Raw genomic sequence first — 131450 nt, 5'->3', positions numbered from 1 at the left:
CTTCTCACAGCGACGTTGCTGGACATATGGGGGTGAGGAAAACCTACAATCGCATATTAAGACATTTCTTTTGGCCTAGATTAAAGAGGGATGTTTCTGATTTTATCAAAACTTGTCACACCTGTCAATTAACTGGTAAGCCTAATCAAGCTATTAAACCAGTTCCATTGTTTCCTATTCCTGTACTTAGCCAACCTTTTGAGTATCTGATTATTGACTGTGTGGGTCCTCTGCCTCGTTCTAAAAAGGGTAGCAGTTACCTGTTCACTGTGATGTGTCAGACCACTAGGTTTCCTGCTGCCTATCCTCTTCGATCTATCACGACTAAATCTGTGTTAAAAGCTTTAACTCAGTTTCTCTCATTGTTTGGAATCCCTAAGGTCATTCAGAGTGATCAAGGCTCTAATTTCACCTCTAATCTGTTTAGTCAGGTTCTTCAACAGCTCCATATTAAACACAATTTGTCTAGCGCCTATCACGCGCAAAGTCAAGGAGCACTGGAACGTTTCCATCAAACTCTTAAGTCTTTGTTGAGAGCTTATTGTACTGAGATGGATAAGGATTGGGAGGAGGGGTTGCCTTGGTTACTGTTAGCTGCTAGGAAGTTTCACAGGAGAGCACAGGTTTCAGTCCAAATGACCTTGTGTTTGGACATAGGGTGCGTGGACTTTTATCCGTTCTCCAGGATGACTGGAAGTCTCCCGAGCCTCCTCAGTCCCTATTATCGTATGTGTGTGATTTCCGGCGACGGCTGTACGCCGCTGGTGAAATGGCTAAAGAGAAGTTATCATCTGCAAGGAGAGGATGAAGGGCATATTTGATCGCCGAACTGAGCCTCGTCACTTTAGTCCAGGTGACCAGGTTCTTGCTCTGCTGCCAATTGTTGGTTCTCCTTTACAAGCTAAGTTTCAAGGTCCATATACAGTGGTGCGCCAGTACACTGAGCAAAATTATCTAGTTGCCACTCCAGAACGGAGGAAAGCACACCAGCTGTGCCATGTAAATCTGTTAAAACCCTATTATGCACGTTCCTCTGAGACTGAACAGTGGGATTCTACAGAGCACGGTAAACCTGTTCTTTTGGCTGATACAGTTGTTTCCTTGGGTTCTTGTCGTGCTAGATCTGGGCATGAGGAGGAAGATGTTCCTGGTCCTGACGATTGTATATTGCAGGGTAGATTAAAAAATTCAGAAACACTGGATATTTTAGACAGTCTTCTCACTCACCTACCTGATGATGGGCGTGAAGAGATGGTTGGTCTGATTCAGAGCTTTCCAGGTTTATTTTCAGATACACCTACACGTACAAACTTAATAGAACATGATATTGACATTGGAGGTGCTGACCCCATTCGTCAGCGGTTCTATAGAGTTTCTTCAGAGAAACTACGTTGTCTGGATGCTGAGGTCAAGTACATGCTGGAGAGTAAGATAGCAGAGCCTTCTTTCTCCAGTTGGGCTTCTCCCTGTATCTTGGTCAGTAAACCGGATGGAACAAACCGATTTTGTACGGACTACCGTAAGGTAAATAGTGTCACAAAGCCAGATTCATTTCCTCTTCCTCGAATGGAGGACTGTGTTGATCAAGTCGGTGCAGCTAAGTTTGTGAGCAAATTTGACCTGTTAAAAGGCTATTGGCAGGTGCCACTGACGAGTAGGGCACGTGAAATCTCTGCCTTTATTACACCCTTTGGTCTGTACTCGTATTCGGTTATGAGTTTCGGTTTGCGCAATGCACCTGCCACTTTTCAGCGACTTATGAACAGGGTTGTCGCCGGTCTGACCGGGTGCGCTGTTTATTTGGACGATGTAGTGATATATGCAGATACTTGGGAAGAACATCTGTCCCGTATTCAAGCCTTGTTCGAACGTCTGGCTGCGGGTCGCCTCACAATCAATCTGGCTAAATGTGAGTTTGCTCAGGCGACCGTTACATACCTTGGAAAAGTGGTTGGGCAGGGGGAAGTGCGTCCTGTTCGGGCTAAAGTGGTGGCTATTGATGCTTTTCCACCACCAACTACTAAAAAGGAACTAATGCGTTTCTTGGGCATGATTGGTTATTACCGTAGTTTTTGTAGTAACTTCTCCACTGTGGTCGCTCCCTTGACAGATCTGCTGAAAGCTAAGGCTGTTTATGTGTGGTCTACTCGTTGTCAACACGCTTTTGAAGATGTAAAGAGGTTGCTTACCTCAACTCCGGTGCTGGCTGCTCCTCGCATGGATTTGTCATTTACCTTGCAGGTGGATGCTAGTCATGTGGGGGCAGGTGCAGTTTTGCTGCAAGCAGATGTGTCTGGGATTGAGAGGCCTGTTAGTTTCTTTTCTAAAAAGTTTAACGATTATCAGTTGAATTATTCAGTTATTGAAAAGGAAGCGCTAGCACTCATTTGGGCGCTACAACACTTCGAAGTGTATGTCGGGTCGGGGGTAGTACCTATTGTGGTCTACACCGACCATAACCCCCTCACTTTTTTGAGGTCCATGATGTGTCCAAACCAGAGGATAATGAGATGGTGTTTATTTTTACAATCATTCCATCTCGATGTGCGCCACATCCGGGGAACTGAAAACGTGATTGCTGATGCTCTCTCTCGTGCGCCCTGTTCCTAAATGTTTACGTGACTGACCATTGTTACGTATTGTCATGTTCTCTCTGTCCTGTCTGCTCCCGCCTGGTCTTGTGTTCTTCTTTCCTCTTAAATGTTGCTTCCTGTGTGAAGGTTGCTGAGGTCTGTGGAGGAGGTAGGCTAGGGTGAACACATAGACCCTCATCAAATTGTGGTGCAGAAGCTGTGTCAATTTGGAACTTAGAGGCTGGTATTTTCTTCCGGGGTCCTTGTTGGTCCCCGGTTTTATGGGGGGGAATGTGACGACCCTCCCACTCCGTCTGCTGTATTCTGTTTGTTCTTGTTTCCTTATTAGGATGCCGGTGGGCGGAGTTGGGGAGGGTCGTCAGCTACATGGGAAACACCTGGGCCAGGTGTGTCCCAGGATAAATAGACCTCCTCTACATTCATGGAGGAGACTCTCTCCATGCAGACACCATTGTAGATTGTGTTGTGGTTCTTGGTGGTCTTTTGTTTATTTGCTTTGGCACCTTTCAACAACCTGCATTATCACATTCATGCATGCAAAACACTCACTTACACTGCTGATTACTGATTACACACACCATTGTATATTATACTTAGTTACTTATTTAATAAATATATATACATTGCTACTCCTTATCTCCACGTTGTCTCCCTTTGTTACGGGCTTTGAGCCGGTTCGTGACAGTAATGATGGTAAGAAATTGACTCAATAATCATATTAGCAACAGCGTAGGTGTAAGGGGGTGTAAGTGTGTGCCGTCAGTTATGTGTGAGGGTGTATGTGAGTGAGTGTGAGTGACAGTGAAGGTGTGTGTTTGAGTGGGTAGAGACCTGTGGATGGGCATAGAGTCAGTGTGGACAGTCTGTGGGAGAGGGAGAGCAGTAATTGTTAGCCATTTTAACAGTCTTATGGTCTGGAGATAGAAGCTGTTTAGGAGCGTGTTGGTCTGAGCCTTGATCCACAATTACCGCCTGCCGGACGGGAGCAAGGAGAACAGTCCATGTCTCGGTCGGGCCTTTCTCAGACACCGCCTGGCATGTACTGTACGTCCTGGATTGCTGGGAGCTCATCCCCACTGATGCGTGGGCCGTCTGCACCACACTCTGTAGGGTCTTTCGGCAATACAACCAGGATGCTCTTTCCTGTAGTCCATGATCAGCTCATTGGTATTAACGGCATTGAGAGAGTTTGTTGTCCTGGCACAACAAGGTCTATGACCTCCTCCCTTAGTGAAACAGAAAGCCCATGTGTGTGTGCAGGAAGTTAAAACTGCAAGTGATTGATGCAGATGTAAGTTGCTCACTGTCACGGATCCTCCCCCCGTACTGATGCTCATTCTGTTCACCAGTTCCGGAGCACTATGTCACCGGCTTTCTAGTCTGATTACACACACCTGGTTCCTATTTCCCCTGATTAGTATGTTATATATGTGCTCTCTGTTCCCTCTGTCTTTGTCAGTTATTGTTCCCATGTCCGTTGGTGGTGTGAATACCTATGCGTTAGTGCAGCTGTAATGCTGTACCCTATATATATTGTGTATTACGGGTATCATTCCGTGTCGGTCAATGAGGTTTACCCACATTCTTTTGTTTGGGTACAGCCCAGTATTTTTGTATACGTGTTTGTTTTGGGTGTATTAAAACCCCCTATTGTGTATTCCTGTGCCTGTCTCTAAAATCCTTTATACAGAATAACCGACCCGCAAAATGGAGACCGCAGGAAAGACTGCACTAGCGACCATTGTAGGGACAGTACAGCACCGCGAGGACTGTCTCTCCAGACTCGGTATCGCCATGAACAGTGTGCTGGCAACCATCCTGTGCTTGGAGGGGAGTGTGCAGTCCCTCTAGTCTCCAGCACCGATTCCGGTACCAGCTCCAACACCACGACCTACCCCCGTTCCATCGGCGCCCGTCCATGGAATACCCCTGTTCCTCCCGGAGCGCTTTTACGGTGCACCAGCAAGATGCAAAGGGTTCCTTCTACAATGCGACCTGTACCTCGCTGAAGAGACAGGTTTGCCACCGTCATCTTGGCACTGACTGGATAGGCTCTGGACTGGGGTGCCGCGGTCTGGGAGTCCTACGAGCGCTTCACCCTCCTCTTCCGCTCGATGTTTGATCATCCTGTGGAAGGCCGTCTACTCCGACTATGCCAGGGATCTAGGACCGCTTTGGAGTTCTTCCTGGAGTACCGGATCATCGCGGCCTCCACCGGATGGAACGAGTTGGCTCTGGTCACCATTTACCACCAGGTACAGCTGGAGTTAGCCTGCCGTGATGACAACCTGTAATTCGACCAGCTCATCAGCATGGCGGACCTTGTTGGACAACCTCCTGCGGTCCCGAAGAAGTCCTGTGCGGAATTCGGAGCCCATGGCTACCCCTGCTCTGTGGCCAGAGCTGATGGAGGTGGGCTCGGCACGTTTGCCCGAGGCAGAGCACAGGAGAAGGAGTAATCTGAGCCTCCGCTTCTAGTGTGGAGAAAGGGGTCATTTCTCTCCGACCCGCTCTCTATCCACTAGGAGGCGAGGAGGTAACAAGCCAGGGAATTCTCTTGCGCCAACCCAGGTAGAAGGCAAGGTCTCCTCTCCTTGTCTGTCAAATCAACCAGTGTGTTTTCCCGTTAAACTCCCTGAGCACCCTAGCCCTTCACTCCAGTTAGCTCTGATTGATTCCGGAGCTGCCAGGAATCTCTTAGCGCACTGGCCACTGCATTACGCATTCCTTTGGTTCCCCTACAGTCACCCATTCCAGTTCGAGCCCTGGATAATCGTCCAATAGGGACAGGGCTCGTACATCACATTACTGTTCCGGTTTCTTTGCTGTCCAATGACACTCATTCAGAACAGATCACTTGCTTGATCATAGACACTCCCACGCACCCCATTGTTTTAGGTCTCTCCTGGTTGAGTTTGCATAACCCGGTTATTTCCTGGTCCGAGAGGAGACTGCTAGGTTGGTCGCAGGAGTGTTAGGGTAGGTATCTCGCGGTGTCTGTCAACACCACCACGGTGGTAAGTCCGGACTGTGCTCCTCAAGTGGATTTACCAGAGGAATACCAGGATCTGCACCGGGTTTTCTCAAAGACCCAGGCTACATGCCTGCCTCCCCATTGCCCGTGGGACTGTGCCATTGACCTGTTGTCTGACGCAGCCCTCCCGAGAGGACATGTCTATCCCCTCTCCTATGTGGAGACCGAGGCCATGGAGAACTATGTACAGAAGAGTCTCCAGCAGAGTTTTATCCACCCCTTTTAGTCACCAGCCTCCTCAAGCTTTTTTTTGTTATTGATTATCGAACACTGAACAAGGCCACCGTCAAGTTCAGCTATCCTTTACCCCTCATCCCAACCATCATCAAACAAATGCACAGGGCGCAGTACTTCACGAAGCTGGACATTAGGAGCGCCTACAATCTGGTGCGCATTCCTGCAGGCTTTGAAGGAAAGACTGCTTTTTCCACGACCACGGGTCATAACGAGTATCTCGTAATGCCCTTTGGCCTGTCTAATGCTCCTTCAACCTTCCAGGCCTTCATCAACTAAATGTTTCGGGACATGCTGGAACGCGGCCTAGTGAACTATAAAGACAACATTTTGGTCTATACATGCGTCCAGCATGTCTTGTTGGTCATGTCTGTGCTGAGAAGATTGTTGGAGCATGACCTAAATGTTAAACAAGAGAAATATTTGTTTTTCCAGCGGTCCGTGTCCTTTTTGGGCTGTCTCAACGCCACGGAGGGAGTGGAGATGGAGGAGCAATGCATCAGTACAGTCAGATCATGGCCCATCCCCACCTTGGTGAAAGCAGTCCAGCAATTCCTGGGATTCGCCAACGATTTCCAGGGGTTTATTCGGGGCTTACCTCCCTGTTGAGAGGAGGTCCCCAGCAGCTTCGTTGGACGGCGGAGGCGGAGAGAGCGTTCGAGACGCTGAAAGCACGTTTCGCCACTGCTCCCGTGTTGGCACATCCCGACACCTCACTCCCCTTCATTGTCAAGGTGGATGCCTCCGAAGTAGGAATTGGGGCAGTGCTGTCCCAGCGTACCGGAGCCCCTCCAAAGCTGCGGCCCTGCGCTTTCTACTCCAAGCAGCTGAGCCCCGCCCAGAGGAACTATAATGTAGGGGACCGGGAACTCTTGGCGGTCAAGAAGGCTCTGAAGGCGTGGAGGCACTGGATTGAGGGGTCCAAACACCCTTTCCCGGTGTGGACGGACCACCGCAACTTGGAGCACATCAGGGCAGCAAAGAGGCTAAATCTGAGACAGGCCAGGTGGGCTCTATTCTTCGCCAGGGTCCACTTCACAATTTCCTATAGGCCAGGCTCTATGACGCACAGGAGAGGCAGGGAGAGGAGACCAACATCATCCCTCCCTGCCTCATCATCGCGCCAGTGGTATGGGATGTGGACGCCAACATATACAGCATGCCCTGCATACGGAACCCGCACCTGCACAGTGCCTGTAGAACTAAAGTGCAGAACTAAAGTGCGTTTTGAATGAATGCTTACGAGCCTGCTGCTGCCTACCATCGCTCAGTCAGACTGCTCTATCAAATCATAGACTTAATTATAACATAACACACAGAAATACGAGCCTTTTGTCATTAATATGATCGAATGCGGAAACTATCATTTCGAAAACAAAATGTTTATTATTTCAGTGAAATACGGAACCGTTTGGTATTTTATCTAAAGGGTGGCATCCCTAAGTCTAAATATTATTGTTACATTGCACAACTTTCAATGTTATGTCATAATTACGTACAATTCTGGCAAATTAGTTCGCAATGAGCCAGGCTGCCCAAACTGCTGCATATACCCTGACTTTGCATGCAATGAACATAAGAGAAGTGACACAATTTCACCTGGTTAATATTGCCTGCTAACCTGGATTTCTTTTAGCTAAATATGCCGTTTTAAAAATATTTACTTCTGTGTATTGATTTTAAGAAAACCATTGGTGTTTATGGTTAGGTACATTCATCAAACGATTGTGCTTTTTTCGCAAATGCGCTTTTGTTAAATCATCCCCCAGCGTTGCATCGATTATATGCAACGCAGGACACGCTAGATAAACTAGTAATATCATCAACCATGTGTAATTATAACTAGTGATTATGATTGATTGATTGTTTTTTATAAGATAAGTTTAATGCTAGCTAGCAACTTACTTTGGCTTCTACTGCATTCGCGTAATAGGCAGGCTCCTCGTGGAGTGCAACGAGAGGCAGGTGGTTTGAGTGTTGGACTATTTAGCTGTAAGTTTACAAGGATGGATCCCCTGAGCTGACAAGGTATAAATCTGTCGTTCTGCCCCTGAACAAGGAAGTTAACCCACCATTGCTAGGCCGTCATTGAAAATAAGAATGTGCTCTTAACTGAGTTGCTTAGTTAAATAAAGTTATAAAAAAATATATTTAAAAAATGTGTCCCTGAACAAAGGGGGTCAAAATCAAAAGTAACAGTCAGTATCTGGTGTGGCCACCAGCGGCATTAAGTACTGCAGTGCATCTCCTCCTCAAGGACTGCACCAGACTTGCCAGTTCTTGCTGTGAGATGTTACCCCACTCTTCAACCAAGGCACCTGCAAGTTTCCGGACATCCCGGGGGGAATTGCCCTAGCCCTCAGCCTCCGATCCAACAGGTCCCAGACGTGCTCAATGGGATTGAGATCTGGGATCTTCACTGGCCATGGTAGAACCCTGACATTCCTGTCTTGCAGGAAATCATGCACAGAACGAGCTGTATGGCTGGTGGCATTGTCATGCTGGAGGGTCATGTCATGATGAGCCTGCAGGAAGGGTACCACATGAGGGAGGAGGATGTCTTCCCTGTAACGGACAGCGTTGAGATCGCCTGCAATGACAACATGCTCAGTCCGATGATGCTGTGACACACCGCCCCAGACCATGACGGACCCTCCACCTCCAAATCGATCGCGCTCCAGAGTACAAAGTTCATTCCTTTGACGATAAACGTGAATCCGACCATCACCCCTGGTGAGACAAAACCGTGACTCGTCAGTGAAGAGCACTTTTTGCCAATCCTGTCTGGCCCAGCGACGGTGGGTTTGTGCCCATAAGCGACGTTGTTGCCGGTGATGTCTGGTGAGGACCTGCCTTACAACAGGCCTTCAAGCCCTCAGTCCAGCCTCTCTCAGCCTATAGTGGACAGTCTGAGCACTGATGGAGGGATTGTGCGTTCTTGGTGTAACTCGCGCAGTTGTTGTTGCCATCCTGTACCTGTCCCGCGAGTGTGATGTTCGGATGTACCGATCCTGTGCAGGTGTTGTTACACGTGGTCTGCCACTGCGAGGACGATAAGCTGTCCGCCCTGTAGCGCTGTCTTAGGCATCTCACAGTACAGACATTGCAATTTATTGCCCTGGCCAAATGCCTAAGGCATGTTCAGGCAGATGAGCAGAGACCCTGGGCATCTTTCTATTGGTGTTTTTCAGAGTCAGTAGAAAGGCCTCTTTAGTGTCCTAAGTTTTCATAACTGTGACCTGAATTGCCTACCGTCTGTAAGCTGTTAATGTCTTAACAACCGTTCCACAGGTACATGTTCATTTAATAGTTTATAGTTCATTGAACAAGCATGGGAAACAGTGTTTAAACCCTTTACAATGAAGATCTGTGAAGTTATTTGGATTTTTACAAATTATCTTTGAAAGACAGGGTCCTGAAAAAGTGACGTTTCTTTTTAAGCTGAGTTTATGTGCCCTCTGTTCCCTATGCGTTGCTGCAGCTGTTATGCTGCATACTTTAAATATTGTGTACTACAGGTATCGTCCCGTGTCGGTCAACAAGGTTTACCCAAGATCTTTTGTTTGGGTACAGCCCAGTGTTTTTGTACACATGTTTGTTTTGGGTGTATTAAAAACCCCTATTGTGTATTCCTGCGCCTGTCTCCAAAATCCTTTACATCAGCGTGACACCCATAGCCTTCCAGCAACCACAAAGGTGGTATTAAAAACTATTCCCAATCCCAATTGTCCCTGTAATCCATCGTGGCCATTTCCCTATTAGACATTGTTAATTGGGAGAAGACTAGATAGATAATGTGTTTCGACACTGTCATAGACCCGAATGGGAAATCACTGCAAGTCATAAGAAGCTAATCTAATTTACAGTCATAGCTATATCCGAGAATCAGCGTATCCTGTTTCAGTGCTTGCGTGTAATGCTTGTGTTGAACTGTGCTTTGATTGCCATAGTACCACATTGAAATGAGATTAGCACAAAGTGCCCCAGTAATTTAATGCTAAAGAATTTAATGCTAAAGAAGGTTAGTATTTCACAACTTTACATACAAAGCCTATTACCTACTGTACTATGTAACATCCTTTAAGGAGAAGCTGCTTCAGTAATATATTAGAAGTAAGGCTGAAATATATAATGCATTATGATGCTGTTATAACAAGAATAATGAACTGGTATAAATAATTATCATAACATGTACTAAAATATTAAATCTGTTAGCATCAAACAGGCTTCACCTCAGGTTTTCAAATGCATCATCTACACATGCGGGACATTAGCAGCATACTTTCAGATGACTGATTGTATTTAACAGAAGAAAACTGTTCAAATGGGGGTAGATGTCCTGTGGATATCAGACCTAGGTTCAAATAGTACTTGAAACCTTTAAAATACTTAAACTGTGTTCGACTGATCTTGCCTGGCATAATGGAGTCATTCAAATCAATGGAATAGTCCTGAATTGGCAAACATCTCCTATCTGGCGCTCCAGGTAGCCTCAACCAAACTATCAAAGTATGTGAAATCTTTAAAATATTATTTGAACCCATGTCTGGAGGATATCATGGATGGAATGTGGGCCTACTCTAAACAAACTATTTTCTGAGTAATTCCACATTTCTGAGTAGTTTGGTACTTCATGGAATATACAGTTCCCTTTTCTTGTGATACATTGAACTGCTGGCTATCCAATGCTCCTCTAATAAGACTGTCTTTGTATTAGGAGAGACAAATACTGTATGATCTGTCTCTTCTCAAATTATCCTCTTTGATTAGCTTGTCCTTCTGTTGGACTTGCTCATCATTTTCTTTTGTGGCTCCTGCCAGTCACCCAACCGAGGTTCCAAGAGCTTTCGGATCAGGCCACAAGCAAGACCACATACTATTCACGCTATAGTGTCATCTCCGAGTGGGGAGTTTAATGCACTGAGATCATTGGGTTCAATGTTATCAATTTTTGTGTCTATTCAGATGTCGTAATGCAGTTGTTCATGTAGCGAGGTTGATGCTGATGAACTGAAATGGAAGAATTTGAATAAAAAGGTCGATGGAAAGCCCTGTTATGAAAACAATGCATGGGACATTTTATAGTTGCAATGCGATCAAAACAGTTATGTTCCAAAAAGTCAATCACAGATGCTCTCAATAGATGTTGTTGTAATATACATTGCATTTCAGTGTGCAACGTTTTTATGCTTGCATTGCATGCATTGTTTACTGCAGGCATTTCCATAGGTAGAGCTTGTATTAAAATTGTAAGACAACACTTAAGTTTGGGTAAACATTTTGAATAACTATCATAAAACAACTGCAAAAAATATCTTTACTGTCACAGTGTAAGATGAGCACACACACACACACACACACACCATCAATTTGCGCTGCTAACTGAATTAAAGTTCACAATCTAAAAGACTGATGTTCTCAGGAGCTATTGTTTGTGTGCAGAGCTATGAAGACAGAGAGCTTCAGTCAGTATCGGAGATAGTGGAGTATTGCTAGCTTTCCTGCATCTTCCTCCTAAATCTAATTGTAAGGGGCTGCCTTTCCGCTTTCCTCAGACAAACGGGTGTCAGATCACACTCCCAGTAGCTAAAAATACCCCAGTAAATCTCTCTGCGTGATGAATCATAAATCAAATTCAGTTTGATCATCGGCCCTTGCTTTGTATTGTATTCAGCCTTGGACCACACACGAGTCTAGTGGATTTCAATGCAGGCAGCAGTAGTCTAGTTAGCTGTCTTTGTGTGGTACTTTCGACACTGCATGCTGTTACTGTAGGCTATCAAAGGAAGCCTGTCCAGCCTGCCCTTCTGAGTGCTGTTTGAGGTTTATTTGTCCATTGATCTGGACAGCAGACTACAGCAGCATATGCAGCCTCCATGTCATGTGGTCTGTGCATTTCACAGAAGATAAGCCCCACATCATAACGCAGTAAAGCTTCTCGGTTTTCCACAGAGTGCTTCAAAATACCCTGTTGTGGTGCATGTTCAACTGTTTGTGTGTGCTTGCGTGCAATGACATCATGAACCAATTAGTAGGCAATTAGTAGGCAATGCCTACTCACAATTGGTCCAAATCACACAATACACACCGATGCTGTTATTGGAAAGACATCTTCCTTTATCCTTTAACTACAAAACATAGAAATGCACCATTTTGACATGTTGATGTTCTGGTGGTGGTGGATATCATGAATATGAAGTTTAAGAATGATTAAGTTTCCCTTTAACAATGTGAGGCCGCTCTCTGAATTCATGTATCATATCCTGCCATTGTGCCCTTGAGCAAGGCACTTAACCCCCATCACAAAGTAATATAACTGCACTGTTAGTTAGGCTAATGTATAAAACACGTGGTCAACTCTCCATCAGGAGCGCTACTGGGTGTGCAGGCTTTTGATCCAACCCTGAAACACACCCGAGTATGTTTTTCACGGTCCACATTAAGCAGATCATTTTTTTTATGCGGTGTGTTAGCGGGGGGCTGTACCAACATTTCAGGTGAACAAAAAAAAGTATATACCAGCGTTGGCCAACCTTGCTCCACTGATCCCTGATCTACTGGGTGAGCAGACTTCTATTCCAGCTCAGCAATAGAACACTTGATTATCAACCCATTAGGTTCCATAAGTTGAATCATGTGTTTTAGTGCTGGGCTGGAACAAAAGCCTGCACACCCAGCAGACATCCTGGAGTAGGGTTGGCCTGCACCAGTTATAATAGGGTTATACATTGTGTGTCACTTTTAACTGTATACTGCTTTTGGTAACATACACTCTTAGAATAAAAGTTGCTACCTAGAACCTAAAAGGGTTCTTCCACTGTCCCCATAGGAGAACCCTTTGAAGAACCCTTTTTGGTTCCAGAACCATTTCCACAGAGGGTTCCACCTGGAACCAAAAAGGGTTCTACTTTGGGGACAGCCGAAGAACCCTTTAGGAACCCTTTTCTCTAAGAGTGTAGGTGTACATATAACCCAGTATACGAGGATACCCTTAGTCTCTTGGGACATTCATTAGGACCTCATCTGAAGACAGGCTTTCATAGCTCTCCGCATCTGAGGACAGAAAACATCACAAAGAAACAGACTTCATTATGCAAAAATTAGACGGGCACTGTATATTATATTGCTATTATCTCTCTGTCCTAATAATTTCCCTTACTAAGGATTGGAACTGGAGAATCCTTTCACAGTGTCCTCCCAGTAAATTACCTGCCGTATCCAGTAGCCAACTCTCTCCCTTTGCTGACAGCTAGAGCTGCAGTCCTTTCACCCACTTCCATGGCATCTACATGCATTTGGATCTTGTGATTTTACCTTACAATTTTAAGAACTTCAAGTTAGCTAGCTAATTGGAAGTTAGCTAGCTGATGATATTTCATTCACTTAGCTACACAGTAAAGTCAGCTAGCTAGCAGCTCATACACAGTAGCATATCTGTTTGCTTTGCCACACCAGTGGAAACTTTCCAGGTCAAAAAGGTTCCACGAGGAACCAATCTGAGAAGGGTCTTCAAGGAACCTCTGTGTAAAGGTACAAACCACAATATTTTGGTGATGGGAGAGGTTCAATTTTGAACCTTGTCAATAATATATTGTAGAGGTGGCAGCCTATCAGAAGATTGGAGGCATGGATTATTGGAGGCATGGATTATTGGAGGCATGGATTATTGGAGGCATGGATTATTGGAGGCATGGATTATTGGCGGCATGGTTTATTGGAGGCATGGATTATTGGAGGCATGGATTATTGGAGGCATGGATTATTGGAGGCATGGATTATTGGAGACATGGCTTTCAGATTGTTATTTTTGGCTACCCGTTAGAGTAAATGTCATATTAAGTTGTTTCACTGCAAATTTTTATATACCTTGAATAATTGTGCATATTCTTCCAATATAATATTCATATTTTAAGGTTGCTGATTACATATAGTCATAGAATGGTAACCATTCCAATTTTGGATTTGCATAAACTCTTGAGGAACTCATACACCTCTGCAGGGCTCAATGAAGCTTCAAACCTGTCAGTGTTCAACCTTAACATATAATAACAATATAACAGAATAAATGAACAGATAAACAGGAATGTAATTTACTCTTAACGGGTAGACAAAAAAATATCTGTAAGCCACACCCCTAATAAGCCACGCCTACAGTGCAGGAACCCCTCAACTAACCAAAGGTGCAAATATGAACAATTGACTAGCAATGGTTCCTTGAGGAACTCCAGGGGTTCCTTGAAGATCTCTAGGGTTCCTCGAGTCACCACAAATTCTAAGAGTATACTATACTGTATGTCAAATAGGTTGGGTTGATTCACTTACCTCACCTGTGTCTGAGGGTAAAACTAAACTTGCTACAGTGCACCGGATATTGGGTCAAATTCTAACTAATGTTCCATGCATTGTTCTGTTCACTGTGTTCCTGTAGAACTCTGCCTTGTGTTTAAACAATCAATCAATAAATGAAACACTTACCAAACACCCAATTTCAGTCAGTGTATGAGAGTGATCTACTGTAAATATTTAACTCTGGTCGTTATTGCAAAAGAGAATGTGTTCTCAGTGACTTACCTAGTTAAATAAAGGCTGTTGTGTGATAGATTATCTCTATTGTCTATTTCTCCTAATATAAATTAAACAAACATCCACCGCTTTCTTGATATTTGTCTTCTCAGATGGGAGGGGCCTCTGTTGGGTGTTGCTGGCCTGTGCTTGAGGCCCCTCCCTCTTGGAGTACAAGTCTCCTGGCCTATTAAGGCTGATCAATGAGGAATGAGGAGCTGTATTCTTCAGAACACTTACTTATGCTCTGCTGCTTCCAACTGACGAAGGAAGGTCAACACTCACTCTGAGGTAAGCTAACAGATCTACTCATTCATTCAGAAAAAGACCAGGGGGGGATGTATTGTTATCTGCAGGGTAAGATACTGTGTGAGACTACTCATTCTGACCTTTCATATTTAAGCCTATCATTTTTCCTAACTGTTTTTTTTGTGTATTGCAGTTCATTTGAGTAATTCATGAAGGTAATGTCATAACGATTAATTAATAATAACAATACGCTTTATTCCAATTTTGTATTGTCCTTTGAAGGAATACACCTTCAAACCATACTGTGTTAATTAAGCAAATGTTGAACTTTAAGAGATTAACAAAATGAACATGCATGTTTAACTAGGTAAAGAGGTGCAAAAGGACAGGTTTTGTCTTATTCCAAGCACCACAGCAAGAAACACTGTCTTGGTGTGCATGTTCTCATGGAACTCTTTCACCGTAGCAAGTCATGTGAATAAAAACATTGCTGGTATTGTGCCTTGCCTTGGGGTGGAGACTGCTCAGCAGAGACGGAGAGTAGTAAGGTGCTTGGGGCATAGTGCCAATAGGTTGGGGGAGGTCAACATCTCACCCTCAGACACTAAAGGCAACATGATACATAGAAAGCAGAAGTATAATGCATTCTCACTGTTCCCAATGAAAGATTATTGTTAGTTAACCTGCTGAATTCGATATGCATTCTGCTTCAGTATACACATTTCTCCATGTAAGAATGTGCAGGACAGTTAATACTCTGTGGTTTGTATTATTTCCATGTATGAAGATGAAGTGAATGAAACAACAACATGTTCTGTATCTTAATTCATTCAAATCAGTGATTATGTTATGTAAGCTCTTTCAAAGCAGGTAGGCCTAATGCTTTGTGACCTCGATTTTGTGTATAATCCATATGGTGTTTGAGGAAGTAAAATAATATATTTGTTGTTGGCTAGTTTGTAGTCATCCTTGACATAAGGATGCAGTTACACCAGTGGTTACCAAGATGGTCTGAATTAAAAGGTCAGAGGTTAGGACTGTAACCTTATATGAAACTTCATGTCTTTCTGCAGGTAAAAACTTAAGAGTTGAGTGTTTTGGGGGGACAACATTACTACTGCACTACATTACATATCAGATCACTATGCAATTAGAAAAGGTCTACAGCAGGGGTACTCAACTCTTACACTACGAGTTCTGGAGACTGCTGGTGTTCTGTTCTACCTGATCATTAATTGCAAGCACCTGGTATAAATCAGAAGGGAACAATGACAAAATACAGTGGAACTGATTTCGAGATCCAGAGTTGAGTTTGAGGGGCCTACAGTATCCTTGTAAGAAAGAACAACAGCCTTGTTGTTAATTTAACATTAGAAAACATCCCTTACAAGGTGTGAAAAACATTGGATTACCTCTGAGTCTGTGAAAGGCTTCAGCTCTGGAAATAGCTCCCACAGAGTCTGTCATCTCACAAATGACAACTGTGACCAGTGTGCTTGCTCAGAGAGATAAACAGAAACAGTCACTTTATGGCTAAACTAGACCACTGACAGTCCTGTAGCTGATGACACAGCGCTCATGTCCCAAATGGCATCCTACTCCCTGTATAGTGCACACATTTTGATCAGTGCCTATAGGGCTCTTGTAAAAAGTAGTGCACTATGTAGGGAATAGGGTGCCATTTGGGACACAAACAATAGGTGATGACACTGACACACAGAAGAAAGAGATACTGGTGATATAATTGCTGTATTTATCAGCAGTTGGAAGCATGTAATTACTGTGTCATAACGTTCTCAAAATAAAAAATAAATAAAAAAACAGACAGTTTATTTAGCTTATCAACCAACTTATTATTAGAATCAGGTGTGCTAGATTATAGGGTTGGTGCTGAAACCTACAGGATGGTATAGCGCTCCAGGAACAGGGTTCAGCAGCCCTGCTTATTGCATTGGGGTTTGTTCAGTCTGTGTAAGGCCTAGACAACATGATAAATATCAAATGTCAATGGCTAAAACATGCTGTCCTCTGCCCTACAGGAAATGGCAGGCAAGTTTTGGACATATCTAGCTTTCTTCTTTCTCCTGGCTAGTCTGGCTGTCATCATTACTATGTCCCTGATCCAGGGTCATAAGCGTGTCTTTGAGTCACGTCTGAAGGTAAAAACAACAACCACATTACTGATCCTTCTCTTCTCAAATAGCTGTATTGACATTGTAAAGCATTTGCTAAATGACTAAAAATGTTAATTAATTACCTAGTATTTACCCAGACATCAAGACAATCATCACAAACAGAAGGTGACAGATTAGACTGGGTCTCTACAGCCTGTTTAGGAGTCAGGCCAAACTACAGTGAATGGGGGCAGTTAGCATAGATGGCATTATAAAGACCAGGGTGGTTTGTATTCATGGCAGGTTGGTGTTGGGGAAACATTTGCTGTGAGTGGGACACACTCAAAAGGAAGAACGAAGGGACACTTGACTAGTTGACTTGATACAGCTTTGGGTAACAGGGTTTAATACATGATTTCCTATTAATCAAAAGATGACTAAGGTTTAATAACTCTGTGAAATGAACCAATCACCTTTAGTCAGCACACCAGGTCTATATAAGAAAAGGGAAAACTAACTTCAACTCTGCAGGAACTGAGACTCTGAGGTTGGTTCAAATAGTATTTGTTTTCTTTCCAAATTTTTTTTAGCTGTGCTTTATTTAATCTTGCTTTACACAATGGAATGGTACTAATGGAAGTAATCCACAAAAGTGCAAAACCTGCCCATCTACCACTCCAGGACAGGCTCAAACAAACACTCAAAGATAGCAAATACTTGGCCTGTTTGAATCCATGTCTGGGTATGAAATGTGTATTATTGCTGCCTTTTTACATTTTTTATTAGGATCCCCATTATCCAACACCAATGGCAACAGCTAGTCTTACTGGGGCCTGACACATAACATTTACAATTTACATACATTTAAAAACAATAACATGTAGTGTGGGCATGTGTTTGCATCTATCAGTACATGTCAGTACATACACACACACAATACACACAATCAGTCCTTTTGGACTGATGTGAGGACAAACTTGAACCAGAATCTTGTTCCAGAGGGCAGAGCAAATCATTTCTATGGATGTGTCTTCATGCCTGAGTGAGTGTTTCCTGTGTTTACAGAGTAGCTGCATTTTTCATGTATTTACGTTCTGTCCCTGTTCTCAGCTTTATGGAAGTAATAATCACACCATAATGGAGTGCAATCATTGTGCTTCTAGTCAATCAGGAACGGAGTGCAATAATTGTGTGATAATGATGAGGTATTTGATGGACTGTACTTTATGGGATAGTGGTTGTTTACCATAACATACATTATTGCCTTCATTATACAACGATTATGTGCGTGCCACTGCATCATTTCATCATCTAATAGAATCCTCCTACTGTTGGACAGCAATATAGAGTATTTTTTATCAATTGACTTTGACCTGTTTCATTGTATGAGTGAAGTAATCCTGCAGCAGGAGGATTTGATCATTCAAAAAAAGAAAATCTGATCATTTCTAACTGGAAATGAGTTTTGATAGGCTAGAGTAGGCTATAATTTAGGTGTAGCCTATGGTTGCATTTCGGATACACTTGTATATCGTAGTAGAGATCAATATCTATCTTGTGTTATTGAGCTATACAAAACAAAGGTTGTGTATGGCTGCATTTCAGATACATTTCTGTACATTTGAATGTTGCAGCAGTAGGACCTAAGGTAGTAAGACATTTATTCTGTCTGGTTCTTTAGCGTTTGAGCGAGCGAGAGAGAAAGAGAACTGCGGGTTTTCAGTGAATTAATAGCAAGGCTCATCTGCAACAACAAAGTGATCAAATGAAGATAAAAACATCTGTATATGAACTAGCATCTTGAATATGTAGTGTGATTTCCCTGCTCTCCTCTGTGTGCAGTATGGCATAGTAATCGACTCAGGCTCCTCCCGCTCTACTGTGTATCTGTATCAATGGCCAGCCGAGAAGCAAAATAACACTGGAGTGGTGAGCCAGACACTCAGATGCATGGTCGCTGGTGAGTCTGCATGTTTTTTTATTTATTTTATTTTATTGGCCCAACCATTTTCAGAGAACTAAAAAATGTTTTATTTTCACAGCTATTTTGTGAAATAGACATTTTACATATATGCACAGTATTACAAAACATAAATATATGTTTGGGATAAACATATTAAATGTGGATACATAGTACTGAGACATATCCGGTGAACATGATAGTGTTTTCGGTCCTAACTATTCTAGAGCATCAGCTTTTAATCCCACCCCTCAGCTACTTTCAGCCCATCCCACCTATCTCTGTACACCACCCTCTCTTGATTTCAATGTGACATATATTTTTCAACTGTGCTGTGATGTCTTACATCAATTCTGAACCTTTCCAATCGCATAGTATCCACAAATTGTAAGTTAAAGATGAATATATTTGCTGAGAGTATTATTATATTGCTGATATATTGACTTTTGCTTTCCAAATCGTCCAATGGTACAATTTGTAGTGTTAATTTGAGATGAATGTTGTTATTTTTCAGGCTCTCCTGAACCTGTGACCCCAACAAGCTACATGGGGGCAAAACCAGAATAAATTATCGAATGATTGTCTCTTCGCAGTTAAATCTGCAGAGCTGAGATGGTTGTATACCTCATATACTGTATACTGTCTAACATTATGCAGCAAGAATGCTGTATAATAATTTACATTTAAAAACGGAGTCTGTATGCTCATATTGAGATGCAGTGTCACTGGTGAGTCTGCATCGAAATCTGATGAACCTGACACATTCTCACACAGGTCAAAATCTTGTCCTCATATTTTTTTTCTTGTATTTTACCCCCTTTTTCTCCCCAATTTCGATCTTGTCTTATCGCTGTTACTCCCCAATGGGATCGGGAGGCAAAGGTGCATCCTTTGCATCCTCTGAAACATGACCCGCCAAACCGCGCTCCTTAACACCTGCCCGCTTAACTCGGAAGCCAGCTGCAGGAAACACTGTACAACTAACGACCAAGGTCAGCCTGCCTGGCCTGCCAGAGCGTGATGAGACAACTAAAGCACCCCCAGCCAAACTCTCCCCTAACCTGGACGACGCTGGGCCAATTGTCCTCTGCCTTATGGGACTCCCGATCAGGGAAGGTTGTGACACAGCCTGGGATCAAACCCAGGTCTGTAGTGACACCTCTGGCACTGTGATGCAGAGCCATAGACCGCTGCGCCACTCGGGATGCCCTTGTACTTATCCTTTTATGAAGATGCCATAATACATTACATTTTGGAAAAGGACTTGCATGTGAAATGCACTTATCATCATACAGCCTTTCAGTACTGTATGTCATACTCCTTTTATATACTATGTTGAAGGGCAATTCCGCCACTTTCCAAACTCATATTCATCATCTCCAGCACCAACAAGTGTCGTAATATGTGAAAAAAGGCGGGTTTCTCTGATATGTGGTTAAAAAGGTAAGAAGAAAGGTCCTAAAACAATGCTTCTCTGTGACATCACAAGGTAGGATGAAAAGTTTAAAAAACAGCGATTTTCAAAACCAGCAACCTAAGTTTCTAGACCATGGAGGGTCTTTTCTTGCTCCCACGTCACTGCGAACCTCATAGTGTTTGAAAATAATATTTTTTTAAAAACTTTTGATGATGTCATCAGGTAGAACTTTTTAACTTTATATTTTTTTCTACAAAACATGTACTGCTTTCACAAATGTTGAAACTGGTCTTGTGCTGAAGATAATGAAAATGAGGTTGAAAAGTGGTGGAGTTGCCCCTTAAGCACCTGGTTTAAAAGCACTATACATTTAATCCAGTGTTGTATAGTGATGCAGACTTGCTAGCTATCTAGTGCATCAATTGCTTGTGACTTTGAGAACAAGCATTGTATGACTCTGAGCTCAGTCTGATTTGATTCCCTAGGCCCTGGTATCTCGGATATGTTAGCTGACAATGCACAGGACCAACAGTCCTGGGCATCGATCAGAGAATGTATGAACAACATCACAAAAATCGTCCCCGCAGACCAACACAATTCAACCATCCTCTACCTTGGGGCAACTGCTGGGATGAGACTGCTACAGTGAGTTGTGGGTTTGTCTTCCTCCAGTGTGAGCGTACCTCATCTTCTAGGTATGGAGTCCTTTACAGTCTATCTGGCTGACCTATCTCTGTTGTTGCACTTCTGGGAATGGATCCATGGTAGATACAGAAGTAGATGTGTGCATTGCCACACACATGCACACATACTGATCCCACACACAGAATACTTATAGGTTTTACACCATATTTAATCAACCTACTGTAGGTCTATTATTGACCTCTACATTCTCTACTGGAGATACAACCTCAAAATGTATCTCTCTCTTGATTACAAGTTCACAGAATGAAACTAAATCCAATGAGATCTTAAAGAACCTGCAGAACTACCTCCAATCTCTGCCGTTTAACTTCCAAAACGCCTCCATCATGTCAGGGGACGAGGAGGGGCTGTACGGCTGGATCACCGTCAACTATCTGATGGGGAACTTCCTGGAGGTACATTACAATTTTACATTAACTACAAAACCTTTACAATAACTTTAGAATTACCTAAATAACTCGTAGGCATACAGTGGGGTTGATTAATACTTATTTTCCACCATAATTTGCAAATTAATTAATTAAAAATCATACAATGTGATTTTGTGGATTTTTTTTCTCATTTTGTCTGTCATAGTTGAAGTGTACCTATGATGAAAATTACAGGCCTATCTCATATTTTTAAGTGGGAGTACTTGCACAATTGGTGGCTGACTAAATACTTTTTTGCCCCACTGTATGTATATGTACTGATGTGTGGGTAACTCTCAGTAATGTGTGTAAGTGTATGTAGGAATTATTTTTGGTTCTATTGTTCTTATTTAAAATGTGTATCGTTCTGTCCTTGAGCTGTTCTTGTTTATTGATGTTCTGTATTATGTCATGTTTTATGTTTTGTGTGGATCCCAGGAAGAGTAACTGCTGCTTCAGCAACAGCTAATGTGGATCCCCCCCCCCCAAAAAAATGGAAATTTGAACAAAAAATCAATGTTTATACAGTATATACTGTATAAATGTAGGGGGTAGATCAGCTTAAATATTGCAGACAGATTGTGGTTTATATCAGTGTAATAATTATATGGAAAGTGGAAATCAAAACTGGATGGTTTTGAAGGAAAATATATATATTTAAAAAAATTATATATATATATATATATATACATATATATATATATGGGGGGATTGGAAATGATGCAGACAATTATTTCCAATCCCCCACATATTTCTTCTTATTTTTGAAATATATTTTCCTTCTTTATTATTTGACCATAACCCTACCACCCCTCCCCTAATTGAAGTTAACTCATGGACAACAATACTTAGGCTCCTACTTCCAGCTTATACATACCATATACATTTTATGGTTCACGGTACAGTTTACATCAGTTACCTTATATTTGATACATTTTTTACCCTTCAGCTACCCTCAACCCCTCATTTATTTCTGAAAAACATCCAGTTTTGATTTCTATTTGCAATTTTTTCTTTAACTGCGCTGTGATGCTTCACAAAAGTTCTGAACCTTACTATTCTCAGTTTTTATAGATTGTAAATTAAAGATGATTTAAAAAAAAATAGTTCTATTATATTATTGATCGAATGACCATGGCTTTTCATGTCACCCAGCAGTGCTTTTAGCAGAGTTAGCTTTAGGTAAATGTGGTGATTTTTCAGACATTCCCGAACCAGCGACCAAAAACAAGCTACATATGTGCAGTACCAAAACAAGTGACCTAATGAATCTGTCTCCTTGCAGCAAAATCTGCAGAACTGGGATGGTTGTATCCCCAATCCATTAAATTGGTTGCAAGGATTTTGTATAATAATTTAAATTGAAAAACTCAAAATTTTGAATCCGGCGTTGTTTTGTATACCAGTTAATAAACCATGTGCTATGGAATCAGCACATCAAACATCTCTTCCCATCTACTTTGCAACCTGTATGGTGCAGCTGTCATTTTTTGTCCTTAAATGGAACTGGTATATTTTTTTATTGATCCAAAAATATTTTGACCAACTTTGGTCTTCAATGCAGGGCCGACAGACAAGTTCCTTAGCTTCTACAATGCTTAAAATAAGACTGTTTTGCTGGCTCTATATTGAACCTTTTTGAGGGCCATGCATGAAGCGAGCCATTGAACCCTTCAATATTTATTCTAGCAGTGTAGGGTTTATATCTGAATGAATTTATCACAATAGAGTATGGTTCTTATCACTGTGTTTCATAAAGATCATAATTGATTTGAAAACATCAATCTATCCTCTGGTTTGTAGAGAAACATATGGAACATGTGGGTGCGGCCTGCCGGAGGGAAGATGGTGGGCTCCATGGATCTAGGAGGGGCGTCCACCCAGATAGCGTTCACCCTCCCAGATCCCAACGCCCGGGGAACAGACATCATGCGGGTCTCCCTCTATGGCTACGAATACAACATCTACACTCACAGCTTCTTGTGTTATGGGAAGAACGAGGCAGAGAAGAGAGTCCTTGCTACTTTAGTGAAGGTACTGTGTAAAGGAAATTTGGGTTTACTTCAAATAGTATTTGTTTTCTTCCAAAGACCTGATTGGTCAAGCCTGGGCTGGGACTATTCCAGCGGTAAAGTAGTTGAAAGAAAATAAATACTATTTGAACCCAGAATCTGTTAGGATGTCATCCCGCACATTCATTCCTGGCAGCATTGTCAACATGATGATGATGCTGCTGCTTTTATACTTAGCTAAGTGTTGTTTTTTGTGTAAATAATGCAATCCCTCTGGCTAAGTCCACAACACCCATTAATATCTAATTACCACACCCTATGAAATCTGAGGACACCTCATTACCTTGACACTTTACTGTCTCTCGGAGATGAGGCAAAGTGCATTATGGTATTAACCGTATTGATCTGTCCATTTCTATATGGTTTTCTTTGCAAGCTTGGTCGAAAAGTGTCTGTTTTGCTAGGATGGTAGATAATGCATGCACAACAGAAGACAGCCATTTTGAGGAGACAACAATGTAAATAGTTGTCCCACTTTACTTGTAGTAGTTCTTATACCTGTGTAGCCGACTAACGCTGTAATTACTACAGTAGACAAGAGGTTCAAGCTCAGCAATTGATCCTTTGGATTCCTTCTTCATGAATGTTCAAGTGACACACTGTAAATACTTTTACTGTGCTCTCTTTGTCTCACCGATCAGAACTCTGAGAACGCTACACATGTGACCAACCCCTGCTTCAATCTTGGTTACAACATGACTGTGTCGGCTGAGTCCATCTTTGGGACTGAGTGCATAGAAACGCCTGCCAACTATGACCCCAAGCAGATGATCACCCTGAAGGGGTCATCAGACAACGGAGCCTGTAGGGATGTGGTGCAATCCATATTTGACCTGACCTGCACGAAGAACTGTTCCTTTGACAGAGTATACCAACCATCCGTGGGACCCGGGGACTTTCTGGTACACGCGCACACGCACGCAGACAGACAGACATACTGTATATATAGGGCATATTTTGCAGTTATCCATAAAATATTGTGTCTGTCTGAGCTCCTCACGTGTGTTCCATCCCTCAGGCCTATGCTGGGTTCTTCTACACTGCTCAGGCTGTTGGGCTGAAAGGCATTTCACAACTGGACCAGTGGAACTCCTCTACCTGGGAATTCTGCTCCTGGGACTGGCCCACCGTGAGTCCATGTTGTTGTTGTTGTAGTTGTTGAGGTTTTTGTTGTTGGTGATGATAGAGGTCACTCTGCTCCATGGACTGGACCCCTGGGAGTCCTTTTACACTGGCAGCTACTGACGTAGGATCTTAATTTGAGCCAGTGTGCTACAGCAGGAAAATAATCCTGCAGCAACAGGAAATGTGAATTATTATGTGGATTATAATTAATGGTATATTTTGTAGGGGATTATACTTTTTTTCGTTAGGGCAAATCAAGTCTGAAATTTCAAAACTAGAATACACTACAAGTTTCTCAGCAACAAAAGAGTGATCATATTAAGATCCTACATCTGTGCAGCAATTTTCACATTTATAGCTGTGACAGAGAAAGGGAAGAGCTTGACATTAGCTAAAATAGGGGTAAGCATAGAAGTAAAATATGAGTAAATAGATGTTCTATTTAATGATGAGGATAGGCTTACTCCACCTGAGAAAGAGTGGCCATGCATTCCACTGTACTGTACCATCTGAGGTTCATTTATGGGAACCTTTCCTGGGTGCTGTTTTACATGGAACTTCATACAGACAACAGAGACATATTTTGTAAGACGGGTGCTGTCCAACAATTATCAAGGTTATTGCAATTATTAGATGGTTATTGTACTATTAGAAATGTATCAGAATAAATTATTAGAGAATTGCCTCAACACATGGAAAATGTAATGGATAGACAAATGGAATGTTGTTGTTTTTTCCTTTTTTCTTAGCTCACGCTACAAAAGGGCTGGATAGCTGAAAAATACAGAAAGTCCTACTGCTATTCAGCACATTACGTCCAGACATTACTTGTAAATGGCTACAAGTTCAATAAAGACACTTGGAAACACATTGACTTCCAAAAACAGGTAAGTGTAGCAGAATACAGCCAGGTACCTTGGAGGATCCAAACACATGCTTCCAAATGAAACACATGTTTTTATGGTCATATACTGTACTGCAAAAAGAGAAACCAATATAAATGGTGGGTATACTTTCATTAACAGAGGTCAAGATCTTGACAAGGATGCGGCTAGAATTGTTTCCTATTGCCCCCAGGAAATGGAACTTGTGATGGAAGTCCAGACTGGAACTTCCAGCTGAAGTCTTTGCCTGTTAGACTCAATGAAGTGTAACATGAAGTTTTTCTTTCAAAATCAAAGCACAACACAGACTGGTTACAGTAGCTTGTTTGACATGATGAAAAATGGGGGATTTGTCCCCCAAGATGACGATTCTCTGTTTTTCATTCTTACAAACTAGCGAGCTCTGTCCTTTGTGTTTTGGGTGTCAGGAGAAATTGATGCCCTTTGTCCCATCATCAGAGGGGGTTGAAAGGAATGATTTCTTCAGTGGAAGAAAAGACAGATTTTAGAGTCATTTTCCCCCTGGGGGTGTAGTTTGCCTCAATTATTTATAAACGGCAATTACTCTTCTAACTTGTAATGTTCATTATTCATTGTTGTCTTTCAGCCTTTTCCAATAGACTATTGATGTTAAAAAAGAAGGCAGGTCGCCCTTGATACAAGTCAGTATTCCAAGTCCATCCATGTCTGGTGATGTTGGGAGACGATGTGGAAACCGGCCAGTAGGGGCAACAGTGAGCACTGTTATCTTCAATTAGGTTTAGGTTTTGCTAGGGCGTTGTTGACGGGATGGCGGATGGGCATAAGTATCTATAACTTCGAAATTTGACGTTTGAGAAACATGGATGAACGTCTAATTCTGATGTGAGACTGAGAGCTTGTAGCAAAAAAGATATGATAGAGGATGCCAGAATTGGGAAAAGGGTCAGGATTTCTGAACTCCAAATCGACCACTAGTCCCTACTCTCCTGCCACTCATGTAGATCAGAGAGGATTGGATAGGTGGAAGTAGTAAGGAGATATTTCCACCTAGCCAATCAGAAGGTAATATTGACCTAATTTTTATACTGTATCCATCCAATCTTATCAGATCTAATGTAGTGCCTAGGATGTAAGGGCTATGTGACCATTTGGAATTGCGCAATAATCTGTTTTTAAGTCTGTTTGTCCCATAAATCTTAGGCTGGGGTGGGGTGATGGGGTGATGGAGATAGGGGTTTATAGGTGTGGCAGTGAAACATTTGAGGTTTTGAAAAGATAGGTTTAAGCTTCCTCAACTACATAAACCGAGGCAATGCATTCCATGACTATTGGGATCTGTAGATAAATAAGGAGAACAGGTCAGTTGTGTTGAACCATCTGGGGTTAATTTATGAGGACCTCAGGTAGCCTAGTGGTTAGAGCATTGGGCCAGTGACCGGAAAGTTGCTGGATTGAATCCCATAGCTGACAAGTTAAAAATCTGTCGTTCTGCCCCTGAGCAAGGCAGTTAACCCACTCTTCCCCGGGCACTGAAGACGCGAATGCCGATTAAGGCAGGTCCCTGCACCTCTCTGATTCAGAGAGGTTGGGTTAAATGCGGAAGACACATTTCAGTTGAATACATTTAGTTGGATAACTGACTAGGTATCCCCCTTCCCCTGTCTTGTCTGTCCCCTAGGGTGTAGGACACAGTGGTATTCAAAGGTGGGATTGCCAAATTTAAAACATTTTTAAAATTAAGAGTACATACTATTTTACTGGACAATATACAATTTTTTTTAATGAAAGATCATTTGAAAACTACAATTTTATGGAATAAATGTGTTTATTGCTTCTCTTCATTTTATAAGAGAGCTGAACATTTCATGAATTGAAGGTTATTTGTTGATGTGAAAATCAAAATGTACCAATTTTAAGGTTGTATTATTAGATTTGGGGTGGGCTGGGATCGCCATAATTTCTAACGAAAAAAATGGGGCAGCCAGAAATTCCTTGTTCCGTTTCCGGTTCTTTTTTATCATCTCTTCATATGGGACCCAGAACTTAATCGAGAAGCTGACCAAAGAATTTAGTTTTGGGTTAACCAAGATTAGGTTGTAGGGCAGGGCAGACTAAACTGGGGCCCGTGGGCCAACGTTTGGTTTGACCCGCCAGAATAATTTTTTAAGCTTAGTCAGAGTTAGAAAAGTAGAATACACAAGGTGCAATTTCGAAATTTGGTAGTGTATTAGCAGTCTACAGTTCTACTAGTAATCATCACCAAATGAACAACCAGGCACACAGGGCATGTTTCCTGGAGCCCTGACCTCTAGGGGGGCCCCATTAATTTTGTTAGTCACTCAGAAAACATATGAACATGGCAAAATGTGTAGAATGGCAGGAAATTCGCTTTAAAACTGCAACAAAAATCACCTCATGGCAAAATGTTTGCAGGATATTACCTTTGAAACTGCAACATTTTCTCAACTTCCTATGGAAACATGAATAGAATTGCATGAAAATTGTTTTAAAACTGCCACATTATCTCTACACCTATGGCAAATGTGTAGAATTGCAGAGAATTTACTTTAACACTGCAACAAACAAACAAAATAACTACCAAGAGGGGTGGCACTAAAATGTTTTGCCCACGAGGTGGGTGGGTGGGCCTCCCAACCAAATGTCGATTAGGGCCCCCATAATGGCGCTTCTGCCTGATGTTTTCCTGAAGGTTCCAATACCTTTCTGATGCATTTCTGTTACTTCCTGCTGAAAATACAAATTGTTACACCTTCCTATTTTCAAGTTATGAGCCTCATGAACATATAGACCGTTTCTGTGCCACAACGGTTACATTTTTTCATTCATCTTTAATACTGGTAATAAGAATGTGTTGATAGGTGTCAAGTTATATTGCTACAATTTTATTTTATTAATGCTTGAAGTGTGATTTTATGATGGCTTACTGAAAAGTTGTTGTTTAAATACCCTAAAAAGCTAATGTCTATTTGTTCAGCCGTGGCCCATCACTCAGCTATGGTGTAAGGCAGGGGTCCCCAAACATTTTTGGTCTGTGATCCCATTTTTATATCAATAAAATGTTCGCCACCCCATCATGCAAAAAAAGTGATGTAGTCAACGGCCAATATTAACTTTTTAAATAGGTGCTATGACAGTTTATTACAAATCAGTCTGACAGAACTTCAATCTGAAGAAAGTATAGTTTGAAGTGGCTGAATTGCATCAGAAAGGTATTGGGAGGTTCAGAAGATCATCAGGCAATAATATTGTATGATCTTCTGTGTAGAAAATAACACATAATTGATGTCCCCCCCCCCCACTATGATTTAGTCTTGTCCACTCTGTTCTAATGAGGCTTGTGGACATTGTGGAGGGTAACAGACACATACATGTTCCTGAGAGTCTCATCTTTCAGTGATGGGGTCATAGTATTTTGTTAAAACAGTTAACAAGTTAAAACAACTTAAACAGTTCAAAAGATAAAGCCACATGTGTAGGCAGAAAACAGAAACCCCTTTGTTTATTACAACCACATCTAGCGGCTACCAGAAGTTACTGACACAATAAATCAAGCGACCCCGGTTTAGTTTCACTCGCGACCCCATTTTCAAATCAGGAGACCCCTAGTTTGGGAAACACATGTCTGTTTTAAGTGAGTCTGTCTGTCTGAAAAACTGTCTTGTCAATCCTCTACTGTGTGGTGTGCCCCCTAGGGGTCGGCAGGGGGGCGCCGGGTAAAATGACCCAGGTGAAAAAGTCTGGGAACCCCTATTCGCAGGTGTAGGGGCTTGTGGTCAATAGTCTGTTTTAAGTGAGTGTCTGTCTGTCTCTCCTCACGCTGTCTCTCTGTCCCCTCCAGGTACATAACACAAGTATAGGCTGGAGTCTGGGCTACATGCTACATACATCTAACATGATCCCTGCTGAGGCCAAGCTGGTGCGTCTGCCCATGACCAACTCTGTGTTCAGTGGCCTCCTCTTCCTCTTCACCGCCCTCACCATCGTCAGTGTCATGTTTCTGATCATCAAGGCTGTGCGTGCCTGCTACTGACCCCCACTAGAGGGCAGAGTGTTCAAATTACAGTTACACCTAGGGTTGCAAAATTACTTTCCCAAAATGTGTTTTTTCCAGAAATCCGGGTTGGAAGATTCCTGGAATCAGGAGGGAATGAACAGGAAATCTGGGAATCCTCCAACTAGGATTTCTAGAAAACCTTGGAATTTTGGGAAAGATACAGCAGTTTTTTATCCATAGTTACACCTGATGGAGGAAAGTGCTTCTGGTCCCACCCAGACACAGTTACAGCAGACGACAATAGAACATGGATAGGAGGAAGGTATTATCACCAGATATTATCATCATCAGTTAAAGAGATTTAACAGGATCTTAAAGCCCACATGCAGTCTTATTCATTTTATGTTTTAAATCAACGCTATATGTCTAATAAATCACTGTGTGTTTATTTCATGAAAATAACTCCAAACATATTTGCTATTATTTATTTTCCTGAGCCTCCTTTTGCCATTGAAATGCTCAGTCTGATTGTGTGGGTGTGTTGATACAAATGTAAATATATTTACATACACATCCCTGATTGGCAGATAGGATCGTCTAGACTCTAGACTAGAGCCTACCCCGCTTACCCCTTCAAAGTAGGATGGAACATATGCAAATAAATGTTGACTGGTCATTGGTCAAAATAATCAGATTGTGATGTCATACTGTGGGCCAAAAACTCCCTCCCACCTAAACAGTGTTGTTTTGACCTCATAGTGTAGAAATATAATTTAAAAAAAGGGGGAAATCACGTTTTGACTGCACTGCCCCTTTAAGCACTTACAAAAGCATAACATATTGTACAAATTGAAATTCGTAACATATCATATGCATTGCAGGGGACTAAAAATCATGTTGCAAGAGGTATCATATCATACAAAATGGATACAATAGTACACGATTGTGCAACATTTTTGGGGTATTTTGGGGTACTTTCAAAACTACTGGCTGAAATTATACAAAACATAATAATGTATCTTAAGAGTTTGAGTGTTTTCAGTGAGAAGATACACTTGAGGGTCAGTAATGCATTATAAGATCTTGTTTGGTGCTTTAGGCTCATCCCAAACAGATGAATGAGACAATTCTAAGAGATTCAGTGACTTCAAACGCTCAATTGGTCTTTAAAGTATGATAAAAGAGAACTATTAATTGCATAATGAACTGAGCAAAAATGATCGCCATTTGCACTAAGTCATCAGCTATACAGTACTGGAGATCGGGAGGTTGAATTAAGGTAGAAGGTAGCATGGTAAACACCTGGAATGACTAAAATCTCTTTATTACATATTTTGCTGGATGGCATTGTCGGTTATCTACGTCCGAGATCTTGCATGTTTCTCGTCTGATGTACTATATCAGCAAATCCTTGTCATGCGGTCATTTTTTGTTGGTTGAATGTTCCATATTAACAATAAACTGAACATTACCCATGATGTTATCATCTCTAGACTCCAGCTAGTTATATCTGTTTTCTCCCTCTTTTTTTATTTTACCTAGCCTACTTCCCCCTGTAGACTTTATGTATGTGTTCTGATTCACCACACTTGTGTGCACTTGTACTTTCCCCTTCAGAAGGGCGGAGATTTGGGATGCATTTTCATTTTCAATCCGTTTTTGACTGCAATTCAATGTGCCCTAGGTTGACAGCTACAGTACCAGAAGGGGGCAGTCCTTGACCATAACGATTTACCTAGTGAGCCAAGAATTGACATCCTTTGTCCATTGTCTTTTAATCCGTTCATGGTTGAAAAGCACCTCATCTTCAGAGAAATCAAACAGTTTTTTCTTCATCTCTGAAGAGGATAGAACCCTATGTGCCAGTTTCCCAGACACAGATAAAGCCTAGTGCGAGACTAAAAAGCACTTTCAATGGAGATTAGGTTGAGCATGTTTTTTAGTCCAAGACTAGGCCTAATATTTATTACAAAAAATAGGCTATGTGTTATTAGTCAAAGTTATAGACCTAATTGGTAAGGAGTCTCTGTTAGATCTGTCCACTGTGACTCATTTGCCAAGGAATGGATAGTGAGCTTAATACTTTACAATTCAACGCATTTCAAAGTGGATAAAAAGCCACATTAATTCATTTATATGGGTCTGGTTCTTATCATTTATTGCTCTCATCCACCAAGGATATTTGTTGTCTGTTATTCAAATTAGGCTTCATGACTCATTTAAAAACGTGATCTGCAATTTCAACGCGCCTGTCTCCAGTATATGGACAGCTAGACCACGCAAGCGCTGCGCGTGCAGGCCGCCTGCTCTCAAATTACAGCGCATTCCTAGAGTCTACTAAATTCCCATCCAGTCCCAGAAAGAGGACTTTTACAGTGAAATAACCGTCTCCGAAACGCACGGGTCCCTTGGGAGTGAGGGCTGCATGTGATATATGCCTATGCTCCACTAAAGCAAAACTGTGGGTTGGGATTTCTTCTGGAGAAGTAGGCTACCACGAAAGTTTGAAGCCACTGAAACGTACCGTAGCCTACTTAAGTATTGTAATTTGCGAGATTTAATGTTACCTTTATTAATGCCAAAGTACCCTACAATAATGACAACTGCAATGTAGCCTATAGAAGGAGATTAAACATAGCTCAATTCAAATGATCAAGTGATAGTCTATTGAAAAAGCACAGTGGAGAAACCGGAGACTTTACGCACGCTGCATCTTCAGAACCATTGCTGTCTTGTCTTCAATCACGTTTGTGTAACCATATCTACATGGCGTCACCGGACGTGTTTGCACTATAATAAACGCTGTAAACTTTTCTTGTGGAATGCACCCGAGTGGGGAAAACGATGGTAAGTGTGGTTCATGTTTCCTTTAAATCATCATTCTATTTTTGCTGCCCGATAGCACAATTTCAAACTTTGTTTTAGTCTGTGCATCCACGTGAAAGTGTTGCATTTGCATAGTCTTGCTGCACTTTTGTTGATTTTCTTCCTGATAAAGCTGCAGAATAGACAACTTCCAAACCGTTTGGCTAAAAAAGCTAAACCAATTATATCTGTAGACTACACTATATCGCCAAAATAATGTGTGCCTTTATTTCATGTGATACGGAATTGTAATCCTATTTAGCCTGAAGGAAAAGAAGCAAGAAAGTGGTCAGCCCAGAGCATTTTGTTATCGGTCACATTTTGACACATCAGCACCAAGAGCTGACTTCCATTATCCATTCTGTCTGTTCTGCACTGACTCCTGATCAGAGAAACTTGTGAAGTGTCATTACTTATGGAAAGAGTATCAGTAGAATGAGTGGAGAGACTAGAAGTAATAAAGGTTTATATTCCGATTATCTTGCATATTAAGACAGAATGATAATTTATTATATTAATCTGATAGAAAATGATATGTTCATGCCTTACAAATATTAAAGTTGATAGTAAACCCTCTTACAGAAAGTTTTAAAAGGTTTTAGTCAAAACACTCTTTCAACTAGGTGATCAGGGATCAAGTCTGCCAGTTCCACCAGCCAGCCCCTGCAGTCTCACAGTTTCTTAATTGATTCCATACATGTAGACAGGAGACCCTGGTTTGAACAGCTCCATGGAATCCAATAATAACTCCAACTTCTCATCTATTGGACCTTAAATGAAGCTTAAGGAGTATTGTATCATGAATTTTACAACTTGTTATTTATTGTTATTTTTACATTTTGAGGAGCACTACTACCCCTGGTGTTTGCCACCCTAGACTGTATTGGAATAGTGATCAGCTCCTTCTGCATGCAATGTTTCTGTGCTCAGACATCAACTCAAAGCTCAAGTGAGGTAGAGAGAGGCATCTTTTCTCTTCAAACACAAGCATGCACTGACTACAACCTCAACCTCAAGTCTGCCTCAAGTCATTCAAGGGGCACCATTGGAATTCACTGCTGTACTAAGACACACAAAAAAAACTCCAGCACCAAAGGATATTGGTTAGACACAATGCACTGTGAGTGCCGTCCATCCATGGTTGGATTCTCAGCTGGGATTTCAGTTCCTGGGTTTGCTTTGAAAGTGAAAGCAGTGCCATAACTTTGTGCGCTTAAAGTGAGGGACAACCACTGTCAAATACCATATTCCAGGCAGTATCGGGTCTCGGAGCAGAGCAGTCCACATAAGCCCATGGTTCCTGTCTCAGACAGGATGGAATGCTTGTTGCCTCAATGCATTATGAATGACCCATGTAATATTGGCTTCCAAGTAAATATGTTAGGAGGACAGGACTCCACACCACTGCAGTTCAGGGGGACAAAACCACGACCTCTCAATTTAGAAAACACTTAACATTATGTTGCCCTTATGCCATAAACTAAAGATAACATTAAGTACTTAAAATTATTGAATTGTAATGAAAAGACTGGAGTCAAATACAGTTTCATATTAGTCCTAAACAGGTTCTACAGTATAGTAGGACTATAGTAGGACTCCGTGAATTAGGCAACAATTACCATCCAAACACTGACTGAACTTTTATAACTCACACACTTTCCGTCTAGGTTTTAGTGTATGTGTGTGTGTGCGGTCAGTGAAACCTATACAGTATACACTTTCATAGGTTTCAGTGTGCACTGTGCAGGAATTCTGCCTAGTGAGCTGACCTTTTCACTGGGAAGAAGGAACATGTCATAACAGCTCTGAGCTCTGGCTATAAGCTCCTGTTTTATGAGGCCTGATGGGTTTGGAGCGACTTTACATCTCCCAGTCCCAGAGAGCATTAGGGGAAAGATGGCTCCTGGTTAAAGGTTGATGGTAAGATTAGACCGGGGATGTGGCTGCAGGACTGTGTGCTACCGAGGTGTCCAGAGTGTGTATATTGATGAAAAAATAGGTCCAACTGGGGACCAGGAAAAACGCTGATGTGTTGTAGGTGGTTTATGATCTCAGTAATCCTCATAGAAAATACATTTGCAGGAGGGGAGAGGGTGGGAGGGGAGGAGAGGTCTGGCAGGAGGTTTCTATCACCAAATAGTGATGATTTTGTTGGTAAATCAATCATTTGTCTTGTTTTTGTGTTACGATAAAGAAAGAATGTAATGTTGCTTATTCTGGGCCAATTTTGCACCAAAGATGTCATCCTTCTGAGGTTCCTCTCTTGCCATGTCAGATTAAAATCAGACCTTCTGAAATGTGCTCACACACTGCAGCCATATGGTTAGAACATTCTTGCTCATGTTTTTCATAGCTGTGACTAAGGCCTGAAGTTTAGAACACACAGTATATCCCTAGGCATCATTCCTTAATGAACTAACATACATGACTGGTGGAAGCATGACAATTCATTTCAATTATTTAGTCTATCAGGCTTTTTTGTGAAATGTTTAGATTATGATTTCAACTTTAAACAGTTGAAAAGGCAAACATGCTCTCAAGTCGGTACCAATGTGTGTGTGTGTGTGTGCAGTGGTGGGAAAAGTACCAAACTAAACAAATAATTTCAACATTCAGACATCATTTACAAACGAAGGAAAGAAAGGAAAATGTATGGAGTAAAAAGTACAATATTTTTTTAAGGAATGTAGTGAAGTAAAAGTAGTCAAAAATATGAATACTAAAGTAAAGTACAGATATCCAAAAAAACTACTTAATAAGTAGTACTTTAAAGTATTTTTACTTAAATACTTTACACCACTGTGTGTGTGACATTATTTATCACTGTGCAGGCAGGGTCTGGCACAGGGCCTATAAAGGGCACTGCAAAGAGCAGCGCCTCACTGACTACTATTAAGGCTCCTGCTTAACATCTCTGTGTCTGTGTGAGTGTGTGCGTGTGTGTAGTAAATAGCAAATGTATTCAGCCGGCTAAATGCATCAACAGTGTGCCCCATGGGAAGTCAGTTGGCCGGCATTCATTTACATGCATAGAATACAATGTTATCAGCAGCTAGCCACACTGCCACAGGACAGTCAATTGACCTTAAGCAGTTTATACTGCAGGTGGGTGATATCAATTTGTAATTCAAAATCACATTAGGACATGCTGCTCTCATGCATCATGTGAATAACTGAAATATTGACATTTAGTACAAATAAATGCACACTAGTGTCCTGTTCAAATTGCCATTGTTCTTTGGGATCTTGACAAGTAACTGACTGATGACCTCACCATAGACTACACTGATCCTCTTGTCTTGTAGGCTTTACCTTGTAGATTTTCCTCTGACACAGTGGCAGTATAGCCTTGGGGAATGTTTGGATCATGACTCCCAGTATCTCACACATCCATCCATACAGTACTGCACATACAGTTTGCCTGTCACACTTCAAGATGTTTTCCACCGTCATTCAGAAAACCTGCGATGGTTTGACTACTGTGATAACAGGATCTTGACAGTGATCCAGAGCTGTCCCCACCTGCCTCTCCAGGCAGGCCCTGATCTGCTCGCTGCTCGGGAGGGTGTGTGTGTGTGTGTCTGTGTGTGTGGAATATGTGTAGTGGTCTCTATTTGTCTCTTTTGTGTCTGATTGAATTTGATTGATATCAAGTCAACACAATCAAATTTATTTCTAAAGCCCTTTTTACATCAGCTGTCACAAAGTGATATAATCAGCACTGGGCTGACTTCTTCAGTCTCACACTGTGTGTGAGTGAATCATTGACTGCAGCAGATCGGCTGTTGTCACACTCCTATACTGTGTGCTGACGTCTCTGCCATAACAAAGAGGCGTTGCTGATCATGCACACGTATACACACACGTATACACACAGGCACATACACGTAAACACACAGATATACACACAGGCACAGCGACACGTATACACACAGACACATACACGTATACACACACGTATACACACAGACACACACACGTATACACACAGACACACACACGTATACACACAGACACACACACGTATACACACAGACACACACACGTATACACAGACACACACACGTATACATACACGTATACACACAGACACACACACGTATACACACAGACACACACACGTATACATACACTTATACACACAGACACACACACGTATACACACAGACACACACACGTATACACACAGACACACACACGTATACACACAGACACAGACACACACACGTATACACACAGACACACACACGTATACATACACGTATACACACAGACACACACACGTATACATACACGTATACACACAGACACACACACGTATACACACAGACACACACACGTATACACACAGACACACACACGTATACATACACGTATACACACAGACACACACACGTATACACACAGACACACACACGTATACATACAGACACACACACGTATACATACACGTATACACACAGACACACACACGTATACATACACGTATACACACAGACACACACACGTATACACACAGACACACACACACGTATACACACAGACACACACACGTATACATACAGACACATACACGTATACACACAGACACACACACGTATACACACAGACACACACACGTATACACACATACACGTATACACACAGACACACACACGTATACACACAGACACACACACGTATACACACAGACACACACACATATACACACAGACACACACACGTATACATACACGTATACACACAGACACACACACGTATACACACAGACACACACACGTATACACACAGACACATACACGTATACACACAGACACACACACAAACACGCGTGCACAGGACAGGCTAAGCAGCAGACGGTTGCCCCTCTTCTCCTCTCTATCTCCCCATCTCTCTTTCACTCTCTTACTCTTTCTCTCTATCTGTCCTCTCATTCTCTCACACACCTGCAGACTTCCCTTTGTAGATTAACATCATCAAGTCATTACACTGAGGGTCTCTCTGTGTGCAGAGGAGAAGCACACCTGTATCAGCCTGGCTGTCACTCAGAGAGAGGCTCGGTTAAAGAGGACAATAAAAGCACTGTTGTTCTGTTTGGGCCCATATCTCACCACTCTTTCTCCCAGGTCCTGGGGTATAAAGCAGAATATAGACCAAACAGACTAGCCCATTATGAGAATGTCTCTCTGTGGTATAGTAAGAGACCAGTGGAAAGGAGGATATAGCTGATGCTGACTGGAGAGGCGAATGATGAGCAGCAGTTTCCGTCATGGGACGAGCTGGTTTCTTTTCCCATGGGATGGGGTCGTTGCAGTGAAATATGCATCATCAGGTATTGTCAAGGTCACTTGGAACACAGCATTGCTATAAATCTAGAGAGAGCGAGAGAGAGAGTGTTTGAGTGTACGTGTGTGTGTGTGTGTTGCCAGTAAGACTACTTTAATCCAGCCTGGGGCGTCATGTGCATTACTGCATCACATCCTCTTTCTCCCAATCTCCCTCATGAAACTGTGTTCAACCAACCACACAGTTTATTCCTTTCCTTTCAGTATAGCCATCTTGAGATAATGTTTTGCTCCGTAACACTTCCGGTCAGTGTGATCTCTCAGGCAGCAGAGATGTGGTGACTGATTCAATTAAGGTCTTCCCCTGTCTGACATCAGTGGAGAGATCTCATGCTGCCTTTTCCATGCCATCATGTCATATTACTGTCAGATGATGGACTTTGTTCTCCCTCACCAGTCAACACTACAGCAGAATTGTTTGTTGTGATGTTCTGTATGGATTTACAAAGCAGTCAGTGGATTTATTGCATATTCTTTGTTAGCCTTTTTGTTGTATGTGGTTTATTGAAAGGGAGGTTCTCGCTTATTTTTCTCTTTCAAAGTTGCCTCAGCGCTGGGACTGAATGGTCATGTGAGACAGTAATTATCTCTATCTTTGACTAGAACATCTCTTTAATGCACACAATAATAACCTACATGAACATGGAAGCAATTCATTTCATGTTAGAATATACCCCCTAAACCTCCTGTGCCCATTGTCACGAACCGGCTCGAAGTTCGTAACAAAAGGGAAACAACGTGGAGACAAGGAATAACAAAATATATTTATTAAATAAAGTAAACTAAATACATTTAATAATGGTGTGTGTAATCAGTTGTGTAAGTGAGTGTTTGCCTGCATAAATGTGATAATGCAGGGTGTTGAAAGGTGCCAAAGCAAACAAACAAAAGGCCACAAAGACAACCACAACAAAATCTATAAAGGTGTCTGCATGGAGAGAGTCTCCCCCATGAATGGGGAAGAGGTGTATTTATCCCAGAACACACCAGGGCCCAGGTGTGTCCCATGTCGCTGACGACCCTCCTGGCTCCACCCACCAGCATCCTAATAAGGAAAACGAGAGCAAAGAGAAAGAATAGGGCAGACAGAGTGGGAGGGTTGTCACACCATACACACAGATAGACACACGTGCACTTAAGCGAATAGATATGTTTTCACACAATTTCACACGTACAATTCATACATGCCCATTACCAAGTAGATGAGGCCCATTAACTGAATAACATTCTGTGTGTAGTCACAGTGTATCAGTTTTGCCATGGTAGAATGGCGAGAGAATGTACTCCTTTGTCCTGCCATGCAGGAGTTTCATTCTCAACGGGTGATTAACTACAACATATTAGCAGGAAAGAGAGAGCGCCTCCCTCCACATGCTAGTGTACGTGGTTATGCTAATAGAGCTGCAGTCCAGTGCTTTTCCAGAATATGACTGTGACAGTCCCTAAAGCCTGATCACCAAGCCTGTCTGTTCTCCTCCCACTGAACAAGGCTACTTTAGGAGCTCTTTTCAGATGCTATTCTCTGTGTAATATTAATGCTATAGCAACTACAGTATTCACCCTCACCCTTTCTCTCTCCCTTTTTCTCTCTCTCCCCTCCCTACTTCGACCTTTCTCTCCTCTTTCTCCTCCTCCCCCTCCGCTAAACATAGAAAATAATGAGACTGATTTTCTCTTAATCTTCTTTGAAACATGTAAAGCAATTGTTGCATGTCTCAGCATTCCTGCAAACCTGTCCTCGAGCGTTCCGTCTACTAAAGGAGAAGAGATGTAAAAAGAATGGACCAGAAGGTAAAGGCATCAGACACCTGGCCTGCTGAAACGAGTGGGAGGCTATAGCCTAATGTAATTCCAGCCTTGCGGTTGTCATAGCTGGAATTAGACTGAAGTGGAACACAGACAAATGCTGAACAACAATTGGTAAAGATCACTGCAAGAAAGGTAATTGATGAGGATGACTCCACTCAATAAAGTGAAGCTGTATTCTTCTAGTGTTCTTTGTGTTAGATAGAGTTGAAGTCGGAAGTTTACATACACCTTAGCCAAATACATTTTTTCAGTTTTTCACAATTCCTGACATTTCATCTGAGTAAAAATTCCCTGTCTTAGGTCAGTTAGGATCACCACTTTATTTTAAGAATGTGAAATATCAGAATAATAGTAGAGAGAATGATTTATTTCAGCTTTTATTTCTTTCGTCACATTACCAGTGGGTCAGAGGTTTACATACACTCAATTAGTATTTGGTAGCATTGCCTTTAAATTGTTTAACTTGGGTCAAACGTTTTGGGTAGCCTTCCACAAGCATCCCACAATAAGTTGGGTGAATTTTGACCCATTCTTCCTGACAGAGCTGGTGTAACCGAGTTAGGTTTGTAAGCCTCCTTGCTCGCATGGACTTTTTCAGTTCTGCCCACACATTTTCTATAGGATTGAGGTCAGGGCTTTGAAATGGCCACTCCAATACCTTGACTTTGTTGTCCTTAAGCCATTTTGCCACAACTTTGGAAGTATGCTTGGGGTCATTGTCCATTTGGAAGACCCATTTGCGACCAAGCTTTATCTTCCTGACTGATGTCTTGAGATGTTGCTTCAATACATCCACATAATTTTCCTCCCTCATGATGCCATCTATTTTGTGAAGTGTTCCAGTCCCTCCTGTAGCAAAGCACCCCCACAACATGATGCTGCCACCCCCATGCTTCACACGGTTGGGATGGTGTTATTCGGCTTGCAAGCCTCCCCCTTTTACCTCCAAACATAATGATGGTCATTATGGGCAAACAGTTCTATTTTTGTTTCATCAGACCAAAGGACATTTCTCCAAAAAGTACGATCTTTGTCCCCATGTGCTGTTGCAAACCGTAGTCTGGCTTTTTTATGGAGGTTTTGGAGCACTGGCTTCTTCCTTGCTGAGCGGTCTTTCAGGTTATGTCGATATAGGACCCATTTTACTGTGAATATAGATACTTTTGTACCTGTTTCCTCCAGCATCTTCACAAGGTCCTTTGCTGTTGTTCTGGGATTGATTTGCACCTTTCGCACCAAAGTACATTCACCTCTAGGAGACAGAAAGCGTCTCCTTCCTGAGCAGTATGGCGGCTGCGTGGTCCCATGGTGTTTATACTTGCGTACTATTGTTTGTACAGGTGAACGTGGTACCTTCATGCTTTTGGAAATTGCTCCCAAGGATGAACCAAACTTGTGGAGGTCTACAATTTTTTTTCTGAGGTCTTGGCTGATTTTCCCATGATGTCAAGCAAAGAGGCACTGAGTTTGAAGGTATGCCTTGAAATACATCCACAGGTACACCTCCAAATGACTCAAATTAGGTCAATTAGCCTATCAGAAGCTTCTAAAGCCTTGACATCATTTTCTGGAATTTTCCAAGCTGTTTAAAGGCACAGTCAACTTAGTGTATGTAAACTTCTGACCCACTGGAATTGTGATACAGTGAATTATAAGTGAAATAATCTGTCTGTAAACAATCGTTGGAAAAATTGCTTGTGTCATGCACACAGTAGATGTCCTAACCGACTTACCAAAACTATATAAGAAATTTGTGGAGTGGTTGAAAAACAAGTTTTAATGACTCCAACCTAAGTGTATGTAAATTTCCGACTTCAACTGTAGGTGCTATGATGTGTTGTGTAGCCATGTATCAGATCATGTAGCATGTGACCTGAAAACCGTTCAACAGCAGCCATCAGCAGCCAACAGCAGCCAATGACTTTGTGTCAATTTTGTGCTATTTTGTTTTTGTGATGATTAAAATTCCTAGCAAATATGACACCAAGGCATTTGTCTTGTTGTTTTTGTGCTGTGGTTTGGTGTTGAGCTGTGTATCATACCCCCTTGCTGTGCATGTCTGCTATAGAGAAGTGCTAAAGCCACTAAGAAACAACACAACACAGTCACACGGTCACACAGACGTACAGACATACAAGGTGCTACATGCCTGACTACTAATTGGACCTGGTTGGCCAAACCACTGGGAAAACAAACTGAGTCACTGGATTCGGAAAGGATTTGGAAAGGGTCAAGACAGGGTGCATCTGTGTCACTTCCACAAAATTCCAGAACTTTGGAATGTGATTCATGTGTTTTTTGGAGAGCAGGTTCCATCAGTGTGTGTGAGTGAGTCTTCTGGCTTTGCCAGGTGGAGGCTGGTGCAGTGCGTCACTGGAGTGAGGGTGTTGGACCGTGGCATGGTGAAACTTCAGCTTTATTCACCCACCGCCAAAGAATATCTCTGCTGCTCAGGAGCTTATTACAATGTACATTACAGTATAGGTGCAGGACAGATCTTATGCAAATGAATCCCTAGATATACACCCTATGGGTACTTCTGTAGATATGAGAGGATTGGATAGGTGCAAGCAATATGGCGGGAATTTCACCTGGCCTATCAGAGGGCAAGATGGAGCTACCACCATATTCTGGTGGTATACTATATTCTACCTATCCAACTATCTCAGATCTACTATTCATATGCCTGGGGGTAAGCTGGGTAAGTAGTAGATCTTATTCAGACAGGGATCTCCACGGACATCTAAAAGCCCATCAGGACCCCTGACTCAGTCAGAACTACTGGCATGACATTCTTTCAGAAGAGCATAATGAAATCCATTCACAGGTGGGTTCTGGGAAAGCTGTAAAACTGTCGTCAGCCAACGACTGGGAAAAGATCTCACGGGTTTGAAACATTCCTTAGGTTGAATTCCCTCAGAGAGAAAGAGAGGAGCGAGGACAGGACAGAGGCAGGCAGAGGGACAGCTGATGTAGGTTGTCTTTCTGAGAGATGACTGCTTTCACCTACTATTGGTTATGTAATTAGTAGAGTTGCATTGTGGGCCAGTAAAGTTGATCCTTGATGGCAGTTTCTCACTAGTCACTGTTACTAAATATTAATCTAAATGTAACACAGACAAAATAGAAAGATTAGAAACAAAAAGATGGAAGAAGCTCAGTTATGTTCATAATAATACTGTATGTATGTGAAGATCGAATGGAACCGTAATATTTAGTCTTTAGTATTTTATTAGGATTCCCATTAGCTGTTTCTAATAGGGATCTTCCTGAGGCCCAAACAGAAATTAAACATGACATCATACAAAACATCATACAAATTTACATTATTGTATTACAATTTTACAATACTATATTACATTACTAAGAATAATGTGTGGGTGCGTATGTATAGCATGTGTTAGTGTGTGTCTTCAGAGTCCACGTTGTGCAGTGAGGTGGTGTTTTTTAAGGGTCATTTTTTTCTGATTTTATTGCTTGGGTTAACTGAGGTGGGAGAGAGTTCCATGTCGTCATGGCTCATAGCCTCTATAGGTATACCATAGCCTCTATCGCTCTGTACCATAGCCTCTACAGCTCTATACCATAGCCTCTATCGCTCTGTACCATAGCCTCTACAGCTCTATACATTAGCCTCTACAGCTCTATACCATAGCTCTATACCATAGCCTCTATAGCTCTATACAATAGCCTCTATAGCTCTATACAATAGCCTCTATAGCTCTATATAATAGCCTCTATAGCTCTATACCATAGCCTCTATAGCTCTGTACAATAGCCTCTATAGCTCTGTACAATAGCCTCTATAGCTCTGTACCATAGCCTCTATAGCTCTGTACCATAGCCTATATAGCTCTATACAATAGCCTCTATAGCTCTATACCATAGCCTCTATAGCTCTATACCATAGCCTCTATAGCTCTATACCATAGCCTCTATAGCTCTATACCATAGCCTCTATAGCTCTATACCATAGCCTCTATAGCTCTCTACCATAGCCTCTATAGCTCTATACCATAGCCTCTATAGCTCTCTACCATAGCCTCTATAGCTCTATACCATAGCCTCTATAGCTCTATACCATAGCCTCTATAGCTCTCTACCATAGCCTCTATAGCTCTATACCATAGCCTCTATAGCTCTCTACCATAGCCTCTATAGCTCTATACCATAGCCTCTATAGCTCTATACCATAGCCTCTATAGCTCTCTACCATAGCCTCTATAGCTCTATACCATAGCCTCTATAGCTCTCTACCATAGCCTCTATAGCTCTATACCATAGCCTCTATAACGCTATACAATAGCCTAATCCTTTCATTGATATGTGATTCAGATAAATAACTGCATCTGGATTTACCATAGATTTGAATAACATTGAGAGCATATTCCATAGAGATCCATCTGAAAGGATTCATCTCTATGGCAGACTTACTCTATATGTGATGGAGACTTTATGGAATGGGACCGGTTTGTATTTAGGCCTATGCCACAGAAAAGTAATTCATCATCACAGAGGCTGCAGTAGAAGTAAGACATTCAGAATCTGGCTGTGTCCCAAATGGCACCCTATTCCCTATGGGCCACGGTCAAAAGGAGTGCACTATATACCATTTGGCACGCAGTGTCTATCAGCACATTCTGGATGATCTGGCGTGCAAAACGGAATGCTGCAATATCTATGTGTTTGCCATAGTATTTGTCTCAACTCAGTAACTGTAACTCTCCTGCAATATAAGCTGAGGAAACCCAGCTGTGGCTGAAAAGGGCTTTATTTACACTTGTGTGCATTGCAGACGGGATACATGTGGATCAACTCTCTCTCTCTCTTGCTCTCTCTCAGTGTTTTAAACAGAATAACTTACCAAGTCATTTTTATTTTTAAGCACAGGTTGTTTCATCTCTATGTTTTTGGTTTGCCCTTGTCCTTCAGTCTGTGTACCGATATTTGCATTTGTCAACCTCTGAGAGATTCAAGTTTCCTCTTCTGTAAACACACACTGGAATCTGAGCTGTTCAGTTCAAGTGGCCGACCAGTAACCGTACAGTTTAGAGAGTAAATATATGATCTTTGATTTATGGCTCTGCTCCATTATAATCATGGCTTTTTGGTGGTTTGCTCCCAACTACAGACCTAACATTCTCTTTGTTTTCTGTTTCCCATGCATGCAGGCCTTACGAGTGTGGTCCAAGATCTGCTGCAAGAGGTGGGCAGTGTGGGCCTTCCTCCTCCTCTTTACCCTGTCTGTGGTGGTGATCAACATCCTCCCCTTCCCCCCCTCTGAGACACGCAGGCTGCCCTCACGAGGCCTGAGCTCTGCTGGAGCCGGGGGGTATAGAGCGAGGGCAAGACCCAGGGAAAGGGCCTCATTGGCCCCTCACCACCAACACCATCTTCCTCTACCCCTCAAAGGTCACAGTGGAGGTTGGAAGCAGAGTGACAAAGTCAAAGAGTCCTCCGAGCGTCACCTGGTGAAGGACCAGCCCAAACTGGATAGGGTAGCAGCTAGCATGCCAGATGAGAGAACTCACAGCAACTACAAGAAGAATCGTAAAACTAAGGGCATCGCCTCCAAAAGGAAAGAGAAGAAAGAGATGCCGCCAAGTTCTATTAGAGACAAACAACATGATTCCCCGCCATTGACAGTCAACGCTGTGCTAATAAGGTGTGTTGGAAGCCATCTAACCAACTGCAGTGGTTCAGAGCTCTCCACCCAGCCATCACCTCTTCCCAGACAAGGGAACCTCCACCCAGCCGTGACCCAGACTGTAGCGCACAGCCAGAGCCGCCCTTCTACTGCCGCCCTTCTACTACTCGGCCTGTCTGACTCTGAGCACAAATGTACTCCAGATGAGCAGAGGCAGGACCAGGGGCAAACCATGCAGGCAGGGAAAGCAGGGAGGAAGAACCTAACTAAGCAGCAGGCTGTGAAAAAGGTCCCTAGAGAACTCAGGAAACGTGACAGACAGCCTTCGTCTGGGCATAAAAAGACCCGGCCCACAGCACAAACAGCAGCAGAGCCAGAGAAAGGGAGTGAGGGGGAGGCCCACTGGTGTAAGATGTCAGCTGGAGAGAGGGAGTTCCCAGACACTGACACACGTAGAATAAGGACTGGGGACCCTGACTCTGTGCCATGGCTCAGCAAGGACGACATTCACAAGATGGAGTTCCTCTCGGGCAGTGAGGTTGTCAGTAAGGCCAGACTCCCAGCCCACGGACAGGTCCTCCATGTAGGGCTGGGTGCCCCTCATCATCCCCCTTCTCTTGGGACTCCATTGGCTGACCACAGTGGACACTGCCAACAGGGTCTGTGTGCCCTGATCAAACGTCCAGACGACTGGTTCGAAGTCTTCGCTTTCCATTTAGACCGTGTTCTCGGCTTGAACAGGAGTCTGCCCACAGTGCTCAGGGACTTCCACAGTGACATCCTGCCTTATAAATACACCAGAGGGGCAGCCAGACCCGTGGTGTGGTGGGACCCAGGCATCCAGCACCTGGCTGATGATGACAATGACCAGAACTCGTTCCCTCTCACCTGGCCCCAGTACCAGAGCCTGCTGAGGGCAAGGTGTGGAAGTGGCAGCGGCGTGGCCCTCAACGAGACCCCCTGTGTGGGGGTTCACCATGCGGAGTGGGGGCATCTGGCACTCTTTGACTTCCTCCTACAGGTATAGAACAACTAATAACACTGTATCCTCCAATCACACTTGTTAAAGCCTTTTATTTAACTTATTGACAGAATTGATTTGAACGTTTAAGAGATACATTGGCTAGAGTTCAGAGGTCAGAAAAACTGATAGGTAGTGGATGTGACTGTTTTTATAGGTAGTGGATGTGACTGATTTTATATGTGACTGTGTCACGTTCTGACCTTTATTTCCTTTGTTTTGTCTTTATTTAGTATGGTCAGGGCGTGTGTTGGGGTGGGCAGTCTATGTGTGTTTTTCTATGTTGGGGTTTTGAGTTCAGCCTCGTATGGTTCTCAATCAGAGGCAGGTGTCGTTAGTTGTCTCTGATTGACAATCATACTTAGGTAGCCTGGCTTTCACTTTTGAGTTGTGGGTGTTTGTTTCCATGTGAGTGTTTGTTGCCACACGGTACTATTTCGGTTTTCGTTCATGTTCACATTCATTGTTTTGTATTTCATAGTGTTCAGTTTATATCTTAAAATAAACGTTATGGACACTTACCACGCTGCGCATTGGTCCTCCGATCCTTCTCGCTACTCCTCAGAAGAGGAGGAGGAATGCCGTTACAGACCGTTAGATGTGACTGTTAGATTTTATATGGCTCCTAATGCCAGGCATTCTAACCCGATCTTAATTCCTAACCTTAGCCATAACCTTAACTCATTTTTATCCTGATGTGCCACTCAAATGTACACATCCAAACTTCTATATCCTTTCAATCACACCTTGTGAAGACAACCTATGGAAATAATGCATAGACTAGAGTTCTGATTGAAATCTCACCTCACCTTGAGAGATGTAGGGTACCGTAGTGGTTAGAGTGTTGCGCTAGTAACCGGAAGGTTGCAAGTTCAAATCCCTGAGCTGACAAGGTACAAATCTGTCGTTCTACCCCTGAACAGGCAGTTAACCCACTGTTCCTAGGCCGTCATTGAAAATAAGAATTTGTTCTTAACTGACTTGCCTAGTTAAATAAAGGATAAATAAATAAAAATGTAAGTTTTGTAAAGTTGTTATTCCAGTACGCTGTATAAACTTGACAGTTAGCTAGTGATTCACTTAACGTCCCTATGGAGGGCCCAGTTGATAAGGACTCATGAGGTCAGGCAGACTGGGAAAACTCATGGCAGCCAATGGTCCTTGGTTGTGTCCCAAATGTCACCATATTCCCTATATAGTGCACTACTTTTGACCAGAGCCCTGTGGGCCCTGGTTAAAAGTGGTGCACTACAAAGGAAATAGATTGCCATTTGGGATTCAGCTCTTGTTTTGCATTTATATTAAAGAACATTCTCACTGGATGAAATCCACCGACCTTGTCTAATAGTAGGCTGGCAGTCCTTGATAATGAGCCTATTTGAGCACTGGATTGTATTGCCAAGGTATTATCATCTGAAGAACTCTACTCACTAAACTGCCTTTGATTAAAAGATACCAGCCAATGAAAAGAGTGTGGAGATCTCTCTGTCTGGAGCGATAAATGTAATTGATTATCAGATAATTATGTTTTTTCATGGATCACAGGTAGAAGGGTATTGTTGTGAGTGCATCCCATCAGCTTACTAGACATACAACATAATGAGTCATTACTTCAAGCATCGGCTGTCAGTGAAGCTTATCGATCCCTGCAGCTGTACACAGCCCATCTGTAAATAGCCAATCCAACCAACTACCTACCTCATCCCCATATTTGTTTTTGTTTTTTTCTGTTCTTTTGCACACCAGTATTTATACTTGCACATCCTCATCTGCACATCTGTCACTCCAGTGTTAATTTCTAAATTGTTATTACTTTGCTACTATTGGTCTATTTATTGCCTTACCTCCTTACTTTATTTGCACACTCTGTATACAGATTTTTTATTGTGTTATTGACTGTACGAATGTTTATCCCAGGTGTAACTCTGTGTTGTTGTTTTTATCGCACTGCTTTGCTTTATCTTGGCCAGGTTGCAGTTATAAATGAGAACTTGTTCTCAACTGGCCTACCTGGTTAAATAAAGGTGAAATAAAAAAATGTTTAAAAAATATATAATTCTCCCACTAGATGAATGAACATTAGCATTCTCCCTACGACAGTAGATGAATGTATCAACGCAGTTCAATAAAAAAATCAACACAATGTCTGTCTCTAATTTAGCTTCAAACTCGTTTTATGATCTGCCAGTGATTTATAATGAAGTTGGAGCTCTTTATTGTGTAATAAATGATGGCTGATGGTCCTTGTAAGAGCCAGATGGAGGATCAGTGTGTGTGTGTGTGTGTGTGTGCGTGTAAAGCTGAGTAATTCTGCATGGGGAATATCTAAGCTGCCATTAGGGAATGAGAGGTGGCAATGAAGCCAACAGCCCAATGATGTGTATTGCATGTAAGAGAGAGTTAGTACGTATGGTATAGAGAGAGTACAATGTACTCGGTCTTCATCAGGCCTCTAAAGACCCGATGACTGGCCGCTGGCAGTGTGAAGTCAAAGTCAGGGTTGCCATGGTGATGCTCGGCAATCACGGATGCCTAAGTCCACATTAGGAAGGACTGAGAGGAAAGTGATAGCAGCTGCTCCTCTCGCTGTCTGTCTCTACAGCCAAAAGGAAGTCCATTTCTTTGTTTAGAAAAACCCCCAGAAGAAATAAACAGTGTGCTGGTGCGCTCAAATGGGTAGAAACTACAAGTCCATGGAGACTTAGTATTAGGTGCTCTTTGAAAAGGGTGGTCTATAACTGGCAGAAAAAAATATGGGGATGAAGGACACCACATAGTAAACAAAACATTTACATTTTAAACAAAACATTTAGAAAAACTCCATCCATTCCTTTGTTACTGCAGGGTGAACAGTCATCGTTACATAGCCAATACAGATTGCGGGCAGAATACAGATTGTTTCAGAAAATATTGTCTCACAATGAGAAGGAAACAATTTTTCTAAGGCATAAAGAGGCTGAGTAAACATAAAAAAAATGTAATGCCTCAAAAAGAGATTAGTCACAAATTGCATTCTTTGATTGTGTTCAATCTAAATTCTCTCACTCTGGAGGCTATTACAGCGTTTTATCCATGCTACCCATTCTATTAAAAATAGAAGACTATTTAATAGAGCACCCAACCACTGAACCAACTCAGCTGTAGAAAAATCTGATAAAAAGAAAGAAAGACTGTCTTATCTCTCTGTGAGATGGAATGGAATTGGTAACTGAACTGTGGGGGGAGATAATAGTGGCTGAATACAAAATGGAATGCTATTCCTATATAGTGCACCAGATTTGACTGGCTCTGATCAAAAGTAGTGCACTATATAGGGAATAGGGTGCCAGTTGGGATGCGATTAGCCACTGCATGAATAATACATGAGTAGTCTCTTTGCAGAAGTCAATACCTGTAACATGGCCAACTGTATTGATTGTATTGATTCAGTGGATTTGCTGACTGGGGCCCTGTAACACTTGTTCCTACCTGCTCATTTAACACATCTAATGGCTCTGTTGTGGAACCTAACACCAATTAGCAAGGGGAACAGTGTGAAGGACACACAGTCACACACGCACTTTGCCTGGGAAAAACAGAGGAGACAGAGGACCTTGCGCCAAGTGTCCTCGTTGTTGGTCATTGCCTTGGATGCTTTGAATTGCCATTGTAGGCTAAGAAGGCTACTGATGTATTGCTATGAATTAGTTGTGAGTAGGCTTGTTGTAATTGCTTGTGATGTTATTGTGTGTGATATAGACCTTAATAGCATGTCCTGTTTCCCAGAGACTTGGTGATGGTGTAATACTGTATGTCAACACTGGAGCCGTATCCAGGAGACTCTTGTACTCTGTCCCTACGTGAATGAGTGTATTCTAGTGTAAGGGTGAAATGTAGTAGGGATGTGAGAACTCCTGAAGGCGCTAAAGAAGTGAAGCGAAATGGTGTGGTGTGAGTTTTACTACAGAGAGGCCCAGACAGCCCTGGGGGCATATCTCACCTTGGTAACTCTCAGAGGAGTGTGGCAATGTCTTCACTTCTCAGTTTAACAACAATGACGACATTGCTCCTTTCCTCCCCTGATAGTTGGTTTGTTCGGCGGTGTAATGGAGAAGAGAATGACACCACAGGTGTTGATGTTGCATCATTATAATTAGGGATTTTTTGTGTGAAAATGCAAAAACAAATCAACTGCAGTGAATGCATACATGCATGAATAAATATTATATGATGGGTGTTAACTTTGAAAAAAGCCAAGCTTCCTTCTTTAAACAGTGATTATTGAAGTTGGTGAAGTGGAGAGAAGTCAGTCTGAAGTTACAATAGATATGAATTTAAAGTACACTTAAAAGTTTGGCTTTTCTATAGCACTCTTGTTCATAGAATTGGACTTAATGCAATACATGAGGTGGCAAAAGAAGCAGTCTTACTGCTTTGCCCTCACTGTAGGTGATTGACCTACAATGACTGATCCACCTCTTACTGTAATCAACTCTGGTGACCTCTGACCTCAAAGTCAAAGTTCCCGCAGGGGTCTGTCTCACACAAGTAACTACCTCGTCCTCATCCCTCCTCTCGCCTCCTCTCACCATCCCCCCACTCCTCCTCTCAACATCCCCCCACTCACAGGGTAGCCTAGTGGTTAGAGCGTTGGACTAGTAACCGGAAGGTTGCGAGTTCAAACCCCCGAGCTGACAAGGTACAAATCTGTTGTTCTGCCCCTGAACAGGCAGTTAACCCATTGTTCCCAGGCCGTCATTGAAAATAAGAATGTGTTCTTAACTGACTTGCCTGGTTAAATAAAGGTGAAATTAAAATTAAAAAAATTCCACTCCTCCTCTCACCTCACTCTCATGCCAAAGGCTTAAGCTGTAACTGTCACTAACTCTATCAACACTTTGCATTTGGATTTCTTTCAACAAAATGATCAATGACTGCATAGCGAACAAGCGGTAAGAGTTATTTGCTATGGTTGATGATTTCAGAAAGTAAATACATTTTCTACTTGTTTCTTGTAGTCACCCTTGAATTTCCTCTTGGAAAGCTGTTCTGGAGTCAGAAGTTCTTTATAAAGAAAGGACTGAAGAGATCCTATAAATCAGGAGTTCCCAACCTTTTTCACATGTAAAACATGTCATGCACGCACCACTTTTTTTATGACTGTTTATTGAGATAGCATATATTAAATACACCACCAGCTTGAATTTGTTTCATTTGTGGGACCTAGGAAAACAGTGTTGTTCTGAAGCTAATTTCCTAATTGTTTTGTTTGTTAATTTTTTTTTAACCCCGTTTTCGTGGTATCCAATTGTTTTAGTAGCTACTATCTCGTCTCATCGCTACAACTCCCGTACGGGCTTGGGAGAGACAAAGGTTGAAAGTCATGCGTCCTCCGATACACAACCCAACCAAACCGCACTGCTTCTTAACACATCTAACCTGAAAGCCAGCCGCACCAATGTGTCAGAGGAAACACCGTGCACCTGGCTACCTTGGTTAGCGTGCACTGCGCCCGGCCCGCCACAGGAGTCGCTGGTGCTCGATGAGACAAGGATATCCCTACCGGCCAACCCCTCCCTAACCCGGACGACGCTAGGCCAATTGTGCGTTGCCCCACGGACCTCCCGGTCGTGGCCGGTTACGACAGAGCCTGGGAGCGAACCCAGAGTCTCTGGTGGCACAGCTGGCGCTGCAGTACAGTGCCCTTAACCACTGCACCACCCGGGAGGCCCAGTTCTACATTTTTTTAATGATAATAATCATAATAATGGATAAAGAAAATAGTCTAGGCTGTTATCAAACATGTTTTATTATGATCATTTATATGAACACTCAAGTAAATTATTCATATTCTATTTTATACAAAGTGAATAGATCAATTGATAGCCACAGAGTCACATTGTATAAGATTACTCACCAAGTAAAGGCTCAAATGACGCATAGTCCAATTTCTTTCACTCCTCGACTTTAGAAGGTCGTAGCTTAGCTTCTGAATATCATAGAGACCAATCAAATATAATCCCATGTGCATCCGAGTCGTGTCTTCCTTGGGTGTTTAACCGCTTGTTTCTAGCCTAAAGAATCACAGATCTATGTGTTGTTTTAGATCGGTATACAATCAGGAATTGTAAAAACTAAAACAATTGGGAACCTCTGCTACACAGTTCTGTATGTAATTCTATGGAAAGGACATTGTTGATGGTTAATCCCAACTAATCCATGTTCTTCCATCCCCCCGTGCAGGTGAATGATCGTCTGGACCGGTACTGCTGCGGTTTCCAGCCTGACCCAGCAGAACCATGTGTGGAGAACCTGCTACATACCAAGTGCAGGAACTCAAAGGATCTAGTGCTGGTGCACATCCTGGTAACTGTCATATCACACCCAAGAAACATCACATGGACATAATGTATGGGCCATTCTGGCTCAGACAAGGCTTACTTACTTACTTGGACATAATGTAAGACAATAGCCTGCAGGAGGTTTAGGAGGAGGCTTGTCTAAATAATCTAATAGGACAATGTAAACAAACCTCATATACCTCATATACTAAGGTCTATACATATACTAATATTGTTATTTCTATCCAGACCTTTTCTTCTTAACAAAGAGAATTCCGATGTTGGATAAAGATGATCACTATTCTTTTACAACTGCTTTGTGGAAAAATGACTCCCTCTTTCCACTGAACCTGCTGAACTATTTGAAAAGACAAATAGGATTCTATTAAGCACATTACGCTTTATTATTTCAACTGTTGTAGAAAGGAGTAAGAGTTGACTTGGTATCTATATACTGGATTCTTGACCTAGCTTACTGTAATATAGTATATCTTCTGCTGTACATATCATTCATATCACGCATAGATTGCATTTGAATTACTCCCACAGTGTTATTTGGGTTGTTAACTGGATCTGTCCTGACAATTATGATTTATTCGTTTTTTAAGATCTTTTGTGTACTTTGACATTTTTAGTACATTGATTAAGCATTTCACTGCACCCGCCATAACACTATAATACTGTATGTGACCAATAAACTTTGATTTATAGTTTGATATATAGTGAGAGGTGTAAAGGAGTAATATCTAGTTTAAATTTAGTCTCCCGAGCATTCATCTCATCTCATAATTACTATATTAATATCTATCAAAGAGATACAGTTAGTGTTGATGATACTTTATGCTAAACTATACTGTGTCTGTCTATGTTTTTTTCCACAGGTGAGGAGGGTAGAGCCTACCAGACTGGTGTTTATAGACAATGCAGGCAGGCCAAATCATCCCCATGACAACCTCAACTTCCGCTTAATAGAGGGCATCGATGAGTGAGTACAAACATCTATTATCCAGTCTCTATTCAAGGCTAGAAAGAATCATGGAAATAGGCTTAGTCTGCCAGAACTCCGGCCAAAAGTACTGCACTATATAGGCAATTGGGTGCCATTTAGGAAGCACCTTAGTGTACAGAAGCTCAGTTGAACCCTACATCAACCCCACATCACACAGCCTTAATGTGTGTTTTATAAATCCAGTGAAGCGAGTGGGCGGATCTTCACAACTCTAGCTATGCAGTGTTGTTATATCTTTCTGAATACTTCCGAGATTAAGTATAACTGTTGGTAGATTAAACTAAAATAGCCCACACCATCACAATATGCTCAGTCAATTGGGTTTGATATCCGCTGTCTGGTATTTGTCTGGATTTGACAGTCTTACTGTATTTTTATGTCAGGTTTCCAGAGAGAGCCGTATCAGTTCTCCAGTCTGGCTGCTTGGAGAGCATGCTCCTGAGCTCTCTGTATATGGACAAGCAATTCTGGGAGAGCCGAGGGGGGGCACGTGGCCTGAAACCTCTCATCCACACTGTTGAGCAAAGAGGGAGGATACTGCTGCAGCACATCCACGACAAGAGACTGAGACTAAACAGGGATTTGTGAATCCAATGGCCCAGAAGGCACCCAGCAGCACATTAATTTCATCCAGGCAGGGGGTGCCTGCGACAGACATGGAAGCCTCCTCAAGGTCCCAGCCAGCCTAAAGACACAGGCTGTGTCTTAAATGGCACCCTATTCCCTATATAGTGCACTACTTATGACTATAGCCCTTCATTGTCTATAAACACCCTAAGAGCCCTGGTCAAAGGTAATGCACTATATAGGGAAGAGGGTGCTCTTTGGGCCACAGATACAGTATGCCTGTTCCATGCTGGTTGTGGTTCCCATCCATGTTGTATCCATACATCTTGCCAACATCCCTCAAGCCAAGCAAATTATGTTATTGAAATTGCACCCTCTTCTTCTCTGACTGTTCATGAGGTGAGTTTTGTATTTTCAAATAAAAAATAGCAGATTGAAAGATCTATTTAATGTCTGATATATGAGATAAGCGTTTAGCTGCAATCTTAAAATGACAGATTTTAGATCAATGAATAGCTTCTGAACTGGATCAAGGCTTCTGGTCGATAACAAAATACCAAACCTTTCATAAGATTGTGCTCCTAAGACAATGATGAGGAAACCCACTCAATTGGGTTAAAGGAACACAGTTATTATTATTATTATTATTGCTGAACATTGGACGTATTTCCTATGTTCCAGGACATTTAGACAATGTTGACTCCATGCCAATTGATGAACAATGGACAATATATTGAAGTGACCTATAGACTGGGGTTGCTTCCTTGTGGGGATACATGTCACGACTGTTGAAGGATGAGGACCAAGGTGCAGCATGGTGAGCATACATTACTTTAAGAAATGACGCCGACAAAACAATAAACAATACCTAACAAACCGTGACGCTTAAGGCTATGTGCCATCAAACAAAGTTAACTTCCCACAAACACAGGTGGAAAAAAGGGTACCTAAGTATGGTTCTCAATCAGAGACAACGATAGACAGCTGTCCCTGACTGAGAACCATACCCAGCCAAAACATAGAAATAGAAAATCATAGAAACACAAAACATAGAATGCCCACCCCAACTCACGCCCTGACCAAACCAAAATAGAGACATACAAAGGATCTCTAAGGTCAGGGCGTGACAGTATTGTGTTGTCAGACAGCTAAATTATGGTGTTGGACTGGTGCTTGCCCACGTAGTCATGGGTGATCAGGGAGTACAGGAGTGGACTAAGCTGCACCCCTGAGGGGCCCCGTATTGAGGATCAGCGTGGCAGATGTGTTATTGCCTACCTTTATAACCTGGGGTCGGCCCATCAGGAAGTCCAGAATCCAGTTGCAGAGGGAGGTGTTTAGTCCCAGTGTCCTTAGGTTAGTGATGAGCTTTGTGGGCACTATGGTGTTGAATGGTGAGCTGTAGTCAATTAACAGCATAGGTGTTCCTTTTGTCCAGGTGGGAAAGGGCAGTGTGGAGTGCGATTGAGATTCCACAATGATTCTTTGGTTGTGGACACTAAATCATCACACCACCTCTCTTGCTCTTGGTCCTCATCTTTGTAAGTCACCTTGATAAAGCACCTGAGTGTTTTATTCGTTTCTTTATGAAAATATTTAGTGAACTCTATGACAGTGTCTAAAGCAAGGGGCCATAGCAGCACACAAGTAGACTACAGATGCATGCTGGGCCGGGTGTGCCCTCAGCTCCAGAAGTGACCACTACTGGAACGCTACTGGAGCAAAATTGGATCGAGTGAGAAGGACAAAGCATCAGCCTTTGGGAATGTCACTCCCCGCTCCAGTCAAATTGGGCACGCTCCGCTCCAACTCCACTTCACTCACATATCTGACGGGGACTGAGGTGGGAATGGGTCGGGGTTATCTTTGTATGCATTTATTTTGCTTTTGTACCTGTATCTCTCTTTTGAAAAAGAAAAATTACCAAACTAAATAAAAAGTTGGTCACAAAAAAAAAAAATTGGGCTCCTTGACAATTGATCCTTTGTTCACTTGACTGTATATGACTTCAAGAAAAAAAAAAACGAGTTTCTTTGGGTAGGAATTCACTGGTGTCTGCAAGTATGAATGTTGATAAATCTCTTCGCAATAAAACATTTCCTTGGAGTTATGGTATGTAGGGTCAAGCCAATGACTGTATATAGTGGACCAAGCCATCGATCACGTGACACCATTCATTCCTTTATGAAAACTCAACAGCGAATTGAAGCCAAATTAAGTCAGTGAAGATGGAGATTCATGTAGACATAACATGCACAGTTGGAGCTACTCCAAGAAGGGACGTTGCAGACAAGTTTAGTGCTGTCTCTCTCATTGAGTAATTTAAGTTGAAGGATGACCGGGATACTACAGGCTGCCATTAGCTATTAAATTGTCCTTATAACTTCTTATGTGTGTGATTTTAAAATAATTGGCTGAAGGACATACTGTACATATGTTGTAAGAGAAGCAATTATTAGTACCATAATTGTCTTAGATTTTTATTTACACAAAGATTGACCATGAAGATTGACATTTTTCCATTCACTATAATGGAGGATCCTGTTTTCTTCCTTGAACTTCCGTGGCTTCAATGAGAAGGGCAGTCATTCTCCCTTGGGTCAAGCACAAATGGTATGATTTAAATGTTTTCATATTTTCATATTGTTGACTGTTATGAATGAAAAATTATATTTACGCCACACAACAATAACACATTTAGTTACTGAACCCAACAGTGATTGACAAGTGATCAAGTTATCAATGTTCTATGAATAATGAACATTTTCTGCATTTACAGAACAAGATGGTTCATTCTGCACTACTGAGTGAATGCAATTGACTGTAATTGACGTATGGACGGAGTGTACCGTTCTTCTTATCCCTGTGTGTCCCAAATGGCCCCCTATTTCCTTTATATTGCACTACTTTTGACCAGCAAATGAATACACTATATAGGGAATAAGGTGCCATTTGGGACACAGACCATGTTTCATCTCCAGCATGGGTCAGCTTGATGAGTTGAAATAGGAGAACAGCAAGATGACAAGATGACAATCATTCAATCAATCTGTAAATCATTGAGACAGGACATCAGTTCTGTGTGTGAATCCATGATAACGATGACAGATAAATCAATCTCGATGGACAATCAAGGTGGAACATGGTTGTGGACGGAGTCTAAGGACAAAGTGAGGGAAATGATCTCTGAGAAATTGAAGATGGACCACAGAAAGATTGAGGTGGAGCATGTCCACAGGACTGGAACCCCCCCACCGGCCCAGGCCAATAGTGGTCAAGTTTCTGAGGTTCAAGGACAAGGTAGCTGTTCTGTAAAGAGCCAAGAACTTGAGAGGAACTTACAGTATATCTTCCTCAACGAGGACTGTCCTGAAGCTGTGCGCCAGAAGAGGAAAGAACTGATCCCAGCCATGAAAGCTGCCAGAGGGCGTGGAGACATTGCTTAGATCTGTTATGACAGGCTCAATGTCCACCGTCCCTACCAGAAACCTGGAAGGGACGAGAGAGCCAAGCCTATGGGTTCATAGCTTCAACCCTGCAGCGCACACACACCAATTGCTGCTGAATGTATATTTTTTTCTCTTGCTTTGTTTACTCTTTTCAGAATGATGTCTATCTCTGATAAGATAACCAGGAAAGGGCTGAAAACAGCCCATATTAATATATATAGCCTTAGAAATCAGGTTCACGAAATCAATAACTTGCTAACATCAGATAACATTCATACGGTATATTAGCCATTTCTGAGGCTCACTTCGATAATGAATTTGATGATACAGCAATACAAGGATATCAAATCTATATAAGAGACAGAAAGGCTTGTGGGGGAGGTGTTATTGAAGTGTTGTTGTTGCAGGTTCACTTGGCACATCTAAAGCCTTTTCTTTTGGGGTGTTGCTATAGGCCACCAAGTGCTAACAGTCAGTATCTAAATAATGTGTGTGAAATGCTTGATAGTGTATGTGATGTAAACAGAGAGGTCTACTTTCTTGGGGAACTGAATATTGACTGGTTTTCATCAAGCTGTCCACTCAAGAGAAATTTATCACTATAACCAGTGCCTGTAATCTGGTTCAGGTTATTAATCAACCTACCAGGGTATTTACAAACACTACAGGAACAAGATCATCCACATGTATCGATCACATTTTTACTAATACTGTATAACTTTGTTTTGAAGCTGTATCCGTACCCATTGGATGCAGTGATCACAATATCGTGGCTATATCCAGGAAAGCCAAAGATCCAACAGCTGTGCCTAAAATAGTGTATGTGACTCTTATGTGGATGATGTTAAAAATATTTGTTGGTCTGATGTGATTAATTAGGAGCATCTAGACTTGATGAATTTATGAAATTGCTTCTTCCAATTATTGATCAACATGCACCTGTTAAGAAACTGACTGTTAGAACTGTTAAGGCTCCATGGATTGATGAGGAAGTGAAAAACTGTATGGTTGAATGAGATGAGGCAAAAGGAGTGGCTACTAAGTCTGGCTGCACATCTGACTGGCTTACTTACTGCTAATTGAGATGTGACTAAATAAATCATGTTGGAAAAAAACTTGAGTACTTTAAATGAAATGATGGGCAGAAAGACAAATTCAAATCCATCTTTCATCTAATCAGATGGCTTATTAATCACAAAACCATTTGATGTTGCCATTTATTTTAATGATTATTTAATTGGCAAAGTGGGCAAACTTAGGCAGGAAATGCCAACAACGAACAGTGAGCCATCGTATTCATGCATAAAAAAACAAATAATGGTAAAAAAGCATTGCAAGTTTGAATTTTGTAAAGTTAGTGGAAGTGAAAAATTATTGTTATCGATCAATAATGAAAAACCTCCTGGCATTGACAACTTAGATGAAAAGCTACTGATGATGATAGCTGACTCTATAGCCACTCCTATCTGTCATATTTTTAATCTGAGCCTAGAGGAAATTCTTTGTCCTCAGGCCTGGAGGGAAGCCAAAGTAATTCCGCTACCCAAGGTTGGTAAAGCGGCCTTTATTGGTTCTAACAGCAGGCCTATAAGCTGGCTGCCAGCTCTTAGCAAACTGTTGGGAAAAATTGTGTTTGACCAAATACAATGCTATTTCTCTGTAAATAAATTAACAACATACTTTTAGCATGCTTATAGAGAAGGGCATTCAACATCTACTACACTGACACACATGACTGATGATTGGTTGAAAGAAATTGATAATAAGATGATCGTGGGAGCTGTACTGTTAGATTTCAGTGATTGGTCGCTGTGGGTGAAAGAAAGAGGAGCACTTGAAGAAAGAGGAAATTAGGAATATACTGTATGTATATTTATTTAACTACAGGTAATATATATATGTGAGAGAAAATAACTGTAAGTCACAGTAGAAGTATTGTTGTCCGTTAGTTTACTCCAATCAGGGTACGGATGGTAGGGACGGTAGGGCAGGAAAGAAAAGAAGAAGAAAAAATATTAGATCCTTCATACAGCATCTCCCTATGATCAGATAATGGTTGGCACCTTAACCCTGAGAATCTGCAGTACACATGTTAAACAGGGTTGTGTCCTAAATGGCACCCTATTTCCTATAGGCCCTACATAGGAAATAGAGTGCCATTAAGGATGCGGACTTAGTCATATTATTATAATGCATAGCTAGGTGAGTCATCATCATGGTGGATGTGTTGTGAGTAAGAGATCCTCTGGTCTGGTGTCTTGTCAACCCCGCTATGTCAGACAAACACACATACACATTCTTAAGGGAGGAGCACAGCACAGCACAGCACAGCACAGCACAGCACAGCACTCTCCATGCATAATTGAAGTAACAGGAGACAGGTTAGGGCTAGCATACTATGAAAACTCAACATTACACGTGGAGAAAATCTCCTCCCAACTACAATGTTATTCATCATGACAGACTGACCATCTGTGTTGTGTATTGCTGGTCCATTTCTTTGTTACTGCAGGGTGAATAGTAATCGTTACATAGCCAATGCGTATGAATTGGGGACAGAATACAGATTGTTTCAGAAAGGAATCTCACAATGAGACAGAAATCTATTTTGTAAGGCATAAAGAGGCTGAGTAAACATGAAAAAAATTGAAATGCCTTTGCATTCTTTGATTGTGTTCGATCTAAATTCTCTCACTTTGGAGGATATTACAGCGTTTTATCCATGCTACCCATTCTATTAAAAATAGAAGACTATTTAATAGAGCACCCAACCACTGAACCAACTCAGCTGTAGAAAAATCTGATAAAAAGAAAGAAAGACTGTCTTATCTCTCTGTGAGATGGAATGAGTAACTAAAGTGTTTCCTATATAATGCACTACATTTGACCAGGGCCCTGGTCAAAACAAGGGCATTATTTACAATGATAATACTAATAACAATATTTTTGAGGGTGCTTATATTTGTCCTGCTACACACAGCCCACTGGGCACACACTGGTTGGATCAATGTTGAATCAAAGTGGAATAGACGTTGGATTGACGTCTGTGTCCAGTTGGAGGTATGTAATGGAAATATGTTTCTTGCATATCCCAACTCCCCCTGAGACACCGCAGGGATTGGGGTCATGGCCAGGGTCACCATTGTACAGTGCCCCTGGAGCAATTAGGATTTAGTGCCTTGCTTGTGCCATTCGGGACCGTCCCATGGATGGTACTGTAGTATCCATCTACAGTCCAATGGCTTAGCAGTCAGTCAGTTCACAGTTGTGCTCTTTTTATAAGAGATAACCTGATCATTGGTAAAACATTTATGACAACTTAAAAAAAAACATTTTAGTGCATGAAGTTACTTCATAATATCTACAGATTTAAGAAGTCTCTTTCTCAAAAAAATGCTAAAAGCTTCAGAGAGTGGTACTCCCAATCCATGTGAAAAGATTCAAATGGATCACAGATATTGAGGAATAGTTATTGAGTTTTGTCCCTGACATTACATTCACGTTGATTCCATATCGTTCCAACATGAGAAGAAACGCCTGAATCTGAATGATAACCGTTAGATCTCTAAATTCTGTACGTCTTTTGTAGTTAAATAAAGTTGTGCACTTTTTCAATTAATCACGATAAGAGTGTTATCATATTTTCTTGTCAGTTTGATGTAAATGTACAGAAAGGTTATTTGTCAGTGCTTCTACTATAAATACTGATTATTCCAACCGTGCAAATCTTTAGGCTCAGCTCATTTTATAATCTATGAGTTTTCCCTGAAATCTTCCCTTGATTGGTAGTCCATTCCCTGCATGCTATTATTACTGCTACCCAGACATTAATAAAAGACATTTACACATTTGCTGCCATCTTCAGATTTTGAAAATGTTCTTGACAGACGTTAATGTACCACAAATATACCCTAGCAGAGTGCTTGTTTAAGAAGTGGTCCAGGACCTTGGTTGCCTGATGACTAACTTGCCTGAGATTTGAGGACTCGCAATAGCTCCTGTGAGCTAATTCCTAGGCTTCAGCTCAGCAGGCTAACTCAGTGTTGATGCTTGGAGGACTTGTCGCTTACCAGTTAATTTTCATGTAAATGTTAAAGTTAGTCAGTGCAGATAGACATGGCCCCGAGCCACCTGTCCCTCCCTCTTCAATCTGACTCATCCTCTGTCATTGTGCCACTTTGTAATTTGGCCTCAGATAAAGGCAACATTTTAATGGATTTGAAAAAGCAATGAACTCCACTTCTCATCTCTGATCTTCAACTGGCAAACATGATTTATTGTCCTCTTTTATTATTTTCAATCTCCTTCGTTTTGTCTTATTTTTCAGTGATCTGTTTGCCAATGGGTATGTACTGTATATGCCTTTCCACAAAAGTTGCATTTTAGTGGATCTATTTACCAAAACTAACATTTAGTCTTTTAGGGGAGAAAAACCACACCACCAGACATAACATAAATAAAGGCATAGCCTCCAATCAAATGGAATGCCTGTGGTTTCAAACTTAGTCCTCACAACAGAGTCTCCAATGTGTTTCCTGAGCTTGTAATTATTTTTATGGCAAACTTTCAATTAATCATAACTAGGGGAGCAACTGTTATGAACACAGAGATTATGATAACACAGAAAGGGAGAGAGAGAGAAAAAGAGAGAAAGAGCGAGAGAGTGAGAGTGAGAGAGCTTTGAGGTAATTATACATCTCTCAGAGAGCTAAGGCTTCGTTCTCTTGCGTCTGCTGACTGGTAGGCCCATCAAGAGAAATTCCTCCAGGCAAACCAGCACTTAGCCAAGCTACAAAGTTGCAGCGCAAAACTGAGGATCTTAACTAATGTAACCTCACACCAAACACCAGTCTGGTACTTTGTCAAGTAAAAGCAGACTTCCATTTCACCTGAAATCACCATGTGAGGCAATTCCAAATAGGCTACATGGAAATGGCTGAAAGCAAAATATGTGTAAAGACATGCAGCTTCTAAACCTCAATGATCAATCATGGAATATATCATGGAATGGTGAAAGGGGTTGAAATGAATAGTTGATGGACCAATGAAATTGGAAAAAGAGGATATTCAACAGGACATGCACACTGGAGAACAGAATGTTATTTTCACAACCTACAGTACACTGTCATTCTGCTCACTCCCTCTCCCCTCTGGAAAGTATGAACTGTTCCGCTAAATTTGCCAGTTTGGAAGTGTTTGGATGATATTAACCAGTGCACTGGCAGAGCTAGTTTCCTGTTACTAAATTGCACCGACTGCACCCAAGAGTGTTGGGACTATGTCAGCTGAGCTCAGTGTAATATGACTCATTATGGGGCACCGTGCAACAAAAACTCATAATGCTAGGGGCTAGATGCTAGATGCTAGGGGCTAGATGCTAGATGCTAGATGCTTTAGTGGTTGCCATTTTAAGATCATTTCCGACTGAGCTGACATATACAGCTTTTACCGTGGATGCAGTCTCCGCTAACACTGGAATGTTGCCTTTAAATGTCAGTCATGCTTTAACTCAGATCTTTCGCACTACGGATTTAATCTAGGCCTAGGTAATGATATGTATTGCTAAACTAGGGTTAGGGATAGGGTTGGTGTTACAGCTGTGCATAGTGATAGGGTTGAAGCTTCCTGTCCACATCCCAGTTCAACCCTAAACTGATACTCAACCCTCACCCTAGCTTCATGTCCACATCCCCGTTCAACCCTGAATCTATCCTCACCATAACCCTAATCCTAGCTTCATGTCCACATCCCAGTTCAACCCTAAACCTATCCTCAACCACAACCTTAACCCTAGCTTCATGTCCACATCCCAGTTCAACACTAACCCTATCCTCAACCCTAACCCTAACCCAAACACTAGCCTCAACTACAACCCTAACCCAAACACTAGCCTCAACTACAACCCTAACCCAAACACTAGCCTCAACTACAACCCTAACCACAACCCTTAAGCGTTAAGTCTAACCCAAGCCTTAACACCATCCTTGTATGAATACAGTGTAACAATGAATAAATATAATATAATACTTGTTTCACTGTATTTAAATATAAATAATTACACACTAATAACACAGTAATAACAGTAATACCAACAATTCAATGTAAAGCGTGACCAACAATTAACATTTTCAACCCATTTTTGTAACACTGGCAAATTCATCACTATTTGCCCTTTGGAATCCATTTGTGATGTTCTACCTGTTTGTGGAATACTATTTTCTGGCTCTTGTTTTTTTCCCAAAGGACTTTGCTTTGTCCCTCACTTAAATATACGTTTTAACGGACTCCACTCTCTCTTGGCATTGGGGGGATTTAGTAATGGTACACCACCACGTCTTATTGATGATGATGTCTTTGGGCTTGTTCCCTCGGCTTGGAGGTAAGGATGGAGGGATGAGGAAAAGGTCATGCTGGAGCCGAGGGAAAGGAAGGGAAGGAAGGGAATGGGAAAGCAAATGAAAGGGAAGAACAGCGAGAAAAGGGAAAGGAAAAACCTAATTCCCTTTCTATTATTCCAGGTACAGTGCCTTCAGAAAGTTCACATCCCTTGACTTTTTCCACATTTTGTTTTATTATAGCCTGAATTTTTAAATGTATTAAATTGACATTTTGTGTCACTGGCCACAATGTCAATGTGGAATAATGTTTTAAGAAATGTTCAAATTCATTAAAAATGAAAAGCTGAATTGTCTTGTGTCAGTAAGTATTCAACCCCTTTTATTATGACAAGCCTAAATAAATTCAGGAATAAAAATGTGCTTAACAAGTCACATGATAAGTTGCATGGACTCAGTCTGTGAGCAATAATAGTGTTTGATTTTTGAATGATTACCTCATCTCTTTACCCCACACATACAATTATCTGTAAGGTCACTCATTCGAACACTGAATTTCAAACACAGATTCAACCACAAAAAACAAGGAGGTTTTCCAATGATTCACAAAGAAGGGCACCTATTGGTAAAAAAGAAGAAGCTGACACTGAATATCCCTTTGAGCATGGTGAAGTTATTAATTACACTTTGGATGGTGTATCAATACACCCAGTCACTACAAAGAGACATGCGTCCTTCCTAACTCAGTTGCCAGAGAGGAAGGAAACCGCTCAGGGTTTTCACCATGAGACCAATGTTGACTTTAAAACAGTTACAGTTTAATGGCTGTGATAAGAGAGAACTGAGGATGGATCAACAAAATTGTAGATACTCCACAATACTATCCTAAATGACAGAATGAAAAGAAGGAAGTATGTAGAGAATAAAAAAATATTTCAAAACATGCATCCTGTTTGTGGCAAAGAAATAAACATAATGTCCTGAATACAAAGCGTTATATTTGGGGCAAATCCAACACAAACAAATCTCGGAGTACCTCTTTTCATATTTTCATGCATGGTGGTGGCTGCATCATGTTACGGGTATGCGTGTCATTGGCAAGGACGAGGAAGTATTTTTAGGATAAAAATTAATAGAATAGAGCTAAGCACAGGCAAAATCCTACAGGAAAACCTGATTCAGTCTGCTTTCCACCAGACACTGGGAGACAAACTCACCTTTTAACAGGACCGTATACTGCTTACCAAGACAACAATGAATGTTCCTGAGTGGCCTAGTTACAGTTTTGACTTAAATCGTCTTGAAATCTATGGAAATACTTGGAAATGGCTGTCTAGCAATGATCAATAACCAACTTGACAGAGCTTGAATAATTGTTTAATAATAATGTGCAACTATTGTACAATAAAGGTGTGCAAAGATCTTAGAGACTTACCCAGAAAAACTCACAGCTCTAATCACTGACAATGGTGATTCTAACATGTATTGACTCAGGGGTGTGAATACTTATGTGAATTAGATATTTCTGTATTTAATTTCCAGTACATTTAAAAAAAAAATGAAAACATGTTTTTACTTTGTCATTATGGAGCATTGTGCGTATATTGGTGAGAAAAACAATCAATTTAATCCATTTTGAATTCAGGCTGTAACACAACAAAATGTGGAATATGTCAAGGGATATGAATACTTTGTGAGGAAAAGTTCCCAAGACTCTATCAAGTAGGAGGCTGTCTGTGATAATAATGAGAGCATTTTCATGGCTCCTCTCTCAGGTATGTTGCTGTAACGATGAAAGATGCATTGCCATAGCATAATTTACAGCACCTTCTTCAGGCTCGTCTCAGGTGTTCTGCTAATGAACATGTCAGCGTGCGTGTTTTTGAAACTTCTCAGGTGTGTTTTGTTCGCAGCACATGTTGTCAAAATAACATTGAGTTTACTATGAGGATATTATTGTGATATCACAGAGGAAACGTATTGTATACTACAGCACTACATTATGTTGGGTGCTAAATCCCCAAAGTCACCTTAACCCTTTACGAAGAGGTTCAAAGACAAAACACAGAGAGATGGAAAAGCTGCATTTTTTGAGTTCATAGCAGCCTTGAGAAGCTTTCCCCTTTCGTGTATAGTCAATGAGACATAACCCTGACTTCAAAAGCCGGCAGATTAACCTTCTCCCCTTGTTTCAGCGTTGGGGCATTTCTGCAAATATAAAACAAACTACTGGTATGGAGGAAAAAGAGCCACTGATTTAAGACGCAACACACTGAATACAAATAAGAAAGACTCATCCACTCCCTCTGCAGTTGGACACACAGGCCTACACGAGCAATTCAGTAGCTGCTACCTGCCAACTTCTGACTTCCCTAAGGAACATATTTTGCACGTTTTTGTAATTTTTAAAAATAATAATATGTTTATTATTTTACAATAAAAAATCTAATAAAAAAGACAGCAATACTAACAATGACATTCATTGTACTGTTGAATGGGATGGCCAATTTAGAGGACAAAACAAAACAAAACTTAACTCACACATACACAAAATAAAACAAAATCCTATTAGGTGGTACATGTATATGAAGACAGCATATAGTCATTACAAGCAGTGTAGTTAAGCCAAAAATAAATGTTGAGTGGAGTACAGCACAGAGTAGCAGCAGATCGTCAACCCAGTTATGAAGCGGGACTAGACCATTTATCCAGTATCGGCTGCCATATTTTGTAAAACATTGGACTTCTATTGGAGGTATTGTATTGAATATTTTCCATATTTATTACATTCCCTAAATCCCATAACCTCATTTCAAAGGTAGGTACAGTCTCCAGTTTCCAAAATTGCAATATGAGCCTTTTGGCTAATAGAGTACAGAGAGAGACAGCTTTCCCTTCGTGGTTATTCCCATCAACTGTACCAAACAGAGCGGTCAATGGGTCTGGGGCTAGAACTCTATCAAAGGCTCTAGATAAGTAATCAAAAATGAGAGCCCAGTAAACATGTAACTTAGGACATGTCCAGAATAAGTGGGTCAACGTCCCCTCATCTTGCTTGCACCTCTCACACAGTGGTGAGGTGTCCGGGAATATTTTATGCAGTTTTACTTTTGAGTAATGTAACCTGTGTATCACCTTAAACTGTACAAGGTTGTGTCTGGCATTCACTGAACTGTGGTTTATATTCCTGAGAGCTTCTACCCAGTCCTCATCTGAGATTTCTGACCCAAGTTCTTGTTCCCAAGACCTTTTAATGGTGTCTGTGGATACCTCTATGTGGGCCTGTAGCACATCATACAGTCTAGAGACCGACCCTTTTGAATGGGGTTTGACAAGGATCAAGCTATCTAATGTAGGACTATTTGGCTTCATGCCATACTGTGGGATATGTGTCCTTACGAAATTCCTGATTTGGAGGTATCTGAAAAAATGTGTTGTTGGCATGTTGATCTTTCCCTGTAATTGTTGAAATGAAGCTAACTGACCATCTATGTATAGATTACCAATTGTTGTGCGCCCCTTCTCCATCCACTGTGAAAACACCACTTCATCCAATGCGGGGTGGAAAGCACGATTCAGGCAAATCGGGCTGTCAATGTATACAGTGGGTATGTTAAGAAAATACCTAATCTGTTTCCAGATCCTAAGCGTATGACAAATGACTGGGTTAGAGTCATAAGTGGATTTTTTCACATATGATGGGCTATTAACAAGTGCAGGGAGTGAGGAACGTTGACAGGAGGCCTGTTCAATCAAAAGCCATGCAGGCATATCCTTCTGTCTCATCGCAGTTAAGCTTTCCCTCCAGAAAGACACTATGTTCAGATTAAAAGCACAATAATACAGTTTAAAGTGAGGGAGGCCAAAGCCCCCCTCTATTTTGTACTTGCATAAATATTTCTTAAAATAGCTTTGTGGTATGAAATTGGGTAGAGAAACCTGGGTAGGACAACCATTTTAATAGCGTTTATACGACCAACCAAGGAGATAGGCAGAGTTTTCCAAAAATCTATATTTTGTTTAAGCTGATATATTTTCATGTCCAAATTCGCTTTCAATAGCTGATCAAGGTCTCTTGTCACTACAATGCCAAGGCTTGTGAACTTGTCCATCACTGTTCTAAACGGGGTAGATTGCAGAAATTGCATATCCACAGGCCGTGATATTGGCATCTTTTTTGCCAGTTTATCTAGTAGCCAGAAAAAGAGCCAAATGTGTTTATCAAGTTAAGTAAGGGTGGAATAGAAGTTTTAGGTTTGGACAAAAACAAAAGAACATCGTCTGCATATAGGGAAATTTTGTGCTGTGTGTCCTTTATTTGAACAGAAGCTATATCGGCATATGCCCGAATGCGAGTAGCAAGGGGTTCCATGGCTATAGCGAAGAGAGCAGGAGAAATAGGGAACCCCTGTCGACATCCTTTGAACAGGCGGAATGACTGTGACATTTCTTGATTGGTTACCACGGACGCCATTGGGTGTGCATAAATAATTCTTATCCAATTAATAAATTCCTTTCCGAACCCGAAGTGCTCCAGAACCGACATCATATTTCCACTCAATCCGGTCAAACACCTTCTCTGCATCAAGAGCTATTACCACTGCCTCAACCTTATGATCGTGATACATTACGTTGAAAAGACGTCTCAAATTGTAGTGTATATGTCGGCCCGTATGTCGGCCTGGGATAAAACCTGTCTGGTCAGGGTGTATGATGTCAGAAATATATGTTTTCAATCGGTTTGCTAATATCTTTGTCAACACCTTGTTTTCTATGGGGAGTAACGACATGGGGCGACAAGACGACATCTCCATGGAATCTCTATCTTTTTTCAAGATCAGTGCTATTGTAGCCTCATACAGTGTTTGCGGGAGTTTGGCATTTTCTTTGGAATGTTTAAACATTCGCAACATAAGTAGAGCTAGACTGGCGCAGTACTTCTTATAGAATTCTATTACATATCCATCGGGCCCAGGGGCCTTGCTGTTTGGAAATTGTGCTATCGCTGTGTTAATTTCCTCCAAAGTTATCCCTGCATCGAGTGCAGAAGCTGCCCCCCTGTCTAGTTTAGGTAGTTCACATTCAGCGAGAAAGTGTTCCATAGTTTGTGGATCAGTAGCATCGCATTTTGATTGGTATAGCTCTGAGTAAAACTGCGCAAAGCATTTATTAATATCCTGCGGAACTGTTACTATTTTACCCTTCTTGTCTTTTATTTTGTGAATAGCTCTAGATCCAGTCCTACAATCGAAGCTTGATGCCCTCAATCTCACACAAATCATCAAGGAACCCACCAGGTACAACCCTAAATCTGTAAACAAGGGCACCCTCATAGACGTCATCCTGACCAACTGGCCCTCCAAATACACCTCCGCTGTCTTCAACCAGGATCTCAGCAATCGCTGCCTCATTGCCTGTATCCGCTACTGAGCCGCAGTCAAACGACCACCCCTCATCACTGTCAAACGCTCCCTAAAACACTTCTGTGAGCAGGCCTTTGTAATTGACCTGGCCCGGGTATCCTGGAAGGACATTGACCTCATCCCGTCAGTTGAGGATGCCTGGTCATTCTTTAAAAGTAACTTCCTCACCATTTTAGACAAGAATGTTCCGTTCAAAAAATGCAGAACTGAGAACAGATATAGCCCTTGGTTCACTCCAGACCTGACTGCCCTCGACCAGCACAAAAACATCCTGTGGCGGACTGCAATAGCATCGAATAGTCTCCGTGATATGCAACTGTTCAGGGAAGTCAGGAACCAATACACGCAGTCAGTCAGGAAAGCTAAGGCCAGCTTCTTCAGGCAGAAATTTGCATCCTGTAGCTCCAACTCCAAAAAGTTCTGGGACACTGTGAAGTCCATGGAGAACAAGAGCACCTCCTCCCAGCTGCCCACTGCACTGAGGCTAGGTAACACGGTCACCACTGATAAATCCATGATTATCGAAAACTTCAACAAGCATTTCTCAAAGGCTGGCCATGCCTTCCGCCTGGCTACTCCATCCTCGGCCAACAGCTCCGCCCCCCGCGCAGCTACTCGCCCAAGCCTCTCCAGGTTATCCTTTACCCAAATCCAGATAGCAAATGTTCTGAAAGAGCAGCAAAACCTGGACCCGTACGATTCAGCTGGGCTTGACAATCTGGACTCTCTATTTCTGAAACTATCCGCCGCCATTTTCGCAACCCCTATCAGCAGCCTGTTCAACCTCCAAGGATTGGAAAGCTGCCACAGTCATCCCCCTCTTCAAAGGGGGAGACACCCTGGACCCAAACTGCTACAGACCTATATCCATCCTGCCCTGCCTATCTAAGGTCTTCGAAAGCCAAGTCAACAAACAGGTCACTGACCATCTCGAATCCCACCGTACCTTCTCCGCTGTGCACAGGGTTCACAGGGTTCAATTCACGGGCCGACTCTTTTCTCTGTATATATCAATGATGTTGCTCTTGCTGCGTGCGATTCCCTGATCCACCTCTACGCAGACGACACCATTCTGTATACTTCCGGCCCGTCCTTAGACACTGTGCAATCTAACCTCCAAACGAGCTTCAATGCCATACAACACTCCTTCCGTGGCCTCCAACTGCTCTTAAACGCTACTAAAACCAAATGCATGCTTTTCAACCGTTCGCTGCCTGCACCCGCACGCCTGACTAGCATCACCACCCTGGATGGTTCCGACTTTGAATATGTGGACATCTATAAGTACCTAGGTGTCTGGCTAGACTGTAAACTCTCCTTCCAGACTCATATCAAACATCTCCAATCGAAAATCAAATCTAGAGTCGGCTTTCTATTCCGCAACAAAGCCTCCTTCACTCACGCCGCCAAACTTACCCTAGTAAAACTGACTATCCTACCGATCCTCGACTTTGGCGATGTCATCTACAAAATTGCTTCCAACACTCTACTCAGCAAACTGGATGCAGTTTATCACAGTGCCATCCGTTTTGTCACTAAAGCACCTTATACCACCCACGACTGCGACCTGTATGCTCTAGTCGGCTGGCCCTCGCTACATATTCGTTGCCAGACCCACTGGCTCCAGGTCATCTACAAGTCCATGCTAGGTAAAGCTCCGCCTTATCTCAGTTCACTGGTCACGATGGCAACACCCACCCGTAGCACGCGCTCCAGCAGGTGTATCTCACTGATCATCCCTAAAGCCAACACCTCATTTGGCCGCCTTTCATTCCAGTTCTCTGCTGCCTGTGACTGGAACGAATTGCAAAAATCGCTGAAGTTGTAGACTTTTATCTCCCTCACCAACTTCAAACATCTGCTATCTGAGCAGCTAACCGATCGCTGCAGCTGTACATAGTCTATCGGTAAATAGCCCACCGATTTGTACCTACCTCATCCCCATACTGTTTTTATTTATTTACTTTTCTGCTCTTTTGCACAGCAATATCTCTACCTGTACATGACCATCTGATCATTTATCACTCCAGTGTTAATCTGCAAAATTGTAATTATTCGCCTACCTCCTCATGCCTTTCGCACACAATGTATATAGACTCCCTTTTTTTCTACTGTGTTATTGACGTGTTAATTGTTTACTCCATGTGTAACTCTGTGTTGTCTGTTTACACTGCTATGCTTTATCTTGGCCAGGTCGCAGTTGCAAATGAGTACTTGTTCTCAACTAGCCTACCTGGTTAAATAAAGGTGAAAAAAAATGCCTGTACATGCCTTAGCTGTCTTGCTAATAATTTATGTGGTTTGTCACCCAGTTCAAAATAACTTTGTTGCGTTCTAGCAAGTAAAGAGCCCACCCGTTTCGAAAGGATGGTATTGTATTCATATTTTAACTTTGTGATCTTCTCAAGGACTGTATACGAGGAATTTGTCCTAAAAACGTTCTCCTGTTCCCCTAACTCTCTTTCAATCTCTCTTAGCCTAGTATTGGCGCGTTTCTTCCTCTCTGATGTATAAGAAATAATGTAAACTCTAATCACAGCCTTTAGAGATTCCCAAAGGGTGGAGTCGTCAACATCCCCCGTGTCGTTAGTTCCGAGGAAAAAGGCAATCTGCTCCTTCAAATACTGACAAAAAGCTTAATCTTTCAGCAGGTATGCGTCTAAGCGCCACGGTCGCCGACCTGTCGACATATTGTAGAGTTTCAGCACCTTGGACAGAGGAGAGTGGTCTGTAATTAGAATAGGGTGATAGGTAACCGACTCAGCTGCTGAAATTAGTTTGGAGTCCAACAAAAAATAGTCAATTCTGGAATATGATTTATGAACTGATGAAAAGAAATAATAATCCCTGTCTGTTGGGTGCGTCAGTCTCCAAATATCGACAATGTTAAGGTTTGTCATCAATGTATTTAGACAGACACTGGCATTTGATTGTTGAAGTGACCTTGATAGCTGTTTATCTAAAGGAGGATCTAACGTACAGTTAAAGTCACCTCCCACAATAACACTTGTATCCAAGATATTTGGTATGTCCTTAAATACCCTTTGAAAAAATAATGGATCATCGAAGTTGGGTCCATATAAATTGACCAAGGTTACTGGTTTCGAATTCAGTGTACCAGCCACAATAATATACCGACCATTAGGATCTGAAATCGAGGATGAGTAAACAAACGGAATGTTTTTCCTTATCAGGATTGCTACCCCTCTCCTTTTGCATCAAAGTTAGACTGGTATATCTGACCGATCCAGCCGACTCGTAGCTTGGCCTGAGCGGAGCGTTTAATATGAGTTTCTTGAAGAAGCACTATGTCAGCACCCAGTGATTTAAGGTGAGAAAAAACCTTGGCTCGTTTCACCACTTGCCCTAAGCCATTACAGTTCCAGCTGACTATCTTTATTCCACCTGGTCTACTCTGTGCTCTGTCACTATGTGGCATTTCTTATTTTAGAGCAAATTGTTGCTGTCATACAAAACCCAGAAGAAAAACGTCCCGCCGTGCGGGAGCTTGTCATGCCACCTGTACTAATAATAAACTTGAACATAAAACACATACCCATCCCCCCCTCCGTCCCTTTACTGAGTGACTTCCCCAAACGAAGCACTCCTTGGCTAACACACAAACCTTAGGGTGTCTAGACATACAGCTTGAACTAACTCGTCGTCTATAGATGCTCCGCATATACGCTAATATTAAATAACACTTAACACTTAACTCTCACGTTAGGGGGTGAGTGGCGCTAAAACATGATGTGCCAAACAATGCTATATTAGCCAGAACATCTCACCAATCATAAGTCCCAAATTCTGATCTTCTAATCGAAAAGCCTTAGTCCGGAAATCCAAACACATTCCTGGCCTGTATTTGGTCATTTATCCGGCTGACACAGACGTTCTGTATCCTCAGCCAGGGAGCTTGCTTGTCAAGAACCGATCGGCCTCTTTTGGGTTGTCAAACGTACGGGCTGGGAAGAGGAATCCATATCGGATGTTGGCCGCCCTGCATTTGTTGCGTACCTGAGTTGCCTTCACAGTTTCGGCCAAAGTCCCAATACTCTTTGAGATATCAGCCAACCCTGTGTCCACCTTCTTGCTTAGTGAGTTTATGGCAGCCAGTATGTCACTTTGCGTAGGCTCTGTGGGGGGCTCTTGGAAGCTAGCCTCTTCAGCTAACTCCTCATGGGTGGGCGACATTGAAATTGGTTCATTGTCTATCTCATTCAAGTTATCTTGTTTAGTGCTCCCTTTTCTGGTGCCTTTTCCCTTTGTCATATTTGTTTGAAGTTATAGGTCGTGAGAGGTTAAGATAAATACTAATTTGTTTCAAACTGGAGCGGAGCTCTAGCAACGCACGTCTACTCCATAGCACGCTCTCTGGCACCCCCCCCATATTTTGCACGTTGAGTGGCTTGGCTTGTATGAGGCTCACTGGTGGGACCTTGAGCAAATAAAACAATAATACATTTCTACACCCAGGCTAGTCCTTTGTGACCAGTTGATTAGAGACAATGCGGCTGATGCCCTTATATTTAGACTGACACCAAGTCTGCATGGATAAATGGCTTTCCAGAAGGTTCATCACCACTGCGGCTACCATCACATCAGGCACGCTTGCTGCTTCGCATCATGGAGAGGGAGTAGAAGGGAAGAGTCCTAAGCTTTTCATGATGAGCATCTTCCCACAAATCATATTGTCACACTAGATGTTATGTGTCCCTCCAGCTTGCCTTTACACTAAGTAAGGTGAAAAACCTCTGGAGCCAGGCACTGAAGGTTAATGAATGGATTGGAGGATGGGGTCCACTTAAGTCTCAGCCCCTGGCTCCTTCTGTTCTGCTTCTTCAGAGCCACTGTGAGAGTTATTCTCATTCTTCCTCCATTACAGCCATTCACTCCCAAATGGCACACTACATAGTGCACTACTATTGAGCAGAGCCCTATAGCAAAAAGTAATTCACTTTAAATAGAAAGGGGTGTCATTTGAGACGCACACTCACTCTGCTGTGCTCTGCCACCCGGCTCCCCCTGACACTTCTCCACTCTGGGGGCAGGCACTGTCACTTACATCCGTATGCCGGCGCTGCCCATCTGGGCTTGTCAGAGCGCATCTCATCTCCCAAGCTAAGCTGGCAGAAAAAAGCCCAGTGGACAAGAGGGAGGGATGGGAGGGAAGAGAATTAGGGATGCCGGGAGGCGACTTGTCTTCCAAGGGAAATGCAGGTAGTCTACTTTTTATAGGACAACGTATGATGATGAGACCAAGAGTGCATGCATTCACTTTCTGTCTCAGATGTTTGTTATACATTGATGCAGTACAGTTAGTTCTGGATGACATGTGTAATTAAATAACCTGTATGTATGGCCTAAACTATCTTTAGAGCCCCAAAAAAATGAACCAAGGTAATGCGCTTATTTAGAACCTAAAAATAAGCAGGTAAATACTGCTTTGAGTTTGACTCAGTCTCGGAGTATCAGTTATAGAAGTTCTAGGTTGATCTTCTTTTTCGTCTGTGCAATTTCCTTCTCATTCAAACGTGATATTGATGACATGTGTAATATGAATGTAATTTCTTAGAATGCTTATTCTCATGAGATGTTTGTCAGAGCTTTGAAAAAGGGCAATATACAGTACCAGTCAAAAGTTTGGACACACCTACTCATTCATGGGTTTTTCTTTATTTTACTGTTTTCTACACTGTAGAATAATAGTGAAGACATCAACACTATGAAATAACATGGAATCGTGGAGTAACCAAAAAAGTGTTAAACAAATCAAAATAAATTTCTGATTTTAACACTAATTAATTAAGCGATTACCTAGTCAAACCTACATTTTCCATTAACTAAACATACTAAATGATATACATTGCAACACGTTTTTATGAAACAATATCCCAATATAACATTTACAACAATAATTCACTACTGACAGTGTCTTTCAATATGCCCATTTACATGAATGAACCATTCGGGACAGGCACTACAAAGTTAGCCCAATTCCCTTCGCTCGGGTCCTTATCCATCATACCCGGAAGCTACAGAGATAGAGAGGAACAGAACAAACAATGCGCTTATCCACAACATATATCATATATAAGTATAATAAATATTGCTTATATTAAATATGAACACTGACAAGTGTGAAATGTATGTACTAAGACAGAAGTTCATTTGTGTGTCGACCCACATTGTTAACTGATCTTATAACAGAGCAGGGAGGAGTGATGAATATGTGCGTGCGTTAAAGAACCAAATGCTGCCCGCGGCCAGTGACGGACTTCTACGTCACACGTGTAACCAGGGGGAAAAAAATCCGAGACCACCTTTACTCCACACACAGAGATGCCTACAAAGCTCTCCCCACTCCCCATTTGGCAAATCTGATCACAATTCTATCCTCCTGATTCCTGCTTACAAGCAAAACTAAAGCAGGAAGCACTAGTGACTCGCTCAATATGGAAGTGGTCAGATGACGTGGATGCAACACTACAGGACTGTTTTGCTAGCACAGACTGAAACATGTTCCGGGATACATCCAATGGCATTGAGGAATACACCACCTCAGCTTCATCAATAAGTGCATCGATGATGTCGTCCCCACAGTGACAGTATGTACATATCCCAACCAGAAGCCATGGATTACAGGCAACATCCACATCGAGCTAAAGACTAGAGCTACCGCTTTCAAGGAGCTGGAGACTAATGCCGACACATAAGAAATTCAGCTATGCCCTCAGACAAACCATCAAGCAAAGCGTCAATACAGGATTAAGATTGAATCCTACTACACCGGCTCTGATTCTTGTCAGATGAGGCAGGGCTTGAAAACTATTACAGACAAGAAAGGGAAACCCAGACACGAGCTGCCCAGTGACGCGAGCCTACCAGGTGAGCTAAATGCCTTTTATGCTCGTTTCATGGCAAGCAACACTGAAGCATGCACGAGAGAACCAGCTGTTCTGGATGACTGTGTGATAACGTTCTCAGTAGCCGATGTGAACAAAACCTTTAAAAAGGTTAACATTCACAAAGCCTCGTGGCCAGATGGATTACCAGGACGTGTACTCAAAGCATGCGTGGACCAACTGTCAAGTGTGTCAAGTCTGACATATTCAACCTCTCCCTAAACCGAGTCGGTAATACCCACATTTCAAGCAGACCACCATAGTCCCTGTACCCAAGGAAGCGAAGGTAACCTGCCTAAAGGATTACCGCCCCGTGGCACTCATGTCGGTAGCCATGAAGTGCTTTGAAAGGCTGGTCATGGCTCACATCAACAGTATCCTCCCGGACAAAAGGAACACCTATGCCGGAATGCTGTTTATCAACTACAGCTCATCGTTCAACACCATAGTGCCCACAAAGCTCATCACTAAACTAAGGACTCTGGGACTAAACACCTCCGTCTGCAACTGGATCCTGGACTTCCTGGTGGGCAGCCCCCAGGTGGTAAGCGTAGGCAACAACACTGGGGCCCATCATGGGTGTGTACCTAGTCACCTCCTGTATTCCCTGTTCACCCTCAACTGCGTGGCCAAACATGACTCCAACACCATCATTAAGTTTGCCGACAATATAACGGTGGTAGGCCTGATCAGCGACAATAATGAGACAGCCTATAGGGTCAGAGAAGTGGCAGTGTGGTGCCAGGACAACAACCTCTCCCTCAATGTGAGCAAGACAAAGTACCTAATTGTGGACTACGGGAAAAGGTGGGCCGAACAGGCCCCCATTATCATCGACGGGGCTGTAGTGGAGTGGGTCGACATCATCAATGAACTATCATAGTCCAAACATAGGGCACAAAAAAACTTTTTCCCCCTCAGAAGACTGAAAAGATTTGGCATGGGCCCCCAGATGCTCAAAAGGTTCTACAGCTGCACCATCGAGAGCATCCTGACCGGTTGCATCACAGCCTGGTATGGCAACTGCTTAACATCTGACCACAAGGCACTACAGAGGGTAGTGTGAACAGCCCAGTACATCACTGGGGTCAAGCTTCCTGCCATCCAGGACCTACAGTTGAAGTCAAAAGTTTACATAAAATTTGGCTTATACGTTTATTCAGTTTTTCACAATTCCTGACGTTTAATCCTAGTAGAAATGCCATGTCTTAGGTCAGTTAGGATCACCACTTTATTTTATGAATGTGAAATGTCAGAATAAGAGTAGAGAGTGATTTATTTCAGCTTTTATTTCTTTCATCACATTAACAGTGGGTCAGAAGTTTACATATACTCAATTAGTATTTGCTAGCATTGCCTTTGAATTGTTTAACTTGGGTCAAACGTTTCGGGTAGCCTTCCACAAGCTTCCCACAATAACGTGGGTGAATTTTGGCCTGTTCCTCCAGCCAGAGCTGATGTAACTGAGTCAGGTTTGTAGGCCTCCTTGCTCGCATGGACTTTTTCAGTTCTGCCCACAAATTTTCTATAGGATTGAGGTCAGGGCTTTGTGATGGCCACTCCAATACCTTGACCTTGTTGTCCTTAAGCCATTTTGTCACAGCTTTGGAAGTATGCTTTGGGTCATTGTCCATTTAGAAACCCAGTTGCGACGAATCTTTAACTTCCTGACTGATGTCTTGAGATGTTGCTTCAATATATCCACATAATTTTCCTGCGTCATGATGCCATTAATTTGTGAGGTGCACCAGTTCCTCCTGCAGTAAAGCACCCTCACAACATGATGCTGCCACCCCCGTGTTTCACGGTTGGTATGGTGTTCTTCGGCTTGCATGCCTCACCCTTTCTCCTCCAAACATAACGATGGTCATTATGGCCAAACAGTTCTATTTTTGTTTCATCAGACCAGAGGACATTTCTCCAAAAAGTACAATCTTTGTCCCCTTGTGCATTTGCAATCCGTAGTCTGGCTTTTTTTATGGCAGTTTTTGGAGCAGTAGCTTCTTCCTCGCTGAGCGGCCTTTCAGGTTATGTCAATATAGGACTCGTTTTACTATGAATATTGATACTTTTGAACCTGTTTCCTCCAGGATCTTCACAAGGTCTTTTGCTGTTGTTCTGGGATTGATTTGCGCGTTTCACACCAAAGTACATTAATCTCTAGGAGACAGAACGTGTCTCCTTCCTGAGCGGTATGACGGCTCCGTGGTCCCATGGTGTTTATACTTGTGTACTATTGTTTGTAGAGATAAATGTGGTACCTTCAGGCGTTTGGAATTTGCTCCCAAGGATGAGCCAGTCTTGTGGAGGTCTACCATTTTTTTCTGAGGTATTGGCTGAATTCTTTTGATTTCCCCATGATGTCAAGCAAAGAGGCATCGAGTTTGAAGTTAGGCCTTGAAATATTTCCACAGGTACACCTCCAATTGACTTAAATGATATCAATTAGCCTATCAGAAGCTCCTAAAGCCATGACATCCTTTTCTGGAATTTTCCAAGCTGCTGAAAGGCACAGTCAACGCAGTGTATGTAAACTTCTGACCCACTGGAATTGTGATACAGTGAATTATAAGTGAAATAATCTGTAAGCAATTATCTGTAAGCATTTTTTTGAAAAATTACTTGTGTCATGCACAAAGCAGACGTCCTAACCGACTTGCCAAAACTATAGTTTGTTGTCAAGAAATTTGTGGAGTGTTTGAAAAACAAGTTTTAATGACTCCAACCTAAGTGTATGTAAACTTCCAACTTCAACTGTATATAATAGGTGATGTCAGAGGAAAGCCCATAAAATTGTCAGAGACTCCAGTCACCCAAGTTATAGACTGTTTTCTCTGCTACTTGAACGGCAAGCGGTACCAGAGCGCCAAATCCAGAGCCAAAAGGCTCCTCAACAGCTTCTACCCCAAAGCCATTAGACTGCTGAACAATTAATAAAAATCGCCACCGGACAATTTACATTAACCCCCGCTTGTACACTGCTGCTACTCGCTGTTTGTTACATTTGCATAGTCACTTCACCCTCACCTAAATGTACAGATTACCTCAATTAGCCTGTACCCCTGCACAGTACCCCTGCACTGTGACTTGGTACCGGTACAGGTACCCCTGTATATAGCCTTGTTGTAAATATTTTCTTCTTCATGAACTGCACTATAGGTTAAGGGCTTGTAAGTAAGCATTTCACGGTAAAGTCTACACTTGTATTCGGCACATGTGCCAAATAAAGTTTGATTTGACTTGATATGTCCATTGCTCATATTTCTTGGCCCAAACAAGTCTTTTCTTCTTGTTGTTGTCCTTTAGTAGTGGCTTCTTTCCAGCAAATCGACTATGGAGGCCTGATTCATGGAGTCTCCTCTGAAAAGTTGATGTTGAGATGTGTCTGTTACTTGAACTCTTGTGAAGCATTTATTTGGGCTGCAATTTCTGAGGCTGGTAACTCGAATGAACTTATCTTCTGCAGCAGAGGTAACTCTGGGCCTTCCTTTCCTGTGGCAGTTCTCATGAGAGCCAGTTTCATCTTTGCCCTTGATGGTTTTTGCGACTGCACTTTGAGAAACTTTCAAAATTCTTGACGTTTTCTGGATTGACTGACCTTCATGTCTTAAAGTCATGATGGACTGTCATTTCGCTTTGCTTTTTCGAGCTGTTCTTCCCATAATATGGACTTGGTCTTTTACCAAATAGGGCTATGTTCTGTATACCACCCATACCTTGTCACAAAACAACTGATTGGATCAAATGCAATAAGGAAAGAAATTCCACAAATTAATTTAACAAAGTCACACCTGTTAATTGAAATGCATTCCAGGTGACTACCTCATGAAGCTGGTTGAGAGAATGCCAAGAGTGTTGAAAGCTGTCATCAATCAATGCAAAAGGTGGCTACTTTGAAGAGTCTCAAATATAAAACATATATTGGTTTGTTTTTTTGGTTACTTCATGATTCCATATGTGTTATTTCCTAGTTTTGATATCTTCATTATTATTCTACAATGTAGTAAAAAATAGTAAAAAAATAAAAACCCTGGAATGAGTAGGTGTCTCCAAACTTTTGACTGGTACTGTATATAAAATAATGTTGCTTTATTCAATAACTCAGTTACTCAATACTTACTTTTTTATCATTATAGTAAACATAATACACGTACACTAGTTTCTGGCACACTTCAGTCTTAGCAAATATATTTTTTTTTACTGGAGGTGGTATACACAACCTAACAAGCAAAAGAAACACACAAAATACAACATCACATTGAACAACAACAGTTCAAAATAATCTCTTGAATACAAACACTGACAGAACTGCATTTGAGAACATATTTTCTTAAAACAGTTCAAGTTGGACTTTCAAACCGAAACATCTCAGTCAAAAAGGGACAAATTCCAGTTAATGTGGAATTTAGTTCGTCAGTAGGATACCTCAATGGGTACAGCACAATGGGTAGGATATTCACATACTAGCAAGTCAGCACTGCATTTAAATCCCTTGATTATTATGACACCATTAATGTCCATTAAATGATTATACCAATAAACAATGCAACACATTGCAAAGTCTATGAATTGGCACTGGCGATCTGTGTGTCACTAGTGCTGTTTTAGGGGAAGAGAGAAACCCAATCCAATGCTATTGATTCACAGATTCCTGTCACCACTCTCAGCTGCCTCAAAAACCGTTTCAAACCTGTGCCCTCTGCTGAAAACTCAACCGTGGGACAGAGAGATGTGGGGCCGCATGTCAAGCGCAGGAGTAGGAGTGCTGATTTAGAACAGTTTAACCTTTTAGATCACAATACAGTGCCTTCAGAAAGTATTCACACCCCTTGACCTTTTCCACATTTTGTTGTGTTACAGCCTGAATTTAAAAATGATTCAATTGAGATTTTTTCAATGGCCTACACACAATACACCATAATGTCAAAGTGGAAAGATGATTTCCCCAAAAATTCTAGATTATACTGAACAAAAATATAAACGCAACATGTAAGGTGTTGGACCCATGTTTCATGAGCTGAAATAAAAGATCCCAGAACTGTTCCATATGCACAAAAAGCTTGTTTCTATCCAATTTTGAGCAGAAATTTCTTTAAATCCCTGTCAGGGATTATCTCTCCTTTACCAAGATAATCCACCCACCTGACAGGTGTAGCATATCAAGAAGCTAATTAAACCCAGTGGGTGGGCCTGGCTCCCAAGTGGGTGGGTCTATGCTCTCCCAGGCCCACCCATGGCTGCGCCCCTGCCCAGTCATGTGAAATCCACAGATTAGGGCCTAATGAATTTAAAAATGGACTCATTTACTCATAACTATAAGTCAGTAAAATTGTTCATTGTTGCGTTTATATTTTTGTTCAGTATAATTAAAAATGAAAAGCTCAAAATGTCTTGAGTCAATAACTATTCAACCCCTTTGTTATGGCAAGCCTAAATAAAAGTTACAAAAAACATTTCAAATAAACAGACATTGAATATCCCTTTGAGCAGCTGTGAAAGGTGAAAACTGAGGATGGTTCAACAACTTTGTAGTTACTCCACAATACTAACCTAATTGACAGAGTGAAACTAAGGAAGCCTGTACATAATTCAAATATTCCAAAACATGCATTATGTTTGCAACAAGGCAGTAAAGTAATACTGAAAAAAATGTGGCAAAGCAATCACTTTTTGTCCTAAATACAAAGTGTTATATTTGGGGCAAACCCAATACAACACATTACTGAGTACCACTCTCCATTCTTTTCAAGCATAGAAATGGCTGCATAATGTTATGGGCACGCTAGTAAATCGCTAAAGGTTAAAATAGAAATGAAATGGAGCTAAGCACAGGCAAAATCCTAGAGTAAAACCTGGTTCAGTCTTTCAGCTTTCCACCAGACACTGGGAGATTCATTTACAGTTCAGAAGGACAATAACACAAGGTCAAATCGACACTGGTTGTTTACCAAGAAGACACTGAATGTTCCTGAGTGGCTGAGTTACAGTTTTGGCTTAAATCTGCTTGAAAATCTATGGCAAGACCCAAATACAGTTGTCTAGCAATGATCAATAAACAATGACAGAGCTTGAAGTATTGTGAAAAGAATAAGGGGCAAATGTTGCACAATTCAGGTGTGAAAAGCTGTTAGAGACTTGTCCAGAGAAACATGTATTGACTAAGTGGGTTGAATACTTACAAAGATATACTGTATTAGTGTCATTTTTCTTCCACTTTGACATTAGATTATTTGTAGATGGATTTAATTGTACGTTTTTTTCCAACCATTTTAATCCCACGTTGTAACAGCAAAATGTTGAAAAAGTCAAAGGGTGTTAATACGTTCTGAAGGCAATGTTATACGCTTAGCAGGACAGGAAGGCTGTAGCTGATCCTACATCAGCACTCCTACTCTGAGGGCTTGGCACATACTGGGAAGCTAGCCATTACTTTAGTTTTGCACACCACAAGGCAATGAAATGTAACATGCAGCATTGCACACCATCATGTAGACTTGGGTTGAGTCCCAAAATGGCACTCTATTCCCTATAGAGCACTACTTTTAGGCTCTGATGACCTTTATAGTTCTTGGTCAAAAGTAGTACACTATAAAGGGAAGAGGGTGCCATTTGGGATAAAGACACTGAATAACACATGGTTAGCAGCATTGATGAGCCATAGAATGGGTTATTACTCCAGTTTGATTCAGGGCATAGTCGTCATTACCAAAGCATCACAGGCTAATTATTTCACAAGTTTATGCATGCATATAACCTGCACAAATGTTCTATGATCACAACCAGAAATGGTACTGATTAATAGTAAGAAAGGAATTCTGACCATTTTCTGCAACTGTGTAGACTGAATAAAAAATAATAATAGGACAATTGAACTCAGAATTGCTGTAATGGGCACACTGAAGTGACATGAACCTTTTTGTATTTATCTTTTGACACACAGGGCAATGACAAAGAAACTGATTAAAGAAGCTCCAGTTTTTCTGAAAGAAATAGAACTAACCCTCGCATATCTAGCAACTGCACCTTTCACATAAATACATAATATATTCTCTTTATTTTCATTTAGAGGAACACTGTTCTTAAAATACTGCTACATTTGAAGGAATAATGCATGTTTTAGTCCGCATCTTTAGAAAACTGCAAACATTTTCCTGGACACACTCTTTGAAAAGTTTTTATCTGCCTTGAATTAATATCTCAAATAATCTAGAAGAGGAAGAATTTATTATCCATGGGTCACAATAGTTCAAAAAGGTAACTGGCAAATATTAAAGCCTCAATGAAGCACAATATAATTAAATTACAACTAATAACACATACTTAAATGGTACTGTAGACTGGTAACCACATTTTCAAATTCATTTTGGTTTCTCTTAAAGGGATACTTCGGGATTTTGACAATGAGGCCCTTTATCTACTTCCCCAGGGTCAGATGAACTCATGGACACCCTTCTTATATGTTTATGATTTAGGTTTGAAGGAAGTTGCTAACTAGTGCTAGCATAATTGCTAACTGGATTTAGTGCAATGACTGGAAGTGTATGGGTATTTGCAGCTAGCAGGCCTGGGCAAGTCCAGTCCTCTGGGTCCTGATTGGTGTCACACTTTTGCCCCAGCTAACACACCTGACTCCAATAATCAACTAATCATGAGCTTCAGTTAAAAATTGAATTAGTTTAAATTCAGGTGTGTTTGCTAGGGATGGGGGAAAAGTGTCACACCAATTAGGCCTCCGAGGACGAGAATTGTCCAGGCCTGAAGCAGATACCCAGCTAGCAGATACCCATAGACTTCCAGTCATTGTGCTAATGCTAGTTAGGATTGCGAAACTACTTCTATCTTCCTTCATACTGCACGCAGAGGCATAAATAGGGCGCCCACGAGTCCATCGGACTCTGGGTAAGTAGAAAATTGCCAGAATCTTACAGTATCCCTTTAAGGTTTTGGCAACATTCTGAAAACAATTATGTAAATTGACAATTAGAAAGGCAACATGACAAAGCTACAACTTTGTGCAGGAGGGTAGGCTAAGCCACAAAGTTATGATTTCTCAGATAACAAATCACAAACCAATGAAATCTGAGCTTTGCTGAAAACCTACATTACATACTCAAATAAGTACAGATAGATAGGTTCAGTGTTTTAAGACTAATAAAAAATATTTTTGCTCATAAATAAGTATATTAAAGAAATTCCTATATCTCAAAAAGATACGTTGTATGTACTTTCTATTGGTACAGACGATGCATCCTTAAATCGTGACTCGTGTTCCTGCATCCCATGCTAAATGCCATTGAACTTCCATTGCATTTCACTCTCTGTGTGAGGACATGGTTGTCTCTCATCCTAGATATAGATCACATCATATCAACTATCCTCAAATCGGAGACTATCCTCAATCACAGATTTTCATATTATTGAGATTGAACGGGATCTTAAGCACTTACAAATTCTTAACATATCATACGAATTGTAGGAAATATACATTTATTGTGCAGGACGTAACATATCATACAAAATGAATGACATCGTATACAATTGTGCACAATTTTCTGAGACCCATTTTGGCTCGTGAGCGCTACTTTCAACATTACTGGCTGAACTTATCTAGTATCACCTTCAGTAATCGACAACCCCAATATCTGATCATCTGGAACAAGCAGTCACAAACTTGTAACTGTATAGATCAACACAAATTATGTCCTGCACATGAGTACATCGGCAAAAGGCCCCAGGAGGTTTTTGTTAAAGATGCAGCGCACCCACACCAGGTATGTCGTAAAGGGTTTGATGTTTTCAGAGAAGGTATAGTTCTGGTGGGGGAGAATATAAGGCATGTACGTGTTCTCTCCTTGCTCCTGGATCCACACTTCGTACTTCACTTCCCTGACCTTCAGGTACTTCAGGTTCCAGGGGATTTGCCAGGACACAGTCAGCTTGGCCTCGTTGGAGGCCTGGACCGATGTCTGACACTGGGGCTCTCTGACCCGGCCCGGGTGGACCGTGCTGGCAGGCTTGGCCTTCTTCAGGTTGGGCCTGGTTTTCACGATTGCTCTGAGAGCCTCTAGTAAAGAAGGGATGTCCACTATGGTGTCCTGGTAAATACGATAGAGCCACTCAGGGTTGCGGCAGCACAGGTGTCTGGGTACTTCCTTACTGGTCAGGATGTGATCCTGCTCTTCCTTATCCAGGTGGGCTATACCTCCCTGCTCCCAGGGCCTCTCTGGGTAGGCTACAGAGTTCTCCTCCACCATGTTCCTCCAGGCCACATACTGCAGGTCCATGCCTGGTAGAGAGGCCAGGGTTTTGTAAGGGGTGTACTGCTCTGGGTTGACCGCATAGGGGAAGAGCTCCACAACGACGGCCCCCCGGGGGAGGAAGAGAGAGGAGACCAGCTGGGCCCCGTGCATGCTGACCAATATGGAGGCCCCGCTGATGACCTTGACGATTCTGGGGAAGTTCTGCTCCTCCAGAGACACCGTCACCGCTCTCATCTGGAACTCCTGCACTAACGCCAGGATCAGCTCCGCTTCGTTCAGGATGAGTCTGTTGATGGAGCGACTGAACACTACGAAGTACTCATCCTTTTCCTCCGCTGCACTCTCCTCTCCTCCTCTCGTGGTGATATTGAGCTTCTCCATCAGCGATGAGGCAAACTGCCGGATCTCGTTCCCAGAGACCAGGATGTTGGCTTTGGGGCCCTGTGGCTGGACAAAGCCGTACTGGTACCATGTGGTCATCTTGGACAAGCCCACGTAGGACTTAGTAAAGCACATAAGTTTGCCAAAGTTCCTCAGCTGCTCTTTGAGAAGTGGCTGCTTGCTGCTCAGCAGGCGGTAGAGGTCAAAGTGTGCTCCCTCACCCCAGCCCTCCATGAAGACCAGGCGGGCCTCATCGTCAAGGTCCGAGTACTGCCGCATGGTGTAGAAGATAGGCAGCAGGTCATCGTGGAACACGTGCATCAGGTTATCCGGATTGAACCGGTTGAGGATGAGGGTGACGTCAGGGACGAACACAGGCTTGGGCATGAACTTGAGGGCAGCTGCGGGCAGCTCCAGGAAGTTGAAGTACTGGGTGTTGTGATCCTCCACAGAGGACAGGTCCAGCAGGGCCGGCTGGAAGCGCCGGGGCCCCAGGTTGGGCAACATGAAGGAGGAGTTGCTGTGGAAGAAGACAAACTCTTCAGCCTCGGTGCAGTAGCACAGGTAGTCGAAGCGGCAGATGCGGTCAGTGTGCATCTTGCCGGTGCAGACCATACGGGTGCCATGCTCCTGGAGGGCGAGCAGAGCGGCGTGGTAGTCTATCCGGGCCTGGGACAGCTCCTGGGACTGGCGGGTCAGCTGCAGCTCCTCCTCCAGTACTGCAGTGTGCTCGCTTAGCCTCACGTACTTCCAGAGCAGTGCTGCCACCACCGACACCAGCAGGCCATTCAGAATGGCCGCCACGTTCATCCTGCAGCTCGCCGCACGCATCACAGCTCCACGTCCAATCTGATCTCTGATCTCACATGCATGCTCCGCCTCCCGCTAGCCAGGCGCCGATACACCTGGAGAGGGAGAGAGAGAGAGAGAGAGAGGGGGTGGGGGGAGAGAGAGAATTTTTTGCATATTACTGATATCATGTTTCCAACTGAACATACTATATTTCTGACTTAGTAATCATAGAAATAATATCAAAGTGTAAGCCTATTATTTTCAGTGCATGATGAAGGTCTACATACCGGTAGAACAATTTTAAGGATCAAAGTCCCTTCCCTTGGAGAAGTCTTTGTCTGCGTCCAAAATAAAGGGATACTCCGGGATTTTGGCAATGAAGCCCTTTATCTACTTCCCTAGAGTCAAATGAACTCGTGGATACCATTTTCATGTCTCTGCATGCAGTTGGAAGGTAGTTTCTCACTAGCTTTGGCTCAATTGCTAACTACAGTTAAAGCAATGACTAGAAGTCTATGGGAATAGCTAACAACGCTAGTTAACATTGGCTCGCAATACCTCTAACTTCCTTCATACTGGACGCAGAGACATACAAATGGTATCCACAAGGTCGTCGGACTCTGAGGAAGTAGATAAAGGGCCTCATTGCCAAAATCTCAAAGTATTCCTTTTAAATGCACTACTTTTGGCCAGGACCCATATGGCTCTGATCAAAAGTAGTGCACTGTATAGGCTAGGGAAAAGGGTGCCATTTGGGTCGTATCCTTTGTTTACCTTGGTGGATAAGCGCAGGCATTCCTAGAACCTCAAATCACATTCCCCCCCTGTTTATGTCTTGATGAATGACAGTGTGAGAAAGGGGAAATGAAAAGTTCCTCTTAAAACTACACGAACCTGCATATTGAGAGAACAAGTGAGTCATGTGGTGAGACAGGCTACCTGCGTCCCAAATGCTATTCCCTATATAGTGCACTGCTGTTGATCACTCCAGGACCCATAGTGCACTACTTTTTACTGCAGCCCCATCTTGGGAATGCGGTGCCATTTGGGATGCACCCACTAATTCAGATCCCAAGCAGCTGCTTCCAGACTATGTGGGAAAGTAGTCATCTAAAGGTTAAATGCTACAAGAACAAATGCTTCACTAGGCTAGCCTCTGCCTGGAATACTATAAATATCACTTTCCATAATAGCAGCTGAAATTAAAATAATATCATTATTCCAGTATAAAAAAAGTTGAGTAAATAACATACAGGTTTGAGACTTAAACAATTCATTTAAAATATGCTTTATATCACCATGATAATTTAGCAATACTCAAAAAGAAGAGTCAAGAGAGTTAGCGTAGTCATTGGCATCTATAATATTCATCAGAATCTACGGACTATCCCCCTAACCTTCAACTTTGGGCTGTAGACACTAAATACACTCCCTTCAACTCCCTGGAGCCAGACGGTCTGCAGTAGGCTTGTATATACTGTATATGCCGTATTCCAGAGTATTTGGTAATAGCCACGGGATGGTTTCTCAATACCAAATATTTTTTAAGTAAATACCTGCAGTCAACTGGTCCAGTAGGTTAGGAAATAAAGCAGATCACGTTCTTCATTTCACCTGTCAGATTATTATTCATTATGAAGTGTAGGCCTACCGGTAGTCCCCAGTCACGTTTGTTTACAAGCACACAACAAGACATCGGAGCTTTGTGAGTCACATTGTTGTGCAGCATGCGCCAGGTGATCTAGTTAAAGTATGGAATTCACAACTAAATGTTTGCCAGCTAAATATCTTATAACTATTAAAGGAAAACCCCACCCAAAAACTATATTTTGGTATTTGTTTAATTAGTCCATTGTTGACATAGCCCCAAGTTTTCAAGATGTAACTTTCAAAATACAGAAATCTGGCCCATATGATGAATTTTGCATCACGTGATGCTGCGTTTTACAGAGCTAAATGCTCTGAAGATGTGAATTTGGTTTGCTGATTTAGTACCTAGTTATCTACGAAAATGGAAGTATCAATGAACATGATTGTGGGAAATTAATGAATGCTCAGTTTGTCTGGCGCTGGAGTACCACGTACCGCTAGCAGCATTTTACACACAGACTTAAGTGCTAGCCATCTAGTCTATGTTTTATAAACGTGCAATGAGTATAAAACATGATTCTGGTTCAATTTATAACAAAAATTGATTTTTCATATGAAGCTTTGAAAGCCAGATCAGTGATTATTGCAAAAAAGGCAGGTTAAACTATTTTGATAAAATAATTAAATCATTAGTGGGTCAAAGGCTTATATTTATAATCCCTAAATTCATTAGATTATTCCTGTTTGAAATCCAGTGTATTGACCTTTAATTGTGCAACAAAGCTTATTCAGAGAAAAAGTTTCAAAAATCAAGATAAATCACCCATAAACTTGAAAACAAACTAGATATGTTTTAGGCCTACCTTGCTGTAGGCAATTAGTTTTGTGTGTGCAGCAAACTGTGAGCAGAATTTTTTTGTTACTTTTATAAACTTCATGAGCTGTGATATCTGTCCTGCAAACAGTTTATCAGAGACTTAAAAAATTATTTGCATGCGCTCGTTTTCATTTAACTAGCAATCACTATGGTATTTTCCATGTACTTGTTAGCATTGCTAACCTTGGTATTACAGAGGCTCAGTGGGGTTTGAAAATAGTGCCCCTTGTGTGCGGCGCCGGTATTACCGAATATCCCAGGATGACACAAGGTCGTTTTGAAGGTAGGACAATCTGGATACCACCCAAGTCTATTTTGCAGCCAAGCCCATCTATCCATCAATCCCATGTTGAGTAAAATAATTCCAGTTTAACCCTACCTCAATGTCTATAATGCTTTTAGCAGCAGACATGGAGCACAAGATTCATAGAGCAGATATCATGGAGACAGAAGTGGCAATGCCCGTTCATTATAACACACATTTGGACAGACACACATGCATCTCTGATTTCTTAAAATTTTCCTCTGTAAAATCACTCTATCCTAAAAACTCCTGGAGAATCCTCCTTTGCCACTAGCATCCCCAGAGAGCAACCATCCCCCCACGGTCTTCCTGTCTCTCTCTTCTCTCCAGACTGAGCTCATAAAGAACTCCAGTATCTCTGGCCTGACTCGGTCTCAGTCCCAAATGGCACCCTATTTCCTATTTAGTGCAATACTTTTGACCAAGGCCCATTGGACACAGCCGGCCTTACACTCTCCTAAAGCCCCGGACTCTCTCTCCTCTCGCAGCCAGCCAACCCAAGGGCCCTGGAGGAAGAAGCCAGACTGAACAAAGACATAATGGCTCCATCTCTCCCTCCCTGCACTCTCTTTCACTCTCTCTCTTTCCATATCTGCTCTCATATGCTGCAATAGAGGCAGGCTAAAAAAAAGTCCTTCGGCTATTTTGACATCCAAATACATAGGCTACAATATGTCAGTGGTAGTAGTAGGCTCAGTATTTGTGGTAATACCCTGCAGTTGTAGCTAAGTGATAGGAAAAATATCAGTTACCCAAGAGCTTTTTCACTTGTTTTTATTACGATTTGAGATTTAGTTAAGCAAAAGAGCATGATACTAATTCAGGTGGGAAAAGTCTTATTGTATCTATAGATGGAGAGAAGGGCTTCCATCTATAGATACAATATGATAGCAATGCAGATGTATTTTTACATTTGAAGATAAACTGAATGACACCCATTGTTCTTTTGGGGCCTCCTTTTTTCTTCTCTCCCCCAAATATTTGACTTGGATCGCCATTTGCCAAGGGCGCTGGCAGAGGAGACAGGTTTGGTTAACTCACCTCTGCCTACTGGCCCATAATGTACTGACAGGGGGCTAAAGCCCATAATTAGATACTGCTCGTGACCTTGACAGCTGGGCCTATAGGCTTCATGACCTGGATGTCATCAGGAGGACACGGCTGTCCCAAATGGCACCATATCCCCTTTACAGTGCACTATTTTTGATGTGACCTGATCAGAAGTAGTGCACTACAAAGGGAATAGGTTGCCATTTGAAAAATAAATTACCTACAGGGTTCCTCTGAAGTTTGACCAAGCCCCCTACATGGGATTTAGGTCCAGAAATTACTTCTAAGATTTCAAATGTACCTGTATAGGCAAATAGCACAAACCCCTCGGCTTTCCCTTTTAACCTACCCATTTAACCAATTCCTACATGCGTTTAAGTTGGTATGATATTCAGACAATACCACTTCATTTTATTCATTCACGAAGAACGACAAATGGGCTAATAGGGCTCAATGCATTTATTTGCTGCTTAAATGTCACAGCATGAAGACCTAAAGCAGCATTGCTCTCTAATCCATGAGGACAAGGGCAATGGTGCCAGTGGTGAGCGTTAATCCTCCTCAATGCACACAGGCGGCCCACAGGGATGCGTGCAGGGCCCACTGCAATTCCACTGTGCCAAGTACTGAAGGTTTTTCCAAAGGTCAGCCTGCCTCTGTGATAAATTAGCAGGCAATTCCATGTCATCATCTTCAGCTAACACTGCACTGACCCACTGAGGTTTCGGCTGGAGATCAAAAGTTTTTGTGATCGAAAATGTGGATCCAAACTCCACACCCCAGGATGCTTTCCATATTAAATTGTTGTGTAATAGTTTATTCCAATTCTGAATTATACAGATGTATAGAAAAGGATGGTATGATGTATTGGGACATGCTAGCACTCAGGAAAAACAGAACACTCAATTTAAGAAGTGGATTATTAATGATTACATAGCGTAATGGAAAGTCTCGCACAGTTTGACAATAAATCTGGACTTTCTAAAAAAAGACTCTGGCACCGTAACCAGCACACAGAAATGACAGGACAAGTTAATAAAAATGCTTAGCCATCCTGTTACTAGGAACACAGAACTAGAAAGATATTCTAGATAAGATTTGTTGCACAACCGTTCACTGTCATAACCATTCAGGCACAATTACTTCAATTAGCCTACATTTTGGTGCTCCAGATAATATTGCGGTACACACACTACTAAGAGACGGCCTTGAAGTCCATCATATGTAGCGAAATACATTTTCTATGTAGTGTTTTTTTGTGAAAATCAGGTAAAGTAGGCTACAGTGTGGGGAAAAAAAGTATTTGACCCCCTGCTGATTTTGTATGTTTGCCCACTGACAAAATGATCTGTCTATAATTTTAATGGTAGGTTTATTTGAACAGTGAGAGACAGAATAACAACAAATAAATCCAGAAAAATGCATTTCAAAAATGTTTGATTTGCATTTTAATGAGCGAAATAAGTATTTGACCCCTCTGCAAAACATGACTTAGTACTTGGTGGCAAAACCCTTGTTGGCAATCAGAGGTCACACGTTTCTTGTAGTTGGCCACCAGGTTTGCACACATCTCAGGATGGATTTTGTCCCACTCCTCTTTGCAGATCTTCTCCAAGTCATTAAGGTTTCAAGGCTGATGTTTGGCAACTCAAACATTCAGCTCCCTCCACAGATATTCTATGGGATTATGGTCTGGAGACTTGTTAGGCCACTCCAGGACCTTAATGTGCTTCTTCTTGAGCCACTCCTTTGTTGCCTTGGCCGTGTGTTTTGGGTCAATGTCATGCTGGAATACCCATCCACGACCCATTTTCAATGCCCTGGCTGAGGGAAGGAGGTTCTCACCCAAGATTTGACGGTACATCGTCCATTTGATGCGATGAAGTTGTCCTGTCCCCTTAGCAGAAAAACACCCCCAAAGCATAATGTTTCCACCTCCATGTTTGACAATGGGGATGGTGTTCTTGGGGTCAAAGGCAGCAATCCTCCTCCTCCAAACACGGCGAGTTGAGTTGATGCCAAAAGCTCCATTTTGGTCTCATCAGACCACAACACTTTCACCCAGTTGTCCTCTGAATCATTCAGATGTTCATTGGTAAACTTCAGATGGGCATGTATATGTGCTTTCTTGAGCAGGGGGACCTCACGGGCACTGCAGGATTTCAGTCCTTCACGGCGTAGTGTGTTACCAATTGTTTTCTTGGTGACTATGGTCCCAGCTGCCTTGAGATCATTGGCAAGATCCTCCCGTGTCGTTCTGGGCTGATTCCTCACCGTTCTCATGATCATTGCAACTCCACAGAGGTGAGATCTTGCATGGAGCCCCAGGCCAAGGGAGATTGGCCGTTCTATTGTGTTTCTTCCATTTGCGAATAATCGCACCAACTGTTGTCACCTTCTCGCCAAGCTGCTTGGCAATGGTCTTGTAGCCCATTCCAGCCTTGTGTAGGTCTACAATCTTGTCCCTGACATCTTTGGAGAGCTCTTTGGTCTTGGCCATGGTGGAGAGTTTGGAATCTGATTGATCGATCGATTGCTTCTGTGGACAGGTGTCTTTTATACAGGTAACAAACTGAGATTAGGAGTACTCCCTTTAAGAGTGTGCTCCTAATCTCAGCTCGTTCCTGTATAAAAGACACCAGGGAGCCAGAAATCTTTCTGATTGAGAGGGGGTCAAATACTTATTTCCCTCATTAAAATGCAAATAAATGTACATTTTTGACATGCGTTTTTCTGGATTTTTTGTTGTTGTTATTCTGTCTCTCACTGTTCAAATAAACCTACCATTAAAATTATAGACTGATCATTTCTTTGTCAGTGGGCAAACATACAAAATCAGCAGGGGATCAAATACTTTTTTCCCCTCACTGAATATCTAATCTCGCTAATCTGACTAAATCAGGGGTCAGCACAATATGTTTTGTTATTGGGAAGGGGGGGGATACACAATATCACTAGCTGCAACAGAATACCACCATGGCAGGGTTTCCGTTAGGAGAATAATGGCACCTGACATTTTGACCGGCTGCATTTAAAAATCAGGGCGTCCACCCATAATGCTGAGAATGACAGATCACATTTAGATTATGGTAATTCATATTAACAGAACATGCAAATCGAGGAAGCAGCGATGTGCAGTCCTTCTTACCTAATTCTGTTGCGCATTTTGAAGATGTTAGGATAACTGTTCAGGGCTTATATAAATACGATACATGCCAGTCTCTCTTGGCAAAGAGAGATTGACTACATCACTTATTTTGATAAGAAACATTGTGTTGAAAATCCCAAAAATGTTTGCATAGTCAATTTACACAACGCTCTGACACACACACTTATCCCACCAGACATGCCACCAGGGGTCTTTTCACAGTCCCAAAATCCAGACCAAATTCAAGAAAGCGTACAGAATGACTCCAATGACTCCAACCTAAGTCTATGTAAACTTTCGACTTCAACAGTATATAGGTTTTCAAAATGCACAGTCATGGTGGGTGATACGCTGATGAAGCCTGCGATGGAGCCTTTTTCCTCCAGCATCTTCACAAGTTCCTTTGCTGTTGTTCCGGGATTTATTTGCACTTTCCACATACCAAAGTACGTTCATCTCTAGGAGACAGATGCGTGGTCCCATGGTGTTTATACTTGTGTACTATTGTTTGTACAGATAAATTTGGTACCTTCAGGCATTTGGAAATTGCTTCCAAGGATGAACCAGACTTGTGGCGGTCTAAAAAAATATTCTGAGGTCTTGGCTGACTTCTTCTGATTTTCCCATAATGTCAAGCAAAGAGGCACTGAGTTTGAAGGTAGGCCTTGAAATAAATCCACAAGTACACCTCCAATTGACTCAAATTATGTCAATTAGCCTATCAGAAGCTTCTAAAGCCATGACATAATTTTCTGGATTTATTCAAGCTGTTTAAAGGCACAGTCAACTTAGTGTATGTACATTTCTGACCGACCTGCCAAAACTATAGTTTGATAACAAGAAATTTGTGGCATGGTTGAAAAACGAGTTTTAATGACTCCAACCTATGTAAACTTCCGACTTCAAATGTGTGTGTATGTATGTATGTATGTATGTATGTATGTATGTATGTATGTATGTATGTATGTATGTATGTATGTATGTATGTATGTATGTATGTATGTATGCATGCATGTATGTATGTATGTATGTATGTATGTATGTACAGTGCCTTGCGAAAGTATTCGGCCCCCTTTGCGACATTTCAGGCATCAAACAAAGATATAAAACTGTATTTTTTTGTGAAGAATCAACAACAAGTGGGACACAATCATGAAGTGGAACAACATTTATTGGATATTTCAAACTGTTTTAACAAATCAAAAACTGAAAAATTGGGCGTGCAAAATTATTCAGCCCCTTTACTTTCAGTGCAGCAAACTCTCTCCAGAAGTCCAGTGAGGATCTCTGAATGATCAAATGTTGACCTAAATGACTAATGATGATAAATACAATCTACCTGTGTGTAATCAAGTCTCCTGCACTGTGATAGTCCGTTAAAAGCGCAGAGAGCATCATGAAGAACAAGGAACACACCAGGCAGGTCCGAGATACTGTTGTGAAGAAGTTTAAAGCCGGATTTGGATACAAAAAGATTTCCCAAGCTTTAAACATCCCAAGGAGCACTGTGCAAGCAATAATATTGAAATGGAAGGAGTATCAGACCACTGCAAATCTACCAAGACCTGGCCGTCCCTCTAAACTTTCAGCTCATACAAGGAGAAGACTGATCAGAGATGCAGCCAAGAGGCCCATGATCACTCTGGATGAACTGCAGAGATCTACAGCTGAGGTGGGAGACTCTGTCCATAGGACAACAATCAGTCGTATATTGCACAAATCTGGCCTTTATGGAAGAGTGGCAAGAAGAAAGCCATTTCTTAAAAGATATCCATAAAAAGTGTTGTTTAAAGTGTGCCACAAGCCACCTGGGAGGCACACCAAACATGTGGAAGAAGGTGCTCTGGTCAGATGAAACCAAAATTGAACTTTTTGGCAACAATGCAAAACGTTATGTTTGGCGTAAAAGCAACAGCTCATCACCCTGAACACACCATCCCCACTGTCAAACATGGTGGTGGCAGCATCATGGTTTGGGCCTGCTTTTCTTCAGCAGGGACAGTGAAGATGGTTAAAATTGATGGGAAGATGGATGGAGCCAAATACAGGACCATTCTGGAAGAAAACCTGATGGAGTCTGCAAAAGACCTGAGACTGGGACGGAGATTTGTCTTCCAACAAGACAATGATCCAAAACATAAAGCAAAATCTACAATGGAATGGTTCAAAAATAAACATATCCAGGTGTTAGAATGGCCAAGTCAAAGTCCAGACCTGAATCCAATCGAGAATCTGTGGAAAGAACTGAAAACTGCTGTTCACAAATGCTCTCCATCCAACCTCACTGAGCTCGAGCTGTTTTGCAAGGAGGAATGGGAAAAAATTTCAGTCTCTCGATGTGCAAAACTGATAGAGACATACCCCAAGCGACTTACAGCTGTAATCGCAGCAAAAGGTGGCGCTACAAAGTATTAACTTAAGGGGGCTGAATAATTTTGCACGCCCAATTTTTCAGTTTTTGATTTGTTAAAAAAGTTTGAAATATCCAATAAATGTCGTTCCACTTCATGATTTTGTCCCCCTTTCCTGTTGATTCTTCATAAAAAAACACAGTTTTATATCTTTATGTTTGAAGCCTGAAATGTAGCAAAAGGTCTCAAAGTTCAAGGGGGCTACATTACATTACATTACATTACATTACATACACACACACACACATACTTTATTTTTTATAATACCATCTTTGAGAACTAACAAAAAAAACTATACAGTCAAGGAGAAGAGAAACTGGACATTCTGGGCACATGCCCATTGATTTTTTTGCAGAGGAACACAGCATTAGCCATTGCAAAATGCATAGAAATGCAGGAAATTTGCTTTAAAACTGAAAAATTGTCTCAGCTCCATGCAAAACTCTGTAGAATTTCCAGAAATTAGCTTCAAATCCTCAATGTTCTGAGCTCAATGGAAAAATGTGTAGAATTGCAGAAAATGTGCTTTATAACAGCAAAAATCTATGCCGCCAATAGACTGTTAGTTTACATTTCCTCTCCCAATGAACTTTGGGGATGTCAAAACAATAACTGTCTACAAAAATCTCTTCACTTTAAAATGTTGATTACTTCTACTTGCCATTGTCATTCACCTGATAAGACGTGATTTGATTTTTTTTCTGCTAACATATGATGAAGGTCCCTGGTTTGCCTGGCTGGGGGTCTCTGGGCAAGATAATTTTGAAAACCCCTGGACTAAATAATTTAAAAACATTTTTTATAATATGTATACTATAGAACTACATGCCTACTGAACTAATTATTAGGCCTAAAATAGACATTGACAGCCTGGGTTGTTTGAAAACTGATGTCCTTACATAGCTTAACTTCTGTTGCTGCGGGGAATAACACACTCTGAATGAAGAGTAAACAGAGTGCTTTTTGCTTGACATTTTCTGTGTGAGGAAGTAAATGTTAGTAAAATTATCCAATTGGAGAAAGGTCAGCATAGTTCCCATCATAATCATATGCATGCATGAACTCGGGCTACAACTGGGAATGCTTCACATTTAAACTATATTTCTGTCTGGCTTAATGTTACCGCTCCAGCTCCACTTCATCAGTATTCAGTCTCCCTAGAACTCCCACCCACCCACCACGCTTCTCAGTCAACCAACTCACCCACATCCGCTTTCCCCTAATAGTCCCAAAATCTGTTATACTGAATGCTGGTTATAAATAATGAAACTGGCATTAAGAAAAGTAAATATTCCCTTCGAAGGCAGCAGGCAGGCGGTACAGTAAGTAAATATTCCCTTCGAAGGCAGCAGGCAGGCGGTACAGTAAGTAAATAGTCCCTTCGAAGGCAGCAGGCAGGCGATACAGTAAGTAAATAGTCCCTTCGAAGGCAGCAGGCAGGCGGTACAGTAAGTAAATAGTCCCTTCGAAGGCAGCAGGCAGGCGATACAGTAAGTAAATATGCTGTGGGTAGAAAAACTGTTAAACCAGCCAGACTGGACAACACATTTCTAGCCTGAGGTTTCACCTGACTTCGCTCTATGCTTTTACAGTAAAAACAGCTTTCTGCTTTTGTCTCTGAGAAGACAAAAAGCACAAAGCCTGGAGTAGTTCTGTCTTTATAGATGTCCCTGGGTGACCTAGTAATCCCAAAGCTCTTTCTTAAATTGTCCTGATTCCTCAGATCCTCTCTCTTTGCCTCCTCAAAATGTACAGAAGATCCGAGGTTCCTTTGTCTAATCTTCTTCTCCAATGCATGTCGAGGAGGCAAAGAGAGAGGACGTGAGGAATCAGGGAAAGACAATTGAAAAATAGCCCTTGTTTCCGGGAAGGTCTTTGAAATAGTAAAGAATTCAGCATCTGGGCACAGTAGATCTCAGTAGAGTAGAGTACAGCACAGCAGAGAGCATTCGAGTACAGCAAAGTACAGTTCAGTACAGTAGTCAAGTAGAGTACCGTAAAGTACAGTACTATAGTGTACCTAACTCTAGTGTGCCCACTAGAGTATAGTTCAGTATTCTTTACTTTGTTGTAGCCAATTCAACTGCAGAAATTCCTTTAGCAATTTTTTATTTTTTATATTCCATTACCAATCAAGTTATAATCACAATAATTCATAAACCAAATTGATATCAGTAAAAAAAACACTGACTACTTAATAGATCTACCTTTATTTGTTACTTGTGAACTTCCATTATCCTCCCCTCCTAATGAGGGAGAGAAATTAGAAAATATCTTAAAGATGTGGGTTTTTGATAACAGAATTTCAAGGCACAGGGCAATTTTTCTGAAACTTAAAGGCAGAAAAATGTATCCAAAACCAAATATATATTTGCCATACTCCTTTGAACTTCACATGGGTTCTTTTAGATGTAAAAAGGATATGGTCATTTCCATAGTCACTAATCTCTTATCTATACAAACCTCTGACATTTGTAGTGATGGGAGCAGGAGACAGTAGTGTTTCCAAACTGCTTCTATATGGGTTTGGTTACAAAAGGGTGAGCAGTAGCAGCAGTAACCAAGGAGAATGTTGTTAAGCCTCTCTCTGATGACATCACAGCAGTAGCGACTGAGCTGAGGCTGAGCGTGCCAGGTCTCTCTATCAGGACTTGGCTGACAGGCCTTGCACAGCTCCCTAGTGTTTTGTATTGCCGTTTGCCTTGGAGATGATAAGCACCCTGATGATGGGGAAGGGAGAAGCAGCAGCCTGGAGATTTTAATGCATTTTAATAAGGCTCCCGCTCCACGATAGGTAAACAGCGCTGTTAGTATCTTACTCTGGCATTTCTACCCACTGTCACTGGCTTGTCCCTTCAGGATCACCTTGGAGATTCTCTCCCTGCTCTGCATCCTCATCCTTTTGAAGGACAACTTGCTCACCTCTCCGTTCTCACAAAGAACCACTTAATAGACCGCTCTTCTCAGCTAGTTTATTGCCTGTGTCCTCCAGGCTCATTTGAGGCGTCCCCTTTTGTCATTTTTATTCCTGGCCCAGTTGTGGCATGTCAGGTTGGATCAAGCCTCCTAGCGCTCATGTTAGCTAGAGCTACAGACCAACGCACAACATTAGCAGCTGTACCATACTCTCCCTCTCTTTCGCTCTGCTGGGGACACACTGTCAGCCTGCCACTGTCATAAAAACCCAGAAGCAGTTAAAGCCACCGTAGCCTGTAAGGTTTCCAATCATTTAAAATGCACCCCTTGAATTCTAAAAGAAAATCATTTATAAACCCCTTAATAGCCTTGATTATGTTCCTTAAAGTTGACAGTACTTGGTTTGTTTCCAGTCATTGTTGCCCCAGGGGGGCCCATGAGAAATGCTGGCCGATGCATCCATTCTGCAGGTTCAGGAGAAATGTCAGACAGACGCAAGGACAGAACATCCTCTGGAAACATTGCAGCATAGCACATTATAATTCAGCCACATGACAGAGTCCTAAAAGGCCAGAAAATGAAATGCAATACTATGACATAGAAAAATAGAATAGGTATCTCATATATAGGCCCAAAAGGAAGTGTGCATTACACAGATATCCTAAAAAGCAGAAACTGTGTATTGTCAATAATACACCAACGAATTAGGCTACATTTCTAATATTCAGATACACACACACACACACACACACACACACACACACACACACACACACTTTTCTCATCAACTCCCCCAGACTTCCACTTCATCTACCTCAACTACAGGCTGCCAGCTGAGCTCCAATTCACTATAGATTACCTTCCTAACAGAAGTACTGAGGCAATGAAAATTAGGCATTCATATTTAGTACAGGTTGGCTGTTTTCATGATATGTAGGCTATAGCAGCACCCACTCACCTGAGACCAAGAGCAACAGGTGAGAGAGGTCCATATTGCAGAAGAAGTCATGATAGCCTACTTTAAAAAATGAATCATTCATAGTGTTGGCTAGGCCTATTTGTTAAACTATTAACTTAATGTGTAATCAAACACGGGATCGAAGTAGGTCTGGACAGGGGTGATGTTTGTAGGATGTAGTCGTTTGTATGTGCTGTATGGTTTATAAAACATCAAATAAAATCTTGTAAAAAAATGTATTAAAAAAGGTCGATTCAAAAACGAAATATGAAGAATGCTGGTTTTCAACTTTAGTTGGTGGGATTTTCATAAACGTCATCCTCAGTTAACATGGATTTGTCTGTATGCGATTTAGGAAATTCTTGAAAATGTAAGGGATTAATTACTTGGGTTTGTGATTACCCTGGTGTAGCTAAATCTATTCCAGGATGAATAAATCCCAGACCAGAAAATACTACCTGACCAAACTGTGTTAGCAGTTACCCTTTTATGTCATCCAGAATTGAGTTGAACACACAGAACCCTCATAATGACAGGACAAACGTGTTTACTTCAGTCTTGTTAAGGCCTAGACAAAACTGTGTTAATGAAGAATCGCGATTGATAACAATGTCAGGGTTCAGATCACCATAGTTATGATTAAACACGTATAGCCTTTGTAGGACTAAGCTTGACTGATATTCATGAAGACTCCATGGGCTGCTTAGAAACAAGTCCTGTTCATATTTGAAGCCATAGCCTAATTTGTCCAAGCAAACCGCTAACGTTACATTCTTGCGTTAAAATAATGTGTCCTGCCATGAGCAGAACAGATTGATACAGTAGCGTCAAGACAATTTGCCAATGGCCGCAGTGCTTTTGAATTCGAAACTTTGTCTTGAAACTAAGTTTTCAAACATCACATTGAAACCATGACATGCACCGATAATAAACGTTTTTTATTATTCTTACCTGGGAGTTTCGATTAAACTGAAAAGGTATTTTCTTCACTGTAGCAGAAACGTTTGAGCTAAGGCAGCAGTACAAGCTCCAGAGCATACTCTCCGCAGAAACGTTCCAGAGGATTGACGTGATAGAATGAACCTCCTTAACGATATGCCTCGATGTAGGAGCAACAGTACGAAACATCAACGCATTCATTCATCAAGTTTAAGTTAAACAGTATTTTTTTATGTTAGCTGTCAAAAAGGCGATTTCGATTCTACTTGCTATCCTGTCTCCACCCACTGCAAATTCAAATCCCATATCCAAACCTCGCGAGATGTTATCGGCGCTTTCTCCACACTCCTTGATGTGACCATAATTACAATGGAAGAGGACATAAAATGTTTAAAATATATATATATATATAATTCCACATAATGCGAGGTTCAGGAATTTGCACAACGATTGTATTGTATAGAGACCAAAGTATTGTAAATTTATAATTTTCTCTAGTATTATGTTTATCTTGCATAGACCACTAGTTACAATTCACTCATGTGCGAACTACTTTGTTTTTCAGGACAAGCTATATGCACATATCACAAATTGCATAGAGAATGTTTATATAAGAAAACATTTCAACATACTGCATTGCTCTGCTCTCCTCACAGCTCCATATTTCCTTTGGCATTTCATTAATCACAGTTTGCACCCTACTGACAGGGGGTTAGGGGACATTACATTTGCATTAATCATGCTCAATCTCTAAATAAAACAGAGTGGCTGCATTTATACTGACACACACACCAAAAAAATATAAAATGCAACATGTAACAATTTCAAAAATGTTACTGAGTTTTACAGTTCATATAAGGAAATCAATTGAAATAAATTAATTTGGACCTAATCTATGGATTTCACATGACTGGGAATAAAGATATGTATCTGTTGGTCACAGATACCAGCGTGCCAGTGGCCATCAAAGGTGAGCATTTGCCTACTGAAGTCAGTTAGGACGCCAAACTGCAGTCAGGTTAAGACCCTGGTGAGGATGATGAGCATGCAGATACGCTTCCCTAACACTGTTTCTGACAGTTTGTGTAGAAATTATTTGGTTCTGCAAACCCACATTTTCATCAGCTGTCCGGGTGGCTGGTCTCAGACGATCCCACAGGTGAAGATGCCGGATGTGGAGATCCTGGGCTGGCGTGGTTACACGTGGTCTGCGGTTGTGAGGTCGGTTGGAAGTACTGACAAGGGGAGTGAAACAAATGCTCAAGTGGGACTGCTTTCCTACTGCCATATACATTGATCTCTGCCAGAAAAAGATCAATGAAAATAAAATGCAGAAACAAAACATATCTGTAGTGGTGACATGATCAAATACAATGACATCCACAGATTTCACACATTCATCTCATATGTCAACATTGATTGCATTGGTCTCTCAAGCGAGGCCCTTCCCCATGGGGATAAAGCTCCACACACGCCCCACCCCGGCTCCCAATCCAGGCATCGAAGATATTAATAAAATATCTGTTTGTCATCTGCCCACAGGTGGAACAGTAGGCTACTCTGGTGAATTTCAATGATGTGCTGTCTGTCCATCAAATCATGCGGCGTTGAATGATCATTGAGAAGCAAAGTAACAGTTGTATGTTATTTATGGTTAATACACACATTGTTTTGCTCCAATGCAATGTGTAGACAAGGCTGCATGTTAGGCAATGTAGTGCTGCCAGAGCACACGTCAGCCAGGCTGAAACATATGACCCTTCATGGAAGGCCCCACCAGCATGATCTGAACTAACAACCCCTGGTTTACAAGACCAGTGCACTAACCATTGAGCCATGACTGAAGCCATAAACACAGTAACTCGCTACAAAAAAAATAACAATAAGTCAAAATGTTCTTCTGGGTGTTTGTGAGAGCTTGCATCAATAATGTTAAATTGTTAACATGTTAACCTGATAGAAATTTAATTTCTGTGCTGGCTGTTCTGTTGCCACGAAACAAACTACTATATCAACATAATTCTTCACAAGGTATGTATACAAGAGCAGAATTTAACACAAATCGGGAATGTACTGACCTGGATTAAAACATGTGACCCTTTAGTCAAGGCCCCAGTGAGAATTGAACTCACGACCCCTGGTTTACAAGACCAGTGCTCTAACCACTGAGCTATGGAGCCTTACCTTCTCACATCTTGAGACAACAGATAATTTACATATCACAACAGATCTTGCCAATTCACAGACAGAAGGCCACACCTCATGCCACTCACTCTACCACACTCAGCTGATAGTGCAGTCTGGCCCAACCAGCTAAACAGGTTGTTAGCATATAAAGCAAAGTCAACTACTCTAGGCTTAAGTGTCTGCTGGTTTTCAGTCTTTCCATTACATCATGATCTACATGAGATTTAGACCAGAGAAACATAATACACATTCTTACATGCCAATTGGACCTGTGCAATAAAATGCACTCACCTCATCTGTGGCACTGTCACGACTTGCCACTAGAGAGCAGCAACAGACCCTAAAATGCATTGCTGCATTGCCATTGACAGAACATCTCCTCCTACAGATGATCACTGCATATTATCGTCTGTTGCTGCACTCTAGTGGTGAGTACTAGCAGAGCCACAGATAGTTTATTAGTCACATGAGCAGGGTTGCAGATATAAATGCAGGGTACAGTGAATATCTTAAGTTCTTACAGTGCAAGTCAAAGGGAAGTGAATGAAACAATAGCAACATAATAATTACATATTTACAACTGTAACATGATAAATGTCCATTGGGTGGGGGCAGGTTATAGGTAAATTGAGATGGGGGGGGGTCCATAGGGGGAGCGTCAATGTATAAACTTAAATCTCCACTACAAAAAAGCATCTAGACATTATCTCCCATTTCTTTTAGACTAGCATTTAGTTCTCAACAGCAGAGATTTGTATAAACCGGTCTGTCTCTCCGACCATTCCAATATTGAATTGATATTTTTATTTATTTAACCAGGTTGGCTAGTTGAGAACAAGTTCTCACCGTCTCCACCGTCCCATATAAAGTGAATGTGTCTGAACGAGACAGACAGCAAATTGAGCTGGTTATCATACAGTAGCAACATACAAAATATTTTTCAGTCGGCTGGCTAAATCAATACTTTGTTGCGAAAACTAAAATGGATGAGTGGAACATTTTATTTGATCTTCTGGCAGCATGACTATGGATGATTGGGAAAAACAGATGGCAACAATACCCAGGCACGCAGATTTGGGGGATACTGCATTGAGAGAAAAGCCGCAACGAATAAAAACAGTTAAGAATACAAACTGGGCTGTGCGTTGCTTCGAGGGCTGGCTAACAGAGAAGAAAAAAGTTGACTTAAACTGTCACTAAGGGAAGTTTAATTAGTTTCTCCGACAGTTTTATGGAAATTTAGGAAACGAGAAGCAGTACAGCATAAGTAGCTATCTGGCACTGCCAGTTTCTAAATGACCCACCCATCGGTCACAGCTGGTGCCTTATGAAGGACACTAAATTTACCACCACGATTCATGCATTTATGGCAGCTAAGGCACAGAAAATATATCAAACAGCCACCCTCCCATCATTGATAAGGACATGGCCCAGCTCCAAAACTTCCAAGCTCTGAATCCCAGTACACCAAGGGGTCTGGTCCAGAAAGTGTCGTTTGACCTCCAGGTACATATTGGTCAAATAGGAAGAGGGGAACAGACAACTAAAGCCCAACTCATTCCTCGTAAAAAAACAGACGAGAACGGTCTAAGGTATGTTGTTCATAGCCTGTTTGTGTTATTTCTAAGTTGCACTCGTAATTAGGCTACTGGAAAACAATATTATAACAACGCATTCTCTCAGATACACCACTCTCACATTTAACGAGGCCACAAAGAATCGTCTGGACCCAAGGGAGAGGGGAAGTAAGTCCAAGTAAGGATTCATGTTTGAGCAGCCAGGGAACCCACTATGCCTGGTGGCATGACTGGGGAAATATTTATTGAATTGCCTGGAGAATGCCCTTGCATTTTATCTCCACCCAAGGAGAGGAGTGTATCGGGGACTCGATCTGGTACACGTTAGAGTCGATGGGAGTCACAAATGTATTATCTCATGGCCTGCTTGCAATTATATGGTGTTGTTTAGTCTGGGTATCAGTGATTTACTGTCTAAATTGGTCTGGGTTTAGTTCAGCTGTCCTGTTGCACTTACCCAACATGACCACTAGAGGGTACCAAACATCCACAGGAGTGCCTGCTTTCTCCACCACACACTACATGCAGAAAACAATGTTTTACGTAAGAAAAAAATCTGCCCCCTCGTGGGAGAAAGTTGGAAACTCTTCCGGGTTATGCATGTCATCCTATTCTTCTCTATCATTCCAAGCACAAATAGTCAATTTTTACAGACCCGACCTATAGGGCCAGACTAGCAGTCTCATTGACAGTTAATCTCTGGAACCACCCTGATACTCACAATTACTTAAAACAAATTCAACCACCGCTATACACACACAGCACTTTTGGAGGTACTATCTAAAAGATTCTAACAGTTGCCTTTTACCGAGCCGGAGAGCAGGCTGGGGGTTATGTAGAGTAGCGGGCCGTGCTGGGCCTGTGATTGGTGTCGTTAGACAAAAACCAGGCTTTTATACCCCCCTCCCTTCCTCCATAACACTATTTGCTAGGCTAGTAGAAACTAAACTGATCTTAAATCTTTATCTAGAGGCAGCTTTTACATAGAGCTATGACAGGTCAGGCTTAGTGTGTGTGTCTTGAACTCTTTCACATATGTAAACAGCAAAAACTCTTACCAACAAGAGGGTTATGAACTAAAGACATTTGTGCTACACTCAAGTCGCCATCTTTGATTTTTTTAACAGTCTTCTTTCACGTCCGCTTGTACAGTACTCATGTTGTCCGCCAGATGGGGCTCCATCCACGCAAATAAGAATTGGGGGTGCGCAGAGGACTGATAAGCGCTGTTCCACCGAGTCTATGAACCACCTAAGCCAGAAAGGCAAGTCTGTTGACAACAGATGGACATTTTATTAATTTCACACGTTTGACAACACATTTCTACAATTTTGGATATATGACAAAACATGGTCAAATACAACAATCATGTTTTCCCAGACGAATCTATATATTTTAGAAGACAAAGTTCAAAGTAGACAAACTGACAGACTTTAAAATGGAGGGGAGTGAAACAGTTTTTATATAAATAGGTTGCACTTTAAATTACAGCAGCACTGAATAAAATGGTGGTAATTAATTGTGGTAAGCAACAAGTTATAGCTAACTACTCACACCGAAGTGTAGCGGAACGTGTATAGCTAGTATGAAGGTGCCCCAGTATCTGCGCGTTAGAGATGTCGACGATGAATATCGATATCTCAAAAGTAGATATTCGGCTGTCTGATGGGAATGCATGGCCAGAACGTAGTTAACTTTGACTTTTTCAACAGCAGTAGCTATAACATTAGGCCTTTTATAAAACCAGAGCAACCATAAAACTTTCAATGTGTGATTCTGATAGCCGCTAACTCGTATTTCTCGATAGATTACAATATCCCAAATGCGCTACCATCAGAATAGTTCAACACCAGTCAACACTCGAGGCACCCCATCACCGCAAATTGTCTACATACACCTGGAGATGGTTGAAAGAAATAGAGCCTGATCTGTATCCATACATTATGCAAATATCCATGTACACACTAGGCCTACACACAAAATAAAATGTGGCAGTTGTTACTCCAGTTTTTGAGTAGGTGTTCTAGAGGCATGTTTCTAATATCAGTGCTCCATAGAAAATTATATCTGCCATTTCCAGAGAGTCAACGTGCAAAAACAACGGTATTCCAACCACTCAGAGACTGACGTCAAAGTTGAAGGATCATACCTAAAATATTGATGTCATCATGTGAACCAATTTTCAACATAGATGGAAAATATTGTAGAATGTGTTGACTTTGTAAATCTGAAAAGCGCGTGATCAGCTAATGTTTACTATCAGAGAAAGCAACAAACTGGGCACATTTATCTACAGTTGTTTATTCCATTCTAAACCCTATCCTGGCCTGCGTATATACACTACATTACCAAAAGTGTGTGGACACCAACTCATGGAACATCTCATTACAAAATTATGGGCATTAATATGGAGTTGGTCCTCTGTTTGCTGCTATAACAGCCTCCACTCTTCTGCAAATGCTTTCCACTAGATTTTGGAACATTGCTGCGCTGACCTGCTTCTATTCAGCTACAAGAGCACTGATGTTGGGCGATTAGGCCCTCAGTCGGAGTTCCAATTCATCCCAAAGGTGTTTAATGGGGTTGAGGTCAGGGCTCTGTGCAGGCCAATCAAGTTCTTCCACACCGACCTCGACAAACCATTTCTGTATGGATCACTTTGTGCATGAGGGCAATGTCATGCTGAAACAGGAAAGGGCCTTCCACAAACTGTTGCCACAAAGTTGGAACAGAATCGTCTAGAATGTTATTAGTCACTGCCAGATGGTGAAGTGTGGTTCATCATTCCAGAGAACGCATTTCCACTGCTCCAGAGTCCAATGGCGGAGAGCTCTACAAATCAAATCACATTTTATTAGTCACATATGCCAAATACAACAGGTTTAGTCCTTACAGTGAAATGCTTAATTACAAGCCCCTAACCAACAATGCAGTTTTAAAAAACACGGATAAGAATAAGAAATAAAACTAACAAGTAATTAAAAAGCAGCCGTAAAATAACAATAGCGTCGCTTCCCGGGTGGTCGCTTCCCGGTCGCTTCCCGGGTGGTGCAGTGGTTAAGGGCACTGTACTGCAACCCAGGCTCTGTCGTAACTGGTCGAGACCGGGGTCTAAATTATGTCTAAGACCGGGAGGTCTCTAGTGTTGTCCGTGTTAGGGAGGGCTTGGCCGGTTGGGATATCCTTGTCTCATCGTGCACCAGCGACTCCTGTGGTGGGCCGGGTGCAGTGCGCGCTAACCAAGGTTGCCAGGTGCACGGTGCTTCCGGGTTGGATGCGCGCTGTGTTAAGAAGCAGTGCGGCTTGGTTGAGTTGTGTATTGGAGGACGCATGACTTTCAACCTTCGTCTCTCCCGAGCCCGTACGGGAGTTGTAGCGATGAGACAAGATAGTAGCTACTAAAACAAAAAATTGGGGGGAAAAAAAGGGTAAAAAAATAATAATAAAATAACAATAGAGAGACTATATACAGGGGGGGTACCGGTATAGAGTCAATGTGTGGGGGCACCGGTTAGTTGAGGTAATATGTACATGTAGGTAGAGTTATTAAAGTGATATAGTATGGTATAGAGGTCCTGGATTGCAGGAAGCTTGGCCCCAGTGATGTACCGGGCTGTTCGCACTACCCTCTGTAATGCCTTGCGGTAGGAGGCTGAGCAGTTGCCATACCAGGCAGTCATGCAACCAATCAGGATGCTCTCAATGGTGCAGCTGTAGAACCTTTTTGAGGACCCATGCTAAATCTTTTCAGTCTCCTGAGGGGGAATAGGTTTGGTCGTGCTATCTTCACAACTTTTTTGGTGTGCTTGAACCATATTAGTTTGTTGGTGATGTGGACACCAAGGAACTTGAATCCTCTTTAAACTGATCATCTCTGTATACCTGTTGCAAGACACACTTTTTTATGCTTACTTATAAAACTCTTAGGCCTCGCTCCCCCCTATCTGCGATATTTACTGCAGCCCTCATCCTCCACATACAACACCTGTTCTGCCAGTCACATTCTGTCAAAGGTCCCCAAAGCACACACATTCCTGGGCCACTCGTCTTTTCTATTCGCTGCAGATAGTGACTGGAACGAGCTGCAACAAACACTCAAACTGGGCAGTTTTAACTACATCTCTTCATTCAAAGACTCAATCATGGAGACTCTTACTGACAGTTGTGGCTGCTTTGCATGATGTATTGTTGTCTCTACCTTCTTGCCCTTTGTGCTGTTGTCTGTGCTCAATAATGTTTGTACCATGTTTTGTCCTGCTACCATGTTGTGCTGCTGCCATGTTGTGTTGCTACCATATTGTTATCATGTTGTGTTGCTGCCATGCTATACTGTTGTCTTAGGTCTCTCTTTATGTAGTGTTGCGTTGTCTCTCTTGTCGTGATGTATATATATATATATTTTAGCCATTTTGCCACAACTTTGGAAGTATGCTTGGGGTATATGCATATAATATATGCATATTATTATTAGTATTGGATAGAAACCACTCTGAAGTTTCTACAACTGTTTGAATGATGTCTGTGAGTATAACAGAAATCATATGGCAGGCAAAAACCTGAGAAGAAATCCAAACAGGAAGTAGGAAATCTGAGGTTGGTTGATTTTCAACCCAGCCCCTATTGAATACACAGTGGGATATTGGTTATGTTTCACTTCCTAACTTCCACTAGATGTCAACCATCTTTAGAAACTTGAATGTGGCTTCTGTGATGTGGAGCAGGATGAGAGCTCTTTGAGTCAGTGGTCTGGCAGAGAGCCAGGTCCTGGTCACGCGCATTTCACATGATAGCGACCTGCGTTCCATGGCTTTTCTACAGACAATGGAATTCTCCGGTTGGAATGTTATTGAAGATTTATGATAAAAACATCCTAAAGATTGATTCTATACTTAGTTTGAAATGTTTCTAAGACCTGTAATATAACTTTTTGAAGTTTTCGTCCGACGTTATGCTGGACCTGTACGAGCGTTTGGATTTGTGTACTAAACGCCCTAACAAAAGTAGCTACTTGGACATAAATAATGGACGTTATCGAACAAATCAAGCATTTATTGTGGAACTGCGATTCCTGGGAGTGCATTCTGATGAAGATCATCAAAGGTAAGGGACTTTTTATAATGTTATTTCTGATTTCTGTTGACACCAACATGGCGGATAATTTATTTTTTCTTTCTGAATGCCGGTCTCAGATTATTGCATGGTTTGCTTTTTTGGTAAAGTTTTTTAAAATCTGGCACAGCAGTTGCATTTAGGAGAAGTATATCTATATTTCCATATCTAACAATTGTATTTTCATCGACATTTATAATGAGTTTTGCTGTAAAATGATGTGGCTCTCTGTAATATCACCGGATGTTTTTGGAACTAGAGAACGTAACGCGCCAATGTATACTGAGATTTTTAAAATATAAATATGAACTTTATCAAACAAAACATACATTGTGTCCTCCTCCCAGAGCGCTAAGAACCTTGGCGTGATCCTGGACAACACCCTGTCGTTCTCAACTAACATCAAGGCGGTGGCCCGTTCCTGTAGGTTCATGCTCTACAACATCCGCAGAGTACGACCCTGCCTCACACAGGAAGTGGCGCAGGTCCTAATCCAGGCACTTGTCATCTCCCGTCTGGATTACTGCAACTCGCTGTTGGCTGGGCTCCCTGCCTGTGCCATTAAACTCCTACAACTCATCCAGAACGCCGCAGCCCGTCTGGTGTTCAACCTTCCCAAGTTCTCTCACGTCACCCCGCTCCTCCGCTCTCTCCACTGGCTTCCAGTTGAGGCTCGCATCCGCTACAAGACCATGGTGCTTGCCTACGGAGCTGTGAGGGGAACGGCACCGCAGTACCTCCAGGCTCTGATCAGGCCCTACACCCAAACAAGGGCACTGCGTTCATCCACCTCTGGCCTGCTCGCCTCCCTACCACTGAGGAAGTACAGTTCCTGCTCAGCCCAGTCAAAACTGTTCGCTGCTCTGGCCCCCCAATGGTGGAACAAACTCCCTCACGACGCCAGGACAGCGGAGTCAATCACCACCTTCCGGAGACACCTGAAACCCCACCTCTTTAAGGAATACCTAGGATAGGACAAAGTAATCCTTCTCACCCCCCCCTTAAATGATTTAGATGCACTATTGTAAAGTGGCTGTTCCACTGGATGTCATAAGGTGAATTCACCAATTTGTAAGTCGCTCTGGATAAGAGCGTCTGCCAAATGACTTAAATGTAATGTAAATGTAATGTATTGTGTAACATGAAGTCCTATGAGTGTCATCTGATGAGGATTATCAAAGGTTAGTATTTCATTTTCTCTATTTGTGCTTTTTGTGACTCCTCTCTGGCTGGAAAAATGGCTGTGTTTTTCTGTGAGTTGGTGGTGACCAAACATAATCGTTTGTGGTGCTTTCGCTGTAAAGCCTATTTGAAATCGGACACTGTGGTGGGATTAACAACAAGATTACCTTTAAAACGGTATAAGTATGTTTGAGGGATTTTAATTTTGAGATTTCTGTTGTTTTGAATTTGGCGTCCTGCACTTTCACTGGCTGTTGTCATGTCGATCCCGTTACCGGGATTGCAGCCCTAAGAAGTTTTATAACAGGCACACATGACAATTGAAATGCATTCCAGGTGACTTCCTAATTAAAACATTTTTTGGTTACGGCATGATTCCATATGTGTTATTTCATAGCTTTGATGTCTACAATGTAGAAAACAGTACAAATAAAGAAAAACCTTTAAATGGGTAGGTGTGTCCAAACTTTTGACTGGTACTGTCTGGTGTTTGTTTCTTGCTTTTATTATCATGGGATGTCATGGGATGGATGATTGGTGGAAACAATCTACGAAAAAGTACAAAAAAAGTACGAAAAAGTATGCACTCACTACTGTAAGTTGCTCTGGAGAAGAGCATTGCTAAATTACTAAAATGTCAAATGTAAAAATATATATATAAATCTTCTCAAAGGGGTGTTTTAACATAGTAATTGTTTGACTTTTCTGGCTCATCAACAGCTTTTACATTTGTAAATGTGGCTTATAGGAAATCTCACATGAAAGTGTAACATTTATTTTTTGAGGTTTTGCAATTTGATGGAAAACAGTGAGACGTTTTACAGTTTTGAGACTATGAAATGTGTTTCAAAACATTTACTAAATTTCAATTGAGAGACTTAGCGAACACTTCTTAATGGGCTGTTAGCTGTGTATTCAGTGGTGGAAAAAATACTGTATTGTCATACTTCAGTGCATGTAAAGATACCTCAATAGAAAATGACTCAAGTAAAGGTGAATGTCACCCAGTAAAATAGTACTAGAGTAAAAGTAAAAAAGTATTTGGTTTTAAATATACTTAAGAATCAAAAGTAAAAGTATAAATCATTTCAAATTCCTTATATTAAGCAAACCAGACGGCTTTATTTTTTGTTTTTTAAATTTACGGATCTCCAACAGTCAGACATAATTTACAAACAAAGCATGTGTGTTTAGTGTGTCCGCCAGACCAGAGGCAGTAGGGATGACCGGGGATGTTTTCTTGATAAATGCATGTATTGGATCATTTGCCTGTCCTGCTAAGCATTCAAAAATGTAACGAGTTCTTTTGGGTGTCATGGAAAATGTATGGAGTAAAAAATACATTATTTTCTTTATGAATGTAGTGAAGTAAAAGTAAAAGTTGTCAAAAATATAAATAGTAAAGTACAGATACCCCAAAAACCTACTGAAGTAGTACTTTAAAGTATTTTTACTTTTAAGTACTTTTGTGCTGGCGTCCTGTTAGAAGGTAACAGATGATTTCATTACAGTGGTTAAGATGGATTTTCATTGTGTTCCATGATGTTTATTGCTCCCTAGTGGAGCTTTCTGGTACTTAGAAAGACTGTACGGAAACAGGAAGTAGAGTAGTCGTTCTGCACGCAGAGAAGCAGCTAGAAACAACGCTACGGTGCAGGTCTTTCAGTGCAGTTATTTCTTGTCACGCTTCAGCCTCGGAAAATATTTGTTTGTAAGTTAGATTCAAGCATATTGCTAGTGATGATAATCTTGTTATTGATATAATTGCTTACTTATCAATGTTAGTTGGTTGCATTTACTCACACAAATGGCCTTTCCTTTCATGTATGGCGTCAGCTGTATTACTTTGCTCGTGCGTCCTGTAAACGAATTGTAAAACATACAATACTGTAGTTTTGTTACTGTTTCTAGTGTAATATGCTCTGTTATTGTACATAGGTGGTTGCACATTATTAGAGTAATTAAAGGAGTTAGACAATTACCATATGAGTAACAATTAGCTATATGGTTTGGCATCATGCCAGATGCATGATACTTTGGCACGTGCTTTGTATTTATGCAACTGTGAATTGAATACTAAAGTATATTCTTTATTTTATTTTGCAGTTTCACAACATAAACGTTTTCAATATATTAATTCAAGAAAAGTTACGCCTTGGGAGTTTTAGTTGTTAACTATCTGTCTAGTTTTGCATGGGAACGCAATTCAAGGGCAGAATAACTTTACACCACTGTGTGTATCTAATTCTATGGGTTCCGCGCATAGACATCAGGACCAGGTTCGGCAATAAAAAAAGACGATCTAAAGTGCCTTGAAACAAGTGGACCAATCGCAGCTTCGTCCGACAATCATGTGACACTGGTAGCTTTGAGGTCATTTTCTTGCGACTATTGCTGACAGCTCCATGTGAATGTCGCCTTCGTCTTCTACCACTAGCTTTCTATCTTATTTATCAAGGTAAGAACAGTCCTTTAAAGATATAAATTGCAACTACGTGTATTTATATGTCTACCTAAGACCTGTCACAGGTGTAGTTGTGAATGCAGAGAATGTTGCCAGTCTGAGTTTCATAATTGTAATAGCTAGAACGGCAGAAACCCTAGTCGGCAAGGTCAGAATACGCTTGATGGCAGCTCAGCTTTTGAGACTGAAATGTTGCTAGTGACGTTAATTCTGCTCAGTCCACTATGACTACTTGCCGCAACCATGTCTATTCATTGAATTCCTGCAAATATTTTGTTTGTAGTAGCACAGGCTACACGATTGTTGACACAATGTTATGTTACACAACACAATCCCCACGTTACTGTTACTAATTGCTAAAGCGTCTCAAGATAGCTAGGGTAAGCTTGTTGACAGCAGTCCATGACCGACAGACTACGGAGAATAAGAACATATAGTCCTTATCATAAAGTTGCACATGAAAGGGTTAGTTGGGCATAGCAACATGTGATCGTAGGTTCAGGAACAAAAAAAGAATGAGAACCACTGAGTGATATTCACTCTCTTGAATTAACTCTCTTTCTCTCTATTGCTTGCTCTCAGGTGTTAGCATGGTGACTCTGGCTGCTGTGTTGTGAATACGTGTCTCGCTTCTCTCTGGTCTCGTGCTGCTCTCTGTTTCTCCATGACCAGCCGTCTGCTGGGCCGATGTGCCCGTCTCCTCCCCAGGCCCCCCCAGGCCTCAGCCGCCGCTGCCCTCCTGCCAGCCCCTGCAGCTGGGCCAGCAGAGACACTGTGGGCCCAGGCCTGGCGGCAGCCTGTGTTAAGGGGGCTATGTGAGGGCAGGAGTTTGGTCAAAGAGGAGTATCCCATCGAGCCCAAACGCACCCAGCTGGATGAGCTCTTAGAGAGGGCCCAATCTCCACAGGATGTCCTGCAGGCATGGGCGGCACAAGGAGGAAAGGCCAATCAGGCAGCAAAGGCTCTGGTTCAGCTTGTCAGATTGGCTGGGAGAGAGAAAGGTGGGGCTAAAATGGACCAATTTGAGCTGCTGAATGATCCTAGACTGCTAGACATACTGGACACGGTTACTGCACAGGTAGGAGAGGGTGTTGTAATAAGGGTCAGGGGATAGGTAGGATGAGGAAAGGTGAGGGTAGATAAGTGGAGGGTTGAGAGGGGATGAAGATGGGTAAGGAGTGATGAAAGCAAGAGACATGGGGCAGGTTGCAGTTAGGGCAGAAGGCAGCTCAAAATATTCACTAAACCTTTCGGTGCTCTCTGAGAGTTTCTTTGAGTGTGTGTAAATTGACCGTGTGTGCGTGTATCTCTTCCCCCAGGTAGCGTCGGTGTGGAATGGTACGCTGGTCTCTCTGCTGCGCTCCCTCTCTGCTCTGGGTGTTCCTCCTACAGCTGCAGTACAACGCTCCATCCAGACAGAGGTGCTGTGGCGTGTACGCAGGCTCTCCTACAAACAGCTGGCTTTCTTGGCAGACTGGGGAGCAGGGCGGAAAGGTCAGATGGAGGTGTCGCTGGTGAGTGCAGCGCTAAAACAGCTGGAGCTCCGCTGGACTGAAATCGCTGACGCTAGAACAGTCAGTACCCTGATGGCTAGGGCTGGACACCTCAGTCCTGCACTGATGGACAGACTGGAGGATAAGGTAACAAGCACCTATACTACTACCACCACACTACACATAATAAGTTATCAAAAATGTATTAGGACAGTGAATAAAAATACATTTAAATTGTCGCTATACTCCAGCATTTTAGATTTGAGACTGAATTTTTCAGATTTGTCGACAGGAAAGAATGTTAGCTTTTATTTTAGGGTATTTTCATACATATCTATTTTACTGTTTAGAAATGAAGCACCTTATGTATCTAGTCCCTCTAATTGAAAGTCATAAGTATTTGGACAAATTGACTTAGTTTATTAAACTAGTCAAGTTTAGTACTATTTGTCACCATTTGTCACCATATTCCTTGCACGCAATGATTTGTATATGGGCATTTGTATATATATATATTTTTTGAACACAAGAACCGCCCTGGAAACAAATGTGTGCATTTATCTATAGGCCTATGCCAACTGTGCTCAACAACGCCAAATGTATCATAACCATTACAGATAACAAATCCTAATTGCTAAATTGCCCCATATACACAGTATTCAGTCAATAAAAAAAGCAATTGCCATTTAAGTTTAATTTATTGAAACCTTAATATCAACTGGTAATATTATATTGTGGAACATGATCTTCAAAAATGCAGTAACCTCAGCAGTGATGCTTGCTTGTAGAAACATATGGCTGTGCAATGGCATAGGCTTGCTTGTTAATTTAGCAGACAAGATGCTCTTATTTCCCGAGCCCTTATCACAGTCAAGACACCTATATTTTAGTAAAAAAACATGATGTGAAATAACAATAAAATTGATCAAAATATTCAGACCCCTTTTTCCATATTTTCTTACTTTACTGCTTTATTCTAAAATGTATTACATTGTTTCCCCCCCTCATCAATCTATACACAATAACAAAGCAAAAACAGATTTAGACATTTTTGATAATTTATAAAAATAAACTGAAATATCAAATAAAATGTTATTTGTCATATACCACATGTATAGGTAGACCTTACTGTGAAATGCTTACTTACAAACCCTTAATATCACATTTACATTGGTATTCAGACACTTAGTACTTTGTTGAAGCACCATTGGCAGCTATTACAGCCTCGATTCTTCTTGGGTATGACGCTACAAGCTTGGCACGTGTATTTGGGGAGTTTCTCCAATTCTTCTCTGCAGATCCTGTCAAGCTCTGTCAGGTTGGATGGGGAGCATTGCTGCACAGCTATTTTCAGGTCTCCAGAGATGTTCAATTGGGTTCATGTCCGGTTTCTGGCTGGGCCACTCAAGGACATTCAGAGAATTATCCCGAAGCCACTCCTGTGTTGTCTTGGATGTGTGCTTAGGGTCGTTGTCCTGTTGGAATGTGAACCTTTGCCCCAGTCTGAGGTCCTGAGTGCTCAGGAGCAGGTTTTCATTAAGGATCTCTGTACTTTGCTCCGTTCATCTTTGCCTAGATCCTGACTAGTCTGCTTATCCCTGGCGCAGAAAAACATCACCACATCGTGATGCTGCCACAACCATGCTTCACCAGACGGGATGCTTGCCATTCAGATGAAAGAGTTTCATGAGACCAGAAAATCTTTTTTCTCATGGTCTGAGCGTCTTTAGGTGCCTTTTGGCAACTCTAAATGGGCTGTCATGTGCCTTCTACTGAGGAGTGGTTTCTGTCTACCATAAAGGCCTGATTGGTGGAGTGCAGCACAGATGGTTGTCGTTCTGGAAGGTTCTCCCATCTCCACAGAGGACCTCTGGGGCTCTGTCAGAGTGAACATTGGGTTCTTGGTCACCTCCCTGATCAAGGCCCTCATTCCCTCGATTGCTCAGTTTGGCCGGGCAGCCATCTCTAGGAAGAGTTTTGGTGGTTCCAAACTTAAGAATGATAGAGGCCACTGTGTTCTTGGAGACCTTCAATACTGCAGACATTTTTTGGTACCCTTCTCCAGATCTGTGCCTCGACACAATCCTGTCTCGGAGCTCTATGGACAATTCCTTAGACCTCATGGCTTGTTTTTTGCTCTTATGTGCACTGTCAAATGTGGGACTGTTGCAGGAATTAAATTCCCCTGTTTTAATACCCAATTAAAATGAAACACTCTGTCAATTCATAAGGATTTGTATGACCCTTATTTTATAAAAATGGACAGAGCCCAGTCTTAAAGTCAAATAGCTGCTTTTATTCACGAGAGTACTGCCCCTTACACATTTTACCACAGGTTATAAACTGAAAATGACGTCAGCGTTTTCTAAATGTTCCGTCTCTTCTTGACACCTATAGAAAGGCTCTATAGTTCTCAAGCCTTCCCACCTCGCCTAGAGCTAAGGTCAGCCAGGGTAGATAAGCATTCTACCCAGTCTGGCGATATAGTTCATTCATTTCTACCAAGGAACAGACGGTCATGGTTCTAATTCTTGATTATATTTACACACATTATATTCAGTACTAGGATTAAAAAGAAAATTCATACATATACAGTAACATAATAGTATTCTGATTAGTACATATACAGTAACATCATAGTATTCTGATTAGTCAGTCCTGATTGAAATGTATACATAATTAGTCATTATTGATTCAAATTCCCTTAACAGGGACCTTATATAAACAGGTGTGTGCCTTTCCAAATCATGTCCAATCAATTGAATTTACCACAGGTGGACTCGAATCAAGTTGTAGAAACATCTCAAAGATGCACCTGAGCTCATTTTCGAGTCTCATAGCAAAGGGTCTGAATACTTATTTACATAAGGTATCTGTTTTTTTTTTTTTGATACATTTGCAAAATGCCTATCGGTTTTCGCTTTGTCATTATTATTATTACAATTTTTCCAACAATTGTTTTCCGACATATTATTTCACTTATAATTCACTGTATCACAATTCCAGTGGGTCAGAAGTTTACATACACTAAGTTGACAGTGCCTTTAAACCTCGTTTAAACCTAAGTTGACAGTGCCTTTAAAATTCGAGAAAATTATGTCATGGCTTTAGATGCTTGTGATAGGCTAATTGACATAATTTGGGTCAATTGGAGGTGTACCTGTGGATGTATTTCAAGGCCTACTTGTGTCACGCACAAAGTAGATGTCCTATCAGACTTTGCCAAAACTATAGTTTGTTAATGAGAAATGTGTGGACTGGTTGAAAAACAAGTTTTAATGACTCCAACCTAAGTGTATGTAAACTCCCGACTTCAACTGTACATATATAGCGGAGTGGAACTGTACTTGCCACCATCAACAAATCTATCTCAACCCAACACTCCTTTTTATTTTTATTTTATTTTCCTTTTATTTTCTCTGTCTCCCCCCTCTCTCTGTTCCCACCCCAGGCGTTAGAGCTCGCTGAAGGGTTTGGGGCGGAGGATATCCGCAGGGTGTCTGTGTCTCTGGCGTCTCAGGGACGCCGTTCAGTGCCTCTGCTCAGAGCTCTGTCCTACTACCTCCTACAGAAACCCTCAACAGACCTTACCACACCACTACTGTTGGACCTCGCCTACGCATATGGTACATAGACACACTTGACTAAAATATTTCAGTTGTTATGTATATTAAATTTGTTACTCAGAATTGAGTAAGAAATGTTTGCACGGTTGATGAATGAGGCCCTTGGAATTTCAGCCCGTTCAGGTGGGATGGAACATTTGGCCCACATCATGATCTTAATATAATAGACCAATCAATGACTGTTCATCTGGGTAAGTGGTGGACTCTAGACCATCCTATCAGCCAATCAGGGCTGTGTATGTAAATATCTTAAATGCTCACACAATCAGACATCATTTCAGGGGCCAAAGGAGGTTCAGGGATATAAATTATAAAAAATATTTTCTGTAATTGAACACAGTGATTTATTAGACACACAGTGATCATTTCAAAATAAAATTACAAAGACTGCATGGGGGCTTTAAATTCTCTCTTTCTTTTTCTTTCTTTCTTTCAGGGAAGTTGAATTTCCACCATTCCCAGGTCTTCCAGCGATTGGCAGCCGAGTTGTTACCCAGAATTACAGAGATTAGTTCTGCCGATGTTACTCGCTGCGCCAAATCACTTGCCTTCCTCAAGTGGCTCCATCTCCCATTGTTTGAGGCATTCGCTGAGGTCCGCACACACTCAGACACTTCTAAACACATCTTAAACTGGTTGGATCATACCCTAGCCCTCTTGAGTAACAAATATTGCTTTAACTCATCCTCTTATTTTCTTCCTTTGTTTGATTTTTTTTTAAACTATTCAGCACTACAGCGTGAACAGTCAGAAGTACAGCACACTGCAGCTTTGTAACCTGCTCATGTCACTGGCCAGGCTCAACTTCCAGCCCAGCAAGGGGGAGGAGTTCTACAAGAAGGTAAACAATGAGAGTAGCAATTTGTTTCTTTATTTACCTTATGCTGTTTATTTATTTAAATGTTATTTAACCTTTATTTAACTAGTCAGGTAAGTCAGTTAAGAACAAATTCTTATTTAAGGACTGCCAGACCCGGACGGCGCTGGGCCAATTGTCTGCCGCCCTATGGGACTCCCAACCACGGCCGGATGTGATGCAGCCTGGATACTCAAGGATAAATATTGTGTAGAACCGACTGGGTTCTAAGTCATGTAGAGTCATGTCAGTGCTGCACATGACAGTTCTATCAACTTTGGTTGATGAGGGGAAGAAGCATTTGGCTAGAGTACCTTCCCAGGATGTAGTCCGTGTTTGTCAACTGTCTCCTCCTGTGTGTATGTAGGTCCACTCTGCCCTGGAGGGTGTTCTCCCTAGCCTGGAGGTGTTCCTGCAGATAGACGTGGTGTGGTCTCTGTGTGTGTTACAGCAGGCCAAGCCCCAGCACATCACAGCCCTCAACCAACACACACATGTTGCCAAACTCTCAGGTAAACACACACTCTAGTACTGGTCCACCCCAGGAGATGGCAACAGAGGACTGATCCACTGATGTTCATGTGGTCTGTGCTCATAGCCCTGTGCATTCTTAGCTGTACAGACTTGGGTGATTCTGCTGATTTGATGTTGCGTTGCTATATTGTTGTTTCACAGAAGGCAATCTGTCTCGAGTGGAGAACTATCGCCTGAAGCTCCTCCACATGATTGCTACACTCCAGTTAGAACACCCAGAGTCTCTGTCCTCCACCCTGCCTACAGAGGCCATGTTGATTCCCTCCACCCTGGGCCAGGACTCCCCCCTCTCCCCTCTACAGACTGGGCTGAAGGGGGCCCTGGATAATCTGGTGGGGGGGAAAGCAGAGGCCCTACGTACCGGGGTCAACACTATATACGGCTGGACCATAGGTGAATACACGCGCACACACAATCACTGTAAGGCTGGAACAACAGGTGACTGACTTGTTGTGTCCTATCAGATGGAGAGCTGGTGGTGGACAGTGAAAATAAGCCAATGGACCTGGTGACCCTGACAGCCCCTCACCTGCCTGGAGGAGGCGGAACCAATCCCCTACCTGAGGGTGCATGCAGGTGAGGGAAGAAGGGTGTGTGTGTGTGTGTGTCTGTGTATGTGCATGTGTTCTGACAGTCCTCCTCTTTGCAGGTTAGCGTTCTTGACCTGGGAGTTTCCTAACTATGGCTCCAGGAGTAAAGATCTGCTGGGACGATTCACCATGATGAGACGGCATCTCAAACTGGCTGGCTTTATCCTTGTAGAGGTATGGAGGGATGATGAGGAGAGAGGGAGTGATGCAGGTAGACTGAAAGAGACGTTCTGGCAGTCATTATAACAATAACTGTCTATCGCATACACACAAACCATAACCACAGCATACTCTCCAGCCCAGGCCAGACACTCTTGGGTGTAATCACCTGAACAAGCCTCTTTCCTGGGGGAGATCAGGTAGACTGGGAGGGACACAACATTACTGCATTACACTGCTTGAAGCTCATTGCCTCAAAGTAACACACGCACAGTACAGCAGTCTTCTGAAGTTAAAAGGGAATTGACTTCCATCCACTGTAGATGTCTAGGTGTGATTCATAGCACATCCCCTTGCATGTGCCTCAGAGTTGTTACATAGGGAATGGGCTGTGTGAGAGATGCTTGTCTCAGTGTTTCCACTTCAGCAAATTAACTCATCACCCTGACAAAGTAAAATGGTTCTTTATCCTTCTCTGATTAACAGACTATGAGAACGACAAGCTCTTTGTGTGGCTAATAGGGTTGTCAGTATAACACCTCTTTTCCATGGCAAAAAGAAAACACAAAGCCAACTACGCTCTATTGTCCTTTTTAAAAACTGCTGTATAAGCTGAGTATACAAAACATTAAGGACACCTTCATATTGAGTTGCACCCTCCCCTTTTTCCCTCAGAACAGCCTCAATTCGTCAGGGCATAGACTCGACAAGGTGTCAAAAGTGTTCCACAAGGATGCTGGCCAAGGTTGACTCCAATGCTTCCCACAGTTGTCAAGTTGGCTGGATGTCCTTTGGGTGGTGGACCATTCTTGATACACATGGGAAACTGTTGTGTGAAAAACCCAGCAGCGTTGCCGTTCTTGACACAGAAACTGGTGCAACTGGCACCTACTACCATACCCCATTCAAAGGCACTGAAATGTTTTCTCTTGCCCATTTACCCTTTGAATGGCACACGTACAGGGCATTCGGAAACTATTCAGACCCCTGGACTTTTTCCACATTTTGTTATGTTACAGCCTTATTCTAAAATGGATTAAAATGTTTTTACCTCATCAATCTACACACAATACCCCATAATAACAAAGCAAAAACAGATTTTTAAAAATTGGTGCTAATTTATAAAAAATAAACTGAAATATCACATTTACATAAGTATTCAGACCCTGTACTCAGTACTTTGTTGAAGTACCTTTGGTAGCGATTACAGCCTTGAGTTTTGGGTATGACGCTACAAGTTTGGCACATGTGTATTTGGGGAGTTCCTCCGATTCTTCTCTGCAAATTCTCTCAAGCCCTGTCAGGTTGGATGGGGGAACGTCGCTGCACAGCTATTTTCAAGTGTCTCCAGAGATGTTAGATCGGGTTCAAGTCCAGGCTATGGCTGGGCCACATAAGGACATTCAGAGACTTGTCCCAAAACCACTCCTGCTTTTTCTTGGCTGTGTACTTAGGGTCATTGTCCGGTTGGAAGATTAACTTTCTCCCCAGTCTGAGGTCCTGAGCGTTCTGGAGCAGGTTTTTATCATGGATCTCTCTCTGTACTTTGCATTAAACTTTCCTGGGATCCTGACTAGTCTCCCAGTCTCTGCCGCTGACAAACACCCCCACAACATGATGCTGCCACCACCATGCTTCACCATAGGGATGGTGCTAGGTTTCCTCCAGACGTGACACTTGGAATTCAGGCCATTGAGTACCATCTTTGTTTCATCAGACCAGCGAATCATGTTTCTCATGGTTTGATGGTCCGTTAGGTGCCTTTTGGCAAACTCCAAGCGTACTGTCATGTCCATTTTTACTGAGGAATGGCTTCCATCTGGCCACTCTACCATAAAGGCCTGATTGGTGGAGTGCTGCAGAGATGGTTGTCCTTCTGGAAGGTTCTCCCATCTCCACAGAGGAACTCTGGAGCTCTGTCAGAGTAACCATCTGGTTCTTGGTCACCTGCCTGAACAAGGCCCTTCTCCCCCAATTGCTCAGTTTGGTCGGGTGGCCAGCTTTAGGAAGAGTCTTGGTGGTTACAAACATCTTCCATTCAAGAATGATGGAAGCCACTGTGTACTTGGGAACCTTCAATGCTACAGATGTTTTTTTGGTACTCATCCCCAGATCTGTGCCTCAACACAATCCTGTCTCGGAGCTCTACGGATAAGACTAATTTCTATCAGCATGTTAAATGTGCAACAAGAGGAAAACAATTGTAGACCACCTTTACTTCACACACAGAGATGTGTACAAAGCCCTCCACCAGTTGTCAAATCTGACCATAATTCTATCCTCCTGATTCCTGCTTACAAGCAATAAATTAAAGCAGGAAGCACCAGTGACTCGGTCTATTAAAAAAATAAAGAATAAAGAATACGACTGGAATATGTTCCGGGATTCTTTCGGTGGCACTGAGGAGTACATCGCATCAGTCACTGGCTTTGTCAATAAGTGCATCGAGGACGTCATCACCACAGTGACTGTACGTACATACCCCAACCTGAAGTCATGGATTACAAGTAACATTCACACTGAGCTAGAGGGTTGAGCTGCCCCTTTCAAGGAGCGGGAAGCTTATAATGAATTCCGCTATGCCCTCTGACAAACCATCAAACAGGCAAAACATCAATACAGGACTAAGATTGAATCGTACTACACCGGCTCCGACGCTCGTCGGATGTGGCAGGGCTTGCAAACTATTACAGACTACGAAGGGAAGCACAGCCGAGCGCTGCCCAGTGACACGAGCCTACCAGACGAGTTAAATAACTTTTATGCTTGCTTCGAGGCAAATAACACTGAAACATGCATGAGAGCATCAGCTGTTCCGGATGACTGTGTGATCACATTCTCTGCAGGAGATGTGAGTAAGACCTTTAAACAGGTCAACATTCACAAGGCCGCTGGACCTGACGGATTACCAGAACGTGTACTCCGAGCATGAGCTGACCAACTGGCAAGTGTCTTTACTAACATTTTCAACCTCTCCCTGTCAGTCTGTAATACCAACATGTTTCAAGCAGACCACCGTAGTCCCTGTGCCGAAGAACACAAAGGTAACCTGCCTAAATTACTACTGACCCGTAACACTCACGTCTGTAGCCATGAAGTGCTTTGAAAAGCTGGTCATGGCTCACAACACCATTATCCGAGAAACCCTAGATCCACTCAAATTTGTATACCGCACCAACAGATCCACAGATGATGCAATCTCTATTGCACTCCACACTACCCTCTCACACCTGGACAAAAGGAGCACTTATGTGAGAATGCAATTCATTGACTCCAGCTCAGTGTTCAACACCGTAGTGCCCTCAAAGCTCATCACTAAGTTAAGGACTCTGGGACTAAACACCTCCCTCTGCAACTGGATCCTGGACTTCCTGACGGGCCGCCCCCAGGTGGTAAGGGTAGGTAATAACACCTATGGCACGCTCATCCTCAACACAGGGGCCCCTCAGGGGTGAGTGCTCAGTCCCCTTCTGTACTCCCTGTTCACTCATGACTGCACGGCCAGGCACGACTCCAACACCATCATTAAGTTTGTTGACGACACAACAGTGAACCTGATCACACAACAGTAGGCCTGATCACCGACAACGATGAGACGGCCTATACGGACGAGGTCGGAAACCTGACCGTGTGGTGCAAGGACAACAACCTCTCCCTTAACGTGTCAAGACAAAGGAGATGATTGTGGACTACAGGAAAAGGAGGACCGAGCACGTCTCCCCATTCTCATCGACGGTGCTGCAGTGGAGCAGGTTGAGAGCTTCTAAGTTCCTTGGTGTCCACATCACCAACAAATTAATATGATCCAAGCACACCAAGACAGTCGTGAAGAGGGCAAAACCTATTACCCCTCAGGAGACTGAAAATATTTGGCATGGGTCCTCAGATCCTGAAAGTTTTACAGCTGCACCATCGAGAGTATCCTGACTAGTTGCATCACTGCCTGGTATGGCAACTGCTCGGCCTCCGACCGCAAGGCACTACAGAGGGTAGTGCGTACGGCCCAGTACATCAGCGGGTCCAATCTTTCTGCCATCCAGGACCTCTATACCAGGCGGTGTCAGAGGAAGGCCTTAAAAATTGTCAGACTCCAGTCACCCGAGTCATAGACTGTTCTCTCTGCTTCCTCACGGCAAGCGGTACTGGAGTGCCAAGTCTAGGTCCAAGTACATTTTCTATTGTGTTATTGATTGTACGTTTGTTTATCCCATGTGTAACTCTGTTGTTTTTGTCGCACTGCTTTGCTTTATCTTGGCCAGGTCGCAGTTGTAAATAAGAACTTGTTCTGGCCTACCTGGTTAAATAAAGGTGAAATAAATAAAATTAAAAGAGCTAGGCGATATGCACAAAATATCAAATCATGGTATTTTTCAAATTTTTGATGCTATTTGATGTTATTTTATGTTTTTGATTAATATAAATTCTACATTTGCTTTGAGTAGTGTGTGACCCTAGGGTGGCAACATATAAACATCCCTTTTTCGGGACCCTGTCTTTCAAAGATAATTTGTAAAAATCCAAATAACTTCACAGATCTTCATTGGGTTTCAACAGTTTCCTATGCCTGTTCAATGAACCATAAACAATTAATGAAAATGCACCTGTGGAACGGACCTTAATTAAGACACTAACATCTTACAGACGGTAGGCAATTAAGGTGACAGTTATGAAAACTTAGGACACTAAAGAAGGCCTTTCTACTGACTCTGAAAAACACCAAAAGAAAGATGCCCAGGGTCCCTGCTCATCTGCCTGAACGTGCCTTAGGCATGCTGCAAGGAGGCATGAGGACTGCAGATGTGGCCAGGGCACACAATTTCAATGTCCGTACTGTAAGACGCCTAAGACAGAGCAACAGGGAGACCGGACAGACAGCTGATCATCTGCACAGCATCGGTACATCCAAACATCACACCTGCGGGACAGGTACAGGATGGCAACAACAACTGACCAAGTTACACCAGGAACGCACAATCCCTCCATCAGGGAAGACATTCTCCTCCCTCATGTGGTACCCTTCCTGCAAGCTCATCCTGAAATGACCCTCCAGCATGACAATGCCACCAGCCGTACTGCTCGTTCTGTGTGTGATTTCCTGCAAGACAGAAATGTTAGTGTTCTGCCATGGCCAGCGAAGAGCCCAGATCTCAAACCCATTGAGCACGTCTGGGACCTGTTGGATCGGAGGGTGAGGGCTAGGGCCATTCCATAGTTAGAATATAAATAATAGTTGGCACTTTGATTACACTGTTGTTTGACATGACGAGTAAAAATGCCATTAGCTAGTTGTTGTGACTGGGTAGGAACCAAAGTGATGTTCATAGTTTCCTAGGTGACCCTGTAATCTTTGGCTACATTAAATCTTTATTCATGTAGCCAACATATTCATGCTTCGCCTATTCCTCTTTTGATATAGAAGGTACTTTTGAAGAAACAACATGCTGATTTAGGCCTCCACCAGCACTGGTATCAGGCTGTATTAGCTAGCTACGTTTGCCCGACTCATTACTTTACGTAGCTAGTTAGCTAACACGATTTAGCATAAGTTGCTAAGAAAACACAAACTAGCTGTTTGCAGATGTAAGGAACACACAAATATTGTAATTATATAACGCTTGTGGATTTATATTAAGATCAAAGTGGAAACAACATCGCTGTCATAAACATTGTTGCATGTGCTGCATTGACCATGCAGTCTGAACGAAAGTGTCTCGTGGTCAAGCAATAATAAATGCGCTTCTAGAGTGACTGGGTGGGACCAGGTCTGTGTGGGAAGCAGCATGGAGAGAGAGCGGAGAGGGATGACTCAAGTAGCGGGGTAACCTATACAAATGGACGTTACTCACGGCGTATCACATTTTAACAAACCAAACATTAAAATACCGTTATAGAAGGTAAAGTAAAAACCCAAACCGGCCCGTTCATCAATACCGGTATATAGTAAAATACGTGTACCGCCCTAGGTCCAAGAGGCTTCTAAACTGCTTCTACCCCCAAGCCATAAGACTCCTGAACATCTAATCAAATGACTACCCAGACTATTTGCATTGCCCCCCTCCCCCTTCTAGGCTGCTGCTACTCTGGTATCTATACATAGTCACTTTAATAACTCACATGTACATATTACCTCAATTACCTCGACAGGTACCCCTGCACATTGACTCTGTACCAGTACCCCCTGTATATAGCCTCTATTGCTATTTACTGCTGCTCTTTAATTATTTGTTATTCTTATCTCTTACTTTGTTGTTTTGTATTTTCTTAACTGCATTGTTTGTTAAGGGCTTGAAAGTATGCATTTCACTGTAAGGTCTACACCTGTTGTATTCAGTGCATGTGACAAATAAAATTGGATTTGAATTCCTTCGACCTCATGGCTTGGTTTTTGCTCTGACATGCACTGTCAACTGTGGGACCTTATATAGACAGGTGTGGCTTTCCAAATCATGTCCAATCAATTGAATTTACCACAGGTGGCCTCCAAGTTGTAGAAACATCTCAAGGATGCACCTGAGCTCAATTTCGAGTCTCATAGCAAGGGGTCTGAATTTTTTACATTTTATTTTATTTTACCTTTATTTAACTAGGCAAGTCAGTTAAGAACAAATTCTGTTTTCAATGACCGCCTAGGAACAGTGGGTTAACTGCCTTGTTCGGGGCAGAACGACAGATTTTTACCTTGTCAGCTCGGGAATTCGATCTTGCAACCTTTTGGTTACTAGTCCAATGCTCTAACCACTAGGCTGTATGCAAATAAGGTATCTTTGTTTTTTTATCTGTAATACATTTGAAATAATGTCTAAACCTGTTTTCCCTTTGTCATGATGGTGTATTGTGTATAGATTGGCGAGGAATACAATTATTTAATACATTTTAGAATAAGGCTGTAACATGACAAAATGTGGAAAAAGTCAAGGGGTCTGAATACTTTCCGAATGCACTGTACACAATCCATGTCTCAAGGCTTAAAATCCTTTTTTAACCTGTCTTCTCCCCTTCATCTACACTGATTGAAGTGGATTTAAAAGATGACATCAATAAGGGATCACAGCTTTCATCTGGTCAGTCTTTCATGGCAAGAGCAGGTGCTCTTAATGTTTTGTATACTCATATTAAATATTGTGATATAGTTTGGAAAATTCCATAATTGGACTCTAGGTGACAACATAATGTTTGTTTCCAACTTTTGGACAGTTTTCTTCAATAAATTAACTCTTGACTTCTTAGTTTCCTTGTCACAATACTTAGTATAGTGATATCGGTATCATGACAACCCTAGTGGCTAATGCTGGCTAGCGGTGTACCGTATGATGCTATAGTTGGCTAGCTAATGCTATAAAAAACAATCTAATGCTCATTTAATGCAGCATCATGCAGGGCCAGGCTGGTCTGTCTCCCTGAAGGATGCCAGTTATAAAAAGGCCTGATAGTCAGTCAGGAGCCAGGAGAATAGCAGCAGCAGCTCTGTCTCATCTAGGCCAAGCTCCTTAGCCAATCCCAGCACACACTCTCATCTAGGACAATCGCGTTAGCCAATCTTACCGCTCTCTCTCATCTAGGCCAATTGTGTTAGCCTGGGAGCTCTCAGGTCTGCAGTGGTGCATGCTGGGTAAACTAGTAGGCCACTGAACCTACCTGTGACAGACTTCCAGACATAGGCCTTTTTATCAATTAGATTTGTCCACCTCCTGTGTCCTCTCTCCTCTGTCCTCTTTCACCTTCTTTTGAAAAAGGTCAGTTAATCGGGGAGAGTCTGCAAGATAAATATCTAAAGTGATCAAAACAAATTAGGTAGTTTTGACTTTTTATAAATAAAATAAAAAGTAGCATATAGTTTTTAAACGTGCATGTTTTTTTCCACTGACAACAAAAGCTAATTCAAAGGGTGTGTGGCAGATTTAAAAACTTTCCTGTGGTAGGATACACGAGTATCCTCAATGAAAAGTGGCAATTGAGGAGGGGAGGACACTCTTCTTACTAATGAATTGACACACATCAGTTTCTGGGTCATGGAGGAGAGAAGATGAAGGATTGACTTTTACTCAAATGAGAGAACCACCTAGATTGTCTCCAAACCTGATTTGCATAAAAACACTACTGGGTGTATGTCAGCTATAGTATTGCAAGGTACAGAGTATTATTGATAGACAAACCCCTGAATCTGTACTTTCTGTCCCTCCCTAGGTGCCATATTATGAGTGGCTGGAGCTCAAGTCTGATTGGCAGAAAGTGGAGTATGTGAAGGATAAGATGGGGAAGGCCATTGCTGAGGAAATGGCGAAGTGAACTAGGCCAAACAGCAGAAGTTTAGAACTGAACCAGACTCAACTGGACTGGAAAGAGGAGAGCCAGGATGTCAAGGACGGCTCACCAAAACCAATCTGGTCTCAAACAACTCTGAACAACAACCCCCCCACACACACACACACACACACACACACACTAATCAACCCACTTTAAAACAAGCTGATTGGTGGAAAATGTCTTTGTCGTTTTATCTTTGGTTGCCTTGCCGATGCGTGGGGCTTTCCATGTTACCATGGAGACGGCCCCTTAGAGTTCTGTATGCTGAAGAGAGCAAACAGAGAGGGAGAAAGAGAGAGTGGGCTCTATAGCAGAAAGCAAGGGAAGAAAGACCTCTTGCTAAGGAGATGTGTCCCTAAGTGACACTCAAGTGACACTCAGTGAAAGAGAATGGAGAGCAGCATCATATAATCAACTCCCCAATCAATGTTAAAAGCTGTGTATCACCTGTGAATAGAATGGTCTAATTAAATTATCAATATGAGCTTTGTTGAGTGATGTTATTATTGAATACATTATTTTATGCTTTAGTTTCGATATACGTGTTCCACACACTGTCCTCCATGTTGGCACAAATGTTCCATGACTATAACATTGTTTGTGTTTGAGAGCACAAAATCCTTGATCCATTGTGGGTAAATTGTGACTGACTGATCTACAAATAATAAGTATTTATTCATGATGCAAGGTGATTTGTAGATCAGTCAATCAATCAAATTTATTTATAAAGCCCTTTTTTAAATAAGCCAATATCACAAAGTGCTGTACAGAAACCCAGCCTAAAACCCCAAACAGCAAACAATGCAGATGTAGGAGGCACGGTGGCTAGGACAATCTCCCTAGAAAGTCCAGAAACTAAGAGAGGAACCAGGCTCTGAGGGGGGATCAGTCCTCTTCTGGCTGTGCTGGGTGGAGATTATAACAGAACATGTCCAAGATGTTCAAACCTTCATAGATGACCTGCAGGGTCAGATAATAATAATCACAGTGGTTAGAGAGGGTGCAACAGGTCAGCACCTCAGGAGTAAATGTACGTTGGCTTTTCATAGCTGATCATTCAGAGTTGGAGACAAGAGGTACGGTAGATAGAGGGTCCAAAACAGCAGGTCCAGTGAACAGGTCAGGGTTCCATAGCCCCAGGCAGAACAGTTGAAACTGGAGCAGCAGCATAACCAGGTGGACTGGGGACAGCAAGGAGTCATCAGGCTAGGTAGTCCTGAGGCATGGTCCTAGGGCGCAGGTCCTCAGAGAGAAGAAAGAGAGAAAGAATGAGGAAAAGAGAGAATTAGAGGGGGTATACTTAATTTCACACATGACACCAGTTGAGACAGGAGAAATACTCCAGAAATAACAGACTTACCCTAGCCCCTTGATACAAACTATTGCAGCATAAATACTGGAGGCTGAGACAGGAGGGGTCGGGAGACACTGTGGTCCCGTCCGATGATTCCCCCAGACAGGGCCAAACAGGTAGGATATAACCCCACCCACTTTTCCAAAGCACAGCCCCCACACCACTAGAGGGATATCTTCAACCATCAACCTACTACCCTGAGACAAGGCCAAGTACAGCCCACAAAAAAATCAATTTACAGTTGATTTGTCAGAAGACAAACCATCCACAGAGACAAACTGATATATTTCCGACAGATAAGATCTAAACCAAGCCAGAACTTGTCCATGTAGACCAATTTGGGTTTCCAGAACATTGTGGTGATCGATGGTATCAAAAGCAGCACTAAGGTCTAGGAGCACGAGGACAGATGCAGAGCCTTGGTCTGATGCCAATAAAAGGCAATTTACCACCTTCACGAGTCCTGTCAGTACTATGGTGTCTAAAACCAGGCTGAACTGTTTTGTATACATTGTTTGTCTTCGGGAAGGCAGTGAGTTGCTGCGCAACAGCTTTTTCAAATTTTTTGAGAGGAATGGGAGAATCGATATTGGCCGATATTTTTTATATTTTCTTGGTCAAGGTTTTGCTTTTTCAAGAGAGGCTTTATTACTGCCACTTTTAGTGAGTTTTATACACATCCGATGGATAGGGAGCAATTTATTAAGTTCAACATAGGAGGGCCAAGCACAGGAAGCAGCTCTTTCAGTAGTTTATTTGGAATAGGGTCCAGTATGCAGCTTGAAGGTTTAGAGGCCAAGACTATTTTCATCATGTCAAGAGATATAGTATTAAACAACCCGAGTGTCTCCCTTGAACCTAGGTCCTGGCAGTGTTGTGCAGACTCAGGACAACTGAACTTTAAAGAGGAGTCCGTAATTTGCTTTCTAATGATCATGATCTTTTCGTCAAAGAAGTTCATGATTTTATCACTGCGGAAGTGAAAGCCATCCTCCCTTGGGGAATGCTGCTTTTTAGTTAGCTTTGCGACAGTATCAACATTTTGGATTGTTCTTATTCTCCTCAATGAAGTTGGAAAAATAGGATTATCGAGCAGCAGTGAGGGCTCTTCGATACTGCACGGTACTGTCTTTCCAAGCCAGTCGAAAGACTTCCAGTTTGGTGTAGCGCCATTTCCTTTCCAATTTTCTGGAAGCTTGCATCAGGGCTCGGGTACTTTCTGTATACCAGAGAGCTAGTTTCTTATGACAAATGTTTTTGTTTTGTTTTTAGCGGTGCGACTACATCTAGGGTATTACACAAGGTTACATTTAGTCCCTCAGGTGGTTAACAGGTTT

At 42.1% G+C, this 131450-nt stretch overlaps 4 protein-coding genes and 1 non-coding gene across 8 annotated transcripts; 3 read left to right on the top strand and 2 right to left on the bottom strand.

Annotated features, from left to right (window-relative positions):
* Window positions 1-14607: 14607 nt before the first annotated feature.
* On the top strand, window positions 14608-30851 carry LOC135520353 (ectonucleoside triphosphate diphosphohydrolase 3-like). 2 transcript variants are annotated; one of them, XM_064945830.1, is made up of 11 exons: window positions 14621-14715; window positions 14867-14888; window positions 16713-16832; window positions 18630-18747; window positions 20650-20809; window positions 21105-21264; window positions 23083-23313; window positions 23993-24253; window positions 24370-24480; window positions 25226-25363; window positions 29202-30851. In XM_064945830.1, the coding sequence occupies exons 2-11, from the start codon at window positions 14883-14885 to the stop codon at window positions 29391-29393; spliced, it is 1497 nt and encodes a 498-aa protein (XP_064801902.1). In that variant the 5' UTR covers window positions 14621-14715; window positions 14867-14882; the 3' UTR covers window positions 29394-30851. The 2 variants fall into 2 exon arrangements, with proteins under 2 accessions (XP_064801903.1, XP_064801902.1); XM_064945831.1 differs by lacking the exon at window positions 14867-14888 and having other exon boundaries at window positions 14608-14715.
* Window positions 30852-31772: 921 nt separating this feature from the next.
* LOC135521282 (Golgi-associated kinase 1A-like) lies at window positions 31773-54321 on the top strand. The gene is made up of 5 exons (XM_064947203.1): window positions 31773-32204; window positions 44548-46044; window positions 52267-52389; window positions 53246-53349; window positions 53757-54321. The coding sequence occupies exons 1-5, from the start codon at window positions 32202-32204 to the stop codon at window positions 53959-53961; spliced, it is 1932 nt and encodes a 643-aa protein (XP_064803275.1). The 5' UTR covers window positions 31773-32201; the 3' UTR covers window positions 53962-54321.
* A 25890-nt stretch (window positions 54322-80211) lies between these two features.
* LOC135520352 (protein O-linked-mannose beta-1,4-N-acetylglucosaminyltransferase 2) lies at window positions 80212-100957 on the bottom strand. Its single transcript, XM_064945829.1, has 2 exons — window positions 100691-100957; window positions 80212-86598 (listed from the first exon to the last, which is right to left on the bottom strand). Exon 2 carries the CDS (start codon window positions 86522-86524, stop codon window positions 84749-84751), a length of 1776 nt encoding a protein of 591 aa, XP_064801901.1. The 5' UTR covers window positions 86525-86598; window positions 100691-100957; the 3' UTR covers window positions 80212-84748.
* Window positions 100958-102785: 1828 nt separating this feature from the next.
* Window positions 102786-102858, bottom strand: trnat-ugu (transfer RNA threonine (anticodon UGU)). Its single transcript has one exon. It is a non-coding gene; the product is annotated as a tRNA-Thr (tRNA).
* Window positions 102859-112351: 9493 nt separating this feature from the next.
* On the top strand, window positions 112352-129243 carry LOC135520351 (FAST kinase domain-containing protein 4-like). 3 transcript variants are annotated; one of them, XM_064945827.1, is made up of 12 exons: window positions 112352-112444; window positions 113000-113191; window positions 113780-114275; window positions 114517-114837; window positions 118142-118316; window positions 118753-118910; window positions 119047-119157; window positions 119540-119684; window positions 119848-120099; window positions 120171-120282; window positions 120356-120470; window positions 128640-129243. In XM_064945827.1, exons 3-12 carry the CDS (start codon window positions 113862-113864, stop codon window positions 128739-128741), a joined length of 1905 nt encoding a protein of 634 aa, XP_064801899.1. In that variant the 5' UTR covers window positions 112352-112444; window positions 113000-113191; window positions 113780-113861; the 3' UTR covers window positions 128742-129243. The 3 variants fall into 3 exon arrangements, with proteins under 3 accessions (XP_064801899.1, XP_064801898.1, XP_064801900.1); XM_064945826.1 differs by having other exon boundaries at window positions 112840-113191; XM_064945828.1 differs by lacking the exon at window positions 113000-113191.
* The last annotated feature ends 2207 nt before the right edge of the window (window positions 129244-131450 follow it).

Source organism: Oncorhynchus masou, chromosome 29, assembly GCF_036934945.1.
Source record: "Oncorhynchus masou masou isolate Uvic2021 chromosome 29, UVic_Omas_1.1, whole genome shotgun sequence".
Lineage (NCBI taxonomy): Eukaryota > Metazoa > Chordata > Actinopteri > Salmoniformes > Salmonidae > Oncorhynchus > Oncorhynchus masou.
This window is presented reverse-complemented; position numbering and strand designations above follow the sequence as displayed.

Bases quoted from the DNA above. Each gene is read 5' to 3' on its own strand.
- LOC135520353 (XM_064945830.1), top strand. The intron at 23,314-23,992 runs GTACTGTGTAAA...CTCACCGATCAG, and splicing joins TCCTTGCTACTTTAGTGAAG to AACTCTGAGAACGCTACACA. The intron at 24,254-24,369 runs GTACACGCGCAC...TCCATCCCTCAG, and splicing joins TGGGACCCGGGGACTTTCTG to GCCTATGCTGGGTTCTTCTA.
- LOC135521282 (XM_064947203.1), top strand. The intron at 52,390-53,245 runs GTAACTGTCATA...TTTTTTCCACAG, and splicing joins TAGTGCTGGTGCACATCCTG to GTGAGGAGGGTAGAGCCTAC. The intron at 53,350-53,756 runs GTGAGTACAAAC...TTTTTATGTCAG, and splicing joins TTAATAGAGGGCATCGATGA to GTTTCCAGAGAGAGCCGTAT.
- LOC135520352 (XM_064945829.1), bottom strand. From the start codon at position 86,524: ATGCGTGCGGCGAGCTGCAGGATGAACGTGGCGGCCATTCTGAATGGC.
- LOC135520351 (XM_064945828.1), top strand. From the start codon at position 113,862: ATGACCAGCCGTCTGCTGGGCCGATGTGCCCGTCTCCTCCCCAGGCCC. The intron at 114,276-114,516 runs GTAGGAGAGGGT...CTCTTCCCCCAG, and splicing joins TGGACACGGTTACTGCACAG to GTAGCGTCGGTGTGGAATGG. The intron at 120,100-120,170 runs GTGAATACACGC...GTGTCCTATCAG, and splicing joins TATATACGGCTGGACCATAG to ATGGAGAGCTGGTGGTGGAC.